The sequence below is a fragment of the Nicotiana tabacum genome, chromosome 19 (genome assembly GCF_000715075.1).
Source record: "Nicotiana tabacum cultivar K326 chromosome 19, ASM71507v2, whole genome shotgun sequence".
NCBI classification, from domain to species: Eukaryota; Viridiplantae; Streptophyta; class Magnoliopsida; order Solanales; family Solanaceae; genus Nicotiana; species Nicotiana tabacum.
Genome location: NC_134098.1, coordinates 85,053,602 through 85,197,780, shown reverse-complemented (window position 1 = coordinate 85,197,780; position 144,179 = coordinate 85,053,602). Strand labels below are relative to the sequence as shown.

General features: G+C 38.0%; 8 protein-coding genes and 1 pseudogene across 13 annotated transcripts; 5 read left to right on the top strand and 4 right to left on the bottom strand.

Moving 5' to 3' along the window:
• Positions 1–35,038: 35,038 nt before the first annotated feature.
• On the bottom strand, positions 35,039–40,707 carry LOC107812141 (putative protein phosphatase 2C 60). The gene is made up of 5 exons (XM_016637175.2): positions 40,459–40,707; positions 39,324–39,740; positions 38,447–38,814; positions 36,304–36,540; positions 35,039–35,498 (listed from the first exon to the last, which is right to left on the bottom strand). Exons 2-5 carry the CDS (start codon positions 39,640–39,642, stop codon positions 35,259–35,261), a joined length of 1,164 nt encoding a protein of 387 aa, XP_016492661.1. The 5' UTR covers positions 39,643–39,740; positions 40,459–40,707; the 3' UTR covers positions 35,039–35,258.
• Positions 40,708–53,083: 12,376 nt separating this feature from the next.
• LOC107812140 (anthranilate synthase beta subunit 1, chloroplastic-like) lies at positions 53,084–55,162 on the bottom strand. The gene is made up of 4 exons (XM_075238128.1): positions 54,828–55,162; positions 54,582–54,683; positions 53,701–53,836; positions 53,084–53,388 (listed from the first exon to the last, which is right to left on the bottom strand). Exons 1-4 carry the CDS (start codon positions 54,914–54,916, stop codon positions 53,281–53,283), a joined length of 435 nt encoding a protein of 144 aa, XP_075094229.1. The 5' UTR covers positions 54,917–55,162; the 3' UTR covers positions 53,084–53,280.
• Positions 55,163–56,957: 1,795 nt separating this feature from the next.
• Positions 56,958–79,093, bottom strand: LOC107812251 (anthranilate synthase beta subunit 1, chloroplastic-like; annotated as a pseudogene).
• Positions 79,094–79,724: 631 nt separating this feature from the next.
• Positions 79,725–89,525, top strand: LOC107812250 (uncharacterized). Of its 2 annotated transcripts, XM_016637308.2 has the most exons (9): positions 79,726–80,025; positions 80,110–80,200; positions 84,092–84,159; positions 85,498–85,593; positions 86,469–86,525; positions 87,071–87,139; positions 87,907–87,975; positions 88,081–89,093; positions 89,184–89,525. In XM_016637308.2, the coding sequence occupies exons 1-8, from the start codon at positions 79,813–79,815 to the stop codon at positions 89,074–89,076; spliced, it is 1,659 nt and encodes a 552-aa protein (XP_016492794.1). In that variant the 5' UTR covers positions 79,726–79,812; the 3' UTR covers positions 89,077–89,093; positions 89,184–89,525. The 2 variants fall into 2 exon arrangements, with proteins under 2 accessions (XP_016492793.1, XP_016492794.1); XM_016637307.2 differs by having other exon boundaries at positions 79,725–80,025; positions 88,081–89,525.
• A 14,828-nt stretch (positions 89,526–104,353) lies between these two features.
• Positions 104,354–108,796, top strand: LOC107767363 (probable 26S proteasome non-ATPase regulatory subunit 3). 2 transcript variants are annotated; one of them, XM_075237625.1, is made up of 8 exons: positions 104,354–104,612; positions 104,926–105,116; positions 105,818–105,955; positions 106,050–106,186; positions 106,377–106,431; positions 106,514–106,624; positions 107,199–107,438; positions 108,018–108,796. In XM_075237625.1, the coding sequence occupies exons 1-8, from the start codon at positions 104,531–104,533 to the stop codon at positions 108,528–108,530; spliced, it is 1,467 nt and encodes a 488-aa protein (XP_075093726.1). In that variant the 5' UTR covers positions 104,354–104,530; the 3' UTR covers positions 108,531–108,796.
• A 1,581-nt stretch (positions 108,797–110,377) lies between these two features.
• On the top strand, positions 110,378–113,033 carry LOC107812252 (putative 26S proteasome non-ATPase regulatory subunit 3). Of its 2 annotated transcripts, none has more exons than XM_016637309.2 (8): positions 110,378–110,667; positions 110,871–111,061; positions 111,287–111,421; positions 111,518–111,654; positions 111,728–111,782; positions 111,865–111,975; positions 112,183–112,422; positions 112,502–113,033. In XM_016637309.2, the coding sequence occupies exons 1-8, from the start codon at positions 110,520–110,522 to the stop codon at positions 112,940–112,942; spliced, it is 1,458 nt and encodes a 485-aa protein (XP_016492795.1). In that variant the 5' UTR covers positions 110,378–110,519; the 3' UTR covers positions 112,943–113,033. The 2 variants fall into 2 exon arrangements, with proteins under 2 accessions (XP_016492795.1, XP_075094223.1); XM_075238122.1 differs by having other exon boundaries at positions 111,284–111,421.
• A 175-nt stretch (positions 113,034–113,208) lies between these two features.
• On the bottom strand, positions 113,209–117,684 carry LOC107812246 (uncharacterized). Its single transcript, XM_075238123.1, has 5 exons — positions 117,385–117,684; positions 117,168–117,264; positions 116,252–116,330; positions 115,163–115,244; positions 113,209–113,679 (listed from the first exon to the last, which is right to left on the bottom strand). Exons 1-5 carry the CDS (start codon positions 117,415–117,417, stop codon positions 113,539–113,541), a joined length of 432 nt encoding a protein of 143 aa, XP_075094224.1. The 5' UTR covers positions 117,418–117,684; the 3' UTR covers positions 113,209–113,538.
• Positions 117,685–122,212: 4,528 nt separating this feature from the next.
• Positions 122,213–131,617, top strand: LOC107812248 (putative ubiquitin-conjugating enzyme E2 23). Of its 3 annotated transcripts, XM_075238125.1 has the most exons (10): positions 122,229–122,370; positions 123,231–123,310; positions 123,493–125,607; positions 126,098–126,235; positions 126,909–127,373; positions 128,114–128,183; positions 128,387–128,526; positions 128,646–128,957; positions 130,337–130,632; positions 131,182–131,617. In XM_075238125.1, the coding sequence occupies exons 3-9, from the start codon at positions 123,493–123,495 to the stop codon at positions 130,583–130,585; spliced, it is 3,489 nt and encodes a 1,162-aa protein (XP_075094226.1). In that variant the 5' UTR covers positions 122,229–122,370; positions 123,231–123,310; the 3' UTR covers positions 130,586–130,632; positions 131,182–131,617. The 3 variants fall into 3 exon arrangements, with proteins under 3 accessions (XP_075094227.1, XP_075094225.1, XP_075094226.1); XM_075238126.1 differs by lacking the exon at positions 123,231–123,310 and having other exon boundaries at positions 122,213–122,370; positions 131,304–131,617; XM_075238124.1 differs by lacking the exon at positions 123,231–123,310 and having other exon boundaries at positions 122,213–122,370.
• Positions 131,618–132,958: 1,341 nt separating this feature from the next.
• LOC107812253 (uncharacterized) lies at positions 132,959–133,815 on the top strand. The gene has a single exon (XM_016637310.2). The coding sequence runs from the start codon at positions 133,099–133,101 to the stop codon at positions 133,564–133,566; it is 468 nt and encodes a 155-aa protein (XP_016492796.1). The 5' UTR covers positions 132,959–133,098; the 3' UTR covers positions 133,567–133,815.
• Positions 133,816–144,179: the final 10,364 nt, after the last annotated feature.

The following is a 144,179-nucleotide window of genomic DNA, read 5'->3' as shown; positions in this document are numbered from 1 at the left end:
CGTCGGTATTATTTGACCCATGCTCTACGTATTCCTATGTGTCCTCTTATTTTGTCCCATATTTGGGCTTATCTCGGGATTCTTTGAGTTCCCCTATTTATGTGTCTACTCATGTGGGAGATTCTCTTATTGTGGACCGCGTGTATCGGTCGTGTTTGATTGCTCTTAGTGGTTTTGAGACCAAAGCCAATTTTTTATTGCTCAGCATGGTAGATTTTGATGTTATCTTGGGTATGGACTGGTTGTCGCCCCTTTATGCTAATCTTGATTGTCACGCTAAGACTGTGGCGCTGGCTATGTCAGGATTACTGCGATTAGAGTGGAGAGGTACCTTAGAGTATACTCCCAACCGAGTTATTTCATTTCTTAAAGCTCAATGAATGGTTGAGAATGGGCGTGACGCGTATCTAGTTTATGTGAGAGATGTCAGTATTGAAACCCCTACAGTTGAGTCAGTTCCAGTAATGAGGGACTATCCAGATGTGTTTCCAGCTGATCTTCCGGGCATGCCGCCCGACAGAGATATTGATTTTGGCATTGATTTGTTGCCGGGCACTCAGCCCATCTTTATTCCTCCATATCATATGGCTCCTCCTGAATTGAAGGAGTTGAAGGAGCAGTTACAAGATTTGCTTGATAAGGGGTTCATTTGGCCCAGTGTGTCACCTTGGGGTGCTCCGGTCTTGTTTGTGAAGAAAAAGGATGGTTCTATGCGTATGTGCATTGATTATCGCCAGTTGAACAAAGTTACGGTGAAGAACAAGTATCCATTGCCTTGTATTGATGATTTATTTGATCAGTTACAGGGTTCCAGAGTGTTCTCCAAGATTGACTTACGTTCAGGCTATCATCAGTTAAAGATTCGGGAGCCAGATATCCCGAAGATTGCCTTCAGAACTCGGTATGGTCACTATGAGTTTCTTGTTATGTCTTTTGGGCTGACCAATGCCCGAGCAACCTTTATGCACTTGATGCACTGTGTGTTCAGGCCTTATCTTGACTCCTTCATCATTGTGTTTATTGACGACATTCTGATGTACTCCCGGACTCGGGAGGATCATGAGTAGCACCTGAGGACTGTGCTTCAGACCTTGAGAGAAAAGAAGTTATATGCAAAATTTTCGAAGTGTGAGTTTTGGCTAGACTTAGTGGCATTCTTGGGTCATGTAGTATTGAGGGATGGGATCAAGGTAGATCCGAAGAAGATGGAGGCAGTGCAGAGCTGGCCTAGACCGTCATTAGCTACGGAGATCCGCAGTTTTCTTGGGTTGGCGGGGTATTACCATCGTTTTGTTGAGGGATTCTCATCTATTGCAGAACCTATGACTAGGCTGACCCAGAAGGGTACTCCATTCAGGTGGACAGAGGAGTGTGAGGAGAGCTTTCAGAAGCTCAAGACAGCTTTGACTACAGCCCCAGTTTTGGTATTGCCTACAGGTTCGGGGTCCTACACTGTATATTGTGATGCATCGCAGATTGGTCTTGGCGCGGTGTTGAGGCAGGATGGTAGGGTGATTGCCTACGCGTCCAGACAGCTGAAGGTTCATGAGAATAACTATCATGTCCATGACCTTGAGTTAGTAGCTATTATCATGCCTTGAAGATTTGGCGCCACTATTTGTACGGTGTTCCTTGTGAGATTTACACTGATCATTGAAGTTTGCAGCAGCTGTTCAAGCAAAAGGATCTTAATTTGCGTTATCGGAGGTGGTTGGAGCTACTTAAGGACTATGATATCACCATTTTGTACCACCTGGAGAAGGCCAATATGGTGGCCGATGCTTTGAGTCGTCGGGCGGAGAGTTTGGAAAGTTTAGCATATCTTCTAGCAGCATAGAGACCCTTAGCACTGGATGTTCAGGCCTTAGCCAGCCAGTTTGTAAGATTGGATATTTCTAAGCCGAGTCGAGTATTGGCTTGCGTGGTCTCTCGGTCTTTTCTTTATGATCGCATTAGGGAGCGTCAGTATGATGACCCCCACCTGCTTGTCCTTAAGGACACGGTTTAACACGGTGATGCTAAGGAGGTCACTATTGTGGATGATGACGTATTGAGGATGCAGGGCAAGCTATGTGTGCCTAATGTATATGGTTTGCGTGAGTTGATTCTTTAGGAGGCTTATAGCTTATGGTACTCTATTCATCTGGGTGCCGCGAAGATGTATCGGGACTTGAGGCAGCATTATTGGTGAAGAATGACATAGTGGAGTATGTGGCTCGGTGCCTAAATTGCCAGTAGGTGAAATATGAGCATCAGCGACCGGGTGGGTTGCTTCAGAAGCTAAAGATTCTGGAGTGGAAATGGGAGCGGATCACTATAGATTTCGTTGTTGGGCTCCCATGGACTCAGCGGAGGTTTGATGCGGTTTGGGTGATTGTGGATAGGCTGACCAAGTCAGCTCATTTCATTCCTGTGATGACTACATATTCTTCAGAGCAACTGGCTCAAATCTACATCCGTGAGATCGTTAGGCTTTATGGCGTACCAGTATCTATCATCTCTGACCGGGGTACACAGTTTATATCACAGTTCTGGAGGGCCGTACAACATGAGTTGGGTACTCGAGTGGAGCTGAGCACAACATTTCACCCTTAGACGGACGGACAGTCCGAGCACACTATTCAAATATTAGAGGATATGCTTCGTACTTGTGTAATGGAGTTTGGAGGGTCGTGGGATCAGTTCTTACCACTTGCGGAGTTTGCCTACAACAACAGTTATCAGTCGAGCATCCAGATGGCACCGTATGAGGCTCTGTATGGTAGGCGGTGTCGGTCCCCATTGGGTTGGTTCGAGCCGGGCGAGGCCAGATTATTGGGTACAGACTTGGTCCAGGATGCCATGGATAAGGTGAAGGTGATTCAGGATCGACCGGAGGGTTTGCGATGTAGCATTCATGGTTGGAGAGTGGGTCTTGCTTCGGGTATCGCCTATGAATGGCGTTATGAGGTTCGGGAAGAAGGGCAAGCCTGAGCCCAAGGTACATTGGTCCTTTTGAGGTGTTGAGGCGTGTTGGGGAGGTTGCTTATGAGATTTCCTTGCCTCCCAGCCTTGCAGGGGTTCATCCGGTATTCTACGTTTCTATGTTTCGAAAGTATCACGGTGATCTAGCTCATGTATTAGATTTCAGCTCAGTCCAGTTGGACAATGATCTATCTTATGTTGAGGAGCCAGTGGCTATTTTGGACAGGCACGTCAGAAAGCTGAGGTCAAAGAATATTGCTTCCGTGAAGGTCAGCCGGTCGAGGAGGCGACTTGGGAAACATAGCATGTTATGCGCAGTCGTTATCCTCATCTTTTTACCACTTCAGGTATGTCTTTATGCCCGTTCGAGGATAAATGATTGTTTTAAGAGGGGAAGGATGTAACGACCCGGCCGGTCATTTTGAGAGTTATAGCCCCGATCCCCTATTAACTGCTTCTCCCATATCTATTTCTGCTATTGTGACTTGCCGGGAGGTTTCGTTTTGGTTTTTGGAGTGTTTTGGGACACTAGTCCCTAAATGGAGATTTAAGCCTTAGGATTTAGACTGTAGTCGGAAATGTGTGAAGACGACTCCGGAATGGAGTTCCGTTAGTTCCGTTAGAGGATTTTGGACTTAGGGGCATGTCCGGATAGTGTTTTGGAGGTCTATAGCTCATTTAGGCTTGAAATGGCAAAAGTCAAAGTTTTGGAGATTTGGACCGTTAGTGAAATTTTGATACCGGGGTCGTATTCTGATTCCGAAAGTTGGAATAGGTCCATAGGGTTGAATATGACCTGTGTGCAAAATTTGGGGTCAATCAGACGTGGTTTGGTTGGTTTCGACATCAGTTGTCGGATTTGGAAGTTTCAAGTTCTTTAAGTTTGAATTGGAGGGCGATTCGTGATTTTAGCATTGTTTGATGTGGTTTGAGGGCTCGACTAAGTTCGTATGGTGTTTTAGGATTGGTTGGTATGTTTGGTTAAGGTCCCGGGGGCCTCAGATTGATTTCGGATGATTAACGGATCATTTTGGACTTGTGGAAGATAGCAGATTTTCTGGTGTTTTGTTGTAGACGTTTTCTTCATCGCGTTCGCGAGAGAGGTCTCGCTATCTCGTAAGGCATCTGAGAGGCCAGCTGAAGTTGTTATTCGCGTTCGCGAATATGGGGACGCGATCGCGTAGGTTGGTCAGGCTGTGCATCGCGAACGCGTGGGCTAGGCTGCGTTCGCGAAGAGGAAGTAAAGCAGCAGTGGAATTCAAGTGTTGTTCTTTGCAAATGTGTGGGGTTGTTCGCGATCGCTTAAGTATGAGAGCCAGTGAATCGCTTTCGCGTTGAGTTTTTCGCGTTCGCATAGGGTTAAATTCTGGGGCAGCAAAGTTGTGCTTCGCGATCGCGAGTCTATTTCCGCGATCGCGATTAAGGAATCACTGGGCAGTATTAAACATTTCAAAAACGAGGGTTTGGCCATTTTTATCAAAACTTGAGTTTGGGAGCTCGGATTTGGACGAGATTTTGGGGGATTTTCAGAGACATCTTTAATTTCGGATTTTGGGGTTGAAATTTGGGAAATATTGGGAGAAGTTCTTCAACTAAGATTTCGAGTTTTGAAAGGGGATTCGTGGTCGTATTTCAGTAATTTTATATGGTTGGACTCGTGAATGAATGCTTGTTCATATTTTGTGACTTTTACCCGATTCTGGGACGTGGACCCGAGGAGGCTTTGTTGGGCGATTTCCTAATTTCTCGCTTTAGCTTAGATCTTATTGACTAGATTAGTTTCTTATAGCTATATTTATGGTATGTAATTGATGTTGGCTAGATTTGGGCCATTCGGAGCCGGATATTCGTAGGAAGAGCATTGCTACCGACTGATTTAGCTTGGTTCGAGGTAAGTGGCTTGCCTAACCTTATGCGGGGGAAATCCCCTTAGGATTTGGTACTAATTTTACTATGTGAGCGCCGTGTACACGTGTTGACGAGTGCGTACATGGGCTATTTGTTGAAAAACCTGATTTTTACTGAGAAATTCCCTGTTACCACCTTAATTGAATATACTAGCATGCATAGTTACCCTGTTAGCTTAGAATAACATGTCTATGTGCCTTATTTTCTTAATTGAACTCTTTGCAGCATGCCTATTGAACTCCTGCTTCTTTCCCGACTTGTACTTAGTCTAGACTGTCGATTCTCTTGCTCTACTTGTCGTTTGTAATTGATTGCACTGTGTATTTACTTTTTGAATACGGGACGGTATCCTGGGAGATCCCCCTGCATAGTTACTTTTGGGACTACGGGACGGTATCCCAAGAGATCCCCTTGCACATTTACTTTGAGACTACGAGGCGGTACCTCAGGAGTTCTCCCTGCATATTTACTTTTGGGACTACGAGGAGGTATCTCGGGAGATCCCCTGTCGCTTAATTCTGTGCACTGTTATGTTATTTCACTGTGTTTTCCTTTGTTGAACTTTAGTCTCTTATTATACTACTTATTCTCCTATTTTTATTATTATATACCAATGGGCCTGACCTGACCTCGTCAATACTCGACCGAGGTTAGGCTCGACACTTATTGGGTACCGTTGTGGTGTACATCGCCCTTTCCTGCACATGTTTTTCGTGTGCAGATCCAGGTTCCTTTTACCAGCCTCGTCCTTAGTTGCAGTCGCTGCTGTTTTCGGAGAACTTCAAAGTACATCTGACCACGCCCGCAGATCCTCGGAGTCCCCCTCTATCCCCCTATATTGATTCTTCTCTTATTTCTATAGCCACTGATGTATAGAACAGTTAGAACTTCGTAGAAGCTTATGACTTACGGTGTTTCGGGTCTTGGGAGTGTTTTGTATATTTCGAGAGTAGATTATTATATATGCTGAGAGGCACCTCAATTGCTTATTAAAAATATCTGTTACTGTTAGTTGTTAATTTTCATGTTTTTCATTTCTTTTCCGCAAGTTTTAGGCTTACCTAGTCGTAGAGACTAGGTGTCACAACTCGTAATTTGGAGTTTTGATTTCGGCCAAGAACTGGTGAGAAAAGGTCCTTCTGATGGTATGACGTAGAACTGTCTACTCGGGCAACTTGGGCTTTTTAATTTTAAGCATATATAAGGGAGGTATAGGTGATGAAAGCTCTGATCTGCCTCCCCCATACGTGCTACCACCGAGGCGTATAGAACGAGCTACCTTGGGGGCAACCTCAAGGGCCTGCCTAGATGACTCAAAGGAGTGTCAAAGGTATCCACACGAGTTTGGGAACTCATGTGGACGGCGCAACGCTTTCGGGCCTGCGTTGGGCATCAAAGTGGTGCTGGAGGCTCAATGTGTGGAACGGCCAGCCCCGCGGGCTGCCGAATGTTGGAACGAGACCTCCGTGCCGATTGGATACTTGACGCACCTGTCATAGGGGAATCATGTGTCGACTTGTGAGCATGGCTTGGGTTCAACCATGCAAGCAAGGGTCCGTTGGCCTAAAGGTGCAGTTGTGGGGCGACACTGCACTATTCGGGATAGAAGCGTGTCGCGAGGGCAATGTATGGGCATGGCACGAAAGACGCGCATGACAATGGCCAAGGGCTAAAGGTTGCCTTACTCGGGCAGGGCACGAGCTAGTCACGGATGCACTAGGCGAGTGTCAAGCTTGAGGATTGGGTTGTGCACACAGGAGCGATGCTCAATCTTGGGCGAAGTACAAGACATGTCCTAATCCAATCCCCCAGGGCGCGCATGGATAGTGATCCTAAGATGGAGTGCCACGACATGTCTAGGGACAAGGGCCTAGACATCTTACGGGCTGCCACCAACAGGCACATGATCGTGCTTGGGAATCCTAGGAAAGGAGATAGGCTGGCTTGCGGCGAGGGGAGCCGCAGGCGCCGCACGGGCGAGCAAGTGTCGCTACCCAATGTAAGGATTTGGGCCCGTGACACTAGGTGCCGTCACGACAATTCACGGAGGGAGAGTTTGGGCCGTGACAATTGAAATTAAAGAATAGATTTTGAATTCGTTAAATTTATAGAACATTGTATCTTCTACATGTGTTTTACATTAAGGAGTACGGAATAGCCGAGACATATTCAAAATTTTAATGAGCAAATTTCACATAAAAACAACTGGGATCCCTACTTTTTAATTTTATATCCCATATTTCAATTTACAACCAACTAGCCCAAAAACTATGGGGTATTATCACTTTTAACCCGCGCAAACAACTATTTACATTTGATAGCCGAAAAAGTATATAAAATTTGTATAATTTTTGTATATAACATACATAATGTATATATGTACAAAAAATATATAAATTTTATACATATGTTGGGCTATTATTTTTACAAAGGCTATACTATGTCATAACTTAAATGCGGTCCATTCTACGTGTGCATAACTGAAATGCGGATCGCAGATCTGTCGCAGACTAGTCCAGGCCAGCCCAGTTTTGGACGACCATTTTGCGGGTCGCAAACCTGATCTGCGGTGAACTCTGCGATCGCAGAGTTGAGTTTGGAGGGTGCATTTTTCTATTTTTATAACCCGACCCTATTTCGATAAATAGACGTAAAGGACCCTTTGTGAAGAGAAAATTTAATATTTCTAGAGAGAGGAAGTGCCCTAGATTGAGAGGAGAAATTACTAAGCTAATTTTTCATCCATCCTTGCTCAATAATTGGAGAATTCACAAGGAATACTGACAAGGTCTTCATCTAAGAGGTAAGGCTCCATACCCTAGTTACCAATTTCAAATTTGGGGTAGAATATGGTTAATTGGGAGTGTGATTCTTAGGTGTGAGAGTGTTATTTAAGCATGCATGTACCACCAAGGGTTGTGGGAAGGTTGTTGAGCTCAAATGGGTAAAGATTGGGTTGTGGGATGAAGGAATCCACCATAGAAAATGTGATGACCTAATATGTCATCTTTAATTTTAAATATTCATTTATGTATTCTGAGACCTCAAAAAGTACTATTTAGCATTCCTCGACTTGCGTGCATAGTCCGTAAATTTTTTCGAAAAGTGTTTATATAAAAAATTGATTAAAATGTGAAATAGAGCTTTAAAACTCAACTGAGTTGACTTCGATCAACATTTTGAGTTAACGAACCCGAGGTCGGTATTTTGACAGTTCTTGTAGGTCCGTTTCGTGATTTGGGACTTGGGCGTATGCCCGGAATCGAATTCGAAGGTCCCTAGCTCAAATTATCGGCATTTAACGGAAACTAGAAATTTAAAGGTTTAAGAATTCCTAAATTTGGTCATAATTGGGGTTTTGTTGATACCGGGTGCCGATTTAGATTTCGAGAGTTTGATCAGCTTCGTAACAATATTTATGACTTATGTACAAAATATGAAGTTATTCCGAGGTACGTAGGCACATTTTCTGTTAGTTTTTGAAAAAAAAATAAAAGGTTTGATTTTATAAAGCTTGAATTTCTAAAGTTTGACCGAAGATTTGACTTTTGAGTAAACGACCCAGGAATAGAATTTTGATGATTCCAATAGTTTCTTATGGTGATTTCAGACTTCGGCGCATGCTCGGATTTAGATTTGAAAATCCGTAGGACAATTCGGCGCAGTTTGCCGAAAGAAGGAAAATAAAAGATTTTTGGAAAGTTTGACCGGGAGTTGACTTTATTGATATAGGGGTCGGAATTCGATTCTGAAAATTGAAACAGCTCCATTATATCATTTATGACTTGCATGCAAAATTTGAGTTCATTCCGAATTGATTTGGCATATTTCGGCGCGAGTTATAGAATTGAAATTTTCATAAACTCATAAGTCCGAATCGCTGTGCGATATGTAGTTTCGCCGTTGTTATGTGTGATTTGAGACCTCGAGTATATCCATAATATGTTTTGAGACTTGTTGGTTTGTTCGGACGGGGTCCCGAGGGGTTCGGATGAGTTTCTGAGTGGTTTCAGACCATTTTTAAGTCATTTTTAACTGCTGGTTTTGACAGCAATGTGCGAAATTTCTGATGCACAGAGCTAATTTTGGAAGTTTATATCTCGCAATTTATATGAAATCTAGAAATTATCAAAGCATGAAAGTTATAGCTCTTTGATTCTAGTTTTCAGAAAGATAAACCATTCATTATTTAGACATATGAACAGAAAGTTATGATTGATTGACTGAAGGCTAGTAATGCAGTTTTTGTTTGCCCAGCGTGCATCGCCAGATATTTCTGATGCATAGGGTTAAAGTTGGAAGCTTATAACTCGCAATTTATAAGGAATCTAGACATTATCAAAACATGAAAGTTGCATCTCTTTGATTCTAGTTTTCAGAAAGATAAATTATTGATCATTTAAATATTTGTACACAAAGCTATGATCGATTAACTGAAGGCTGGTACCGCAAGTTCTTGCTTGAAAATTTTGGACATAATACATATGTGAGAGTCCGACATTTTTGTTCATTTTTAGAGTTTTAGACCTCGGTTTTGGGCGATTTCAGAGGCATTTTTCACGAGTTTGAGTTGGGTAAGTATTCTTTATCTGAAATTAGTTATATTTTATGATTTCATACTCATTTAGATCATAAATCCGTGAATTTATGGAAGAAAAATCATATTTTTATAAAATCTTCCAAAAACGAAAATTTAAGATTTGAAAGCCAATCCGATGTCGGAATTCGATAATTATTTTTATGGTTGAACTTGTATCGGAACGGGTGTTCGGATTTCTTGAGTTTTTCTGGGATTCGAGATGTGGGTCCCACTGTCAATTTTTAAAACGAATTTCGGATTATAATCCGGAAAATTAGTAAATTCATATGGAATTAATTCCTATGATTTGTATTGAGTATTTTTGAATTATGTATGACTAGATTTGAGGTTTTCAGACACGAATTTGCGAGGAAAAGGTTTATTGAAATCTTGAATTCGGTTGCGAAGCGAGGTAAGTATCGTGGTTAACCTTGACTTGAAGGAATAGAACCCTTGAATTATTGTTACGTGAATTTTATGTGTAACGGCGTATAGGCGAGGTGACGAGTGCCTATATGTTGTCAAATTGATTGTTTGCACATTTATTTGGAAATCATAAATTATTTTAATTCATGAATTAATTATTATATTAATTATTTCTCTCATATTCCTTGATCAGTATTATGCCTTGAATCCATTCTATATTTGCTACATGCCTATTTGATTAATGTGACTTAACTGTTACTTGACATTTATTATACTAAATATTAAATTGCCTATTTCCTCCTTAATTTTTATAATTAATTGCTACTTGTCATCACTTGTTTCTAAATAAATCATAATTATTATATGCTTGTTGTCTTACAATTTCATATTAATTGATGCATTTATTGGAATAATATTTTTTATAAGAATTGGTAAATTTTATTATTGAGGAGCAGGTTGCACGCTACAACAGAAATGAAAGTGAATATATTGGAGGAGTGGGTTGCACGCCGCAACGGAAATTGAATATGAAATTAGTGTGGGATCGAGTTGTACGCCGCAACGAAAAATGATTTAAGTAATAATTGGATATGATTGTCGAGTTGGCTTGATTGTTGATATGATTTACCGGTTTAGTTTCTATTCATGTTCTCCTATATTGTTGCTATTATTATTGCGTACAGGTTAATGTATGTGACCTGCCTTAGCCTTGTCACTACTTCGTCGAGGTAAGGCTCGGTACTTACTGGGTACATGGGGTCGGTTGTATTCATACTATACTCTGCACTTTTTGTGCAAATACCGGAGTTGGTCCCAGCGGCGTATAGTAGATTTGCTCGGATTCAGCTATCCATAGGAGACTTGAGGTATAGCTGCACGACGTTCGCAGCTCTGAAGTTCCCATCTACTTTATTTTAGCTGTGTATTTCCGTCAGACAACTTTATTTTCATTCAGACCCTTATTTGTATTATTCTAGTAGCCCGTGCACTTGTGACACTAGTTCTGGAATGGTATTTAGACATCACTATTATTATGGTTTACTCACTTTATTTTAGATCTTATTCTAGTTATTAGTTTCTTTATTATTAATTAAATTAAATTGTAAAAAAAATGGTTAAAATTATTCTAATGTTGGCTTGCCTAACAAGTGAAATGTTAGGCGTCATCACAGTCCCAAAGGTGGGAATTTCGAGTCGTGACAAGTTGGTATCAGAGCACTAGGGTATAAAGTTCTCACGAGTCACGAGCAAACTTAGTAGAGTCTGAAGAATCGGTACGGAGACGTCTGTAGGCTATGGAGTTTAGGAATAATTTCACTTCTATTCTACTCTGTCGTGCGATTTTATTCTATCATTGATGATTGAACTCTTCTATTCTTGTCCTCTCGCAGATGGTGAGAGCATGCACTGTGTCTACAGCCGGACAGGAGCCAGAGCCCCCAGTGACAGCTACGACTAGGGGTAGAGGCCAAGGCCGAAGTCGCGCCAGAGGCAGAGGCAGAAGCAGAGGTAGAGCTCAATCTAGGGCTCGAACAACAGCACTTGTTGTTGAACCTCATATGGATTTAGAAGCAGAGGTTCCAGCTCAGAGGTACCCGTTGGACCAGTTCAGGTTCTAGTACTTCAGGATGCTCTAGTCCATTTGGTGAGTCTTATGGAGGGTGTGGCCCAAAATGGCATATTTCCAGTGGCAACAACCGTCTCACAAGCTGGGGGAGGAGAACAAACTCCCACTACTCCCGCTCCGGGGCAGACAACTCCCTAGTATCAGGCTCCAGTAGCCCATCCAGTTGGGGTAGTTAAACTAATTGTTGCAACACAGGGCGATGATAGGCCTGCTTTGTCTTTTGAGTCTTTGTTGAGGTTGGACAAGTTTACCAAGCTATTTCCAATCCATTTCAGTTGGTTCGCCTGCACTTACTTGGGAGCAGTTCTCGCAGCTATTTTTGGAGAAGTTCCTTCCTATCATACTGAGGGAGGATTACCGCAAATAATTAGAGCGTCTCCAGCAGGGCAGTATGTCAGTCACTCAGTATGAGACCCGTTTTATGGATCTAGACCGTCATGTTCTTCTTCTAGTTCCTACAGAGAGAGAGGGGGGGTGAGGAGGTTCATTGATGGACTTGTTCAACCTATCAAGCTACAAATGGCCATGGAGATCGGGAGTGAGATTTCTTTTCAGACGGCTGCTAATGTCGCCAAGAGGATCGAGATGGCTCTTTCACAGGAGAGAGGGCCAGTGTCAGATAAGAGGCCCCGTCATTCCGGTAATTTCAGAGGCGCCTCATATAGAGGAATGAGTACTTATGGTAGGGGTCATCCTCCCAGGCCATTTTATTCATCACTTCATACTTCTCACGGTGCTTCAGGGAGTCAAGGTCCTTATGTTCCTTACCCTGGACAGCCAACATTCAAGACACATTCAGCTCCTATTAGTGCACCACTACTCCAGAGTCACTATGGCGGCTATCCGACCCGTTCAGGTCAGCTTCAGCTTCAGCAACCACGACAACAAGATGGGTGTTATGAGTTTGGGAACATTGTTCACATCAGGAGGCATTGCCTTAGGTTGTTGAGCAACAGATCTCAACAGAATTCTCGTGCCATCATACCGGCACTGGTTGCTCCACCGCGTGCCCGACCAGCTAGGGGCAGGGGTCAGACTGTTTGAGGTGTAGGTCAGCCAGTTAGAGATGGAGGCCAGCGAGCTATGGCCTGTCCCAGAGATATAGTTCAGACTGATGGGGCCCACCCCCGATTCTATGCTTTCCCAGCTAGGCCTGAGGCCGAGTCATCTGACACCATGATCACAGGTATTGTTCTAGTTTTGTCATAGAGATCCCTCAGTTCTATTTGATCCAGTATCTACTTACTCATATGTGTCCTCCTACTTTGCTTCATATATGGTTGTGCCTAAGGGTGGCATGTGGGCCGGTTAGGACCAGGCCCGGCCCAGGACTGCAAGCCCATATGGGCGGTGGGCCTAAACGGTCCTAACCGGATAGGACCAGGACCGTGGGGACGTGGGCTGGTCCCATAGGTGAGGCCTACGAGACCGGGACCGGCTGGGAAGTGGGCCGGTTCAAGCGGTCCTAAATAGGCCTATCCGGGCCCAATGACTAATTATTTTTTTAAAACAAATCTGCCACATTATAGCCATTATGGCATTTAAAATCTAGCCGTTTCCTCTGCCAAAATAGCTGTTGGCTATTTACAAAATAGCCATTTAACCCCCCAACTTTGTTTTAACCCCAAACTTTTTATAATTATAACATCCTAAATTTTAATATGTATATATAGTAAATCGAATATAGCTTATATATCTTAAGATGTATATATAGTATAGTATAGTATATATATTATAACGCATTGCTTTGAATATCTCTTTATAATATTTTTGTCTTTAAATTTGAATTAAAAAATTTAGGTGACAATTCTATAATATAATTTACTAGGAATTGCCTTAGATATTTTTATTACCATTTTTTTTCTAACTTCTATAAAAAAAAATTTAAAAAAAAAGTATCTGTTGGGCCCACTTAACCCGGGACCGTTACTTCGTGGTCCTGGGTCGGTTCCAACAAGAAGCCCGCTAAGTCCGGTACCACTTAGGACTGGCCCACTTAGGACCGGGACCACGAAGCCCACTTAGGACCGGGGCCGACCCACATACCACCCTTAGTTGTGCCTCATTATTCTCTGAGTGCGTCTGTATATGTGTCCATGCCGGTGAGAGATTCTATTGTGGTAGATCATGTCTATCATTCGTGCGTGGTTACTATTGGGAGTCTTGAGACTAGTGTGGATATTCTACTTCTCGAAATGATAGATTTTGACGTCATTCTGTGTATGGATTGGTTGTCACCTTATCATGCTATATTGGATTGTCATGCCAAGACGGTGACCTTAACCATGCCGGGGTTACCTTTATTAGAGTGGAAAGGAACTCCTGGTCATTCTACCATCAGGGTTATTTCTTATATGAAGGCTCGGCGTATGGTCGAGAAGGGGTGTCTAGCCTATTTGGCTTATATTCGCGATCCCAGTGCGGATGTTCCTTTTACAGACTCAGTACCAGTTGTTCGTGAATTTCCAAAAGTATTTCCTTCAGATTTGCCAGGGATGCCACCCGACAGAGATATTGACTTCTGTATTGATTTGGCTCCGGGCACTCAGCTTATTTCTATACCACCATACCGTATGGCTCCTCCGGAGTTGAAAGAATTGAATGAGCAGTTACAATACTTGCTTGATTAGGGATTCATTAGACCTAGTATCTCGCCCTGGGGTGCACCAGTGTTGTTTGTGAAGAAGAAAGATGGTTCAATGCGGATGTGTATAGATTATCAGCAGTTGAACAAGGCTACTATCAAGAACAAGTATCTGTTGCCAAGAATTGATGACTTATTTGATCAGCTTTAGGGATCCAAGTTATTTTCGAAGATTGACTTGAGGTCTGACTATCATCAGTTGAAGATTAGGGCATCTGATGTCCCTAAGACATCTTTTCGGACTCAGTATGGACATTATGAATTTCTAGTGATGTCATTTGGGCTGACAAATGCCCCAGCATCATTTATGGATTTGATGAACCGGGTGTTGAAAGACTATCTGGATTCCTTTGTAGTTGTATTCATTGATGACATCTTGATTAACTCCAGCAGTCGAGAGGAGCTTAAGCAACATCTACGGATTATGCTCCAGACTTTGAGGGATAATCAATTATATGCCAAATTTTCAAAATGCGAGTTTTGGTTAGACTCAGTTGCCTTTTTGGGGCATGTTATATCGTCAGAAGGCATAAAAGTGGACCCTAAGAAGATTGAGGTAGTTCAGAACTGACCTAGACCTACTTCAGCTACCGAGATTCGGAGTTTTCTAGGTCTGGCAGGTTATTATCACCGGTTCGTGGAAGGGTTTTCATCTATAGCAAACCCATTGACCAGACTGAAGCAGAAGGGTGCTCCATTCAGATGGTTAGACGAGTGTGAGTTGAGCTTTCAGAAGCTCAAGACTACTTTGACTACGGCGCCAGTGTTGGTGTTGCCCACAGGTTCAGGATTGTACACGGTGTGTTGTGATGCATCTCGTATTGGACTCGATGTAGTATTGACGCAAGATGGCAGGGTGATTGCATATGTGTTGCGACAGTTGAAAGTTCACGAGAAGAATTATCCTGTTCATGACTTAGTATTGGTAGCCATTGTTCATGCGCTGAAGATTTGGAGGCACTACTTTTATGGCATGTCATGTGAAGTATTCACAGATCATCGTAGTCTACAATATCTATTCAAACAAAAAGATCTCAATTTGAGGCAGAGAAGATGGTTGGAGTTGTTGAAAGACTATGATATCACCATTTTGTATCATCCGGGAAAGGCCAATGTGGTGGCCGATGCTTTGAGTAGAAAGGTTGTGAGTATAGGCAGCCTTGCGTATATTCCAGTTGATGAGAGACCGCTAGCTGCAGATGTTAAGACTTTGGCCAATCGGTTTGTGAGGTTAGATGTTTCGGAGCCCAGTCGGGTTCTAGCTTGCACAACCACTCTGTCACGACCCAAAATCTATTAAAGGTCGTGATGGTGCCTAACACCACTATCAGGCAAGCCAACAATAATTGATTAACTTAATTACTCATTTTAGTATTTTTAAAATCGTAAATTTCCTTCAAGTAAATAATCAGAAATAAAATTTACATAGTAAATGATACTCCCTCCGTTCCAATTTATGTGAACCTGTTTGACTCGGCACAAAGTTTAAGAAAAAATGAAGACTTTTGAAATTTGTGGTCCTAAACAAGTCAAAAAGGGGCACAAACTATTTGTCTAGTTATAAAAGCTTCTCATCACGGGTAGAATTATAAGTTTAAGCAAAATTATTTCCAAATTTAGAAAGGGGTCATTCTTTTTGGAATTGACCAAAATGGAAAGAGGTTCACATAAACTGGAACTGAGGGAGTAATATTTTTTCCCAACTACAATACTGAATAATTCATAAGTACCCCTAAAACCCGGTGTCACAAGTACATGAGCATCAACTAGGAAGTAAAATAAAATACATCATCTGTCCGGAATACAAATTAGACAGGAAAAATACAAATAACCCTAGAGGAGACTCCGCTGGATGCTGATCGTAACCTGAAATGCAGCTCGCGGCAAGTCCCCGCATCATCCGTGCCTCCGTGCCCAAAGGACCACCAGACATAAAAGTACCTGCACAAAAATGTGCAGCATGTATAGTAAGAGCACGTAAATCAACGTGTACCCAGAGCTTAACCTCGAAGGAGTAGTGACGAGGGGTCGACATCGATACTCACTAGTGATCCAATAATATTAGGTACAGTAAAGAGGTGAACAAATATGAGGCAGAGTAAATAAATAAAATAAACAAGTATAAATACATGGTACAATTCTCCTCTTTACAATAGGCTCAAGCTCTCAATTAGCAAATTTCCTCCTCAACTGGAGCATATATATAAATATACAGTGGACCTCACAAAATGTATATATATATATATATATATAGTGGACGGCGTGCTACGGGTCATTATACTTCAAATCAGAAAGAACTCACAGATACACTTGCTTCTTGACAAATGTTACACACGATTTCATGAGGATATTTTATAGAAATGTCGAGGCGTACGACTCGATCCCATCATATTTTGTGCACTGCCGAGGGTCGAATGGCACGAACCATAGATGCATCTATTAACCTGCCGAGACGAACGACTCGCTCCCATGAGAGTATGGTACATAAATCCTGCCGAGGCAAACGACCCGATCCCATTAGAGTGTGGTACATAAATCCTGCCGAGGCGAACGGCCCGATCCCATTAGAGTAAGAAGCTTTAACGGGACCTTGACCCCGCTCACGAATAAACATGTGAGTTATAATTTCTTTAACGAAAAACCTTTCAATGAAACATACATACATACATACATATATATATATATATATATATATATATATATATATATATATATATCACGGACACAATTTCATAAGAGGAGTACAATTGTTTAGTACTAATCATAAAACTCGTGAAGTCTCTACAATAACGAGTCTATCATTCAATGCATGTCTAGTCTCAAGTCATAATGCGAAATAAAAGAATTAAACGAGCAAAGATAATCTATATAGTGCAAGTATAGCATGGTGCGAACCTAAGTCTACCCGGATAATAATATAAATCTAGCTACATACAGACTCTCGTCACCTCGTACGTACGTAGCCCCCGCATCAAGTTACACATATTAAATAATCACCTAGGGGTAGTTTCCCCCTCACAGAGTTAGACAAGAGACTTACATCGCTCTGAAGTTCCGTAACCGGCTCCAACGCTTCTCTAACACCTCAAACTGGTGCCCGTCGCTCCAAAACTAGTCAAACAACGTGCAAACCAATAAGAATATACTCTAATACTCATAACAAATCAATTTAGACAAATTCCCAACTCCGCTCGAAAAGTCGATAAAAATCATCCTCGGGCCCACGTGCCCGAATTCCGAAAATCTTTGAAGATAACCATTACCCATAACCTCGCGAACCCAAATATATAAGTATTTCCAATTCCATGCCCAAATTCGTGGTCAAAATTCAAAAATACCAATTCTAGGTTTTCTACCAAAAATCTCACAATTTTTACCAATTTCCATGCTTGAATCCATATAAAAACCATGTATTTAACTCAAAATAGGTGGGGATAACTTACCTTGCCATTGATGATAAAAACCTCCACTTGAACCTTTCCAAGAATCGCCCAAACCAAGAGAGAATGAAAGAAAATGGGCCAAGCAACCTCTCGCACCTATGGTGACTTGACCGCTTCTGCGGTCCCGCAGGTGCGGCCAAAATACCACTTCTGCTGTCCTCCTTCAGGCCCCTCAACTCCGCATCTGCGGCCCCATACGCGCTTCTGCGCCTTCACTTTTGCGGATCCACGTGCGCAGGTACGGTCCTGCTTCTGCGAAACTCGACCGCATCTGCGGTCCCATCCAGAACCGCTTCTGCGGCTCCGACCTGCGGCCAAAACCTCACAGGTGTGGTTACACTAGAAGACAGATTCTTCAGCTTTCCTTCCAAGTCCAAAGTCGATCTATTAACCATCTGAAATCCACCCGAGGCCTTCGGGACATCAATCAAATATATCAACACGTCCCAAAACACATTACGAACTTAGTCGAGTCCTCAAATCACGCCAAACAACATCAAAACTACGAATCACCCTCCATTTCAAACTTAGTGAACTTTAGAACTTCAAACTTCTACATTCTATGTCGAAACCTATCAAATCACGTCCGATTGACCCCAAATTTTGCATACAAATCACATTCGACATTACAGAACTACTCCAACTTCGGAATCGGAATCCGACCCCGATATCAAAAAGTCCACTCCCGGTCAAACTTCTCAAAAACCCTTCAAATTTTCAACTTTCCCCAAATGACTCCGAAATGACCTACGGACCTCCAAATCCACATCCGGACGTGCTCCCAATACTAGAATCACCATACGGAGCTATTCCCAGACTCAGAATCCCAAAGGGACATCAATAACATTGAAATGCACTTCAATCCAAATTTATGAAATTCTTCCAAAATGCTAACTTTCCACAATAGGCGACGAAACGCTCCCGGGTCATCCAAAACCAGATCTGGACATACGCCCAAGTCCAAAATCATCATAAGAACTTGTTGGAACCTTACTCTAAAAAATTAAACCTTAGCCAACTCTTCCAACTTAAAGCTTTTGGAGTTAGAATTTTCTCTCCAAATCAACTACGAACTTCCTGGATTTCAATTCCGACCACACGTACAAGTCATAATACCTTAAGTGAAACAACTCACGGCCTCAAACTGCCGAATGACGCACTAGAGCTTAAAATGATCTGTCTAGTCGTTACACGCTCAGTCTTCTTAATATGAGCGACCGATCGGGTCGTTACACGATGGTGCCAAGCAGATTGCTGTGGGAGATGATGGAGTTTTGCGGATGTAGGGTCGTATTTGTGTTCCTAATGTGGATGTGCTTCGTGAATTAATTCTTGAAAAGGCCTACGGTTCCCGTGAATTAAGTCTGCACATCCATACCACCCCCACTTAGCTTGAAGCTACAATTACATAACCCTGGAAACCACCAAGATTCCTTCTTCCCCATTGACATCAACTGAAAGTCCACCAATACACTCCAAACTCGAAGTCATGTTGCATCCAAATAAAATCCGTGGACCTAGTCACTGCCCACTATGATTCCCAAATTGTTCAAAGCTTTCCTCAAGGCATGTAGCTATCCTACCACAGAACCCATACGCTACTCTGCCACTCTCCCTCTTTGGTTAAACCCTCTCCTTTAAGCAACTTCTGAATTTTCACTTTTCATACTTGGCCTACTAGTAATTCGACCACCGCGAGACACCTTCCGCCCTGTCCTTCCTCATCCTTCACTGCCCAATTGTTGCCTTTAAATCAAAATCCATCTCTGTAGCACTTAGATTGCTAGATCGCTACCAACTTTAAACCTCCTCAAAGATCATCTTCCTCGAGCCATCAACACTAGGAACATCGATTCTATTCTGAACCACTGCACATCGTGATCTCTGACATCCTTTTCCCCGACACCATTTCACAATACCCTGTCCCAAAGGCGAATTGAAGAAAACTATAACACCGACGAACTTAACACATTCATCAAGGACGACGACACCACATCACGGATGAAGATTCCACCACGCTCAAAAATACCAAGTCTCGTTACTCCATCAACCCAAACCTGATCATTCTTAGTCCGATTGCCTTTCCTCCGCTGGAAATAAAACATTGAACCTCTGAATCATGCATCGAGAAAAACCTCCTTCAAATCATTCATTGCCCCTACACATAGACAAGTATCCTACCATTACTTTAATATTGTACGATAACAAATTATGAACATCATAGCAATTGGTGCATAGCCCCAAAACCATAAGAAATACAGCTACTGAGCTAAAATGACAGAACATCCTTCCGCAAGGTGACGGCATTAACCCAATCGAATACGCAGGAAGAAACATCCTGCACAACCTCTGCAGTACCATTAAAATTCTTCGATTCCCAATTGCTAACAAGTGCTTCACGTCGCATAAGATTGAATAGGAAAGAAATGAAGGCATAAGCCTTAAAGGAATCAAATCGCACGATTAGGAATCAAGAAGGGAAGTTCTCCTAACAGTCCTGTAGCCTCTCGAAGATAAATACAGACGTCTCTGAACCGATCCGCAAGAATCTACTAGACTTGCTCATGACTCGTGAGACCTATGTGAACCTAATGCTCTGATACCATATTTTCACAACCCAAAATAAATTAAAGGTCGTGATGGCGCCTAACACCACAGTCAGGCAAGCCAAAAATAATTGATTAACTTAATTACTCATTTTAGTATTTTGAAATCGTAAATTCCCTTCAATTAAATAATCAGAAATAAAATTTATAGAGTAAATAATAATAATTTTTCCCAACTATAATACTGAACAATTCATAAGTAACCCCAAAATCCGGTGTCACAAGTGCATGAGCATCAACTAGGAAGTAAAATAAAATACAACATCTGTCCGGAATACAAATTAGACAAGAAAAATACAAATAACCCTGATGGAGACTCTGCTGGTTGTGGATCGTAACCTGAAATGCAGCTCGCGGCAAGTCCTCGCATCATCCGTGCCTCCGTGCCCAAAGGACCACCGGACATAAAAGTACATGCACAAAAATGTGCAGCAAGTGTAGTATGAGTACGTAAATCAACGTGTACCTAGTGAGTATCCAGCCTAACCCCGGAGGAGTAGTGACGAGGGGTCGACATCGACACTCACTAGCAGTCCAATAATATCAGGTACAGTAAAGAGGTGAACAAATATGAGGCAGAGTAAATAAATAAAATAAACAAGTATAAATACGTGGTACAATTCTCCTCTTTACAATAGGCTCAAGCTCTCAATTAGCAAATTTCCTCCTCAACCGGAGCATGTATATATATATATATATATATATATATATATATATATATATATATATATATATAGAGAGAGAGAGAGAGAGAGAGAGAGTGAACCTCACCAAAATGGGTTGTTATACTTCAAATCAGGAAGAACTCACAGATACACTGGCTTCTTGCCAAACGTTATGCACGCTTTCATGAGGATATTTTTTAGAAATGCCGAGGCGTACGGCCCGATCCCATCATAATATGTGCACTGCCGAGGGTCAAATGACACGAACCATAGATGCATCTATTAACCTGCCGAGGCGAATGGCCCGCTTTCATGAGAGTATGGTACATAAATCCTGCCGAGACAAACGACCCGATCCCATTAGAGTATGGTACATAAATCCTGCTGAGGCGAACGACCCGATCCCATTAGAGTGTGGTACATAAATCCTGCCGAAGCGAACGGCCCGATCCCATTAGAGTAAGAAGCTTTAACGGGTCCTTGACCCCACTCACGAATAAATGTGTGAGTTATAATTTCTTTAACGAAAAACCTTTCAATGAAACATACATACATATATCACGGATACAATTTCATAAGTATATAACAGACACAATTTCATAAGAGGAGTACAATTGTTTCGTGACTAATCATAAAACTCGTGAAGTCTCTACAATAACGAGTCTATCACTCTATGCATGTCTAGTCTCAAGTCATAATGCGAAATAAAAGAATTAAACGAGCAAAGATAATCTCTATAGTGCAAGTATAGCATGGTGGGAACCTAAGTCTACCCGGACAATAACATGAATCTAGCTACGTACGGACTCTCATCACCTCGTACGTACGTAGCCCCCGCATCAAGTTACAACATCGAAACTACGAATCACCCTCCAATTCAAACTTAGTGAACTTTAGAATTTCAAACTTCTACATTCGATGCCGAAACCTATCAAATCACATCCGATTGACCTCAAATTTTGCACACAAGTCACATTCTACATTACAGACCTACTCCAACTTCCGAAATAGGAATCCGACCCCGATATCAAAAAGTTCACTCTCGGTCAAACTTCTCAAAAACCCTTCAAATATCTAACTTTCGCCAAATGACTCCGAAATGACCTACGGACCTCCAAATCCACATCCAGACACGGTCCCAATACCAGAATCACCATACGGAGCTATTCCCGGACTCGGAATCCTAAAGGGACATCAATTACATTGAAATGCACTTCAACCCAAATTTATGAAATTCTTCCAAAATGCCATCTTTTCACAATATGTGCTTAAACGCTCCCGGGTCATCCAAAACTCGATCCGGACATACGCCCAAGTACAAAATCATCATACGAACCTGTTGGAATCTTCCAATCCTGATTCCGAGGTCGTTTACTCAAAATATCAAACCTTAGCCAACTCTTCCAACTTAAAACTTCTGAGTTAGAATTTTCTCTCCAAATCAACTCCGAACTTCCCGGATTTCAATTCCGACCACACGTACAAGTCATAATACCGGAAGTGAAACTACTCAAGGCCTCAAACCACCGAATGGCATGCTAGAGCTCAAAATGACCGATCGGGTCGTTACACGCTCAGTCGTCTTTATATGAGCGACCGATCGGGTCGTTACACGATGGTGCCAAGCAGATTGCTGTGGGAGATGATGGAGTTTTGCGGATGTAGGGTCGTATTTGTGTTCCTAATGTGGATGTGCTTCGTGAATTAATTCTTGAAAAGGCCTACGGTTCCCGATATTCTATTCATCCGGGTGCCGCCAAAATGTATCAAGATTTGCGGCAACATTATTGGTGGAGAAGAATGAAAATGGATATAGTTGCATATGTAGCTCAGTGTTTGAATTGTCAGCAAGTTAAGTACAAGCATCAGAGACCTAGTGGTTTGCCTCAAAAGTTAGAAATTCCTGAGTGGAAGTGGGAGCGTATCACTATGGATTTTGTTGTTGGACACCCATGGACTCAGAAGAAGTTCGACGCAGTATGTGTCATTATGGACAGGTTGACCAAGTCAGCACATTTTATTCCAGTGGCAATTACCTATTCTTCAGACCGGTTAGCTAAAATTTACATTCGTGAGATTGACCTCCTTCACGGTGTGCTCGTATCTATTATTTCAGATCGAGGTACGCAGTTCACCTCGCACTTTTGGAGGCCTGTACAACGTGAGTTAGGCATGCGGGTTGAGTTGAGTACAATATTTTTGTAACGACCCGACCGGTCATTTTGAGCTCCAGCGCATCGTTCGAAGGTTTGAGGCTTTGAGTAGCTCCTTTTAAGGTAATATGACTTGTACGCGTGGTCGGAATTTGATTTCGGGAAGTTCGGAGTTGATTTGGAAAGAAAATTCTCACTTCGAAAGCCTTAAGTTGAAAGAATTGACTAAGATTGTATGTTAGAGTAAACGACCTCAGAATCGGGATTTGAAGGTTCGAGTAGGTTCGTATGATAATTTTGGACTTGGGCGTATGTTCAGATCGAGTTTTGGATGTCCCGGGAGCGTTTCGGCACCTATTGTGGAAGTTAGCATTTTGGAAGGATTCCATAAATCTGGGTTAAAGTGTATTTCGATATTATCGATATCCGTTTGGAATTCCGAGTCTGAGAATAGCTCCGTATGGTGATTCCGATATTGGAAGCGCGTCTGGAAGTGGATTTTGAGGTCCGTAGGTCATTTTGGAGTCGTTTGGCAAAAGTTAGAAATTGAAGGTTTTTGAGAAGTTTGATTGGAAGTGAACTTTTAGATATCAAGGTCGGATTTAGATTCCGAAAGTTGGAGTGGGTCCGTAAGGTCAATTATGACTTGTGTACAAAATTTGAGGTCAATCGGACGTGATTGATAGGTTTCAGCATCGAATGTAGAAGTTGAAATTCTAAATTTCATTAAGCTTGGAATGGGGTGTGATTCATGAATTCGATGTTGTTTGATGTGATTTGAAGGCTCGACTAAGTTCGTAACGTGTTTTGGGACGTGTTGGTATAATTAGTTGAGGTCCTGAGGGCCTCGGGTGGATTCTGGAAGGTTAACGGATCGAATTTGGAATTTGAAGAAGGGCTGAAGTAGCTGAGCATCTGGTGTAACCGCACCTGCGTGAAGAGGGCCGCAGGTGCAAGCCCGCAGGTGCGGGTAAATGGCTCGCAGAAGCGGAAGGGAACAGGCTGTTGAGAACCGCATGAGCGGAAAGATTTGAGAGCAGCGCAGGAGCGGACGCGTAGATGCGCCGCATGGAGCACATGTACAAAAAATGTTGGGCCGAGCTGGAGACGCACCTGCGATGGGAATTTCACATATGCGGCCAAGGCACCGCAGGTGCGAAGGTCGGGCTGGGCAGAATGCTTTTAAGCGGGGTTTTGGCCATTTTTCTCCCATTTTCATTTGGTTTGGGCGATTTTAAAGAGCTTCAAGGGGAGAGTTTCAACAAGAAACTCAAGGTAAGTGATCCCCCCTTATTATAAGTTAAATACATGGTTTGTATAAGGATTTAAACATGGAAATTAGTATAAATTGTGGGGGTTTTGGTAGAAAAACATAGAATTTGGTATTTTGGATTTTGACCCCGAATTTGGGCATGGAATTGAGAATAAACTATATATTTGACTTCGTGAGGTTATGGGTAAAGTTTATTTTCGAAAATATTTGGAATCCGGGCACGTGGGCCCGAGGGTGATTTTTATCGACTTTTTGATCGGGGTTAGAAATTGTTATAAATAGGATTATAATGAGTATTTGAGTATATATATTAATGGGTTTGCATAATTATTGGCTAGTTTTGGAGCATTGTGCATCGATTCAAGTTGTTTGAAGGGCTCGGAATCCGGTTATGGAACTTCGGAGCGAGGTAAGTCTCCTTTCTAATCTTGTAAGAGGGAATTAACCCCATATGTAAAATAAATCAATGTGTGCTCCTATTTGTGGGGGGCCACGTACGCACGAGGTGACGAGAGTCCGTACGTAGCTACTATTATGCTTAAGTTCGGGTAGTCTAGGACCCAAAAGCATGCTTTACTTGTAATATTTGCAATCTTGTTGTCAATTTAAAATGCTTAAATCATATCGAACTTTGTTAATAAATTTCTAAATTGCTAGACATCGTTTTCTTGACTTTTAAAAGAGAAATTGCCTTTTCCTTGGATAATTTCCCCTTGATGAATTCTTGATTGATTATTTGAATGTGTTATATTTTGTGGAAAGGGCCTAATGCCTCGATAGATTAAATAGATGCATCTACGGTTCACGCCATTCGACCCTCTGACAGTGCACAGTTTAAATAATTATTGGATCGGGTTGTACGACCTCGGCATGATTTGCGCATGCTTGTATTGCTTGCCTTGAAATTTATAAATAACGATATTGCCTCCCTGGTCTGAGATAAACTGATAATATTATATGGCCTCATTGGTCGGAGATATAGTCGTTAAATAATGGGAGATAAAATTTGGAGATTCCTTAATTATGAAAGAACTGTTTACTTACTTCAGAATAATGGGCTTGCAACCGTATTAATTAATCCATATCTAATTTAATGATATTATTCCATTTATTTATAGCCCATAGTAAGTGTCGAAGTCGACCCCTCGTCACTACTTTTTCGGGGTTAGGCGGGATACTTACTGGGTACGCGTTGATTTACGTACTCATACTACACTTGCTACATATTTTTGTGCAGGTACACATATGTTTAGCGGCCTTGTGGGCGCAGAGGCGCGATTATGGCGGGGACTTAGGTGAGCTGCATTCCATACGACGCTCTGCAGCCAGCATAGTCTCCTTTAGAGTATTGTACTTTCCTTCCTGTCCAAATTTATATTCCGGACAGTTACTGTATTTTATTTTAAATTCCTAGAAAAGGCTCATGCACTTGTGACACCGAGTTCTGGGATGTTCAGTATTGAAATTGGAAAACATTGTTATTTATTCTGTAAATACATCTTTTACTTGATAAATTGAAGTAAATTTGCGATTTTAAAAATATTAAAATAAGAATTTAATTAACTATTTAGTGTTGGCTTGCCTGAAAGTGGTGTCCGACGCCATCATGACCTTTAATGGATTTTGGGTCATGACAATTTCATCCACAGACAGACGGACAATCAGAGCGCACTATTCAGATATTGAAAGATATGCTTCGCGCTTGTATTATAGATTTTGGAGGTTCTTGGGATCAGTTCTTGTCACTTGCAGAGTTTGCCTATAATAATAGCTACCCGTCAAGAATTTAGATGGCTCTGTATGAAGTATTACACGGGAGGCGATGTCGTTCGCCAGTTGGCTGGTTTGAACCGGGAGAGGCTCGGTTGTTGGGTACTGATTTGGTACAGGATGCCTTGGATAAGGTCAAGGTTATCCAGGATCGACTTCCCACAGCTCAGTCTAGGACAAAGACTTATGCCGACTGTAAGGTTCATGATGTTGCATTCATGACTGGAGAAAGGGTATTGCTCCAGGTTTCACCTATGAAAGGTGTAATGAGATTCAGAAAGAAGGGCAAGTTATGCCCTAGGTATATCGGACCCTTTGAAATTCTTGAAAGGGTGGGTGAAGTAGCCTACAAGCTTGCACTACCACCTAGTTTATCAGCAGTTCATCCGGTGTTCCATGTATCTATGCTCCGAAAATATCATGGTGATCCGTCCCATGTGTTAGATTTCAGCTCAGTCCAATTGGACAAAGATTTGACTTATGAGGAGGATCTGGTAGCTATTCTAGCCCGGCAGGTCCGACAGTTGAGGTCTAAAAGTTATCCCTCAGTTCGGGCGCAATGGAGAGGTCAGCCAATTGAGGCAGCTACCTAGGAGTCCGAGCCGCACATGCAGAGTAGATATCCCCACCTTTTCACCAGCTCAGGTATTTTTCTAACTCCGTTCGAGGTTTGTTTTAGAGGTGGAAAATGTGATGACCCAATACGTCATCTTTAATTTTAAATTCTAATTTATGTGTTATGAGACCTCAAAAAGCACTATTCAGCATTCCTCGACTTACGTGCACAGTCCGTAAATTTTTTCGGAAAGTTTTTATATGAAAATTGATTAAAATGTGAAATAGAGCTTTAAAACTCAACTGAGTTGACTTCGGTCAACGTTTTGAGCCAACGGACCCGAGTCAGTGTTTTAACAATTATTGTAGGTCCGTATCGTGATTTGGGACTTGGGCGTATGCCCGGAATCGAATTCGAAGGTCGCTAGCTCAAATTATCGGCATTTAACGGAAATTAGAAATTTAAAGGTTTAAGAATTCCAAATTTTGGTCATAATTGGGTTTTTATTGATACCGGGTCCCGATTTAGATTCTGAAAGTCCGATCAGCTTCGTAACAATATTTATGACTTATGTACAAAATTTGAAGTTATTCCGAGATACGCAGTCACATTTTCCGTTAGTTTTTGAAAAACATAAATAAAAGGTTTGATTTTATAAAGCTTGAATTTCTAAAGTTTAACCGGAGATTTGACTTTTGAGCAAACGATCCAGGAATAGAATTTTGATGATTCCAATAGTTTCTTATGGTGATTTCGTACTTCGGCGCATGCTCGAATTTGGATTTGAAAATCCGTAGGACAATTCGGCGCATTTTGGCGAAAAAAGGAAAATAGAAGATTTTTGAAACGTTTGACCGAGAGTTGACTTTATTTATATAGGGGTCGGAATTCGATTCTGAAAATTGGAACAGCTCCATTATGTCATTTATGACTTGCATGCAAAATTTGAGTTCATTCTGAATTGATTTGGCATATTTCGGCGTGAATTATAGAATTGAAAATTTAATAAACTCATAAGTCCGAATCGACGCGCGATATGTAGTTTCGCCGTTGTTATGTGTGATTTGAGACCTCGAGTAGGTCCATAATATATTTTGAGACTTGTCGGTGTGTTCGGACGGGGTCCCGAGGGCTCAGGTGAGTTTCTGAGTGGTTTCAGACCATTTTTAAATTATTTCTAACTACTGGGTTTTGACAACAGTCTGCGAAATTTCTGATGCGCAGAGCTTATTTTGGAAGTTTATATCTCGCAATCTATATGGAATCTAGAAATTATCAAAACATGAAAGTTATAGCTATTTGATTCTAGTTTTCAGAAAGATAAACCATTTATTATTTGGATATTTGTACAAAAAGCTATGATCAATTGACTGAAGGCTGGTAATGTAGTTTTTGTTTGCCCAGTTGCATCGCCAGATATTTCTGATGCACATGGCTAATGTTGGAAGCTTATATCTCGCAATCTATAAGTAATATGGATATTATCAAAACAAGAAAGTTGTAACCCTTTGATTCTAGTTTCCAGAAAGATAAACTAATGATCATTTGAACATTTGTATATAAAGTTATGATCGATTGAATAGAGGCTGGTACCGCAAGTTTTGGCTTGAAAATTTTGGACAGAATACATATATGGGAGTCCGACATTTTTGTTCATTTTTAGAGTTTTAGACATCGGTTTTGGGCGATTTCAGAGATATTTTTTACGAGTTTGAGTTGGCTAAGTATTCTTTATCCGAAATTAGTTATATTTCATGATTCCATACTCATTTACATCATGAATCCGTGAATTTATGGAAGAAAAATCAGATTTTTATAAAATCTTCCAAAAACGAAAATTTAAGATTTGAAAGCCAATCCGATATCGGAATTCAATAACTTTTGTATGGTTGAACTCGTATCGGAACGGGTATTTGGATTTCGTAAGTTTTTCCGTGATTCGAGACGTGGGTCCCACATTCGATTTTTGAAATGAATTTCGGATTTTAATCCGGAAAATTAGTAAATTTATATGGAATTAATTCCTACGATTTGCATTGAGTATATTGAATTATTTATGACTAGATTTGAGGCTTTCGGACACGAATTCGTGAGGCAAAGGTTTATTGGAATCTTGAATTCGGTTGCGAAGCGAGGTAAGTGTCGTGGTTAACCTTTACTTGATGGAATAGAACCCTTGAATTATTGTTACGAGAATTTCATGTGTAACGACGTATAGGCGAGGTGACGAGTGTCTATACGTTGTCAAATTATTTGTTTGCATATTTATCTGGAAATCATAAATTATTTTAAATCATGAATTAATTATTATATTAATTATTTTTCTCATATTCCTTGCTCAATATTATGCCTTGAATCCATGCTATATTTGCTACATGCCTATTTGATTTATGTGACATAACTGTTACTTGACATTTAGCATGCTAAATATTAAATTACCTATTTTCTCCTTAATTTCCACAATTAATTGCTACTTGTCACCACTTGTTTCTAAATAAATCATAATTATTATATGCTTGTTATCTTACAATTTTAAATTAATTGATGCATTTATTGGAATAATTTCTTTTATAAGAATTGGTAAATTATATTATTGAGGAGCGGGTTGCACGCCGCAACAGAAATGAAAGTGAATATATTGGAGGAGCGGGTTACACGCCGTAACAAAATTGATTGAAAGTGAATATATTGGAGAAGCGGGTTGCACGCCGCAACGAAAATTGAATATGAAATTATTGTGGGATCGGATTGCACGCCGCAACGAAAAGTGATTTAAGTAATAATTGGATATGACTGCCGAGTTGGCTTGATTGTTGATATGATTTACCGGTTTAATTTCTATTCATGTTCTCCTATATTGTTGTTGTTATTATTATTGTGTACAGGTTAATGTAAGTGACTTGCCTTAGCCTCGTCACTACTTTGTCGAGGTTAGGCTCGGCACCTACTGGGTACATGGGGTCGGTTGTACTCATACTACACTCTGCACTTCTTGTGCAGATATCGGAGTTAGTCCCAGCGACGTACAATAGATTTGCTCGAATTCAGCTATCCACAGGAGACTTGAGGCATAGCTGCATGGCGTCCACAGCTCTGAAGTCCCCATCTACTTTATTTTAGCTGTGTATTTCTGTCAGACATCTTTATTTTCATTCAGACCCTTATTTATATTATTCTAGTAGCTCGTGCACTTATGACACCAGTTCAGGGATGGTATTTAGATATCGCTATTATTATGGTTTACTCACTTTATTTCAGTTATTAGTTTCTTTATTATTATTTAAATTAAATTGTAAAACAAAATGGTTAAAATTATTTTAATGTTGGCTTACCTAGCAAGTGAAATGTTAGGCGCCATTACGGTCCCGAAGGTGGAAATTTCAGGTCGTGACAGAAAAACCTTGAAATCATGATGCACACTTAGTGTTTGATAAAATGCTCAAATGAGCTGAAACCACAAATATCTTCCTGATTTTTGTTTAATTTTTTTATGTCTCAAAATAGATTGGGATCGCTATAATTTCTGGAACATTGTAGTAATTTAAGGAAAGTTCAAAGCGAGGTATGTTGGCTAAACTTCTCTCTTAGAATCGAATTTCATGATGTTTCCGTAAGTTTCAAGTATGGTTGGCCCAGGTTCCTAATTCCCATGTTCCGAGTTATTCCTAATAAATTCGATTAGGTTGAGTAAGCAAAATGTCGAAAGATATATGTCCTCAAAACGTGTTCCACTTACTCCTATCTCATCATAATCTCCTTCGGGAATGTATTCAAGTATGGACTATATGTTAAAGCGTTATAACTTCAATTCATGTTTCAAATGAAAGTCCATTATGCATAACTTGGAAAGAATACTCAATGCATCTAAAACTCCTATATATATATATATATATATATATATATATATATATATATATATATATATATATATATATATATATACACACACACACACACACACACACACACACACACACATACACACACACACTTAATTATATATATACTTAAGGCCTTGATTTCAAATGCTCTTATTGTTGATAATCTATAAAGATGCTTGAAAGTGAAAGAAGTGAGTTGGGATATAAAGTGTGGCCACCGTGCCAAGAATGAAAGTTATACTTGTGGTCAATGGTGCCAATGAAATGAAATGAGGCGTGAAAGATTATGAAATAAGCCTCGATTCAACTGTTCCAAATTGACTCTGTGATATAGAATTTTCCTAAAAGCTTATGTACTCAAGCCGTGTTCAAATGTGATTGTTTTAACTAATGCCTATAATTTGAATCCCTATTTTAATCGTTAATCACTATGCTATGCTTTGCAAGTATTTCCAATGTGTTTTGAGTTCTCACATACTCATGGGTTGAAATTATGTATTGCTCTTTTTGGGGAAAGGTATTTCAAGAATAAATGGTGTGTCACTCGTTTATGATTTTTATCTTGTGCTTCGATTGCTAATCATCTTTCTCTATTTCATTGTAAAGGGATTTATTGTATGTAAAGCCTTCATTACTAATGAACCTAAAGTTGTGATTTACGGAATATTCTATATGTTGATGTTAATGATGATGATCCTTGAAAGTAAAGAAATGAAACTGTAGAATATGAGATATGGCCAACGTGCCAAGAATAAAGAATCATATGTATGGCCAAGAGAACCAATGAAATAATGATGTTGTAAGTGGTTCAAAGTACCAATAAAGCTATATACGATGTGAAAGATTATGAGGTAAATGTATTTGTATTTCTGTTTTCTTTGTATGCTAATCAAAATATTTTTGGGAGTATCGTTAGTCACCGAGGATGGGTAGGTAACAACCTAACCCTGAAACTACACATGCTGGTGTAGGAGTGATTGAGGGATAAATCCCCGTATTGATATGATGAAATTATTTTCCTCAATTGGGATGAGATTGATGTGATGAGATTATTTCTCTTATTTGGGATGAGATGATTGCTAGCGGAATGTGATGCCGACCCACACGGTATTGTGGTGAGATGGCTTAGCCGATCGGACTGAGATCGGACACCATGCCACGCACATAGTGGTGTTGTGATTGTGATTGGATGTCTCTGGTGAGATGTCTTAGCCGATCGGGTTGAGATCGGACTCCGTGCTAAAAATACAGTGGTATTGTGATTGAATGTCTCTAATGAGACAGCTTTGCCGATCAGGCCGAGATTGGACTCCATACTAAAAGTATGGTGGTATTGCGATTGGATGTCTGTGATGAGAGGGCTTAGCCGATCACGCCGAGATCAGACTCCGTGATAAAAATACGATGGTGTATCGGTACTAAAGATCTCCCAACTTAAAAATAATGTTATTTTCTTGGAAAAAGTTTATCTTCTTCTTATCTTGATGTTTTTATATTGTTTGAGGCCCTCATTGATCTTATGTTGTTTCTTCTTGTACTGTTACTCAATTCTTTAAGAGGGTGTTTAGTCTTACATACTAGTACTATTCCATATGTACTAACATCCCATTTTCGGTGGCACTGCATCTTTAATGGATGCAGGTGGTTCGTCATCACGCAGTTTTGGTCCTCGTTAGCAGTTACTTTCTATTCAACAGGTTTTGGTGAGCCCTACTCTGTTCCGGGCCTGATGTCACTTGATGTTGTACTTTGTCTTTTGAGGTATAGTCGAGGCCTTGTCGCCGGTACTTCCATACTACTCTTCTATTGTACTTAGAGGCTCCGTAGACATAGTGTGGGTTGTACATTCGTATTGGAAAAGTCAAAATTTGAAATGTTGTATTTGTACCACATGTTCCACTTCAAACTATGAATGGGTAATATATTTTGGGAATTATAAATGAAGCTACTAATGGTAACGAAATTTGTGTTGATTATGAAATTCTTTCAATGTTTAAATAATGGAATACATTTCCACTCTATTCATGGGCAAGGTCGGATAGAAAGTATCTAGCATGCTTACTTGACCGAGTTATCTCGGTCGAGTGCGGGTCACGCTCCACGAGGTCGGGGCATGACAAATATGTTCTCGAAATTACTATTCAATTTTTAAAAAAAGATTGCTCAAACTTTTTTAGGTTAATTTTCGAATCAGTAACTGTGACTCAAATATTAGTTTAACAAACCAAATCCATTTGGGTGGTGAAAATTAAATTTTTAACAAGCTTAAATATGTGGGTTTAAATTTTAAATTTGATTTTGTGAGAAATTTGGAGTGGGTATTATTTAGACTTGTTAAAAATAGTTTAAGGAGATTGTATATAAAATTTGAAGTCATTTAATAGACATTTGGACTGGTTTTGAACAAGAATTGCAACTGAAAATCGTGGAAGAAGTTCATATACAAACGCTTGTATAAAGGTGTATAAAAGTATATAACAATGTATAAGATGTGTTTATACACTCATATACGCTATTATACAAGATTATACATAATTATACAAAAAACTGACTTCGTCTTCTTCCTTGCGTCTTTTCTGAAATTTAACTCAAATCTACTCCAAATCACTTCAAATTTAAATTTTAAACTCCTTTTCATAGTTTCAATCAATTGGAACAACACCCAATCGAAACAACTAATAAACTCAAAAATCCCAAGCGATGCTTTGAATGGCCTTCGATGGTGGACTTCTACTCTTCAATTTTCGTACATTGCAACCAGATGACACATGGGGAGAAGCAGTAATGGCGGGCGGCCCCTTGAAGCATATGTAGAAGATGTGAGACGAAGAGAGAGTGAAAGCCAAAAAAAAAAAAAGAATTACCGTTACTAATTTATTATGGGCTAATGGGTGCAAAGAAAATTTCAAAATATGTACAATCTGGGCCAAACCAGGTTAGGGCTTCAAATATGGGTCATTTTTCGGATGAGTTGTAGGCCCAAGTGATATCTGATGTAATTTTGTCTGAATGTTTTGGGTTTAATCCGTAGGTTCTTATTCTGAACTCATTAGACTTTTGAAATATGAATTCAGAATCTATTACTATTTATTACTATACTTAGGCAAGAAGTTGAGCGACGTGAAATTACCCCTAGCATATCTTTTATTTGGATGACCTCTTTCTCTTTGTACTTTAGAACAAAACTTGAATCACTTTTTTCTATCGTCAAGTATTCATAAAAACACTTAACACGCCATGTGATTCAACAATTTTGTGTATTTCGCATACTTTTCAATCGTGAATTTTCTCTTTTAGAGATAGTCTTTTTTGGGGGTCCAACCGTCAACGATGTAGGAGTTGATCCTCGTGGTCCTTCAATTTTATCTATCTTTATCTATGATTTATAGATTTATCATGATTAAAAAAATATTTATTAGTGCACTTTTTTCTCGAGGCGATTTTTTTTTTATAAAATTTTTGGGATAAATATTTTTTAACAGTAAGGTCGCCAGCTACCTGCTCCAAAATATTTTAGATGAGAAAGAAGTTGAGTTTTCCTTTAATTAAAAGCTTTCTAGACGAGGAAAGAAGAAAAAAAGTAAAATGGATGGTCACATGTCTGACAAACTTCCATGCATGGTCCGCAAAGCATGAGCCAGGGAAATTATTTATAATTGAATGAGGAAATCACTAGCATTAAAATGGTAAATAAATAAAGTGTAATTTGGCAGAATATGTTAAGATAATGCGTGGTGAATTGCAGTGCACATGGATTACGAAGTGTGACTAAATATTTGAGGTGATACAGTGTTAAGACTTAAGAGTATCATAATCTTCGAGTCTCAGCCATAATCTTGATCTTTGGTATGATCTTTATATGATTTTATGTAATTCTTAACTCATGCTGTAATCTTGATCTTTATATGATTCGTAATATTTTATGTAATTCTTAACTCATATGATTCGTAATATTTTATGTAATTCTTAACTCATCCCGTAATCTTGATCTTTATATGATTTTAGATAATTATGAACGATTGAGGTTGAATTATACTCAACCAGACCTACTTACGTTTAAATCTGTAAGTAGATTTACTTCTTTTCCCTACGTTTCTGTCACCCAAGCTTAAGGATCATTGTGATCCTGAGGACTTAATAATTCGATTATTAACAATTTTGCGTTCCTTTCGTATTGAATAATTCAAAGCATATTTACCAACATGGAATTTTTCAGTCCAAGTACAAACACCTGACTTTTGATTATGAAAGCTAACACCTGAAATGAAATGTTCATACAACTAATTTCATATTTATATCTCATCAAATAACAAAGAACACACTAAAAAATATTAAGTGATCATATATAATATTAGCTGCAAGACTTATTTGGTCTGGATTATTTTTGTTTAATTTAACTTGATTTTTGAATTAACTGCAATTGTACAATCTGAAAAGTCCAATTTCTTAACAGCAGCCAGAAACATACCACTATAAAGAATAAATAAGGCTCTTAAGGCATTTACAACCTCCAAGTTAACTATTTAATAGAAGCAATAAGGAATTATTTTAAGGAAATAATTCAACTGATATATGTGAAGATACTCTTTTTCTTCCAGTCCCTTTCTTGGGCACTGGAACTAAATCCAAGTACTAGTCTCAGTTAGATTACAGTTTAAAAAATTGTTGGACTGCTTTTGAACTTTTAGAAGTGCTACCTGGTATTCACAAGATACATAGTACAACAACATCTGCAACAGCTTCATAAAGTTCCACCAACCAACTTATGTTGGGGTAGTCTTTGTAGGCAAACTAATGCCACCTCCTTTTACAGATATATTAGGACTTTTGACTGAGCTAGCCTGGCTCACGAGATTCGAGTCCAGGAAAACAACCGCCACTGAGATGTCGTCGTGGAAATGTCGACGAACTCCACGATCAATTTTCTTCAAGTCTGAATACCTCATCTCCCTTTTCTTTGCTGCTTCTTGTAGTGCAGTTTTCACTAACCTTCTAGCAATCCCCTGTCAAGTGGCAAACAAGCCTCTTTAAGTTTTGATCCAACTGTTTTTTCCTACTTAAAGGGAGTTGAGACAGATATTTTACTACATCTATCTACACCAAAAAGAGGTCAGAAACTTGGGGAAACACTTGAAAATAACATAAGCGCAGCTTGTAGCACTAAGCTCCCGCTATGTGTAGGGTCCACAAAGGGCCGGACCACATTAGGTCTATTGTACACAGAATGACTTTGCATTGCATTTCTAGAAGAGGCTGTTTCTACGGCTTGAATCCGTGACCTCCTGGTCACACATGAGCAACTCTTACAGTTGCACCAGACTCCCCCTTTTAAACACTTGAAAGGTAATACTGAGGCAAAATTATTAAACATGCATTTGACACAGTGGAAGCACAATATAATTAAGTGGCTTCCACTGCTCGGCATATGGGTAGAGAGGAGGCCCAATGCACCTCCGGAAAACGTTTTAACAGAAAATTCCCCACTGTTACTCACTTTTTCTTTTTCTTTTTCCATAACAAACAGGAGATCCCTTGCATATAAGAAACTTAGAGTTAGATGTAATCAATTTTGATGCAAAGTGCATCACCAGATTATTTCACTACCAGCTATATTATATTTCACTCTCTTATTCTGACCTATCATGTATAGGAAAGAAGTAGGATGTCAACCAGTATAATGAACAGATTAAAAGCCATCAACAGTCAAACAATGATCATTCACCTGTATGAGAGATTAATATTCATCCCATTGTTTATTTAGCTTTCATTGCTTAAAGGAAATAAACTTTTTCATGAAAAACAGCTTACATTGCGTGGGTGATTTTGTACAATGTCTACTGCTCCTTGGTTAGTTAGATGCTCCCAGAGACCATCTGATGCAAATATGATAAACTGGTCATCAGGTTGCAAATGGTGCACTGAAATTGTTGGATCTGAGCTCAAAATGGGCTTGCCAAATGGTTCTCGAAGACGAAACTTTGCATATAATGGTTCCCTGTTGAATTCAGCTTTTTTTAAATACACATCACCAATGGATCTTGAAATCTGCAAAATAAAGTATTCAGTCCATTTTAGAATGCAGATCAAAGTTTTCCGAGTCAGGCAAGAAACAACCATGCTAAACAAGCTTCCTAAAGAAAGTACTATCCCATTAATTGACATCAATAGCCTTTTATTAGCACACAACTGATTTTGTATTGCTCCTCCCATAAAATAGAAAAGGTAATACAGCAAATTAGCAACACTTTGAAATTAATCTAGCTCTTTAAGGAGTAGTTGCAGGCTCCTTCAAAGTGAGAAACTCGGTGCCATGACGGCAAGTCGGCAAGTTTAATACCTAGATGTTGGTTAATCTGAGAAGAGTGGACACTCAAATCTTAAAGACTAAAGCAACACACGCCTGCATAACTAGGTTTTTCAAATGAAATTTGGAACATTCTTATTGTTTCAGATACTCTCTGCATGAGAAACCCGAGATATGGAAGTTTTGATCCCTTTACCCTATTTATGTCGCTGTTTATCCAGGGTGCAGCAGAGCTACAGCTACTGAGCACTGAAACTTACGTAAAAATCTCAGCATATAGCAACACAGATCAGGAAGCAATACCGTAGCATTGTCCCCAAGCGTGTGTTAATAATTAAACCATTACATGAATAGTGAAAGGAGAACCATGATAAAACTGGCAATATGTTTTTTTATTCCATAATCCTGAATAATCAACAGTGCAGTGCTAGTGTTGAAACCAGAGCTTCAACCGTGAAGAGCTGGCAGAATAATGAAATGATCACAAAAATAAGAGGAAAAGATCGCCAATTTCTAAATACTAATATCCCGTTGATGTACTAAGGCCAATACAGTCAGAAACTTTTATATTAAAACAAGTTCAGCATAAGCAAAGAAAGATCACCATTGCAATCACACACACAACAACAACAACAACAACAACAACCACCAACAACAAACCCAGTGTAATCCCACATGTGGGTTTGCAATCACACAGCAATATAAAAAAATAAAAAATTATATAGGGGAAGTTAAAAATCACTGGGGCCTCACTTTCTACTAATTGATTACTAATAAGTTAAGACTAAAAGCATCACCAGCTTACAATATCTCATGCTTGCTACTCTCATATTCATATTGCTTATGCCTTATGGCACACATTGAAGATAATATATCTGCTCGTGAATATCACAAATATATCAACTGAAAAGAATAATGAAGCGTCTCCAGCAAAATGTACGAAGTTCTTTTATATATGTAAATATATAAAAGCAATCAGTAAAATATATCACGTCTACTACCTTTATCACATAAAAGGAATCATTCTACCACATAAACCATAAATAAGGAGTGGTAAAAAGGACGCATCTGTTTATGAAATACTCCTTTTAACAATTCTCATTTATTCATTCACTTCTCAAGTTGGATTAAACTCTAACAATCATGGATTTCAGTTTCTAAACTCTAACAATCACGGATTTCAGTTTCTTCAGATAATCTCGTATATGAAAGAGTTCCTTCCAGAAAGAATCACTTGCCTTTACGAAGAGTGGAAGACATTTGAGATTTAAGCTTCTCAACTTCTTGCCAACTCTTTGACAAAAATGCCGTTGCTATTTGTGAAAGCAAATAAATGTGTATCACTCAAGTGCCATGCACAACAGCCCTATACTATAGGCTCCTTGAATAGCAATTTCATATGACTTCCGAGGAAAGGAAAATACAAGGACACAAAACCCCTCATCTTAAAGTTCTAAAAGACATAAGTGATTAGGGAACAAACATAGTATGAAGAAATTTAGAATTCGATGAGTAACCCAATTAATAATAGACGTAACATGTATATTGGAATTGAAACAACACTCTATAATAATAGCACCAAATAGGTACTTTGACCTGAGCCAATTCTAAAACGGAGACTGCTTAGGAAGATAGAATATAGGTTACCTGTATAAGCCCCTTCACGCGCCAGACATTGTGCTTTAAAACTACAATTTGTGAGTCATTTGGATGCAAAGTTTGCAACTCTTGTCTTACAGATTCAATGCTCACATTGTGTTCTGCAGAGAGCTGAATCGAGAGAACCTCTCCAGTAGACTTGACAAGTCTCCCTAAGACTGCCCTTGAGTCGCCAAGGTTGGCGATATATAAGGTTCCACTGCAGATAACTCCAACAAGACAGCATGATCCAACTGCAGCAATCTGCGGTTTCGTGGGCCATTGCCTAGTCACAACAGAGAGGAAACCGTCTTCTGTTGCTTGAAATGCTTTCTTAATCACCTCAACAGACATAGATTGGTGCTCAGATGTGAACCCTACACAATTCGGAGCAAGCAATTGAGTGAAGACCAAAATGGCCAAAAAATATACACAGCAGTCCATGTATGAATCCATAAACCTAGACAGTTGCGGTCACTAGAACTAATTCTGTTAAAGCAAATTCCAAAATTGCATAACCAAATAATTGGTTTGCCAATGCATGATTTCTGGCGACAGAATTAAGAAACTAAAAACATTTCCAACATCATTTCCATTACAGGCAGCAGCTCTCGCTGAAGCAATTGTAGCAGCTCCTGCGCCGATTAATATTGAACCTTCTAATCTTACATAATAAATAGTTAAGACTTTTGATTAGTAACCACACTCCATAACAGGTAAACTGTAATACAATTCTAGTACTTGGACACTGACACTCTCGGAAGATATCAAAGGTAACAACAACAACAACAACAACAAGACAAGTATGAAATAGATAAAATTCAACCACTTTAGCCATGAAAACATATCGAGAGGGAAACAGTTCAAATTGGCTAGAAGGGCTTACTCTTGAGATTTTGAAATAGGTGTTCATTGATGAACCTTGAAGTTTCAGGGCCCCCATGCCCATCATAAATTCCAACAAAGGTACCATATGGACCAGAATCCTGCAAACTCAAGCACCCTGATTCAATTTGGCTCTGATCTTCAAGTAGATTATTAGCTTGAACTACAGCCATTGAAAACTCTCCATTTACATGTTGCCCTGTATCCTTATACCATAAGAGCCCATCTTGGCGACCGGCGGCATCTGAACTTGTATGAACATGTCCATCTGCCCTTGGCTGAAAACAAGCCCTTAAGATATTCATCAAACCAGATATCATACCTCATCTCATCCAAAACACCCTCCAATTTCTCCACATCTAACAGGACTCAATTCCACTTTTGCTCTTAAAAACTCAACTTTGCATTTGTTATAAATCTACAAGTGCATAACAATACCAATGACAAAAGGTAAGATTTAGAAAAACAATGAAATTAGCAAAATCTTGAAAATTGCACCCAACAATCAAATAATACACCAAGAAGCCACCTTTAGTTTAATACTTCTAACCAAACTGATGCAAATGCCTTCAAAAATGAAAAAAATCAATTAAAATACAAAGAAAAGGACTTTCAAAGTGGTTTTTGCTCTTAAAAATCTTAACTTTGCATTTTTTGTAATACCACAAGTCAATAACAATACCACTGAAATTAAGATGAAGAAAAACAATGAAATTGACAACTATGGCAATCTTGAAAAATTGCAGCTGACTAATAATAACACACCAAGAAGACACCTCTAGTTTAATACTTCTAACTAAGCTGATGCAAATGCCAAAAATTGGTTTGTGGTGCACTTATAACAGAAAAATTCAACAAAAATATAAAAAAGGACTTTCAAAGTAATAAAATTCAGTTTTTCAACAAAGAACAATATGGTCAGCTAGTTTGAATCCAGAAGGTCTGACTTCGGCAAAGAAAAAAAATTAAAACTGAAAAAAGGATAAAAGGACACTTTTTCTTAGCTAGCCAAATTTCAAGAATCACAAATAAGTGTACTATATTTGAAACCAATTAGTAGTGTGACATAGCTGAACAAAAAGGGTCAGCAGGAACACAGAGAAGTTCAAAAGGGAAATAATAAAAAAAAAACTCACCTTTGAAGATCTGAGAGTGAAAGGTGGTTGTTTAGATCTGTAAAACCATCAAATCAAAGGGAAAGTAAAGTGGGATTTTGTACAGGTTTTTTGTTTTTTCTCTAAATTTTCTTTGAGGATGAAGATGCTGAAGTGATTCAAGAAAACACATAGAGAGGAGTGAAAAAATAGTGATCAAACTGAGAGGGAGAAAAAAGAGAGGAGAGTGCTATTTGTTCAAAATTAGGCCAAACTAAAACAAAGGTCTCTCACAGCAGACAAATCACATTAAAAACCAACAATGGAGAGCTTGTAGCCAGCAAAGCAGTGGGACCATTTTGGCTCCACATATCCTATCTGGTAAAAATTTATTTGCAAAAATAAATATAAAATATATTTATCAGTTAACTAAATTTATGTGAACTTGTTTGAATGTTAAAAAAAAATAAAGAATTTTTAAAGTTTGTGGTCCTAAACAAATAAAAAGGGGTTCAGAGTATTTGTGTATTTGTATGATTATAAAAGTTTCTCAAAATAAAATTGGAAGAAAATATATTCTTACTTTAATTTTTACAAACTAGGAGTATCAAGATCAAATTACTTAATTTTTTGTTGCAAATATCCGACGCGAATAAATATTTACTACCTGATCTCATCCCAGCTTTAACGTTAGAGTAGCAAAATCTAAAGAGAGAACAAGAAAAGTAGTAAAGCATATTTAATGGGAAAGCATGAAATTTCCATGAAATGCCTCCTTATCAGGCCACGTTGCATGGTGTTATTATAATAGCAGTATTATCTCTAAGATATTACTCAGTCATGTGTTTCCCTTTTCCTTTTCTTTTATTTATTATCCTCTATTGTTGTTAGCTACGATTTTGTGCATGAGTTGTTGACCTTAAGGAAATGCTTTACTTGAAATTTTTGATCCTATCCTATTTTGTTTATACTTATGTTTTCCAATTACAGTATGTTGGATTTGGGGGAAAATTTTACAACTGAAAGACTTCTATACTGTAATTCTTGTTTCTTTGTTTTTTTGGTTCCATTTAAATGTTTTTTTATTGTATTTTGTGTATATCGGTAGTAAAAATGATTACACGATGAATTATTTTATCTTTTAACGATGGTGTGGTGTGCAACATGTTATAATCAAACGTCGAAATTGTGACCTTCTAGTCATTTGTATTTTCGAAACTCTACAACAACAATAACATATATAGTGCGGTCTCACAAGTGGAGTTTTGGGAGGAAAGTGTATACGCAAATCTTACCCTTACCTTGTGAAAGCAGCGAAGTTTGTTGTTTTCGATAGGCCATCGGCTCAAGAAAAGCATGCAAAGAGAAGAATCCATGTATAAAGAAACAGTAACCATAACCAGAAAAAAAGATAAGCGGACCAAAAGAAAAGACATGTAGTCTTAGAAATCTAAGAATTAATAGAAAATACGAGAGTACACTAGTACAATAGTACTATACATATAGAAAAGCTATATAGGGACGAAAAATGAATAACGCTTAACTATTCACTAACTTACTATTCTAATCCTTCGACTTTCATTAGATCTCGCCTATCAAGTATCATATCCTCGGCAAACTCAAGATGTGTCATGTCCGGCATTCATATTAATTTGGATAAAAAAAATTAATATGACAAAAAAATACATAAATATATATTAAGAAAAGTTTGTTGATCGTTCGTGAAACTAACCGAAAGGATAAAAAGGAAAAGCAGCAAAAATTAGAACTTCACCTCAAATTTATTATCATTTGTTGTCGAACTATAAATGCATTTTCTCTACTTAGCATACACATGTCGAAGTGTCAACACATCAACTTTGGTCCAAGCATTTTAAGGTTAACGCATCACTTGGGTCGTTGTTCTGAATAAAAGAAAAGAGAAAGAAGCTAAGGCAGGACCTTTAATGAGCTTTTGGGAGGTTGGGCTGCCTTTCCTATTTATTGGCTTCTGATATTATGTTACAGCTAATTAATATAATCCAGTTGTGCACCTGAATTACTTTGTTCAATAATCACTTTGCATTTACAAATAAGTTCTGAAATTCCGTAAAAAATATACTCGCACTGAATACTCAAACTAACATACGTGGATGTTATCAAAGTTGAAGCTAGACGACAGAGGCGATAAAATTAACTTATTTCTTTAATAATTCGTCCAAGTCTAAATGAGTTGAGTTATGTCTCATTTGTTGGTTTAATTCAATGGATTAGGCTTGGAATAACCAATCAAAATATTGGAAAACATGAGCTAATAATCTAAGAAAAGTACATTAGTTTTCACTTCTTTTTTTCAAAAAAAAAAAAAGAAAAAGGAAATTAGGTTATGTGAACGGTTTGAGATATGACTCGTTATTTGACTCATTTTAACATGATTTTTGACCCAAGTATATAAAGTACTTTAAACGACTTGGATCATGACATGTTTACTCATTTGACTCGTTCAAATTTAAGCCTGATCTGGGCTAATGCAGAAGAACACATAATGAGTTGAAGTATATATACTATCAACCAAAAGAATTTTTTATACTATTTGGTCACTTAAAGAATATTTACATGTAAGTTCTCCTAATAATATAAAATTTATAATCCTGAAAATAAGATAAGTTTATTTGCTATAACATATAGATATGACTTAATCAATTGACGATTTATATTAGTTAAAATCTAGTATTAGAATTATATGCTGATATGAGCCGTCATTGTCCTTATGATAATAACCTATGATAGCAGGGTTTTACCCACTGCGCCCTCCACATTTAGTGGGCGTTTGGACATAAGAATTGTAAAATTTAAAAGAAAAAAGTAAAATTATTTTTTAAGTGAAAATAATATTTGAAAATTAGAGTTGTGTTTGGACATGAATATAATTTTATGTTGTTTTTGAATTTTTGAGAGTGATCTGAGTGAACATTTTAAAAAATAGTTTTTTGGAGTTTTTAAAATTTTTGAAAAATTCCAAAATTCATCTTCAAGTAAAAATTAAAAAAATTTATGGTCAAACATCAACAATAAAACTTCAAGATTTATTATTTTGGTCAACATGGCTGCAACATGCCCCAACAATGAAACTACGAGTCTTTTTGAATTGACATATTTTAAGTGTTTTTAAGTCATAATAACTTTTAAGTATCTTGTAGTGTTTGAATAAAGTAAAAAAATATTTTTAAACGTTTATTTTTAAACTAAAATGAGAAAAATAAGTCAAAAGTTATAATTCTTAACTTATGATTTTTAACTTAAAAGTCACTTGCAACAAACCCATCCAAACGGGCTCTATATATCTACTCAGCAACTTGAATGAAGCCTGAGTTGACAAAGTACTAGAAAGCTTTTCAGTCATTCGATGGTAAAGTTGTTTCCAAAAGTGTAAATACTTCATTCGTTTTAATTTATGTGTCATAGTTTAATCAAATACAGGGTTTAACCAAAAAAAATAAAGATTTTTGAAGTTTATCGTTTTAAATATATCATAATGCGCGATGATAAATTTATACAAGTGATGTACGATAAGGCGTACATATAGGACCGAATAGAGAAAAAGTTAGATTTTGACAAAAAAAGATTTATGGAAGTAAGTCAAATGTGTGAACAATTACTCCTAGTACTTTATAATTTGCTTTATCTTATGTCCTTTATTGACGTTGAACATTTTCGCATTAATTGTGCACACGTTGTACATTGACTGAGAAGTTCACTTAAAAGGAACTCTACCAGAGTACAAACCATGCATTGACAGATGCACGGAATCACAGGGTGTATGCATGAATCCACTGTTTTCAATTTATATATGTAGCCTTATTTGTTCCAAATATTTTTGGATGTTATAATCAGAGGCGAATTCAAAATTTAAACTCTATGGGTTCAACTTTTAAGATTTTTAACATTGAACCCATTATATTTTTAAAGTTATGGGTTCAAATCTATTATTTTTACAATTTTAATGAATTTTTACACGTAAATTTCTACTCAACGTCGAAAGTTATGGGTTCAATTGAACCCATAACTATCACACTGCATCCGCCTCTGGTTATAGCGAAGTGTTGTTATAGAAAACATATATTATAACATAACATAAAAATTGGTTCAGAAAAAGTTTGACTTTTATAAAAAAGTATTGTTATATAAGTCAAACAATATATAATTAAAAATATATATTCAATATGAGTATATTTTTATTTTAAGTCTGCATCACTGCATTAGTTGTCACGGATGAACAAAGGCATGTAACATATTTCCTATCCACTCACTTAAATTTCTAGTAATTAATATATTGAGGATAAGATGCGGGAAGTACGGCTTTTTACCTTAATTGGCCAAACTTCTAAGAAATTAAAAGTGTTTTTTTTATAAAAAAAAGAGAGTGTTTATTAAGCTGAAAGTTAAAGTATTTGACCAAACTTTCAAGAAAAAATAAATAAAATAATATATTTTTTAAGTAGAAACAGAAGTTATTTTTCAGAAGTGGAAGAGGATAGTTTTTTCCCGTAAGTACTTTTAAAGTACAAATTACTGGTTTAAAATTAGCAAAAGTACTTTTGAAATTGATTAGACAAATATAATATCTTTCAAAAGACTTTTCCGAAAACACTTTTTGACAAATATTACTTTGCAAAATAAGTAAATTTTAGAAGTTTGTGCCATAAATCTCTCTTTGCTACCACACATAGGCCTACATAAAAACGAATTTTAGCATGCACTACTTTTTAGTTATAGCCAGGTAAGGATTTTGGTGCTAGTGGTCCAGTTGAATTGCCTTTCACTAATAATCCTAATCCGCAGGCAAAATTTATTATTATATAATTAAACAAACAACACTATACCATCTAGGCAACTTATTTTTATGCAATTGATTGGGCGAGTACACGATTCCAAGTCCTTATTCCAATTAGAATAAAAGGGATATTCGCCTTATGCCACCATTAGTTTGTTGGCCTTTTGAACTGTTAGCATTAATAGTGTGATAAGTGGCGTAAGCTATTCAGTTAAAGAACAACGTTAGGATTATTTATTAGCATAGTCCAACATGCCACAGCAAGAATAATGACCATAATAAAAAAGATTTTAAAAAAACCATAATCATCCCTTTTCGATGAAATATAAACTGTCGTGTTTGCCTCATCCTCATTTCGTTTTTGTGATGTTGATTTCCACTGCCTTGACTAAACTTATCCAACTTTGTTTGCATACTGTTATTATAGTATAATAGTTTTGATGGGCTGGTGATACTAGCTAGTGCACTTAGGTCTACAAAATTGTTGTAAAAGGAATATCAATCTTCTAGTACAGCGGTGGATGGAAAGCGTATCTATCGGGTTCATCTGAACCTAGCGTTTTCGTCATGAATATATATCTTGACGAGACTTTTTAAAGTTTATCGTCGGAAACTTGTTTCTTGTTTGACAAAGGACTTTCCTCTTCGTACATAATGCTAACTGTTTGGTCAAAATGGGAAAATTTGACGGTCATGAATCAAATACATTGAATTCTTCACCATTTTCGTCTAGAAATTAAAGTGCTATAGTTTTACCACGGATCTCGTGAAATTTGTGTCATCTACGTGTTTATTTGCTTTTCATGAAGTCTTTTCTATCCATGTGTTTGCCTTGACAAATGTAGTCCTAACATCATACTATCTTGTTTGGTTCAATTGGAGAGGTATGTCATTTAGTTCATGTAAGTGAGTATAGAATCGCTGCACAAAAACAAAAAGTGTAAACCGGTTATTCAATTAACATTAAGAGCTTTTTATATCGGAGGAGTATTTATGGGGTTACTTATGTTCTGTAGATTTGTATGTATTTTATCACATAGGATGCATCAGAAGTACAGTTATGAGTTACCTTGCATATTCCTTATTATTACTGCACTATTGATCTGTTACTATTCATTCACCTAGAAACTTTTACCCCTTCCACTTGCATGAATGATTTTATTTATTTATTTACTTTACTCTTTTCCACGAGAATCATCGGTGTTCTCTTTACTGGAACTTTAGTCTTAGCTGATCGTGATCGCCAAGAAACCACGGGTTTCGCTTGGTGGCGGGAAATACTCGACTTATCAATTTATTCGGTAAACTACTAGGGGCTCATATAGCTTATGCTGAATTAATCATATTTTGGGCCGTAGGTGACGTGTTTCTATATATCATTCAAATATTGACCTATCAGCTAGAGATGAAGCAAGTCTACGAACTAAGCAAGTTGCTTCATTTGTTTTTTATGCCAAGAGTGGCGGATCATGTTGGACGAATTGAATTATAACTCATTATTTTGATTTAATTTGTATTAATCAAATTTTTTTTTAAAATGGATTCGATTATAACTTGTCGATTAATTTGACCTATTTTGATCCGTCCGAATTTAATCACCAAATCAGCTCATTTGGCATCTGTAGGTGTCCGGTGTCCCCGTACGTGCAACCCCCAACCATTACGCCCATCCCTCAAACAAAATAAACAGCTCCTATAAGATATGGTTTTAATTTCCGAGGGACACATTTGACGGATGAAAATGGATAGAGTAAAGTAGATATATATATGTCCCTTTACCCAACTAAATATAGTACGTAGTAGTATTTCACTATACATGTCACATGACCAAGGACAACCCTATCTCTGATCTGAGTTTCTGATTGGATTGGTTCCAGTTTTCTGCATTCATGTACTATAAGATTAGCCAGTCCTTTTATCTAGTAAGAACACGATAGAAGGCTTGTGGCTATTACAAGACTTTAGGCTAATTATATACTAGTATGTATTTACACTTACCTGTTATATATAATATCTGCCTCATTCTCAAGATTGCAAATTTCACTTTTTATGAATATTTGGAGTGTAAGTTTTAATCTCTACAGACAAAATACAGAATATAATGGAATGATTTCCTTAAGATTGTTATAAATCTGTATTGCTGTAATAAACAATTAAACCATTAAACTTTCTGAAATATATAAACAAAACAGAAAGTTAGTAATACTTGTTTAACGAAATAAATTCTGAAAAAACAGTATAGGAATAAATCGAGCCCACTGAATACACAGTGTGTCCTTAAGGAAATTATTCCCCTCAAGTACCTGAGGTGCAATCCGAAGCCGAAGCCGAAGCCGAAGCCGAGCCGAACGAGCGACGACGACGACTACGACGGCGCGAGGCTTGCCTTCTTCTTAACTCTTTAAGAGCTAGAAGAAGAGCAATTATATAGATACCCATCAAAAGCCTTTTCTTCCTCCAATATGGGACAATGTCCCTTTGCCAAGGAGAGAAACTCAAATATTTCATTTTTCCTCCATTTCTCATTCACCCTCTTTAAGCTACACAAGCTTAAAATCCCAACAATCCCTAGGAGAGAGAGTTTTAAGTACCCTGGGTCTATTATTCAGGGGATGGGGAGATTGATGAAGATGCCGCACATCGTATTGGGGCGGGATAGATGAAATGGAGACTCGCTTCCAGTGTTTTGTGTGACAAGAAGGTGCCACCAAAACTTAAGGGTAAGTTCTACAAAGTGGTGGTCAGACCAACGATGTTGTATGGGGTTGAGTGTTGGCCAGTCAAGATTGCTCATGTCCAAAAGATGAAGGTAGCAGAGATGAGGATGTTGAGATGAGGATGTTAAGATGGATGTGCGGGCACACCAGGTTAGATAGGATCAGGAATGAGGTTATTCGCGATAAGGTGGGTGTGGCCTCTATTAAGGACAAGATGTGGGAAGCGCGGCTTATGTGGTTTGGTTATGTGAGGAGGATGAGCACAAACGCCCCGATGAGAATGTGTGAAAGGTTAACATTGGAGGACCTACGGAGAGGTAGAGATAAGCCAAAGAAGAGGTGGGGAGAGGTGATTAGGTAAGACATGGCGCAACTTCAGTTGACCGAGGACATGACCCTTGATAGGAAGATATAGAAGTCGAGGATTAGGGTAATAAAGTAGGTAGTGTAGAGTATTCATTACAGTAGTATTGGCACGCAGTCTCGCTTTTTGTTGGTAGTAGGTTTTTATGACTAACCGTTATTTTCTTTCATTGTTGATCACCTTACTGTCTTATTGTTTTATTCTGCTTTTATATGGCTTTTTGGTACTATCCCTTCTTGTCTATATTTTCTTTATTGTGGTACTTATACTATCCTGAGTTGAGGGACTATTGGAAACAACCTCTCTATCCTCACAAGGTAGGGATAAGGATTTGCGTACACACTACCTTCGCCATACCTTACGGTGTGAGATAATACTGGGTATGTTGTTGTTGTTGTTGTTGTTGTTGTTAGCCGTAGATATCTATTGAATGACTTGAAAGTTAAAAAAATAAATTAACACTATTAATGTATATAAAATAAACTCTTCTTTTTTTATTTACTATCATGCTTGAAGTGCGTATATATATATTGTTAGCAGCAAATACATTTGAACTTGAACTTTTACAATTACCTTTACCTAAATCAATTATGGATCGTCGACCGCTGCAGGTGCAATTATTTTAAATTCTTTATACGCAGTGAGTCTCCCTGACATAAGTGCACACGAAAGGAAAAACTTAGAACTCAAATAAGAGATTTCCTCCCATCATCCACTAGAAGAACTTAAAATATTACTATATGCAATAGATAAGAACTGTCTCAGATGCATCAATATTATTAAAAAGAAAAACAAAGAACATATTTTAAGTTTTGAGATAAAACAAAACAGTTTAAAACAAAGAAAGAAAGTATGTTAGTTACCTATAGCTTTCCAATTAATGCACTTCAATGTGTCTTATCAATGAATGCAAGGGGTCACTATACAATAAGAAGCAATGGGTGCAAAATTAAACTATTTGGCTTTCTTCACTGGCAGCTAGCATTGAAAATGATTATCATAAAAATAGAAAAAGGGGAAAAAGCGCATGAATATCCCTCATATTTGCTTGCTTTTTTTATGTTCAGTATACGCATTGGGAAACCGACTAACTCGAATCTGCACCACGTAAAACTATTTAAACTGAAAAATGCTCCCTATAATTTTGTTCATTCCTAAAGTTCAACCCGAGATCTCTCAGGTTAATGGTGTAGAGATCTTATCTATCCCTCCACAACTCTCGAGTCTGACTTTTTTCTCTTCAATCTGATCTCAACCACCGGAAGCAACACCAGTAGGAGATCCATCAAGTCAATGGCCATGGAGTATACATAAAGTTAAATAAAATAAATATAAGAGACAAATAATTAATTAATTAATGTTCTTCTTGTTCTACTGGAATAATATGGAGTACTACGTGAATCTAGCTACGAGAAGTCATGTCTACAATAAAACCAATATTTTATGTCCTAAGTATTATTGCTGCATTTAATTTGTGTTAACTTTTTGTGGCCCCTGAAGCTTTGATTGAGTTAGGATAGAACCACTGTTTTAGTAAACGACCTTCTAACGACTCCTTCATGTACAAATTAAACAACATTGATTATCTTGTTTAGACTATTAAAATGAATTATTGTTTGTACATTGAACTGGAATGGAAGTTCAGTACTCGAGATTTTAATCAGATATGACCAAGAAACCTTTCCTGTTCGCAATTTGCTAAGTTCGTTATTTAGGCTTGAAACTCTTGTGGAGAAAAGAAGGTTTTCCTTTACCTTAGCTATATGTTCTCGAAAAATTTGTTTGTACTGAGTGTTTACATCGAGCAAATAAATGCAAGACATATATTATTTATTATTGATCATACTCAAGTAATTGTAATTGTTAAAGTTAATTATTTGATTTGACATAAACACTAAGTACAAGTAATTATTTCTCATTTGAATAGCTTCACAGCTTCCTAATTCAATTGTGCTAATGTATAGAATAATACATAGAAAATTTAATACTACAGCATATAGTTCTTGAAATATATGGGATGTATTCATTGTGTTACATCAGATTTGACTAACGACTTGGAACAAGTAATGGACCCCTTTTAGGCAAAGTTTAAATCTTGATGTTTACAGAATTTTGATAGATATATTATTGATGTTTTTCAATAATATGATGGTTGATAGATGCACGGTGTGGTGTAGACTTGCGATATGTGGAATTGCCTCAACGATGAAATCTTTTTCACCGAATAATTCAATGGTTGGACAGTCAAAACTATAAATGGATAAAATAAAATGTGCAATAATTGGTCATCCTATGTTTTAATTATGAGAAAAGGCATTGGTTTTTGATTGAAAGACTTGTAATTTTTTTCGTGTAAAACGTCAATTTGATCTTTTTGAGTTGCAAAGCTCAAAAGATTACTCCCTCCAGTCCATTTTAAGTGATTTTTTGGCCTTTTTTGTGGTCCACATTATTTGTCTTTTTCAGATATCAAGAAAGAATTAACTTCTTCTTTTCAAAGTTGTCCTCGGAGTAAAGAGCCTAGAAGTAGTTTGTTATATTTCCAATGAGCAAATTAAGGTTAATATGGTCAATTTCATTGGTAATTAATACTAAAAGAAGAATTTCTCAATATGTATGAAAATAGCTAAAAAATCACTTAAAGTGGACTGGAGGGAGTATCTATTTAATGAGGTAAAAGTTTTTTGCCGTATAGATTTTATGAAATTAAATTAAATAAAAAGGGCCAAAAAGGAAAAGAAGAATTGAGGGAATTAGTTTTGGAGACTAGGGAATTGCACCTTTGATATTCAGTTAGTGATAAATTAATTATTTTGATATTTGTGATAGAGTATCTTTAACCCTGAATTAATTAAAATTTCTGTTTTTGCTCCCTTTATGCCCCCTTTACTTAGAAAATATGTTATATTTATATTATTATTAGAACTATATTACTCTTAAATATAAAATAACAATATAATTTTAACATAACACTTGAGTAATTAATTAATTAATAATTAATAATACAATAAGTTTATTAAGATTCATAAATAAAAGGATCAAAAGTACACATTTCAATTAGTTGAAAGTCGGATGCGCTTAACCACATATCATAAGATCCAATATAAAACATTTCAATATGTGAAGGACTAAAGGCGCAAATTTTCCTTTTGGATACGGAATAATATTGAGAAAAGATAGATAGATACATTTAATGATGAATCTAAAATGGGGCCAACATGAGATGCTAATTGATTAGTACGTAATTACCTATCTAAGTATCACAATCATCAGTCAGCATCTATTGCAAGGGTCAATAACACGAATTTTGTTTTCATAATAGAAAACAAATCTTTGAAAAATGATTAGATTTCGTAATAAAGGTTAACGTAACTTGTTTAGTTTGGCCAAGTTTCTGTTTTTAGCAGCAATCGTGGACCAAACACATTTTAAGAAGAGCTTAAGTTATGTGCACCGATAATATATAAATTTTCACATTATCGAGTAAAATTGACCTATAATAATAAGTAATTCTTCACATCAAATCTGATATGATAACCTTGCAAGTAAAGTGATTACTTGCTATAATACGATTAACTTGTATTGATAGTGTAAACGGATTTTTGTCGGTATACAAAAGTTAAATCCCGACCTGTTCGATCCCTTATTTTTTTTAAAACAGAAAATAAAACTGTTTGATTACAGATTTTCTACTATTGTTTTTGTTTCTACAATACTACTTTGTCGAGTACATCCTTACCCCGTCCCTAAACGAAAATGCAAGTCCAAATCTAATATGCATCGCAACTTGACTCACATGTATTTGACCGTTGAATTTTTGTTACGCAAAGACGTCACATTTTTACATTGCATATTTACAATAATAGATTGATAGATTGACGAAATCATGACTATACTAACTAATAAAACGCTCTGAAAACTCCACATATGACAAAAGTTACAGTTGAAAAAAGAATACATCCTGCTCCTATTAATATAGGGACTGAAAGCGGAATTAAAAGTATGATCTACGCATATTAATATATCGTCCATAAAAAAGTTTTGAATTCTTTGTGACATGAACAAAGGAGAAAATAGACTTTTTCAACTCTTTAAGTTGACTCTATAAAATAAACGCTACAATAATAATTTTGAGCAAACAAGTCACTTACAATAAATTACAGACATGTGGTTACACTTACAATAAATTACTACATATGGTTACACTTACGAGGAACAAAAAGATACTTTTTGTAATATATTCCACCGTCAGGTAAAGACTATAGATTAAAAATGACAAGTAAAGAAGAAAATAACACCAAGTACGACCTTCCCCACTTTCCCTTCAATTCTAATGTTTAGAATTTGTACGAGCCCCTAATTGCTGCCACAGCTCTAAACAGTAAGGTGGAGTCTCTATATGTACTACTAAGGGCCCGTTTTGCCATTAAAAAAACTTCACCTTTTTTGAAATTTTTTTACTTTTTTACCGAAATCATTATTTTACCATGAAAATTTTAAAATTCACTTGAAATTAAATTTCAAAATTGTTTTCAAAATTTTCACTTCAAATCACTCACAAAAATTCAAAAACAACTCCAAATTATATTCATATCCAAACAAACTCTAATTTTCAAATATCATTTTTCACTTGAGAAAAAAAAAACCCTTCTTTCCGGAATTTCACAATTATTATGTCCAAACGCCCACTAAGCAATTTCTGATTTTTAGGTAAACTTAACATCATGAAGAGTCCTTTCCCACTGCTTTGGAAAGACTTTGAATATTATTATAGTATTGCATCAGGATGTGGATTTTGATTGGAAATACTTTATCCAAATCCACATCCTAAATAATTTAGATTACAAGGAGAAGAATACAAGTATGGACAACTTTTGAATTACCTTGCTAGTTACAACAAAGAAAAAGAACATACTTTTGTGTTGGTTATTTTAGGCAAAATCACAATATTGTACATGAGTAAAGAGGGTCTAGTCTTGAGTTTCTGCTTTTTCCTTCTGCTCTATCAATTTGACAAAATTGCGAACTATTGTCTTGCCTTCAGCTGTGATGATGCTTTCAGGATGGAATTGCACCCCCTGCGTTAACCAAGCAAAACGCAAACCACCGATCAAGTCTTAAAAAACACATTTCTTCCTTTATTAATTCACATCACCATACAACATTTTCTAAATTTTAAGACTCTTCACCAAATCAAATAGACAGCTCAAGGCAATCAGGGTCAAAGCTAGAGTTCTAGTTACGGTTGGGTAGAACCCAGCAGCTTTGGCCAAAACTCTGTGTGTTAAGAAATCTACTTAATGTATAACCTGTTTTTTCTAGAATCCAAAATCCATAATCAAAATTCTAAATCTGTTCTAATTCTGTTTATAAAGGATGAAATTTTTTACCTGTAGATGTCGATAAACTTTGTGACGAGCAGCCATTATAAGACCGTCTTCTGTCCACGCAGTTATCTCAAGATCGTCTTTGGGGAAAGTGTCCTTATCTATTACAAGGCTGTGGTATCTACCAGCTGTGAAGGGGCTAAAATGAGATAGGTAATATCGAGATGTCAGCATAAATCAGACAAAGTTCCACCTATTTTAAGATGATAGAAAAGGCACTAATTTTCCAAGGATGTGTTCGACTGGCATATTCAAGGTAGAGTTTAAATTAATTTGAACCAATTAAGTGAGTGGATGATAAAGTTGACGAGTAGAGAAATATTGTAATAATGCTGATATGTAAGAGCAGATCCCAGAACGATAACCAGGTGCTACACTTGCATAGATCTAAACGTGCATACTCATGTCCTCCGACAACCTAAGGTCTTTGTACTATGTCAATATCAACTATTCAACTAAATGCACATGATTCTTTTGGCCCATATGATAAAGATTGATATTGTTAAGACAAATAATAAATAGTAGCAAATAAAAGAATTCACTTGTGAGACCATAGCAATAAGAGAGAGAGTCAGCAATTTGCTGCTTGATTAAACGAGTGGCTCCACATTGTAAGTTAAAGAGGTTACATCTCTGACTTAAAAAGCGTGTCAGCATCATTTGATTATGATCAGCCATTTTTGAAATGTTCAACCTATAATTAAGAAGGAAATGAGATGTAGCTCGTATCTAGTGCAAAGGCAATTAATTGTAACTCGTAGCAAATGATGATCTAAACTTTCAATGGAGAAATTCACTTATCTTGATTAAATAAAATCATAAACACCGCTATGCAATTTGTTCAGACAAATTTCTAATCAATTATCAGATTAAGGAGAACTTACTTTGATAGCCCCGCAAATAAGCCATTTTCCCCACCTTCATTATAATATACAGGGGAACTTTTTCCGTGCATCACCCCATACGGAGAGAACGCACAATTTTTCCTGCAAAGGAACAGATTCACATGAAGGAGGATTAGGGAAGTCAAAACACACAATTGACTAGCAAGACGAAAGTAGAGCTTTTTGATACATCAATGTAAACAATAATCCCTGAAGATTGTCAGTCATACTCGACATTTTGAATACCTTTCAACTATTTTTTGGCACAACTCTCCAGTTCTCCTCAAAGCATTTTGATTTTCTGCTAGTATGCTATGTTTCTCTTCTCTAGCCATTTGGCAGAGCAGATAGTTTAAGCTCTGAACAGCCCTGACACTAGAGGACTAATTTCAGTCTTATAAGTGAGCTTTCAGTAACCAGCAGTCATTAGTCCAGTCACAGTGATGGTCTATATTGTGTTGGGCTCCTTTTCCATTTTTCGGTAGAAGCAGAAACATGTTGCCAAGAGACATTCTAATTGGAGTACAAAGCAAATTAACACCCTTAGATATTCATCGTTTCCTCTTGTCTCTAACCATTAAGGATACTCATGTAATACATGGATAATCTGAAAAAGAAAGAAATCACCCACTTCTATTTGTTCCCTGTGAAATTATAGAATCTTGAAAAAAGGCTTTGTAACTGTAGCATCTTACACTAGGTGATACATATACATCCTATAACACGTATCCATATAGACCTTCAATGGTAAGTATCTTATAACCATGTCATTAGACAGTTGTTTGGTTCAAAGACAAGTTATGCATGGATTATGAATTTATGATATAGTGACTGCATTATGGAGATTAATCACTGGATTATTTAGAGCAAATACATTTCTTGTTGGATGTAATTTTTTATTAGAATTTTTGTTGGATTATGGTATATTGTTTAAAAATTCGATATACTGCTATAATCTAAAACATGTAATTAGTTTTAACAACTACTAGTCTCAATATCAAGCTAGTTGAGAACAGTGTTGCCAAAGGCGAGCTTAAAGCGTGCTTAAGCCCTAAAGCGAGGCTCAGAAAATGTCAAGCGCTTCGCCTCGCTTTGCGGGCGCTTCAATGTCGCATCAAGGCTCTAAGGCATACTTTTCCTTGCCAATGAGTGTGATCCTGAAAAAGCGACACTAAACAATTGATATTTCACTTTATCGTAATTTTTTTGTCCATATATTTGTTATTCATGCTTACAACTATTGGTCTTGGACTACATATACATATTTTTACTTTTTCTCCAATTGCGCCTTTTGTCATTAAAGCCCTCGCTTTATTTGCGCTTTGCGCTTAAAGCCTCGATAGGCCTTAGAGCTTTTTTGCGCTTTTCGCCTTTGATGACACTGGTTGAGAACGGTTATATAACTCTTTGATTTCCATTTCGCTCTATGAAATGTATTATTATTGTAAGACTTCAGCATAAATTGGCTAGTTTTATGTTGGTCATTAAACCACCAAAACCCTCCTTTATCCAGACTTAGACTGGCAAATGCGAGCAAACTCAACCAGGCGGAGTTGTGTTTGGTTTTGAAATGGATAAGATTTTCTTTACAGTTATACCCTTGGCCCTTTCTAATGGAGTAGGGTTCTACAGCAATTTCCTAGCTGATTGAAAAGAAACAAATATGCTCTTGTTTCTTTATTTATATAACTATTATTTTGGGGGTAAAACAAGAAAAGAATGAAAAAGGTTCAATTAGAATACCCTCCCTTTTAAATAGCACTATTTTACACGTCCAAGAAAAAGGACGCAACACCTTTTTAGATAGTGTGCGCTATATTATAGTGCCTTTAAGCTATTTAAATCTAGATTAGATTATATAGATTTACCAAGAAATGGTTTAAACGAGTAAACACCTATAACCAAGCAGACACAACCAATTACATAACACAGTGTAATAGTCTTGTTGTTGTTAATATAACCATATATAGCTAATACAGGTAGAAGTTAGATTACCATAAAAGTTATACAAGAAATAAATATAGCAACCAAACATAAGACAAATCATGCCAAATTATATATGTAATTACTTTACCTAATACCTCAAGACAAACGACACGTAAGTGCGTGATATGGTACATGTTTAACAATTTATCCAAGTATCCACCATTCTGTACAATATCTACTATTCATGTTAGAATAAACTTTCTGTGATCAGCTGTTGGTGACGACTGTGAATTTGATATTGGAGAGGGAGAATGAACTTAATTAAAGAATTCTAAAAACCTAATAGTTTTTCTTTTTCTTTCAAACGGAATTGAAACAAACTATCCATCAAAAAGACCCAACTTATTCAAATAGCAACGGAGCTCCAAATATAGCTGATTCAATAACATACCTCCAAAAGCCTCTCCAATGCATTGCAAACCCATACAAACACCAAATAATGGTACAGTTGGTCCAAGTTCCAGTACAGTTTGTAATGATATCCCTGAATCTTGAGGTGTACCTATTCCCAAATAAAATTAGATCGAAAGTAACGATCTTTCCATAAGTTCTAGAAAAGTAAAATGATAACTTGATATATTTGGGTAACTTTTCTTACCTGGTCCAGGTGATATTAGTATTCCCCTTGGATTTTTCCTACAAAATTTTTTTTTTTTTTTAAATCACATGGTATCAACTTAATGAGGTTTAAGGAGTAAGAAAAGAACACTCCTCCAACAGCATGTGCATGCTAGCTTACACTTGTTGGTGTATAGGTCAAAATCTGCCTTAATGGGATTTAGCATGGAGTGGTATTATGGAAAGTGATGTGGCCGAGGTCGACTAATAGACAACGGGGCTCGTAGCCGAGCGGTCAATAACGGCCAAGGTCAAATATCAAGGACGGTACTAACGGCTAGTTTTTGTAATAGGATATTTAAGGGAATATTCTATTGAATATTCTCGGTACTGGAACTTTTTGGGTTGACTGGGGATATGTCCCATATAAATAGAAAAAAAGATAAGGGGAAAGGAGGGTAATATTTTCTGATAAGAGCACTTTTTGGGAAGAAGACTCTCTGTAGAAAAGATACAAACACTACCTTTCTAATAAGATTCTACCATCCATTATTCCATACTTTTCCATCAGATCCGAGAATAGTTTCAATATTCGAGGATTTGTCTCTCACTCATCACTGTCAGAAAGAAGAATCATCCACCTCATTCAATATTGGGTGAATCATTCCCCTTATTTACGTTAATACCATTTATTGTTATTTATTGCTTGATATTCTTCCACCATTACTCCTTTTGAAATATTAAATGCACACTGCATTTAATCCCTCACCAACACTATCCTACGTTATTTGTGTTAGCTAGTTGTAAATCCAGGGATATTATTATCAACTAGGCTTAATCCCTCATTATATAAAATTAATTAGTTTAACCGAAGATTTACACTTTTTGGTCAAACAATTTGGCGTCGTCTGTGGGGATTTCCTAGTTAAATTTTTAGTTTCTTTTAGATCTATAACTAGCACAGTTTACAAAAAAAAAAAGCAAAACTCCTTTTCCCTTGTACACACGGATCTGACATGGCAGGTAATGGAGAAGAAAGAATGAAGGCAGTGGCCGATCTTACCACCAGCCTCTTGAACACCATCAATGAGGTTTCTGAAACAGAAGGCGAGGATATAACGTCCAACGCCTCCCCCAGGTGAGGTGGGTCGCCCCTCCCTCACGGCAGTATCACAACATCCCGCGGTAAATGAGATTCCACGTCCACGACGGAAGAGGCGCCACCGGCAGTGAAAAAACTACTTAAGGCTTGGCTAACAAACACGCTAACCAGCATCCTCGACAAGCCCGCCCAGAAGGCAGCTAGAGAAAACGCAAGGACTAGCATTACACCGACAACGGCCGAACAGCACGGCCCTTTCCCTCCAGTAACAGGTATCACTCACAATGTTAATAATGTAGGTGACGACACCCTCATAGCCATTCTGAGAAAGATGGAAAAAATGAAAAATGAGAACAAAATGCTTCGGGACCAAATGAGAGAGCACCAAGAAAGAGTCGACAAAATACCGGGTGCCCCAAAACTCTTGCCAAAAAGATATGATGGTCAGTTCGTTGAGCAACCCTACAGTGATGAAGCTGCCCCGCATACCATACCCAAAACCTTCAAGATACCGCCTTATCTGAAAATATATGATGGTACGACCGACTCCGAAGATCATGTGACTCACTATGTCACTGCGGTAAAAGGCAATGATCTCTCCAAAGAACAAGTATCCTCCATCTTGTTGAAAATGTTCGGCGAGACCCTCACTGGAGGAGCATTAACTTGGTATTCACAACTGCCCGCGCGTTCCATCGAAACGTTCGAAGAGATGGCCGACAAGTTCGTAACGGCCCATGCTGGGGCCAAAAAGGCGGAGGCAAGAGTGAACGATATATTTTCCATCAAACAATCGCCCGGAGAGGGATTGAGGAACTTCCTCGCTCGATTCAACCGAGTAAGAATGACCTTACCGAATGTATCGGAAGGAATGGCTGTAGCAGCTTTGTAAAACGGGCTGAACAGGAATGGCTCAAGGGCGACCAGAAAATTATTAAGTCGGCTTATGAAATATCCTCCAACAACTTGGGATGAAATACACAACGCCTACTGTGCCGAGGTCCGTGCAGACGAAGATGACCTGAATGGGCCAACTTAACGCCAAACGCCCACTAAGTAATTTCTGATTTTTAGGTAAACTTAACATCATGAAGATTCCTTTCCCACTGCTTTTGAAAGACTTTGAATATTATTATAGTATTGCATCAGGATGTGGATTTTGATTGGAAATACTTTATCCAAATCCACATCCTAAATAATTTAGATTACAAGGAGAAGAATACAAGTATGGACAACTTTTGAATTACCTTGCTAGTTACAACAAAGAAAAAGAACATACTTTTGTGTTGGTTATTTTAGGCAAAATCACAATATCGTACATGAGTAAAGAGGGTCTAGTCTTGAGTTTCTGCTTTTTCCTTCTGCTCTATCAATTTGACAAAATTGCGAACTATTGTCTTGCCTTCGGTTGTGATGATGCTTTCAGGATGGAATTGCACCCCCTGCGTTAACAAAGCAAGACGCAAACAACCGATCAAGTCTTAAAAAACACATTTCTTCCTTTATTAATTCACATCACCATACAACATTTTCTAAATTTTAAGACTCTTCACCAAATCAAATAGACAGCTCAAGGCAATCAGGGTCAAAGCTAGAGTTCTAGTTACGGTTGGGTAGAACCCAGCAGCTTTGGCCAAAACTCTGTGTGTTAAGAAATCTACTTAATGTATAACCTGTTTTTTCTAGAATCCAAAATCCATAATCAAAATTCTAAATCTGTTCTAATTCTGTTTATAAAGGATGAAATTTTTTACCTGTAGATGTCGATAAACTTTGTGACGAGCAGCCATTATAAGACCGTCTTTTGTCCACGCAGTTATCTCAAGATCGTCTTTGGGGAAAGTGTCCTTATCTATTACAAGGCTGTGGTATCTACCAGCTGTGAAGGGGCTAAAATGAGATAGGTAATATCGAGATGTCAGCATAAATCAGACAAAGTTCCACCTATTTTAAGATGATAGAAAAGGCACTAATTTTCCAAGGATGTGTTCGACTGGCATATTCAAGGTAGAGTTTAAATTAATTTGAACCAATTAAGTGAGTGGATGATAAAGTTGACGAGTAGAGAAATATTGTAATAATGCTGATATGTAAGAGCAGATCCCAGAACCAATACACCTTGTTTCCCTCTCTGTCTCATATGGTCTGTTACGCGGCGCCTTCCCGAAGTTCCTTGGAAGGGCGACGTAAGGCTAGGCAACCGATGTCAGTACGGTTGCTGTCCGCCAACTGAGGTCCCCTTCGTACGCTAGACTAGATTGTCAGTGCCGTACGGGAAAACCAATGTCATGAGCAATTGAAAGAGAGCAGAAAAGAGAATTGAGAATGAAAGAAAGCTTGATTGCATTGAATGAAAGCTATTACAGAAAACAAGACGGTGTCGGGGGGAGAGACACCAGTACAGAGAATTGTTTGCTTGCTTGAAAGTTTTGATTGCTTGGTTCCCCTTAATAATGCTTAAAAAAAATAAACCAAAGTTACATGACTAGACCTATGAAAGCTGGAAAATCACACTTAAAGAAAATGCAGCAAAACTACTCTATATTTACAATGAAAAGGACTTAGTCTTCTACAAAGCAGCAACAAGTCCGTTGGCAGCAACTTTGTCTTTAGCATCAGGGTCTGCGCGCGCGGCATTGTCTGCGCGCGCGGCGCTGTTGGCTTTTGCCTGTGGCTGGGCGCTGGCGATGGCTATCGGTGGAGCGACAGAGGCACATACGCGCTTGTCACTTGGAGGTGCCGAGACCACGGGGCCGACCGTGGCGACGGGCGTTGGAAGGCTGGCCAGGACGCCACGGGGCGCGTCCAAGGGGTCATGGGGCATGGTTGGAAAGCCGCCCATGACATTCTCCCCCACCTGAGTTGGCGACGTCCTCGGCGCCTTCCTTGCAAGGTAATCATCAATCAGGCTCTCGTAGGCTTTGAGGTTTGTTCCCCTCTCCCAAGTATTCTCCTCTGCATCACATCCCTGCCATTTCACCAAGAACTCCTGGTGATCTTTTCTTGAGGCGTGAATCACTCGATCATCAAGAATAGCTTCAGCACGCCTTTTCCTGGTTGAATTGGGGCCTCGAATACTTGGTATTGTGAGTTGGCTTCGTGAAGGATCCTCCATATCTTCCCGAAAAGGTTTCAGGAGACTGACATGGAAAACAGGATGGATTTTCCACCAAGTTGGGGTATCCACCCGGTATGCAACTTTCCCAATGCGTCTTTCAATGGACAAGGGTCCAATATATTTTTGCAATAGGCGAGGGTCATGGACCCCTGCAAACATGTACCGCTTTGGGATTTTGACCATCACTTTGTCTCCCACCTGGTATTCCACAAAGCGGCAATTCTGATCAGCATGCCTCTTCATCCGCTTTTGGGCTTTGACAAGATAGCTCCGCACTATCTCCAAATTTTGCTTCCATTCTTTTGAGAAGCTAGCAGCCCGAGGAGATTTTGACATGTTTGGTGCGTTCACTGTGTGGGAGTAGCGGTTGCTGTCCGGTAACAATTTCAAAAGCGCTTTTGTTGGTACTTGAGCTCTTTTGTGAATTGAAACACAGTTGAGCAGCATCCAGAAGCTTCACCCAATTCTTCTGCGATCCGGTCACAAAGTGCCAGAGATATTCCTCTAGCATGCCATTGAATCGCTCCGTCTGGCCATCAGATTGCGGATGAAAACTTGAGCTATGACTCAATTTTGACCCGAGGCACTTAAAGAGTTGGGTCCAAAAATTGCTAGTGAAGCGTGAGTCGCGATCACTAACAATGTCTTTAGGTAAGCCCCAATATTTGACGACATGAGAGAAGAATAGTCGAGCTGTATCTTCTGCTGATATATATTGTGGGGCTGCTATAAAGGTAGCATACTTGGAAAACCGATCCACCACAACCAAGATAGTTGTGAGATCTCCGACCTTGGGCAATCCGGTGATGAAGTCCAGGGAAACGCTTTCCCAAGGTCTTTTTGGTACAGCTAGTGGTTCCAAGAGCCCTGCCTGCGTCAAGCGGTCTGACTTATCTTTCTGGCATACTAGACAAGTCTTCACATACTGAGCGACGTCATCGACCATTTGAGGCCAATAATATGCACGGCGAAGCAATGCCATGGTGCGTTCCTCGCCGGGATGACCGGCCCACAAAGTATCGTGGCATTCTGCAAGAAGGGTCCGTCGCAGATCTCCTCCTTTAGGAACATAAAGTCGGTTCCCTTTCACCTTCAGGAACCCATCTTCGGTGTAGAACTGGCGAGTCTTGCCATGTCCTACCAAATCAACCAAATACTGTGCAGCAGGATCCTTGATGAGTAGATCCTGTATCTGGTCTTTTATGGTGGTGGTTACTTCGCTTCCTTTTAGGGCGGCGAGTACACACATCGATGCTAGATCAGCTCTCCGACTGAGTGCATCAGCAACATGATTGGTCTTTCCACTTCGGTACTCCAGGTTGAAGTGAAATTCCGCTAGGAGTTCCTGCCACCTAGCCTGTCGTCCATTCAGCTTTGGCTGGGTCATGAAATGGCTAACGGCTGTGTTGTCTGTCTTGACCACGAATGGGGCTTCCAGTAGATAATGCCTCCAAAGGCGTAAGCAATGAACGACAGCCAATAATTCTTTCTCATGGGCGGCATAGCGCCGCTCAGCATCCTTCAGTTTCCGGCTCTCGTACGCTACGGGATGCCCTTCTTGTAGCAATACTCCACCAAGTGCATAGTCGGAGGCATTCGTTTGCACTTCGAATGGCTTGGCCAAGTCAGGGAGGGCCAAGACTGGGCTACTAGACATAGCCATCTTCAATGCGTCGAAGGCCTCTGCCCGCTTGGGGCCCCAATCCCACGGGGTGGCCTTCTTGAGAAGTTCTGTCAACGGCACTGCAATGAGGGAGTAACTTTTCACAAACCGCCGATAGAAGTTGCATAGGCCAAGGAACGACCTCAAGGCATGTATATCCTTAGGAGGCGGCCATTCTGTAATGGCCTGAATCTTCTGCTGGTCCATCTTGATCCTCCCTTCCTCGATGACATGTCCGAGGAAGTCAATTTGTTTCTGAGCAAAGGAGCACTTGGATAGCTTCGCATATAATTCGTGCTCCCGCAATCGGGCTAGGACCTTCCGCAAATGCTCCAGGTGTTCTTCTAGTGTCTGGCTATATACCACAATGTCATCCAAATAAACCACGACGAATTCATCAATGTATTCTCGGAAGACTTGGTTCATCAAGGTGCAAAATGTGGCTGGCGCGTTAGTCAAGCCAAAGGGCATAACCAGGAAGTCGTACGACCCATATCTTGTCACACAGGTCGTCTTGTGCTCATCACCATCTGCAATCCGAACTTGCCAATAACCTGTCCTCAGGTCTATTTTGGTGAATACCGTCGCACCACCCAGTCTATCAAACAAGTCTGCCATTAGCGGAATAGGGTACTTGTTTTTCACGGTGATTTTGTTTAGAGCCCGGTAATCCACGCAGAGTCGTAAACTACCATCATGTTTCTTTTGGAATAGCACAGGGGACCCGTATGGGGACTTGGAGGGCACAACGATCCCTGTGTCTAGCATTTCCGTCAATTGTCTCCGAAGCTCGGTGAGTTCGGGTTGTGACATTCTGTATGGCGCCCGGGCAGGTGGCTTCGCACCCGGCACCAACTCAATCTCATGGTCTACAGTTCGCCTAGGCGGAAGACGCTTTGGCATGTCTTGTGGCATGATGTCTTCAAATTCCAGAAGTAACTCCTTCACGGGTGCAGGAATGGGACCCGAGGAGCGTTCTATATCTTCCATGCAGAGGGTAGCCAGGAACGTGGGTTCATGTCTTTTTACCCCCTTCTTTAACTGCAAGGCCGAGATGTTCTCGGCTGCCATCTTCATGGGAATGCACGGAATAATGCAAGGCTTGGCCCCATTTGCCCCCATCATCAGTAGCATGTCTGCATACGGTGCGGGCATGGTATTGGTCTGTCTCAGGAATTCCAACCCCACTATTAACTCAAAGTCATCTATGATCACTACGCGTAGGTTGAACTTTCCTTCATAAGGGCCAAGCTTCACTGGTACTTCTTTGGCTATTCCACCCATTGGTTGAGGTGGTGAGTTGATAGCCTTCACACGACCTTTGCCCTTTCCTACAACTAGTCCAAGACGCTCCACCTGAGTCGAGGCTAAGTAGTTGTGGGTGGCACCCGTGTCTATCATTGCCCGAATGGGCTTGCCATTTACCTTCATGTCAACGAACATTAGGGTCCTCTCTTGATGAGGAGGAGTCCTCAAATTCGCCTTCTTATTTCCTTTCCTGGCAATTGGACAGGGGTCCTTCTTCTTGCGGATACCGGCACTGGTTCCCGCTAAGGGCTCAGAAATGGAGCCAACAATTGCATTGAATGCACCTACTGGCTCGGTCTGGTCCGCATCATCGGCGTCGTCATCCGTCCCATCCTCAAAAGCTTGATGGGCGTTCATCTGTGCATGTGGACATTCATTATTCCAATGTGGTCCGCCGCAATGACGACATCCTGAGGGGGCTTCCTCCCCGATCATTGTTGTTAGATGCAGCACTAGTACTGCTGGAAGAGGGAGCCTTGGATTTGGGTGCACTCCGGTCTCCTCCACTTCTGCTAGGGCCACCAGTGTTTGGTTGGCCCCCTTTGTATCCTCCTCGGACAGGCTGTTGAGGCCTATCCTTCCGGGCTTCCACTTGGTAATCCCCAAGGCACTCTGCTGCTTGGATTGCCTTAGGCAACGTGTCTACCCTTTGTCTCTGCAACTCCATCCGGGCATAAGGTTTCAACCCTTCCAGGAAGGTGAAGAGTTTGTCTTTGTCCCCCATGTCACGGATGTTCAGCATGAGCGCGGAGAATTCCCGCACGTAATCTCGCACTGATTTGGTCCGGCGGAGCTCCCGCAACTTTCTCCTGGCATTGTACTCAACATTTTCGGGGAAGAACTGTAGGCGTATGGCTGCCTTCAGTTCCGCCCATGTCTCGAGGGCATCTTCACCAGCCTTGATGGCTTCGTACTTCACCCGCCACCAGAGTTTGGCATCACCCTGAAGATACATGGCAGCAGTTGCTACCTTCTTAGCTTCTTCTAGGCCTCCCACGGCATCGAAGTATTGCTCGATGTCGAAAATGAAATTTTCCACTTCTTTGGCATTCCAAGCTCCACTGTATGGCTTTGGCTCAGGAATTTTCAGCTTTTGTGCCATGGGGGCGAGGTTCACACCACCCCCAAATTGGTTTCCGCCTCCTCGAAGTAGGCCTTGTAAAGCAGCATTGACAACATTGAGCTGGCCTGTCAAGTTGTCTATGGTTTGTTGCATGGCAGTCACCCTGTCTGCCTCTTGTTCCCTGTTGGCCAAATCCTCGGCACGCTCCTGCTGGAGGACCTCAAATTTACCAAAAATTTCAGCTGCCTCTGTGGCTGCTGTTTGCCGGTCTCCTTCAGAGTCGCGACTGATGTTTTCTATGTCAACTTCGGCCTGGATGAGTCTGCGGTCCAGGTCGTCCAACCTTTGCACTAGGCTGGTCTTTAGATCGGGCACCATTTTCACGATGGGCCGTAATGCATCAACTGTTCCCTCAAGGGTCGCGATGCGATCCCCATAATTCACCATGGTCAGAAATGGTGGTAATTGCAATGTAATCCCTCGTCGATGTCGAGCCTAGGCTATGATACCAATTGTTACGCGGCGCCTTCCTGAAGTTCCTTGGAAGGGCGACGTAAGGCTAGGCAACCGATGTCAGTACGGTTGCTGTCCGCCAATTGAGGTCCCCTCCATACGCTAGACTAGATTGTCAGTGCCGTACGGGAAAACCAATGTCATGAGCAATTGAAAGAGAGCAGAAAAGAGAATTGAGAATGAAAGAAAGCTTGATTGCATTGAATGAAAGCTATTACAGAAAACAAGACGGTGTCGGGGGGAGAGACACCAGTACAGAGAATTGTTTGCTTGCTTGAAAGTTTTGATTGCTTGGTCCCCCTTAATAATGCTTAAAAAAAATAAACCAAAGTTACATGACTAGACCTATGAAAGCTGGAAAATCACACTTAAAGAAAATGCAGCAAAACTACTCTATATTTACAATGAAAAGGACTTAGTCTTCTACAAAGCAGCAACAAGTCCGTTGGCAGCAACTTTGTCTTTAGCATCAGGGTCTGCGCGCGCGGCATTGTCAGCGCGCGCGGCGCTGTTGGCTTTTGCCTGTGGCTGGGCGCTGGCGATGGCTATCGGTGGGGCGACAGAGGCACATACGCGCTTGTCACTTGGAGCTGCCGAGACCACGGGGCCGACCGTGGCAACGGGCGTTGGGAGGCTGGCCAGGACGCCACGGGGCGCGTCCAAGGGGTCATGGGGCATGGTTGGAAAGCCGCCCATGACAATACTCATGTCCTCCGACAACCTAAGGTCTTTGTACTATGTCAATATCAACTATTCAACTAAATGCACATGATTCTTTTGGCCCATATGATAAAGATTGATATTGTTAAGACAAATAATAAATAGTCGCAAATAAAAGAATTCACTTGTGAGACCATAACAATAAGAGAGAGAGTCAGCAATTTGCTGCTTGATTAAACGAGTGGCTCCACATTGTAAGTTAAAGAGGTTACATCTCTGACTTAAAAAGCGTGTCAGCATCATTTGATTATGATCAGCCATTTTTGAAATGTTCAACCTATAATTAAGAAGGAAATGAGATGTAGCTCGTATCTAGTGCAAAGGCAATTAATTGTAACTCGTAGCAAATGATGATCTAAACTTTCAATGGAGAAATTCACTTATCTTGATTAAATAAAATCATAAACACCGCTATGCAATTTGTTCAGACAAATTTCTAATCAATTATCAGATTAAGGAGAACTTACTTTGATAGCCCCGCAAATAAGCCATTTTCCCCACCTTCATTATAATATACAGGGGAACTTTTTCCGTGCATCACCCCATACGGAGAGAACGCACAATTTTTCCTGCAAAGGAACAGATTCACATGAAGGAGGATTAGGGAAGTCAAAACACACAATTGACTAGCAAGACGAAAGTAGAGCTTTTTGATACATCAATGTAAACAATAATCCCTGAAGATTGTCAGTCATACTCGACATTTTGAATACCTTTCAACTATTTTTTGGCACAACTCTCCAGTTCTCCTCAAAGCATTTTGATTTTCTGCTAGTATGCTATGTTTCTCTTCTCTAGCCATTTGGCAGAGCAGATAGTTTAAGCTCTGAACAGCCCTGACACTAGAGGACTAATTTCAGTCTTATAAGTGAGCTTTCAGTAACCAGCAGTCATTAGTCCAGTCACAGTGATGGTCTATATTGTGTTGGGCTCCTTTTCCATTTTTCGGTAGAAGCAGAAACATGTTGCCAAGAGACATTCTAATTGGAGTACAAAGCAAATTAACACCCTTAGATATTCATCGTTTCCTCTTGTCTCTAACCATTAAGGATACTCATGTAATACATGGATAATCTGAAAAAGAAAGAAATCACCCACTTCTATTTGTTCCCTGTGAAATCATAGAATCTTGAAAAAAGGCTTTGTAACTGTAGCATCTTACACTAGGTGATACATATACATCCTATAACACGTATCCATATAGACCTTCAATGGTAAGTATCTTATAACCATGTCATTAGACAGTTGTTTGGTTCAAAGACAAGTTATGCATGGATTATGAATTTATGATATAGTGACTGCATTATGGAGATTAATCACTGGATTATTTAGAGCAAATACATTTCTTGTTGGATGTAATTTTTTATTAGAATTTTTGTTGGATTATGGAATATTGTTTAAAAATTCGATATACTGCTATAATCTAAAACATGTAATTAGTTTTAACAACTACTAGTCTCAATATCAAGCTAGTTGAGAACAGTGTTGCCAAAGGCGAGCTTAAAGTGTGCTTAAGCCCTAAAGCGAGGCTCAGAAAATGTCAAGCGCTTCGCCTCGCTTTGCGGGCGCTTCAATGTCGCATCAAGGCTCTAAGGCATACTTTTCCTTGCCAATGAGTGTGATCCTGAAAAAGCGACACTAAACAATTGATATTTCACTTTATCGTAATTTTTTTGTCCATATATTTGTTATTCATGCTTACAATTATTGGTCTTGGACTACATATACATATTTTTACTTTTTCTCCAATTGCGCCTTTTGTCATTAAAGCCCTCGCTTTATTTGCGCTTTGCGCTTAAAGTCTCGATAGGCCTTAGAGCTTTTTTGCGCTTTTCGCCTTTGATGACACTGGTTGAGAACGGTTATATAACTCTTTGATTTCCATTTCGCTCTATGAAATGTATTATTATTGTAAGACTTCAGCATAAATTGGCTAGTTTTATGTTGGTCATTAAACCACCAAAACCCTCCTTTATCCAGACTTAGACTGGCAAATGCGAGCAAACTCAACCAGGCGGAGTTGTGTTTGGTTTTGAAATGGATAAGATTTTCTTTACAGTTATACCCTTGGCCCTTTCTAATGGAGTAGGGTTCTACAGCAATTTCCTAGCTGATTGAAAAGAAACAAATATGCTCTTGTTTCTTTATTTATATAACTATTGTTTTGGGGGTAAAACAAGAAAAGAATGAAAAAGGTTCAATTAGAATACCCTCCTTTCTAAATAGCACTATTTTACACGTCCAAGAAAAAGGACGCAACACCTTTTTAGATAGTGTGCGCTATATTATAGTGCCTTTAAGCTATTTAAATCTAGATTAGATTATATAGATTTACCAAGAAATGGTTTAAACGAGTAAACACCTATAACCAAGCAGACACAACCAATTACATAACACAGTGTAATAGTCTTGTTGTTGTTAATATAACCATATATAGCTAATACAGGTAGAAGTTAGATTACCATAAAAGTTATACAAGAAATAAATATAGCAACCAAACATAAGACAAATCATGCCAAATTATATATGTAATTACTTTACCTAATACCTCAAGACAAACGACACGTAAGTGCGTGATATGGTACATGTTTAACAATTTATCCAAGTATCCACCATTCTGTACAATATCTACTATTCATGTTAGAATAAACTTTCTGTGATCAGCTGTTGGTGACGACTGTGAATTTGATATTGGAGAGGGAGAATGAACTTAATTAAAGAATTCTAAAAACCTAATAGTTTTTCTTTTTCTTTCAAACGGAATTGAAACAAACTATCCATCAAAAAGACCCAACTTATTCAAATAGCAACGGAGCTCCAAATATAGCTGATTCAATAACATACCTCCAAAAGCCTCTCCAATGCATTGCAAACCCATACAAACACCAAATAATGGTACAGTTGGTCCAAGTTCCAGTACAGTTTGTAATGATATCCCTGAATCTTGAGGTGTACCTATTCCCAAATAAAATTAGATCGAAAGTAACGATCTTTCCATAAGTTCTAGAAAAGTAAAATGATAACTTGATATATTTGGGTAACTTTTCTTACCTGGTCCAGGTGATATTAGTATTCCCCTTGGATTTTTCCTACAAAATATTTTTTTTTTTTAAATCACATGGTATCAACTTAATCAGGTTTAAGGAGTAAGAAAAGAACACTCCTCCAACAGCATGTGCATGCTAGCTTACACTTGTTGGTGTATAGGTCAAAATCTGCCTTAATGGGATTTAGCATGGAGTGGTATTATGGAAAGTGATGTGGCCGAGGTCGACTAATAGACAACGGGGCTCGTAGCCGAGCGGTCAATAACGGCCAAGGTCAAGTATCAAGGACGGTACTAACGGCTAGTTTTTGTAATAGGATATTTAAGTGAATATTCTCAGTACTGGAACTTTTTGGGTTGACTAGGGATATGTCCCATATAAATAGAAAAAAAGATAAGGGGAAAGGAGGGTAATATTTTCTGATAAGAACACTTTTTGGGAAGAAGACTCTCTGTAGAAAAGATACAAACACTACCTTTCTAATAAGATTCTACCATCCATTATTCCATACTTTTCCATCAGATCCGAGAATAGTTCCAATATTCGAGGATTTGTCTCTCACTCATCACTGTCAGAAAGAAGAATCCTCCACCTCATTCAATATTGGGTGAATCATTCCCCTTATTTACGTTAATACCATTTATTGTTATTTATTGCTTGATATTCTTCCATCATTACTCCTCTTGAAATATTAAATGCACACTGCATTTAATTCCTCACCAACACTATCTTACGTTATTTGTGTTAGCTAATTGTAAATCCAGGGATATTATTATCAACTAGGCTTAATCCCTCATTATATAAAATTAATTAGTTTAACCGAAGATTTACACTTTTTGGTCAAACAATTTGGCGCTGTCTGTGAGGATTTCCTAGTTAAATTTTTAGTTTCTTTTAGATCTATAACTAGCACAGTTTACAAAAAAAAAAAGCAAAACTCCTTTTTCCTTGTACACGCGGATCTGACATGGCAGGTAATGGAGAAGAAAGAATGAAGGCAGTGGCCGATCTTACCACCAGACTCTTGAACACCATCAATGAGGTTTCTGAAACAGAAGGCGAAGATATAACGCCCAACGCCTCCCCCAGGTGAGGTGGGTCGCCCCTCCCTCACGGCAGTATCACAACATCTCGCGGTAAATGAGCTTCCACGTCCACGACGGAAGAGGCGCCACCAGCAGTGAAAAAACTACTTAAGGCTTGGCTAACAAACACGCTAACCAGCATCCTCGACAAGCCCGCCCAGAAGGCAACTAGAGAAAACACAAGGACTAGCATTACACCGACAACGGCCGAGCAGCACGGCCCTTTCCCTCCAGTAACAACTATCACTCACAATGTTAATAATGTAGGTGACGACACCCTCACAGCCATTCTGAGAAAGATGGAAAAAATGAAAAATGAGAACAAAATGCTTCGGGACCAAATGAGAGAGCACCAAGAAAGAGTCGACAAAATACCGGGTGCCACAAAACTCTTGCCAAAAAGATATGATGGTCGGTTCGTTGAGCAACCCTACAGTGATGAAGCTGCCCCGCATACCATACCCAAGACCTTTAAGATACCGCCTTATCTGAAAATATATGATGGTACGACCGACCCCGAAGATCATGTGACTCACTATATCACTGCGGTAAAAGGCAATGATCTCTCCAAAGAACAAGTATCCTCCATATTGTTGAAAATGTTCGGCGAGACCCTCACTGGAGGAGCATTAACTTGGTATTCACAACTGCCCGCGCGTTCCATCGAAACGTTCGAAGAGATGGCCGACAAGTTCGTAACGGCCCATGCTGGGGCCAAAAAGGCGGAGGCAAGAGTGAACGATATATTTTCCATCAAACAATCGCCCGGAGAGGGATTGAGGAACTTCCTCGCTCGATTCAACCGAGTAAGAATGACCTTACCGAATGTATCGGAAGGAATGGCTGTAGCAGCTTTGTAAAACGGGCTGAACAGGAATGGCTCAAGGGTGACCAGAAAATTATTAAGTCGGCTTATGAAATATCCTCCAACAACTTGGGATGAAATACACAACGCCTACTGTGCCGAGGTCCGTGCAGACGAAGATGACCTGAATGGGCCAACTCATCGGTTGACCTCGGTGCAGGCCGAATCCAGAAAGGATCGAAGAAATGATGCCAGGAGGGATCTTGCAGCTCCACGGTCCAACCGAGAAAGGCATCAGCCATATATCGGAAGCGCCATCATGACCCCCTCCCGCCACGAAGAGGGCCCATCTAGACCAAGGACAGAGACTCACCGGAACGAGAGAGGTATGCCCCCTTTATTATCCGCTCACAATTTTTGTGTGTCACCCTCAGAAATAATCTACGCATTGGAGAAGCTCGGACCAAAAGTAAAGTGGCCACAAAAGATGAGGTCAGACCCAAGCACCAGAAAGTCAAACGCCCTCTGCGAGTTCCACCAAGAGCGAGGTCACAAAACTGAGGATTGCATCGCCATAAGGCAGGAGGTCGAAAACATGCTTCACCAAGGACACCTCAAAGAATTGCTGAGCGACCGAGGAAGGACAAACTTTGCCTGAGGACGTGAACAGCACCAGGGACCGCCGAAACCACCCTCACCGACTCGCACCATTCAAATGATCATCGGGGGCGGCGACGACGCTTCGATCAACAGCGTAAAGTTCACCACAACCCACAAGCTCAAACGGTCGATCACTCACAAACGGTATGACGAACTCGAAGAAAGTATCATCTTCGACAAGTCAGATACCCACGGTTTGGGTTTTCCTCACTATGATGCCCTTTTTGAGAAGTGGCATATCAAAAGAATACTCTCAACACCGTACCACCCCGCGGGAAACGAGCAAGCGGAATCCTTCAATAAATCAATGCTGAACATCATGAAGAAAAAGCTTGAAGACGCCAAGGGACTATGGCCGGAGTTATTACCAGAAGTGCTTTGGGCCTACCGTACAACGCCGAAGACGAGCACAGGAGAGACGCCCTACTCATTAGTCTATAGGACTGATGCGGTAATACCAGTCTAAGTCGGAGAGCCCCGTTTGAGATATTCCTATGAGAGCGGGCCGAGGAACAATGAAAGCAGAAGGCAAGAGCTCGATGAAATCGAAGAACGGAAAGATATGGCCTACAGAAGGATGATCGCCCAAAAACAACAGGCAGAACGCTATTATAACAAAAGGCCAAGATATGACCACTCAAAGTCGGGGACTACGTGCTCAAAGCCAAAACACAAGCAAGCAAAGACCCGCGGGAAGGCAAACTGGGAACAAATTGGGACGGTCCGTACAAAATCACGGCAACAGCAAACAAAGGTTCTTTCCAACTAGATCAATGGAAGGGAAACTACTACCAAACAACTGGAACATCACACACCTCAAGTACTTTAACTTTTACGAAAAAGCGTTCTCCAAGTCGTACTCTTTTTCCCCTCACTTGAGTTTTGTCCCAGTTGAGTTTTCTCAAGAAGGTTTTTAGCGAGGCGACAAGGGGGACACTTCAAGTTGAAATATGAACGGAAGAAGGCACCGGACGGTCAGTTCATTGCCTAACCTCTCAACACGCCTCCAGGTCGCCCAATGAAGGGACTAGATAGACTGGGATTGGAATGCCAGCCCGGAAAACATGTAAATTTCTCAAAGTATATGAGCAAAACACAAATGTATGAAGTCCGCCCATACTTTCGCCAGAGCAACATTGCCTCAATATCTACTCGGCCCCCGACCACAAAAGTACGAGTTACATTCGACCTCGTTCGAATCAACACCCGCTCGGCCCCCGGCCACAATTAAGTAAGTTATATTCGATCTCGCTTGAATTAATTCACATTCGACCTTGCTCGAATTAACTAAGTACGGGTTACATTCGACCTCATTCGAATCAACACCCGCTCGGCCCCCAGCCACAATTAAGTAAGTTATATTCGACCTCGCTCGAATTAACTCACATTCGACCTTGCTCGAATTAACTAAGTACGGGTTACATTCGACCTCATTCGAATCAACACCCGCTCGGCCCCCGACCACAATTAAATAAAAGTTACATTCGATCTCACTCGAATTAACTCACACTCGACCTTGTTCGAATTAACTAAGTATAGGTTACATTCGACCTCGTTCAACACACATAAACCAAGTTTTTACGACTAAAGCGACCAAAGTGAAAAACAAAAGAAAAAGGCATACAAGCCCGAACAGAAGGAAAAAAGTCAGGTACGAGCAGCGAAAATGGCATTTCATAAAATATATTCTTTACAAAGGCTAGAACAGATGCCCAAAAAAATATGTACAAAACTTACAAGCAAAAAGAAAGAAAAACAACTACTCGCCACCTAACCCAGCAACGTCATCTATCTGACCGCCTAGGTCATCTCCACCCGCCTCTCCGCCAGTATCGTCGCCACCGCCTTCAGAATACTCATCCTCATATCAGGCATCTTGTTCGATCCCGTCCGCGTCTATGTCCTCCTCGCCATCACCAGCCTCCGGCGTAGCATGATCATAGCCACAAGCAGTCGAGCTGAGCGTGCCTTAGCGCGAGCATCCTTGAAGTCGGCCTCAGAAACCTTCCCCACCGCTATCAAGTCCCTAAATATATCCCGTTGGGCCTCGGCGTAGATCCAGATCTCATACAAATCCCGCGGAATGTCAGGAAAAGCAGAAGAGCGAGAAGATGACGGCTGAGCCAATAACTGGGACTTCTCGACTTCAAGGGCGACAACTCGTTCATTAAGGCCCGAAGCTTCTTTCTCTAACTCCCCTATACGCTCGTCAAGTCGCTCCTCTCTGAGCCTCACCGTCTCCAAATCACTCGCCCGTTCTGAACGAAGAACGCTGATTACGACCTCTGATGCCTCTACTTGCCTCAGAGCCGCCAACCGATCCGATTTCGACTTCTCCAAGTCCGCTATCCTCTCGGCGAGCTCACCACCCAGAGCATCCGCCCTGATTAGACTTTCTTCGAGCTCGGCCCACAGCGAGATCACTTGGGCTTGAAGGTCGGCGCATTGGGCCTCGACTCCCCTGCTCACCTCGAGCTCCCCTTCTTTGTCCTTCAACGCCCCCTCAAGCTCACTACATTTTCCGATGACCTTCACCAATTCGTCATCCTTCTCCTTTAGCTCGTCTCGGAGAGCCCAGAAGTTCCTACTCCCACCGAGCCGCATGCAAAGCTCGCGGTGCTTATCATGATACTCGCGATATTTCCGCTCGACGAGAGCTTTCGATCTCCAAGATCAAGGTCTGAAAAGAAAACCAGAGCGAGTAAGAATAAAATCGGATTCAACATGAACATACAAATAAAATACCCCTTACCCTAAGAGCAAGACCGGCTATGCTCCTCGACAATGTGGAGTCCTTCAGTTTCTCGAGGGTCTTACCCTCCACGTCGGAACAGAAGGGACCAAGAGAAGGGACCACGTCCTCCGTATCAACTAGTAGATCCCGGTCCAGAGGGATCGCAAATGTCCGCGTGGTTCCCTCCAATCTCACCTCGAGCCGGGTGAGTCCTTCTCCCATCATCCCAACCTCCTCAAGGTCCATATCGGAGCCCGTCTCGTAACCATCCTCAGCACCCCCCTTACCTCTCTCATCGGTAAACAAGGTGGGAACATCAAATGGCCGCGAGGACGATGGCACATCTCGCCGCACAGTACCCAGAACCTCCACGGACGCTCCACCAGCTCTGACGTTGGCATCAGGAAGGGGCACACTCTCTGCGGCTTCCGCTGATGGCAGGACTTCAGACGGAAGATTTGCACCGTCTTCGGGCACAACGGAGGCCGGCTCGCGATCATCACTTGTAGAATCTACGGTTCGGATTGTCCCATCGCTGACGTCCACCGACCTCCTTTTACGGGGGACCAAATCCTCCTCGCTCGGTGAAGACTCCTCATCTATTAAATGAAGAAAGGGAGAGGCCGGAGTCGCTGGTACTGAGGCCGCCCATGGTCGAGCCAATCTAGCCGAAACCGGAGGCCGAATAGAAGTGGATGGCCGCGCAAACTTGGTCGCAGTCACAGCAGGGGCGGACCTCGTCGTAGTGTTCATCTGGCGAAACGCAGGAGTAGGGGGCTTCGACCTCCTCGAGGATCCCCGGGCTAAAAACAAAAGAGAAGAAAAAGAAGATTAAGAGGTCGATCCCCACAAAACAGTAAGAAGCAAGCGACCAGAAGGCCACGACAATAAAGATTCAAAACTCACCGGTCGCTAAAAGCTTGGGTCCGAACTTCTTGATAAAGGCCGACCATTTGCAAATTTCCACTGTGTGAGGCAAGACCTGGCTAACCCAGTAATGAATATCCGCAACCAAATGAGGGGGCAAAGTCTAATCTGAACGAGGAAAAGGCAGAGTGTTAGGCTACAATCAAAATGAGCAAAATAAGCGCTTGGTAAAAAATACTTACGGGCATAATTCCATGCCTCAGGAAATCCATTCGCATTTGACACCACGTACTCGGTTTTGACGTAGAAGTAGCTAAGCCAGAATCGACGATTTGCTTTATCGTCCATCTTCACTACCAAACTATTACTTCTTCGGTGACGAAGATGCAACATCACCCCCCCTATAGAAACTGGGCGCGAAGAGGTGCATCAGGTGGCGAAGAGAGATCCCGCGGCCAGCCAATTCCGCGTACTTCGTCAACATGCGGATGAGTTTATAGATGTAAGGTGAAAGTTAGGCCAGGCAGACGCCGTAGTAGCGGCAAAATTCCTCTGCCAATGGGAGAAAGGGAAAAGAGTAGCCCACATAAAACGGATACACATAGAATGCGCAGTATCCGGGGCGATGAATCTGCACCATATCGCGACCAGCCGGGACCAGATCGATGTGAGCCGGAATTTTGAACTTCGCCCTGAAATTAGTAAGGGAAACCGCATCCATCACTGATTCCGTGACCTCAGGATCGTCCTCGAGCGGTTTTGAAAAGTCAGATCGAGCCTTCTCGTTACGGAGAATTATTTCCTCCACCATAGGAAAGCTTTCATCCTCCGCAACAATAGCAACTCTATCGTCATGGGGAGGCATGCGCACTGCCAAGGGAATAGGGTTAGGTACCCCCAGAACTGGAAGACACGTTAACCATCTTTTTTTATGAATAAAGAAGGTGTAAACAAAGAAGAATCAAGAGTAGCGGGAGCCACCAGAATCAGTGAAAGCAAGAATATGGAAGTAAGATCAAAAGAGAAAGGATTCTGAATGAGGAAGGAAGAAGAAGGTATGAGGGTCCAATATTTAGATTGCAAAGAGTAAGGCAAAGGATTTTGTATCCCAATTTATAAGAGTTCAGGGTACCCAGTAAGTGCCGAGCCGTCGTTACCCAGCTCAGGAATCGAAGCGGCAGAGGCATGGGAAACGATGCAAGGTATCGGGAAAACGCGTAATAACTCTGAAACGACGTGACCCTGGGTTGCGGCTCACGGAAGGCCACGTTTCCACCCCGTCTGAAACGCTACTACTCGACCTGCTCATCTAAACTTCTCAACCATAACTAACAGAGTCTGCTCAACGAGGTCGCCCATGGTCGACATCAATAAGCGGAGGGACTAACTGTATAGGTCAAAATCTGCCTCAATAGGATTTAGCATGGAGTGGTATTATGGAAAGTGATGTGACCGGGGTCGATTAGTAGACAGTGGGGCTCGTAGCCAGACGGTCAATAACGGCCAAGGTCAAGTATCAAGGACGATACTAACGGCTAGTTTTTGTAATAGGATATTTAAGGGAATATTCTATTGAATATTCTCGGTACTGGAACTTTTTGGGTTGACTAGGGATATGTCCCATATAAATAGAAAAAAAGATAAGGGGAAAGGAGGGTAATATTTTCTGATAAGAGCATTTTTTGGGAAGAAGACTCTCTGTAGAAAAGATACAAACACTACCTTTCTAATAAGATTCTACCATCCATTATTCCATACTTTTCCATCAGATCCGAGAATAGTTCCAATATTCGAGGATTTGTCTCTCACTCATCACTGTCAGAAAGAAGAATCCTCCACCTCATTCAATATTGGGCGAATCATTCCCCTTATTTACGTTAATACCATTTATTGTTATTTATTGCTTGATATTCTTCCATCATTACTCCTCTTGAAATATTAAATGCACACTGCATTTAATCCCTCACCAACACTATCCTGCGTTATTTGTGTTAGCTAGTTGTAAATCCAGGGATATTATTATCAACTAGGCTTAATCCCTCATTATATAAAATTAATTAGTTTAACCGAAAATTTACACTTTTTGGTCAAACAGTTGGAGCATAAATATTGTAACTATACTATAACAGCTTGACAAAAAAGAATTTAAAATTAGAAGTAACTTTTTGTATTACTTTTTCAGTTCATGCACGCTCAGCTCGTCGTTACGATAAACCTCGAAATTGCATCCAAGCTCTCCCATATACTTCAAAAAAAATTATTAACAAAAACCAAAATAATAATTTCTACATTTCTTAATATTTCAAAATCAATATTAAGCTGCAACTTCAATACGCAGACCTTATCCTTGTTCGAGAGAGTAGAGAAGTTGTTTCCGATAAACCCTCAGCTAGGCCGCAACTTCAATATATTTCAAAATTATCAACAAAAAAAGAAAAGAAAAAGAGCAAAATCAAGACAAACTAAGATAATAATTATTTTCTTAACTTTTTAAAATAAGAAATAATTTTATACATTTTTCAATGCTCTAAAATCAGTAGCCTTTAAGATACTTCAATATTACCAAGCAAAATTAAGAAAAACTAAAATAACATTTCACATATTTATCAATGTTCAAATATAAATAAGAAAATAAACATTTCTCAATATCCTAAAATCATATTATTATTTGGCATACCTGACAGAGATTATAAGTGAAGCTATCATAATTATCAATTACGATAATCGGACTCTTTGTCTGTTCATCATTATCCGATAATTCAACACAAGTAACGGAACTATTCTGCGATACAACAGTGAAACGTGTCGTTTCGAGCCGGTTTTTGCTTCTGATTCGGGGAAGGGAGCTGCCAGACCCGGAGAAAATTGCAAAAGCTAGGGTATTTTGTGAGGATGAGGCGAGATAGATGTGTTTTTGATTTTAGTGTGAATGTCGGGAGATTGTAAAAAGAAGGGAGGGGCGATAATGCCGGCCATAAGAGATTGCTGAGATGAGTGAAACGCCGGCGGTTGAGATTGTGATCGGATGCCGGAGATCTAAAGCGGAGGCAATGGTGAAAGGGTGGAAGTTTTTTTTTTCCTTTCGAAGAGAACCGGAGGCGTTTATAAAAGCGGGCTTCATATACATACTAACTTCTGGAAAGCCGTATCCAGCTAGGAATTGAATTAGAGTCGCTACTACCGGCTACAGCTTACATTAGTATTTCAAAAATTTCCCCAAATATAATTCTGTAATATGTACAAAAGTAGCGGAGACCTTATTTACAGAGTTGTATTGTTTTGAATTGTCTGGCTAATTTTTAAATAATATACCTGTGAATGATTATCTCTGCACTTGTCCCTAATTTATTTCTGTTACTTTGCACGTGATAGCCAATACATGTAAGGTCATGCATTGGCAAAACTTCGCTCTTTCCTAATGTTTCTGAGGTCTATAAATTGAGTTTACGGGCATGGCAGTCGAAAGCGTCTGTGCCCAAATGTTTGCTGATTGTGGACTCCTTTATTTTATTTCTTTTTTAATTTCTAAAATAAATGGAGGGTGTTGGAGCCCTAGAGAATTTTTTTTATATATTTGGTATTTAATTCACTTATGAAATTGATTTCTTATGTGTATACATGAAAATTTTGTTCTCTTACCTCGATTAAATTTACAAAAAAATATGTATTTCATAAATTTATTATTTTCTTTCATGACTGTCAAATTGACTAGTATCAAATAAAGAAAACGTGGCGACCAGCCGGAATTTTACTTCAGATTCTGACGAGGCAAAAATTTAAAAGAATTTGTGTAAATCTCCCTATTCATAGTAGGGAAAGAGAAAGGCCCAACTAGAAGCCCAATTTGAGTCCAGATGAATTGATTTGGGAAAGCCCAAATATCTCTGTCTACAACAACAGTTCGGAATCTTCGGACCCTCCTGCATAGCCCGATTCACTTTTCGGAGCAATATTTTTCCACCTTCCGGTGGAAACTTTCAGAGTGTACGTGAAAGCGCAACAATGGCGTTTTGGTGTAGAGTGAACAACTCCAAAATCAAAACCCTATCAATTCACCTGAAAAGGTCTTATTTTCAATGCCAAGGTTCCAATTCGTTCATTGCCAATGCTTCTTCACACACTTCAGTTCGGATTCTCAGTAACCCTAGCTTAACTATCCAGAAAAGTCCATTCGAATTTGCACAAAGTGTCAGGTTTTTCGCAGCACCTGTACAGGTAAGCTAAGCAATTAAGATCACGTAATTATTTTATGTCCATTGATAATCATGCGTGTAGTGATGAGTGTAACTGATTTTGCAGGTGAAAACGAGGAAGGAAGAGAAGGATTCGAGTGGGCCCAGATTGAATCACGAAATCAAAGCAGATTTTGTTAGGCTTGTCGGTGATGAAGGTGATTTTATAACTCTTCTTTGTACTTTCTCGGTGTTTTTTTTTATTTGTTTCATGAAGAAGGAAGGTCGAACTTTTTTCAAAAAACACTAGGTGATAGCTTAAGCCTTAGTCGACATAGTACAGGATTTCTTTGCTAGTGGGAGGTAGTAGATACCTTGTGGAATAGTCAAGGGGAAAAAAGTGAAGGTTGAATTTGTATGAAGTTTTATGAAGCAAGATGCTAAGATCGTCATAGTATGGTAGTACAGTATATTGTGATTAATGTTGAAAGAAAGTCACATTTATGGACTCTGACTTCCAAATCTTGATAGGGTGGGCATATGAGATGTAACCTCGAGGAACAGCTTTTGTTGGAAAACTCAAAATGCAAGTTAAATGGTCAAAGTTCCTTGGGGTGTGATTATGTTACCCGGGTACCCATAATTAGGATTCTCAATTTCACTCTTCATCCAAAAAAAAAAAGGGATTCTCAATTTCACATGTTATGACTAGAGTAGCTTATTGGAGCTTTAAGTATAGAAAGTACATTGCTAAATGGAACTGATAACAAAAAAAAAAAACAATTTAGTTGCTTTATTTTTCTTAATAGTCATGGTTGAAAGCATCGCAAAGTATTTTGGCAGAGAACCAAGAATTAGCAAGAGGTTGGTGCTGGGGTAACATGTAAGAAGGATGAAAGCTTAATGAACATTGGAATAATTCCTGATGCATCATACAAAAGCAGGGGCGGCTCAACCATACTAGGGGCCTAAAGCCAAAATTTAATGGAGGCCTTAAACTTAAAAAGAAAATCTTAATTTATGCGAAGTCTATTTCTTTTAGCATTGTGAGATGCAAAGTTACTTTTTGTTACAATCGATTTCTTCTAATTATTTTTCAATTGATAATATAGCTAATTCGTTTAATATTTCTTGAGATGTTTTTTTTGGTAATTAATTAGGCTTTTTATTAATTACCAAAGCAATTACAAATCATTAGCATAGCACACTCAGCCAGCTAATCTAAAAAAAGAAAAAGAAAACATAATCAAAGATCCCAGCTTTCCTATACAGCAGTGCTATGTGTAGATTAAGGAAGAAACTTAGAAAACTAGCTTTTGCACTAGGCATTTCAGCTCCCCAGCAACCCTGCAGCTACAAACACATGCTATCTCTTTTGCCACTCCTTCACAATCTCTGGCCACCCCTTCAAAAACTCTTGCACTCCTCTCCTTCCATATGGCATATATAACTTCAGCATATATCATCTTAATGAGTTTGGCCTTTGTTGTCTTTCCTTGTATACTTTTAACAATCTCTTGGAATTGTAGTTCCCATTTACTGCCACCATAGAGTTGTTGTTGCGCCCACTTGCTGACTCTGTTCCAAATTGCCTGAGCATATCTGCATTCAGCAAATAAATAGTTTCTTGTTTCATTGTGAGCTTGACACATTGCACATACAACTTGTACATTAAGGCCCTATCTCAGCAATCTATCCACTGTTAGAAGCTTGTCCTGACATTGCAGCCACATTGTGAATAAGGCTTTTGGTCTTGCAAAGTTCTGGAACATTAGTTTTCTCCACCTTACCTTTGGGTATTCTGGTATCAGTTGTAAGTATATTTGTTTAATGACACTCTTATGTTCAGCAATGGGTCTGCTCAGCTGCCCAATGGTATCTCTTGCCCCCAAAATTTCTCTAACCATCCAACTAGAGGTTTGTGTAATGGTCATAGTTCCCAAACTCTGATCCTTAGGCATGGATCCATTTTATCCAAAGTTTATCCTGCTTATGAGTCAAATCCCAGTGTGTCTTTGCAATCGCAGCATTGTTCCATACCTGGAGATTATGCAAGTTAAGCCCCCATGTAGACTTAGGCAGGCAGATCTTCTCCCAAGCAATAAGGGCCTTCTTTGTAATTGTATCACCCCCAGACCACAGGTAGCTTCTGCAATGGGCTTCAACTATTTGTATCACCTTAGCTGGTAAAGGGAAGAGTTGAGCCCAATAAGATTGGATCCCAAATAACACTGTTTGAATCAATTGAATTCTCCCAGCATATGATAGCTTCTTTGTAGTCCATGAAGAGATTTTAGCCACAATTTTTGCTATGAGGGGTTGCCACTGTATCATGGTGAGCTTCTTGAGATGTTGTTGCTCTTGGTGAGTCTAAACACTTTTAATTCAGAAAATAAGTCTAAATCGTCAATATTAGAGTGACTATTACGTTTTAAGAAATATTGAAGAACATACGCTTTAAATTATTTAAATCTATTATGAAGTGAACTTGGCTTGGTCTACTGCATAAAAGAAGTAACCAACCTTAAAAAAGAAATTCTTCAAGAGACTTTGTGATTATCAACATTCTCATCAATCTTTTTCTTTCTATAAATTACACCATTATTATCAAATCCGATTTCTTTATTTTAGTGGTGTAAAATAATTTATTTTTTTTGTTGAGCAACATAATACTCCCTCTGTTCCAGTTTATGTGAACCTATTTCCTTTTTGGTCCGTTCCAAAAAGAATGACCCATTTCTAAATTTGGAAACAATTTTGCTTAAACTTACAATTCTACCCTTAATGAGAAACTTTTATAACCACACAAATACTCTGGGCCCCTTTTTGAATTGCTTAGGACCACAAATTCCAAAAGTCTTCATTTGTTCTTAAACTCCGTGCCCACTCAAACAGGTTCACATAAATTGGAACGGAGGGAGTAAGTAATAAGAACCTTCAAATCAATTAATGTTGTTCAACAACAATAGTTGAGGCATTGGCATAAGAAATAACGGCATGAAAAATGAGAAAAGAACTTTTTTTACTTACGATGGTGTCTGCACTCCCCATCTTACACTGTTAATGATAAAATTCAGGTCTAAAGATTCTATACATGTAGAACTCTTTATGTTTATGTCTTTCTTAAAAAGTGGTGTTATTTGTACATCAGGCCCCTTTACAATTTTGAATTTAAGAAAATGACCTTTTTAGATCTCTTATGTTTAAAAGATAGATCTCTTACGTGTAAAAGTAAATTTTCCATGTGCAAAAAAAAAAAAAAGGTAGGGTCATAAAACTAAAAACAAATTTGTAAAGAGCCAAAAAACCAATTGACTTAAATTCATGTTCTCACTATTTAGGGAAAACAAAACTATAAGCCTATAACATATTTTTGCTAAAAATGGGGCCCCTCAAATTTGGGGGCCTAAAGCAGTGGCCTTACTGGCCGGCTTCACCTTAGAGCCGGCCTTGTACAAAAGGTTAAAATGTGTTGAAGAATTGCCGGATGCTCTAATATATATCAAGGGTTAGAAATAGCATTTAAAGCAATGTTGTTTTGAAATTCTGGACCAAGCAAAGGACTCCATTTATCAAGTTTGAGATTCTTTATGCCTGAAGTCTCGAAATTATAAAACCAGTAATCTTATGAATCTGTAATTGAATTATAAAGCCAAAACTTAAAGAGATTGAAATGGGATTAAATCAGAGTAGACTATTAAAGAAAAAATGAATTCTAACCTATTTACAAAACAATTGATTCTGAGCTGCACATAAAACTCACCATATTTTTGCTTTGCATCTGTTTGGACAGCACCATGGCCTAGTTACCCCGAGACATATGTTCATGGCTTTTGGTTGTACACTTTTCTTGTATTACTCTGCCTTACTTCTGTTTAAGAAAATAATATAAGCGAAAGCTTTAGTTTTTTGTTTTGAGTTTTCTCCCTTAGTATGTAAAATGAGAAGAAAAGAGGTAGCTTTAGTGCTCTGGGTTTAAGTCAAGCAGTTGACATTGTTCTAACTGTTATACGCATGTCTCAGAATCTAGTGTTGATTAATTGCTATTATATGATATAGTTCTTGTTTATTTCCTATTATTTCAGGTCTTATTCTTTGCATTTTTGCAGGTCATCGCGTAGTGTCAATACGTGAAGCGTGGGAACTTGCAAGAAGTCTCAATCTTGATTTGGTGGAGGTAAGAAGTGTCAATCATGAGCTTACTTACAGTTACAAGAGTGATACTACTGACAGAAACATACTAGGATAAACTAACACAAATGTCAAGTTAATGCTTATTATAACATGAAAACACAATGAGGGAAATAAACTTTCTCGCTGAAGATCTTTTCTGGTTCATAACCGGCAATAACAACAACAACAACAACCCAGTATATTCCCACAAGTGGGGTCTGGAAGGGTAGTGCGTACGCAGGCCTTGATAGGACAGTTGCCCTTTGTATCATTCTTCCCTTTCCTGACTGATTCTGTACTCTTCGTCTCACATCTTGTATTACTCAATTCTGCTCTCTTCATTTCACGTCATAGCAGCTCAATATGCAATTAAGCGGGGCTAACAGGAAAAGTCACAAAGAACTGACTTTTGTCAATCTGATGGATTTTATTTTGGTTTAGTTGTCAACTCATCTGCAACAGACACTAAAAACTCTAAGATGTGAAAATTCTTATTAATTCAATTCTGTTGCAATGTAGAGTGCCTGTGTACATAGGCCATGGTTGAAATGTTCTCAAATCTGGTCATGGACTGGATAAGATGATTGCTAAGAGAAAATTGAGTGAAAAGACGTCTAGTTTATAGAAAAACAAAGGTCTTTTGTTCGTTGAAAGAAGTGTATATAAACATTTTCTTGGCTTTCTTGCTACTAGGAGAAGATTATATTGAGAAGGATGTCTTATTTTTGCCACAAGCCCTTAAAAGTAGTTTTTCAACCAATTTTAAGTAATATAGATATGTGAAGATGAGGTGTGTGCATATCAAGTATGACATTTTTTGGTTAGTGAACTTAAGAAGTCAGGATAGGGAGGACTTACACCTACTTCCCTTACTGAAGTTTGTAAGCTTCTCCGTATATTCTGGCAAGACAAGAAAGCAAATGGGAAGAAGTGATAGGGAATTAATCATATTTTCATAATCTTCTTACTATACCAAATGGGAGGATAGTATCCAAAAAAAAAAAAAAAGCTATACCAAATGGGAGGACAAATGGGAAAAAAGAAAGCTTGTAAAGATACTTCGGATGTGAAATGTCTCTCTAATTAACAACTTCTCTTGCCAAATGATGTGGCTGGACCCTAATCTTTGGAAAGAGTTGAAGTTGCTAATCCGTTGTTCTGCAATTCTCTGTGCCCTTCTTCACTTCCACTTTTAGCTTCAATCCGACATCAATAGGGAAGGAATAAGGGAAGGGGTCTAACAGGTGTTAGTATATGGTTTCCCCAATAAAGCAGGACCATTTAATAATATGTGGCTCCATCTGATATACTGTATGCTAAATTGGTTTTTGTGATTTTGCAGGTGTCACGAAATGCCAAACCACCAGTCTGCAAAATTATGGACTACCACAAAGAGAAGTATCAACAACAATTAAAGGACAATGCTAAAAAAAGCAAGGTACGTTCTCCCTTGATAATGCCTGTGTATTAGAGGTGTTGCTAGCATCAGTCAATTGGTGTTTATTTTGTATCTGAAGCCATTCTTTAGCTTCAATATCATATAAATGTGGTATTGATTGTGACTTAAAACTGTTTAAGCTTTAGAGCTTGCCAAGTCTAGTTAAAGCTTGACTAAGTTTGATGAAGTCGAGCTCAACTAAGCTACCTCCATTCTTTTTGGCGCAAGTTAATTCTTTTAGGTCAAGTGACCTCAAGCATTGAAGCTTGGATCCGCTTGTTCAGCTACTGCATCTTTAATGATGATATTCCATACTTGATTTATGTTTATATATGTAGGAAGAAAGTGATTTGTAAATTTAATGGTAAAATCTCTCCCTATCACATAGAATCTGACCTTGAAAGTCCTTGGTGTTCTTACTCATGAAAATTTATGGGTTGTTCGCACCCAAGGGTGCGGCTTAGTGGTCAATGAAGTGAATTTAGAACCATGAGGTCTCAGGTTCAATTCTCAACAGAGACAATAAACACTAGGTGATTTCTTTCTATCTGTCCAAGCCTTGGTGGATAGAGCTACTTGGTACCTGTTTCTGGTGGAGGTGCAACAGTGACCTTTTATAGAGTAACCTCGTCGCATGCGTAAATGATTGTGGACCCCTATTTTTCCTTTTCAATATTGTGGTAGTGTTTTGTTTGCCTTTGAGAGAATAAGCAAGAATCAGATAAAATTGGCATGCCCTTCTTAGAAAAGATATAATTAGCATGCAAAAAATTCAGATGTAAAGGGGCAGTGTACAATTATTAGTCAAATTTTTTTTTGGCTCTGCTTTAGTTAATTGTCTTCAGTACTTGATTTTTTCTTGTAATATTTTGCAGTCTGAGTTAACTTTGAAGAAGGGAGATTGTAAAGAAGTCCGATTTGTTGGGAAAATCGTAAGTCTATTCCTTGTTTTTCTCCGTTATAGCATTCCCATGACGTATCAGATCCGGTGCCTTGCGTATGATCACAATACAATAGAACTTAGCCTTTCGTGAAGCTCTGCACAAAATTTGGTATTTTGATATCAGTGGAGTTCTTATGACTACTATGGATGGTGCTTTTTCTTATAAATGAGATACCAGATCCTTAAAGGAGCATATGATAATCATCTGTTAGATAGGTTTGAGAGTCGGTTTCTTATCAGGTTTCAGATTGAATCAGATGCCTTCATTTTTTGCTGTTGCACGGACTATTTGCCAATGACTAAGTGATTCGTTCTGATAGCTGTTTATTATACTTGAAAAGAAGAAACTTTAAAATGATATCCACCTTTAACCATGGAAGCGCACCATATAATTGACAATTGTTTGAAATTTTGCAGTCCTTACTTTTATGATGCCTTGAAATCAATTGTGGGGTTGAATCTCTCTCTCTCTCTCTCTCTCTCTCTCTCTCTCTCTCTCTCTCTCTCTCTCTCTCTCTCTCTCTCCTCTTGCAGGAAAAAAAAGACTTGAAAATTAAAGCAGATACAGTTAAACGAATGATGGAGCGTGGCTATCGGGTGAAGGTACTTAATGTATCTACACTCAATTTGTTTTTCATTGCATCGTGCCATCTTCTGTTTTAAGAAAAGCATGCAAATAAAATGCTCTTTCTATTGGCCCGTAGGGCTTCGGTCTAGTGGGTTAGGCGCACATCACGAGTTCGAAAACTGCCATAGACAAAAGCATGATATTTAAGTGGAGAAGGGTAAAAGGACGAGCCTATTATTCACCGAGCTTCTATGCACTACTGGCCTCGGGGATTTTCCGGTTATCAAAAAACTTAAAATGGTCTCTATTTGAATGATCAATTTTAACGCAAAACAAAAAAAAGAGCAAGCGTGGAAAATTTTAGGTAGATGCTGGTTTTCACTACTTTTTGAGTTTTTTCTATTTGATATCTTCTGTGACACTTGATTATTATGGAGTTGAGCCAGTCCACTGTCACATGCATGTTTGGAAAACTAGGGTGCATAATAAGCAACTTGAATGGGTCTTCTGTTGTTTACCTGAAGCTTGGCTTCAAGAAAGTTCGATAAAATTCTTTGTTACTTTGTGAGAAGTCTAAACCAGCTTTGGACAGGTTTTTTTTTTTTTTTTTTTTTGGAGCTTTGGACAGGGTATTTTGGTAGCAACTTCATGTTTTTTTTATAAAAATGTGACGTTGATTTCTTGAGGATTTTTTGTCTGCAATGTTTTTGGTAAAGCAGATAATGTTGGTTGCATGAGAATGTATGTTTGGTTATCTTTTTGTCAAATATAATCAGTTATGATCTTTTGTGTTCCTGAACAGTGTACAGCCATGTCCATGGGCAATGAAGGAGAGGATTTGGGAGCAGTGTTATCACGTTTCTCTCCTCTGGTAAGATATGCTGCTATTCTGTTGGTAGCATCCTGTTTGAAGCTATTGTTAATTGTTATTTTATTATTTAAGCTCTGTGCCTTGGATGGGTGTTGTTTTCTTTAGATTGAAGATGTTGCCTATATTGAAAGTGGACCAAGAGTGGAGAAAAAGCAGGCGTATATTGTTGTCAGGCATGTTAAGTTCGGTCCATCAAAGAAGGGTTCAGGAAAGAAAGTGTCAAAAGAATGCAAAACTGCCAGTTTTGAAGAGGATGCAGCATCTCAAAGTTCTTTACAATTGGATGAAAACTGTGATGGTACTGAATCTAGTGTTGAAAGTGATGATGATAGCTGTCAAGAAGAAATGACTGATGAAGATGTGGATGACAAGAGATCAGACTGGAGAGTATCTGGTGCAAAAGGCGATTCCAGGAAGGTTTTTGATTTTGTGGAGGGCGAAAATGTAGGTGCTAGAACTCCAAGTTTTACAAATGTTTCTTCAGATTTTGCACGTGATTCTTCTCGAACTGGAGCAGCTGGGCCTTCATTTGGAGGGCAAAGTAGTTTCAGAAGAGAATCAGGGAACACAGTGCAGGCTCCATCAGGGGAAGAAAATAGGTATCGAAGAGACCCTAGAAACTCATCCATACCTACCAAATCAGCTCCTAGTAGCACCCCAAGTTCAAGGAGCACAATGACAGCGGACAGCCTATCTGATATAGGAAGGCAACTGCCACTGGATAGGAGTAGCTTGTCACATACTAGAGACAGTGAATCTCAGTTGCTGAGGAAGTCTCCTCTTAATGGGTCTCCGGAGCAACATCCTTCTCATTCTGGTGTTCGAAGTTCTCCATCCTCTGGTTTTGGTATTTTTAGCTCTGCACCAGCAGACAGGACTCCTAGCAAGGAGAGCAATGTTGCTACAGAAAATAGGTACAAGAAAAGTGAGCAGTCTAATTCTGGAAGGAACTCTAGTGCTTCAGATCCTAGAGGTTTACATATGGCTAATCCCCAAGCTAGAAGACCTGATCTTGGTAAGAGGGATGGTCCAGGGAAATACCCGATCTTTAGTGAGAGTTCGAAGATGATCCCAAACCAGAACTCGGAAACTCAACACTAAGTTGCAGAAATTATATGGTGTGCTTCCAAATTTAGTTTCTACATTTTAAGCAGAGCAAATAATCCGATTTGCACCTTTTTTATTGACGAGATGCATCTAACGTGCAGTACGTCTTAGGCTGATTTGAGCTTTTACCATGTCAGCCGCACCTCAGAATACCAGAAATGTCTGGTAAGCCTTTCATTCTTTTGAATATTTGGGATTTCTTCGAGATATACTGGGGGAGGGGGAGGGGTAGGAGAGGGGAGGGTATAGGAGATCTTTTTTGTTCTGTTATTGCAAAATAATGCATTTTGGAGTTGGTTTGCGTACAGTGGACTTGGGGCCTTCAGATCCGGTGGTGCATACTGGAGTCTCCTCATCAATTTGTTTGTAATTCGATACATTAACATTTAGTCTAATATCGATTGATATCTTTATTAGATGAAATATTATTCTTAGTTCCTCAAGAGCAATGATATTATATGTCCTCTGTTTCAAATTAGCAGTCTTACTTTTCTTTGTAGTACTATCCACCTTCACAACAGAGTTAAAAGTGTTTTTCTCCCATTATATTATTTAAGGTCAATCTCTATTGATAGTGTAGATATTTTTATTCTCATTCATGTATGTTATTTGATGGTTTTATGGATCATTTTTTCAGCAAATAGTGTAGATATTTTTAAGCTGTCATTCAGCAGCAATCTTTGAGCAGTGAGACGTGCTTAGTCATTACGATAACGGCAAAAATATACCCTTTTACTTTCGAAAATGGTCTAAAAATACCCCTTGTTATACTATTGGGTTATCTATACCCCTTCAGTTATACTTTGGGTTTAAATATACCCCTTATTTAAATGGAGGGACACGTGTCATCGTCTTGTTGATCAATTCTAAATATCTCCTAATTAATTAAAAAGACTCATTACCCAAACCTGAAAAATAAATTTTTTTTGTAAAAACTGGAAAAAACTAAAAATAAATTTTTACTAAAAACTGAAAAAATACGAAAATATATTTTTTTTCAGTTTTTACAAAAAAACTACTTTAAAAAAACTAAAAAATATTTTCTAAAACAATATTTTTGTAAAAACTGAAAAAAAAAAAAAAAAACTGTAAAGCAATTAAAAACTGAAAAAAACTGAAATATTTTTAACTAAAAACTGAAAAAAGTAAATATTTACTTTTTCAGTTTTTACAAAAACATTGCTTTAGAAAATTGCTTTTTAGTTTTTTTTCAGTTTTTACAAAAACATTGTTTTAGAAAATATTTTTCAGTTTTTTCTAAAGCAGTTTTTTTTAAAAACTGAAAAAAAAAAAGAATAATTTCGTTTTTTTCAGTTTTTAGTTAAAATAATTTCAGTTTTTTCAGTTTTTACAAAAAAAAATTGCTTAAAAAATTTATTTTTCGGGTATGGGTAAATGGTCTTTTTAATTAATTAGGAGATATTTGGAACTGACCAACAGGACGATGACACGTGTCCCTCCATTTAAATGAGGGATATATTTGAACCCAAAGTATGACTTCAGGGGTATAGATAACTCAATAGTATAACGATGGGTATTTTTAAACCATTTTCGAAAGTAGAGGGGTATATTTGGCCCTTTGCCGTTACGAGAAATTATGTTCGCTTGATTTTATTTCTCAAATTAATTAATTAAAAAACTAAATTACTTCTTACAAATTTTTTCATATTACTCTTGTTCGTATACTTTAAAATCATAGTAAACACATACACCGAATGTAGAAAAGAAAGGAAAGAAAGAATATACCATGATATCGTTTTCTAACAGTACTACTGCCTCATTTCATCAGATAAATTTGGTTGAACTCTATATGATGAAGTATATAAATTGGTATCATCCCAACATTTATTTCCTAATTTTCTTATGTACTTATTGGCAAGAAGGGTAATATCTTTCTATTTCCCATATAATCAAGAGTTATGACAAAAATGCAAAAAGAAAAGATGTCATAAACTAAAACGCCAAAAATGTGTACGAGACATATGAGCATGCTGTGGTTCGAACTTTGGGAATGAAATTATTTTTGGTAGTATTTTATTTTCAAAGTGAAACTTTTCGGCAAATCTGAATAGGTCGAGTCCCTGAGATGCTCATAAGAGTGAAAATGGCTGAATACGAAAATATTTCAACATTATTCTTTAGAAAGATATCAGTACCTTTAATTATGAAGAAATTTGTGTAGTAAAACAAAATAAGAATATTTGTTTAATTTACTCTTTATCCATCTCTTAAATATCTTAATTAAAAAAATTTCCACCAACATCATATTTAATTAACACTAATTAGATCACTAAAGAGTGAAGTTGGAAAAAAGGTAATTTGTTATGAATAGAATTGTACTTGAAGTGAATGCCGGCTTTTGTCACGACCCAAACTAACCCCTGTCGTGATGGCGCCTATTGTGGAACTAGACAAGCCGACTCATTTCCAAAACAAACCGATTTTTTCATTTCAAAGGTCTCAAGGCTATTTAACATAAAAACCTTCGTAAAAGAGTTCAAATCAAAATAAAAATGTGGAAAAGAAAAGTCCGACATCGGGGTGTCACTAGTCATGAGCATCTACTACCATTTGTCTGACAATATCAAGACTAACATAGTCTGAAAAATAGCTAAATACAACTAAAGGAAGATAATAGGGAGAAGAGCAGGGGCTGCAATCGCCAAGCAGCTACCTTACTATCCCCGAGAAAATCTGCAACTAGAATAATCAACAACCGCTACCATGTCCAACTACACCTGAATCTGCACACAAGGTGCAGGGAGTAACATGAGTACGCCAACTTAGTAAGTAACAACAATAAATAAAGACTGAGCAGTAGTGACGAGCAATAAGCATAAAAAGTTCATATCATGAAATCTCGGTAAAATACAACATGCTTTAAAAATTAGTGTTTGAATCAAATCATCTCGTTTAAGACCCAGTTCCAGCAAAAATTATTTAAAGATATTTTTCAACAGTTTCAAACAGAGGTTAAATGCAAAGGTGAGCAAAAATAATGAAATTATGACAACAGCCCCTCGGACACACCTCACAATCACTCATATACAGCCCCTCGGGCAAACCTCGCGGTCACTCGTGCCACTCGAGCATACCTCACAATCACTCTTGCCACTCGGGCATACCTCACAATCACTCTTGCCTCTCAGTCACTCAGCACTCGGCACTCGCACTCAGTAGGTACATGCGCTCACTGGGGGTGTGTACACACTCCGGAGGGGCTTCTTCAGCCCAAGCGCTATATCAAGCCAATCATGACATAAATCACTCAGGCCCTCGGCCTATATCAAACATGTTGCGGCGTGCAGCCCGATCCCATAAATATCCTCACAAAATCATGCCCTCGGCCTCACTTAGTCATAAACCTCTCAAGCCACTCGGGCATTTCAGTAAAAACAGGGTACTGAGCCCAAAATAAATATTATATGCATCAAAATAGAGTAAGAAAACTGAGTTATGCAGTAAACAGGTATAACCGTGACTGAGTATAAATTTTGAAATCGAAAACAACGATAGGATAGTAAGAAAAGGCCCCTAAGGGTCCAAGCAGCATTGGCACAAGGCCCAAACATGACATCCAACCCAAATTATAGAAACTCATTTCTAAAACTCATAAGTATCATATAGTTTCAACAAAATATGCAACTTTACATTTGCTACGGGACAGACCAAGTCACAATCTAAAATGGTAAATGCCTACATGCCCGTCATCTAGCATGTGTGTCACCTCAAAATAATAAATGATACAAAATCCGGGGTTTCATACTCTCAGGACTAGATTTACAATCGTTACTTATCTCAAACCGGTCAAATCTCTACCCCGCAATGCTCTTGCCTCTAGACTCGGCCTCCAAATAGTCCAAATCTATTCACAATCAGTACAATACCATCAATATATGCTAATGGAATGAATTCCACAAGAAAAACTACCAATTTAGACCAAAAATCTAAAATTGGCTCAAACCCGGCCCTCGAACCCACGTCTCGAAATCTGACAGAATTTACAAAACTAGAAAGCTCATTCACTCACGAGTCTAACCATACCAAATTCATCAAAATCCGACATCGTTTGGTCCTTCAAATCCTTAAATTACTCTCTAATAATTCCAAGCCCTAACCCCTCATTTTCACTAATTACATGATTAAACAATAGGAAATCACCATATATACGAGTATTAGGACTCAAGAAACTTACCTCACTGATAGCCCTTAAATCATCTTTCAAAAATTACTCCAAAACCTGACTTGAAAATGGTGAAAATGAACCAAATTCGCGAAGGGTTCTATTTATGAGTTCTGCCCACGCTTTTTCGCCCTGCGGACCATTTCTCGCTTTTGCGCAACCGCACCTGCGAAAAAATCCGTCGCAAGTACGGAACTCACTTATGAGCCCAAGTTCCGCATCTGCGGCCAACTTGTCGCACATGCGCTCGCGCACCTGCGCGTGACACGCCGCATCTACGAAGCAAGCCTTCTTCCTTTCTTCCGCATCTGCGCCCCAGGTCTCGCACCTGCGGGCTCGCAGATGCGATAGCCTTCTAGCACATGCGCATCCTGCCTAGTCCAGCACTTCCCGCACTTACGAACCCCCATGCGTAACTCTCGAAATAGGGGAAACAGGGATATAATTCTCGAAACGACCGGCCGGGTCGTTGCAGCTTTACCCCGCTATAAATCATCTCAAAGTAATAAGAATTCTCTCTTTTCTCTGCAATATTTTTCTTATTCTTTTATTATTTCATTACATGTTATCAGCACGAAACTCTACCGTCTCAAGAAGCTCATTGAGAACACTAAGATATAATTTTTCTCTTCTTTTAACTATGTGTGATATTGTGAAATAAAAGTTCATTGCCCTTGAAATTTCTGGCAAGAACTATATGACATGAGTGTTGGATGCTGAAATCCGGAAAATCACGTATCACCGGAACAGAATAAATGACAGGAGTCTCTGCATTAACATCCCTCACAAAATCCAAATAAGATAGGCAACCCTTCTCAACCATGCGATGAGCCTTCAAATATGAAATTACCCTACTTGGTACATAATCTACAGAACCGCTCCACTCAACCCTCGGAATTTTCGGCATAGACAGCGTCACCGTCTTAGCGTGACAATCTAGAACAGCATGATATAGAGATAACCAATCCATACCCAATATCACATTAAAGTCGACCATACTGAGCAGCAAAAGGTCCACTTGGGTCTCCAGACCCCCAATAGTCACCACACATGACTGATATACACGGTCCATAACAATAGTATCGCCCACATAAGTAGATACATGAACAGATGAAACTAAAGACTCACGAGGCAAATCCAGAAAATGGGCGAAATACGAGGAAACATATGAATACGTGGAACCAGGGTCAAATAATACTGAGGCATCTCTGTGACAAGCTGAAACAATACCTGTAATCACAGCATCTGAAGCAATAGTGTCTGGTCTGGCAGGGAGGGCATAGAAACGGGCCTGGCCACCCCCTGAACTGCCTCCCCATCTAGGGTGACCCCTAGCTGACTGATCTCCACCACGAGCTGACTGGGCGGGTGGTGAGGTAACTGGTGCTGAAGTTGGAGGCTAACTCCTCAGCTGAGATAGACCTCCATAACGACGAGGACAATGCCTCCACATATGCCCAAACTCCCCACACTCAAAACAACTCCCTGGTGCTGGTGGCGGGAACTGAAGGGAAACCCTAGCACCGGGATAACTGGTAGAAGAACCTAGCATGGAAGAGCCCTGAACAGGTGGAGCACGGGATGAACTCTGAGCTGGAAGGGCACTAAGTGATGAGTGGCCCTGATGAGAACTGTGAGAACCATGGCCAGATGATGCACCACGGTGAAATGACCGAGCTAACTGAGCATGCCTGAAATGACGACCTCTACCGTGCTCAAACTGACCCCCAAAAGGAGCACTGCTGAATCCACCATGCCCACGAGGCCTCTTGTCCTCCCTCTCAATCCTCTCCTGACCGCGAACCATCTCAATTTGCTGAGCAATGTCGACAACCTCATCAAAAGTGGCACCCGAAACCCTCTCTCTGGTCATGAGCAACTGTAGCTGATAAGCGAGACCATTAATAAACCTCATGATCCTCTCCATGTCCATGGGAACCAACCAGATAGCATGACGGACCAACTCAGAGAACCACATCTCATAATGCGTCACAAACATATCACCCTGGCGAAGCCGCTCAAACTGCCTACGCAGCTCCTCTCTGCGGGATCGAGGCACTAACTTCTCCAAAAAGACCACGGAGAAATGCTGCCAAGTAAGGGGTGCTTCGCCAACAGGCCTACGCCTCTCGTAAGTCTCCCACCATCTGAGTGCAGCCCCGGAGAACGAAAAAGTAATGAATGAGACCCCACAAGTCTCCAAAATACCAACAGTACGGAGTATCCTCTGACAACTGTCCAAGAAGTTATGAGCATCCTCTCTCTCTGCGACACTGAAAGGTGGTGGATGGAGTCTCCCAAACCTCTCCAACCTACACTGATCATCCTCAGGCATAGCAGGAACCATATAATCCTATGCAATTGTAACCGGCTGGGATGGTGGTGCCTCTGGTGTCTGAAGTCCTTGAACAACCTGCTCGGGTGTGCGAGCGATGGGAGTCTGAGTGCCTCCCCTGGCCTGAGAAATGGTTGCGGCCGTTAAAATAGAGACCGCCTGAGCAAGGCCGGTACACGCTGTCAGAATCTGAGCTAGGGCCTCCTGAAGGCGTGGAATCATAGTAGGCACAGGTGGTGCCTGAGCTGGTGCATCAACAACTGGAACCTGGTCCTGATCCGGGACAACTGGTGGATCTGCAGGTACTGCCCCAGCTGTTGTACGGGTTGCGCCTATGCCTCTACCACGGCCTCTATTGTGGCCTCGGCCTCTCGCGGCCCTGACTGGTAGTACTGGTGGCTGGCCCTCCTAACCGGTAGCACGAGTCCTTACCATCTGTGAGAGAATGAAACAACATGTGTTTAGTTACTAGAATCAACAGATTCACACGACAAGAATTCAAGAATGTGGAGTTTCCTAAAGGTTCTGCAGCCTCTCGAAGATAAGTACAGACGTCTCCATACCGATCCGCAAGACTCTACTAAACCCTCTCATGACTCGTGAGACCTATGTAACCTAGGCTCTGATACCAATCTGTCACGACCCAAACTAACCTCTGTCGTGATGGCGCCTATCGTGGAACTAGGCAAGCCGATTCATTTCCAAAATAAACCGATATTTTCATTTCAAAGATCTCAAGGCTATTTAACATAAAAACCTTCGTAAAAGAGTTCAAATCAAAACAAAAATGCGGAAAAAAAGCCCGACATCAGGGTGTCACTAGTCATGAGTATCTACTATCATTTGTCTGACAATATCAAGACTAACATAGTGTGAAAAATAGCTAAATACAACTAAAGGAAGATAAGAGGGAGAAGATCAGGGGTTGCGATCGCCAAGCAGCTACCTTGTTATCCCCGAGAAAATTTGCAACCAGAATAATCAACAACCGCTACCGTGTCCAGCCACACCTGGATCTACACATAAAGTGTAGGGAATAACGTGAGTACGCCACTCAGTAAGTAACAATAATAAATAAAGATTGAGCAGTAGTGACAAGCAATAAGCATATAAAATTCATATCATGAAATCTCGGTAAAATGCAACATGCTTTAAAAATCAGTGTTTAAATCAAATCATCTCATTTAAAACCCAGTTCCAGCAAAAATCATTTAAAGATATTTTTCAACAATTTCAAACAGAGGCCCAATACAAAGGTGAGCAAAAATAATGAAACTATGAACAACAGCCCCTCGGGCATACCTCACAATCACTCGTATACAGCCCCTCGGGCAAACCTCACAGTCACTCGTGCCACTCGGGCATACCTCACAATCACTTATGCCTCCCAGTCACTCAGCATTCGGCACTCGCACTTAGTAGGTACCTCCACTCACTGGGGGTATGTACAGATTCCGGAGGGGCTCCTTCAACCCAAGCGTTATATCAAGCCAAATCATGGAATATATCACTCACGCCCTCGGCCTATATCAAACATGATGTGGCGTGCAACCCGATCCCATAAATATCCTCACAAAATCAGACCCTCTGCGTCACTCAGTCATAAACCTCTCAAGCCACTCGGGCATTTCAGTAAAAACAGGGTACTCAGCCCAAAACAATAATTATATGCATCAAAATAGAGTAAGAAAACTGAGTTATGCAGTAAACAGGTATAACCATGACTGAGTATAGATTTTTAAATCGAAAACAGCAATAGAATAGTAAGAAAAGGCCCCTAAGGATCCAAATAGCATTTGGCACAAGGCCCAAGCATGGCATTCAGCCCAAATTACAGAAACTCATTTCTAAAACTCATAAGTATCATATAGTTTCAACAAAATATGCAACTTTACAGTTGTTACGGGACGGACCAAGTCACAATCCCCAACGGTGCACGCCCATCACCTAGCATGTGCGTCACCTCAAAATAGTAAATGATACGAAATCTGGGGTTTCATACCCTCAAGACTAGATTTATAATCGTTACTTACCTCAAACCGGTCAAATCTCTACCCCGCAATGCTCTTGCCTCTGGACTCGGCCTCCAAATGCTCCAAATCTATTCATAATCAGTACAATACCATCAATATATGCTAATGGAATAAATTCCATAAGAAAAACTACCAATTTAGACCAAAAACTCAAAACTGGCTCAAACCCAGCCCCCGGGCCCACGTATCGAAATCCGACAAAATTTACAAAACTAGAAAGCTCATTCACTCACGAGTCTAACCATACCAAATTCATCAAAATCCGACATCGTTTGGTCCTTCAAATCCTTAAATTACTCTCTAAAAATTCTAAGCCCTAACCCCTCATTTTCACTAATTATATGATTAAACAACGGAAAATCACCATATATATGGGTATTAGGACTCAAGAAACTTACCTCACTGATAGCCCTTGAATCACCTTTCAAAAATCACTCCAATAGCTCCAAAACCAACTTGAAAATGGTGGAAATGAACCAAATTCGCGAAGATTTCTATTTATGGTTTCTGCCCAGGCTTTTTCGCACCTGCGGACCATTTCTCGCTTCTGCGCAACCGCACCTGCGAAAAACTCCGTCGCAGGTGCGGAACTTACTTTTGAGCCCAGGTTCCGCATCTGCGGCCAACCTGTCACACCTGCGCTCGCGCACCTGCATGACACGCCGTATCTGCGAAGATAACCTTCTTCCTTCCTTCCGCATCTGCGCCCCAGGTCTCGCACCTGCGGGCTCGCAGATGCGATAGCCTTCTCGCACATGCGCATCCTGCCTAGCCAGCACTGCCCGCACCTGCGTACCCCCATGCACAACTCTCAAAATAGGAAAAACGGGACTATAACTCTCGAAACGACCGGCCGGGTCGTTACAGCTTTACCCCAATATAAATTATCTCAAAGCAATAAGAATTCTCTCTTTTCTCTGCAATATTTTTCTTATTCTTTTATTATTTCATTACACGTTATCAGCACGAGACTCTACCGTCTCAAGAAGCTCATTGAGAATACTAAGATATAATTTTTCTCGTCTTTTAACTATGTGTGATATTGTAAAACAAAAGTTCATTGCCCTTGAAATTTCGGGCAAGAACTATATGACATGAGTGTTGAATGCTGAAATCCATTTAAATGCAATGAGTCTCGGAGACGCCATTAAAGATAAAAATAAAGCATCTACCCAAGACTGTGCTAAGGCTTTGATTTTCTTGCGCCATCACCTTGATAAATAGTTGAAAATAGAATATCTCACAGTCAAAGATCCACTTGTTTTATGGAATGGTTTAAAGGAAAGATATGACAACTTAAAGTTGGTCACACTTTCACAAGCACGATATGATTGGGCTCATCTGAGGCTTCAAGACTTTAAGTCTGTTTCTGAATATAATTATGTGATGTTCAGAATTACTTCTAAATTAAAACTCTGTGGAGATAACATCACTGACTATGATATGCTTGAAAAAATGTTCACAACATTTCATGCCTCCAATACGGTCTTGCAACAGTAGTACCGAGAGAAATATTTTAAGAAGTACTCTGAGTTGACTTCTCTTCTCCTTGTGGCTGAACGAAACAACGACTTGCTCATGAGAAATCATAAAAATCGACCCACTGGGTCTACACCATTTTCTGAAGTGAATGAGGTGTATTCACATTATGCTAAGCGTGGAAAAGGTCGTGGTCCTGTTCGTGGCCAAGGAAGAAATTTTTCTGGTATTAATCACCCCCAAAGAAAATAACCACCAAAAGTGGAAAGGAAAAGATGAGAAGCCAAAGGTAAAGGGTTCCGAAACTGAATGTTATCGTTGCGATGGAAAAAAGGCATTGGACAAATATTTAACGTACACCAAGATAAGCTTTATCAAGCATCTCTAAAGAAAAAAAAACTGAAGCTAATTTTGTCTCTGACAATGAATTTGACATCACCCACTTGGATGTGACAGACTTCTTTGAGCACTCTAATGGAAAAATAGACTACTTGATCGGTGATGGATCTGTGGTTAAAGACAATTGAATAGTTTGATTTTTATTTTTGTCTATTCATAGTAGCTAGTGAATAAACATTATGTAACCATAGTTCTTTACATGAGTAGTAGTCATTAGTATCAATTATTATTATTTGTTTTATGGAACAGTGTTAGTTCGTTTTGATTAAATATAGTTCTAGTTTTCGTTTTAAACAGTGTTTCAGGAAGAGTATATTATTTATGTATATTAAATGCAAGATTGAGACCAATGTATATCGAACATGTAAGCAGAACTGTACGTAGCTCCACCTCTAAGATCGTGGAGATTATAAAGGATTTATGTGGTTAGTGACAATCATGTTGATGTGTAAAATTAAGTTAGTAGCTTTCTGTTAAGCAATAAAAGGAAATATCTACTTGTCCTTATTTGTACTTACGAGTAGCGTCAGAAACTATGCGCATTGATTTTTCACTTTTACTATTATTATAATTTCGAAATTCGTAGGGTACAAAAACATGCATTGTTACAATTGTTTCCTCAAAGCACTGTTCATAAATCCAATTCCCTCTGTTTTTTTTACTGTCTATTAAGGAATATGTAAAGTATAATTACATTATTTTTAGCTACATAATTGTTCGTATTATAATGAGAGTTTACTCGAAATTGCATTATAAGTTATTATTGAGTTATTGATTTAACTATTTATTTTCTCTTTTCTCTGAAAATACTGATGTTTATTCGTATATTTCTTTTGTATGTCAAACCATGAGAAGCAAATATGGATACCTCACAAAGCAAACTTGGATCAAAGTTTAATTGTAAAAATATTTGTTTAATTGATTCATGTAAGACACATACTCTCATTTAAGTATGTGTAAGGCGGATGTTACTGCAATTTCTGGTAATAGTGATTTAATTGAAGGCTCTGGAAGAGCTACTATAACTCTGCCTAAGGGAACAATGCTTATCATAGATAATGCAATGTTCTCTTCCAAGTCCAATAGGAACTTGTTGAGCTTTAAAGATATCCGTCAAAATGGATATCATATTGAGACAATAGATAAAAAAAACCTTGAATATCTCATCGTTACCAAGAATGTCTCTGGCATAAAAGGGTTATTGAGAAATTCCCATCTTTGTCTTGTGACATGTATTGGACAAGAATTTAAAGATTCTTTTAAATAATGAATTTTCTTGCACTTCTTGTTACCCAAGCAAGTTAATTATTAGACAATCACCAACAAAGGCTGGTATTGAGTCCCCTACATTTAAAGATTCTTTTAAATAATGAGTTTTCCTGCACTTCTTCTTATCAAGGCAAGTTAGTTATTAGACCATCACCAACAAAGGTTGGGATTGAGTCCCCTGTATTTTTGGAACGTATACAAGAGGACATTTGTGGACTTATTCACCCACCTAGTGGGCCGTTTATATATTTATGATCTTAATAGATGCATCTTCTAGATGGTCTCATGTGTGCCTATTATCATCTCGCAACCCGGCGTTTGCAAAATTAATTACACAAATAATTCGATTACGGGCACAGTTTCCCGATAATCAATTAAGTCTATTCAACTTGATAATGTTGTTGAGTTTTCATCCCAAACATTTAATGATTATTGCTTATAAATTGGAATAAAAGTGGAACATCTTGTAGCTCGTGTTCGCACTCAAAATGGCCTTGCACAGTCTTTGATTAAACTACTGCAATTGATAGCAAGGCCATAACTCATGAAAACGAGATTACCTACTTCTGTTTGGGTTCATGCCATTTTGCATGCAGCAATGCTAGTTCGTCTCGCTAACAAATTATCATAAATATTCTCCGTTGCAATTAGTTTTGGGTCATGAACCTAATTTATCCCATTTAAGAATTTTTGAATGCGCAGTATATGTGCCTGTAGCACCGCCATATCGCACTAAAATAGGTCCCCAAAGAAGGTTAGGAATATATGTTGGGTTTGAATAGCCCTCCATTATTTGCTATCTTGAAACATTAACGAGGGATTTATTCACTGCTCGATTTGCAGATTGTCGATTCAATGAGACATTTTTTCCAAAATTAGGGGGAGAAATTGGTGAAACCAAACGAAAAATTTTATGAAAAAATCCATCATTGTCTCATCTTGATCCACGTGCCTCTATTTGTAAAAAAGAGGTATAAAAGATTATCCATATGCAGAAAATAGCAAATCAAATGCTAGATGCATTTACGGACCTAAAAAGGATAACAAAATCACATATCCTTGCAGAGAATGTTCCAATCCGTATTGATGTCCATGTTGGACAATCTTCTTGTGTCATAGCTAATGAGTCAAAAGCACGCCTAAAACGAGGCAGGCCATTGGGTTCTAAGGATCGAAATCCTAGAAAAAGAAAAATAAATGATCAAGATGGCACTATGAAATAGTCTCATGAAAAAATTCACGATTTAACCAATCCTGAGATTCATGAGGAAATCACTGAGCTTGAGACTCAAGAAAATAAGGAACTATTAATAAATCCAATCGATATTGAGACAGATTTGAATCGATTTGATATAGTGGTGATGTCTTTGAATATAATATTGCATCTAGTATTATGTAAGATAGTGAGGATCTTGAACCTCAATATGTTGGAGAATGTTGATAAAGACGTGATTGGCCAAAATGGCAAGAAGCAATCCAATCTGAGTTGGATTCACTTGCGAAACGTGAAGTTTTTGGGCATGTAATCCAAACACCTAATGGTGTTAAGCCTGTTGGCTAGAAATGGGTCTTTGTACGCAAGAGAAATGAGAAAAATGAGGTATAAAGATATAAGGCACGCCTTGTTGCACAAGGATTTTCACAAAGGCCCGATGTCGATTATGAAAAGACATATTCACCCGTTATGGATGCTATAACGTTCTGTTATCTCATTAGTTTTGTTGTCCATGAAAAGCTTGACATACATTTAATAGATGTGGTTACCATATACCTTTACATCTCACTTGATAATGAGATATACATGAAAAATCCAAGGGATTTAAAATGCCTGACGCGCATAATTCAAAGTCCCGAGAAATATTTTCAATCAAATTGCAAAGATCTTTGTATGGTCTAAAGCAATCAGGTCGAATGTAGTATAACCATCTTAGTGATTATTTATTAAAGGAAGGATATATAAATGAAGCCATTTGTCCATATGTTTTTATAAAGAAAACAACATCGGAATATGTTGTACTTGCCGTATATGTTGATGACATAAACCTTATTGGAACTCCTACAGAACTCCAAAAGGCAATTGATTATTTAAAGAAGGAATTCGAGATGAAAGATCTCGGAAAGATAAAATTATGTCTCGGTTTGCAAATTGAACACTTGATAAACGAGATTTTTGTTCATCAATCTGCCTACATTGAAAAGATATTGAAACGGTTTTACATGGATGGAGCGCATCCATTAAGTACTACGATGGTTGTTCGATCACTTGATGTGAATAAGGATCCGTTCCGACCTCAAGAAAATAATGAATAGCTACTTGGTCCTGAAGTACCATGTCTTAGTGCGATTTGTGCACTAATGTATCTTGCTAATATAACAAGGCCTGACATAACTTTTTCAGTTAATGTTTTAGCAAGATATAGCTCTGCTCCTACAAGGATACATTGGAATGAAATCAAACACATATTGCGGTCTCTAAAAGAGACTACCGATATGGGCTTATTTTATGGCAATAATTACAGTCCCGATCTTGTTGATTATGCCGATACTGGGTATTTATCCGACCCACACAAGGCTCGATCTCAAACAGGCTATGTGTTTACGTGTGGAGGCACTGTCATATCTTAGCGATCGACTAAGCAATCAATCGTAGCTACTTCATCTAATCATGCTGAGATAATTGCTATTCATGAAGCAAGTCGAGAATGTGTGTGCTTGAGGTCTATAATACATCTTATTCGAGACAAATGTGATTTGAAATGTCACAAACTACCCACAATTTTGCATGAAGACAATACAACATGCATAACCTAATTGAAGGGAGGATTCATAAAATGAGATAGGACAAAGCACATTTCACCGAAGTTATTTTTCACACATGAGCTTCAAAAGAATGGTGATATCAATGTGCAACAAATTCGTTCAAGTGATAATATGACTGATTTGTTCATAAAATCTTTACCAACGTCAACTTTTAAGAAACTAGTGTAAAAATTGGGATGTAAAGGCTCAAGGATGTGAATTGATGATCTCATCATGGGGAGTTAATACGCGTTGCACTCTTTTTGCCTTACAAGGTTTTGTCCCACTGGGTTTTCTTTGCAAGATTTTTAATGAGGCAACCAAAATGAGTATTATTAAACATGTGTACTCCTTTTCCTTTATTAGAATTTTTTTCCCACTGAGTTTTATTTTAGTTAAGGTTTTAACGAGGCACATTACCTATTGAGCAACACATTCAAGGGAGAGTGTTATGAATAGAATTATACTTAGAGTGAATGTCTATCTTTTAGAGAGTTTGTTACTTTGTAGCTAAATTATTTTTTTCCCTATAAATAAAGAGGCTTTATCCACCGTAAATCATCTCAAAACAATAAAAATTTTCTCTTTTCTCTGCAATATTGTTCTTTCTTCTTTTATTGTTTCATTACATAATCAATATTTCTTATTTTCTTAAAATGCTAAAATTTTGAAAACTACTTGTCTAAACGACAAATAATGTGGAACTGAATTCGTATTTTCTTTATTTTACATTTTCACTAGATAAAAGAAAATCAAACGTAAGCAGCAAGAAAAACACACACTTAAAACGAAAAAAGAAAAGAAAAGAAAAGGAGCAAGGACGAAATGGTCAAAAAGAGCGTTTGCAGTGTGTGAGGTTTATCACAGAGCATCGACTCTTGAGAAGCTCGGAATCAAAACATTGTTAGACTCGTTTATTCTTTCTTTCTGTAATTGATCTTTTCAGACAAGATGACTCAAGACGTGGAGATGAAGGAGCAAGCAGCTCCTCCTTCCAATTCTCTTTCATCCACTGCCCCTTCCATCTTCCACCGTAAGTACAATCTTTGTGCCATTTTTGTTCATGGGTTTATTACTTTATTGTCCTAAAGATCTAAAGTTCTTATTTTTATTTTATGGGTATTGTTATTTTTACTGGAAATTTCTGTGTTTTCAAATTTGATAGATCAATGTTAGGGTTTTTATGAAATGGTCACTTTTAGGGCTTTTTCTATCTTGGGTGTGGGTTTTTTTGAGTGGAAATTGATCTGGGTTTCAATTGATAGATCAGAGTTTATGATTTTGGAGTAACGGTTATATTTTGACTGAATAATTTATTTAGCTTTATAATTTTGGTGTTTTCTTAGATTTGAAAGAGATAGCATCGTTGATTGAGACTGGGGCATATGCTCGTGAGGTTCGGAGGATTTCGAGAGCCGTGAGGCTGACTATGGCACTGAGGAAGAAGCTAAAGGCTTCTTCACTATCTGCTTTCCTCAATTATGTTCTAGTGCCTGGATCTGAGGTGTATTCCCGGCTATCTTCCTTCCTACCCAAGGTAAGGCTTTTATTTGGATAAGCAAGCAAATGTTTTACTGTATGATCAGGCACCAAGAAAGTGCATTCATGCATAAAAGTATCATTGGACTTATCTCTTTCATAACCAGCATATCCCACATATTGCAATTATGTAGGTACACGCGGATTTTGTTCTTCGGGCCATGTTTTGTTATCTCAGATATTTTGACTATTCAGGAAAAAAAATCTACGAGTTATATGTTCTATACTGAAATGTTCTTACGCAAGATATCTAGATGAAAATGCAGAGAACCTCTAGAGTTACCAAGTTATTGAACGTATCACAAAATAAAGAAGAAAAAAAGAACCCCAAATTATTAGGTACTGGAGTGAAACTGGTCCATTGTGAGCAAAATGGATATTGGGGTTTCATATAGCCGAACCTAGCTAGTTTGAGATTGAGGCCTACTAGTCATAGTAGTTGTTGTTTACTTATGCAGCACAGAATCACTGTAGGATTTGTGGAAATTAACTTGAAAATTGTCTGGAGGTTGATAGAATAATTGTATGCGCTTAACTTTCGTTTGGGTTCATGGAGTTTAGAGTACTCTTGATTTTTTCCCTTAGTAGCAGGTGCAATAGTACAGGAGCTTTTAATGATAAAACCTTCCGGATAGGAATTGGTGGTGTATGTGTCGTTGGTTATCGGTTTTTTGCTTTACAAATGTTTCTTTCTTGCAGGAAGACGAGCAGGATATGGAAGTTGATACTGCAACATCTGGAGCTCAGGCACCGATTAAGAATCCTTTGCCAGAGCTTGAGATCTATTGCTACTTGCTTGTATTGATATTTCTAATCGACCAGAAGAAATACAATGAGGTAGGATAAAGTAATGTGTTCCATGCTATATTGCCTTTTTCATGTTAGGTTTGTGTTTTCATGGAACTACAAATTATTCCTGGTTTACTTTCAGGCTAAGGCTTGCTCCTCAGCAAGTATTGCTCGTCTGAAAACTGTCAACAGGAGGACTGTTGATGTACTAGCTTCTAGGCTTTACTTCTACTACTCTCTGTGTTATGAACTTACTGGTGATCTTGCCGAAATTCGAGGGTGAGTCTGAGTTCTAAATTGTACAAGCTCGCATGTAACATCAATGCCATGCTTTGACAGAACAGGCTTTCCAAATGAGATTAGGGAAGAGAGAGTATTGAGTTTACTCCATCTCCTTTATGCCTATCTTTTGGCTCCATTTTTGGCTTTTCTATTTCCGTCTCTGATTGAACTTATAATTTACCGACAGTAATCTCCTTGCATTGCATCGGATTGCAACATTACGCCATGATGAGTTGGGTCAGGTTTGTCAGTATTTTTGGGCTTTGGGTGCTCTTTGTATTCTGGATATGATGTTTTGTACTTATTCGATGGTTATGGGTGCAGGAAACACTCCTTAATCTGCTGCTGCGGAATTATCTTCACTACAACTTGTACGATCAAGCAGAGAAATTGAGGTCAAAGGCCCCCCGTTTTGAAGCTCATTCAAATCAGCAGGCAATTCTCTACTCAATTCCCGTCCTCTCTGTGCTCATCTGTTTTTAAGTTCCATGATAGGTTTTTTTTATAAATATTCCTCTCACTATTGTTGATGCTTGATCCACCGTGATGTGCTAGGTTTAGAATTTGACAATAACTTCAGTGTTCTTAGGTTTTGTGAGGTTTTCTATTTTTTTGGTATACTTCTTGTATACAGGCACAATTTTTGCCCTTTCAATTAATGAAATTTATTACTTCATCAAATAAAAACTTTAGTGTTCTTAGGAATGCTTGGTACTTGTTAGTTTAGTTAAAGCTTTACATGTAGTTTAGATAGTGCTAATTGTATTTCAGATTGATATTAGTATCTCTCATCTTTGGATCAGTGCAAGGATCTATATTAACTTCTGAACTTTTGGGGCGGCTTGATTTTGGTGGTAGCTCGACTTGATTTTAGCAGTATCGATTAGTTCACTTGCTCTTTTAAATTTGTATTGCTGTAATTTGCTCAAAGAAGTTTTCTAGGATGTTTGTTCTTGCAATTTGATCCTCCTTTATTAACGTCCCCCCCTTTATTTTTTGTATCCTTCAGTTCAGCCGATACCTCTTTTACCTTGGAAAGATCAGGACAATCCAGTTGGAATACACTGATGCTAAAGAATCTCTTCTTCAAGCTGCTCGTAAAGCTCCTCAGGCTGCTCTTGGTTTCCGAGTTCAATGCAATAAATGGGCTATTATTGTCCGGTTATTGCTTGGAGAGATTCCAGAAAGGACTGTTTTTATGCAGAAAGGCATGGAGAAAGCATTAAGGCCATACTTTGAGCTGACAAATGTACGTATTACACTATTAAACTTAGAAAATCCGTTTTTTGGAGGTTATATTTTGAGATCTTAAGTATCAAGGTTGACTTTCTTGGAGGAGTTCATTTTTGAGAAGGAATAGCTCAAGATTTTTTGCGTTCTTTTTGATTTATTTCATCAAACATATGGAGAGAGATCCATTTTACCTCTCTATATAGAAGCACACCAGGTGTACATGTGACTAGATATTTATCTCTAACATTATGTAGCATGTTACTGTGTAGTATCATTTGATGCATTGTTTGTAACATGAGTCAAGTCCAAATAAAAGTTTTCTTATGAGAGATTTCATTTACTTGCCCAATATTCTAGAGACGTGTTTGTAAACCGTTGTGACACCTGTCTGGTGTGGGGAAGATTGACTGACCTTCTTTGTTTGTTTTTCTTTGAAGAATCTATGTTTCATGTGTCAGGGGGTTTTGGGGGGGGGTTAACAACGGGTGATTCATAGTGCTCCTGCTAAGGAAAACAGTCCCCCTTCCTGTGGCTCTTTTTTCATGGATCTCCAATCAAATCCTGAATTATATGGGTTATAATTTTTGGTTTTCAGGCTGTTCGCATAGGAGATCTGGAGTTATTTAGGAAAGTTGCTGAGAAGTTCTCCAGCACTTTTAGTTCAGATGGAACTAACAATTTGATTGTGAGACTCCGGCATAATGTCATTAGGACTGGGCTACGAAACATCAGTATCTCATACTCTCGGATCTCGCTGGTTGATGTTGCAAAAAAGCTGAGGTTGGATTCTCCAAACCCTGTTGCTGATGCTGAGAGTATCGTGTCCAAAGCAATTCGAGATGGTGCAATTGATGCGACGTTGGATCATGCGAATGGATGGATGGTATCGAAGGAGACTGGGGACATCTACTCTACAAATGAGCCTCAAATTGCTTTTAACTCAAGAATTGCCTTCTGTCTGAATATGCATAATGAGGCTGTGCGTGCTCTTCGATTTCCTCCAAATTCCCACAAGGAGAAAGAAAGTGCTGAGAAGAGGAGAGAGAGACAACAGCAAGAACAAGAGCTTGCTAAGCACATAGCTGAAGAGGATGATGATGATTTCTGATTGGGTCTATTATCATGAGATGAACAAGGAAGATGCTGTGTTTAAGATTTCCCTGCCATTTGAGATTTGGATATTTAGCTTATTCCTTGGATTAAACAAATATGCCTCATCTGCAATTTCTTTTGGCCTTCTATTTCTCCTATTATGAAGTACCAGATTTCATAATTAATGTTTTTACTGTTAGCAAAAAATTTGCTGTGGAATTCTCTCATATGTTTTTCTCCAACTATTTCTTTTTGTAGCCAAACACTTCCTTTTGCCAAAAATTGCTGTGCTTTTATATTTAGGTCTTTCATTTCTTCTGCTGTTACATCTACTAACCAGATATCTAGGAAAAGAAGTAAAGGGCAGCCCGGTGCACTAAGCTCCCGCTATGCGCAGAGTTCACGGAAGGGGCGGATTGTTGAAGTACTAATAGGAAATTATTGCTAATACGAGCTTAGCTTGCATCTTATCCTTCTATTCTAGCTGAGGAGGAAAATTTATAGCCCCTACAAACTAGTCAAATGACAGCGTGCCTTATTCTTCTCCCCTTATTTTCTCGGAGATAGCGTGGTCTAAGCTAGAACCATAGATTTGTGAGCTATTAGAATGAAGTTTCCGTAGTGTTGGGTATGGACTTGGGGCGTCACAGTTAGTTCATGTACTATTGAGAATAGGTATTAATGAGTTGAACCTAGATTGGTTCTTCTGGAGTAAATTAAATAAAAGAGTATAATACAACATGTTGACTCTCAAGTCTCAACCCCAATATTGAGCTTAAAAAATAGTTAATTGACTGGCTAAAACATATAAAAAATTCAATAAAAGGGATAAAGAGAAATATTTTTAACCTATAGTATGTTTAAGAAGTTATATAGTTGGATGATTTCAATTATGAACTGTTAATCAACTCATTGATAAATGTAAGGCAACTTGTTGTTTTTGAGCATCATTCTAGAATTGAGACGAAGTGTTTAAAATGCAATCAAAACAAGAAGGGAGATAAATTTAATTTGTTTGACCAGAGGTAGTACAAGCTAATTGCTTCGTTAAAAAAAGAATAGTGAATGCCGAGAATAAAAGTCGACTAATCATTCTATTCCCGAAAGAATAGTGATCTTACAATATGGGATTACCATATCTGATTTTTTATGAACTCTAAGAAAAAATCACGAATCACATTTTTTTGTAGTTAAAAACTAAAAAGTAATTCAGAAAATGAAACCAAATAAAAAATTATTGTACTTCATAAATGATAGGAGTAAGGATGAGGGACTCTAAATTTCTCTTCTTTTTTCATACAGTTTGCACATACGTCTATGCGATCTCTCGTTGCTTGACCAAAAGAAAAGCGATTTCTTCATTCTCAATCAACGAATTTCAAAACTCAGCTCATCTCCCGCTTTCTCTATTGTTTATGGATAGATGTTCTCTTAAACTTGTAGCTAAAGCAAGTCATCGAATCATTCCATAAATCTAGTCCTAAATTGTTAAGATCGAAATAATCAAACAGAAATTAACAAAGTAAGCTCATAAATTAGAATATCAGGCGATATAAAAAGAAGTATCAAAGAGAGCGAAAAAATTTAATTGTAAAAAATATAAGAAAGTATAAAAGTATTTAAGATAATACCAGTCACGAAATTCTTGGAAGTTTATCAGAGTGAGCAAAAACTTGTATTTACATTGTGATGCTGACAAATTAAAAGAAAAGTACTTCAATTTATATAATAATTCATTGCATTTTCTTCCAATGCTGAGTAAGATTTATACTTTCCTTTTAGATAAAGGCCAAAAACAATTATGGTAAATGTATTGTTATTCCATAGAAAATTAAAGTAGAAGAAAACCCCAAACGTGGTAAGCATCTAGCATAATCACCCTTTCTCTTCTTTTTTTTTTTTCTTTTTTTTTTCTTTTGCTCTTAATAATTACACGTCAAGTTCAATTGCTTCTTTCTACAACTAGTTCACTTTTCAGTATCTGACAACATCCTGTACTTCAACCATGGAATTTTTAGCTTTTATCTCCGTTTTCTATATCGCAATGGTTGTTGTCTTGATTTCTCAAGTATTCTTCAAGACAAATCGAACGGTTAAAGATCAATCAACTCCTTCTGTATATGACTGCTCAGTTGATCCTTCTGTATTACAAGGTATGTTCCTCTATCTTCATACATGTATAAATATTCATGTTACATGGCTCGTTTACCGGTGCCTAACTCACATATCACGTGTTGCACTATTACCACTAGGCCAAGCCCGGCAGCATATCTTTCTGTTGTAAATTTCTGTCATATATACTCTCTTTTTCCTAGTTGTTGTTTTGCATTTTTAACTAATACTATTTTGAAACTAGATTTGAAGGAGATAGCATCAATGATTGAGAGTGGAGCAAATACAAGTGAAGTAAGGAAGATATACAAGGCTATGAGATTGACCATGAAACTCAGGAGGAAATTAAAGGTTTCAATGCTATCTGCTTTCTTGAATTATGCTCTTGGCCATGTTTCTGAGGTCCATGCACAGCTATCTTCATACGTGCCACAGGTAAATTAGTAGTCAAATAGCTATTTGCATGTTAAACTTGGAAATAAACATAAAAATCCACCATTTTCTACCTGTCTTTTATGTACAAAGGCCCTACTTAGTTTCTCATATAACCATTCTTCTATTTGTTGATCTTGCTTAATTGTTTGACATGCGTGCGCGTGTGTGTGTGTGTGTCGATATGTAATATCTCTGCTCTATGAATTCTTATATGGCTTTTAGCAGGATAAATATGACACTCAAGTTGATGTGGAAATGTCTGAAACTGAAGCCCATTCAACACATCTGGTGCCTGAGCTTGAGACTTATTGCTACTTGCTTGTTCTAATATTTCTGATTGATCAGAAAAAATACAAGGAGGTGAGATAAAATGGCTGTCTTTTACTCAACTTCTCCCTTTTATAAAGATATGTCTACTCAACTTCATGAATCACCGAGAATTTGCTTTACATTCAGGCTAAGGCTTGTTCCTCAGAAAGTATTGTTCGTCTAAAGAATATGAATAGCAGAACTGATGATGTTCTTGCATCGAAGCTCTATTCCTACTACTCTTTAAGTTATGAACTTGCTGGTGATCTCGCCGAAATTCGAGGGTAAGTTTGTTTAAATTTTTTCTGGCTATTACTACTGGTGTTCTTTCTAACTGAAACTATTGTTTACTAACAGTGACCTGCTTGCTTTGTACCGAACTGCAACAGTACGCCATAATAAGTTGAGTCAAGTATGTGAAATATTTGGTTCATGTCTTTGGTGTTTGTTATATACTGAAAACTGTTATAGTTTATTGGCTGGTTAAATCGCAGGAAACACTTCTCAATCTGTTACTGAGAAATTACCTTCACTATAACTTGTATGATCAAGCAGAAAAATTTCGCTCAAAGGCCCACTGTGTTGAAGCTCTTTCAAACCAACAGGTTTGTCGTCTATTTGCTTATGGATTAATTTTGTTGCACTAACGGTGCAAATAATTTACTATTTTAACATGTTGTAGCATGTAACATGCCTTATTTTTGAGGTTACTAATCTCACTTCTTGTGAATAGATCGTGTTTAAATTTCTGTGAACTACTTGTCCTCACAATGGCTTCCTCTCCTTTGGATTGCCTTTTCTGTTTCTTTCAGTTCTGTCGATACCTCCTCTACCAGGGAAAGATCAAGACAATTCAGTTGGAGTACACAGATGCCAAAGATTCTCTTGTACAAGCTGTGCAGAAAAGTCCAGTAACTGCAGTTGGTTTCCAAATACAATGCAATAAGTGGGCTATTATTGTCCAGTTATTGCTTGGAGAGATCCCTGAGAGGACTGTATTTACACAGAAAAGAATGGAGAAAGCATTGAGGCCATACTTTGAGCTGACAAATGTAAGTATAGGAGGATCAAATAAATAACTTTGACTTACTCTGAGCTTTATGTTAAATTTTGTAATTACTGTCTTTGCAGGCTATTCGCATAGGAGATCTAGAGCTATTTAGAACAGCAGATGAGAAATTTTCCAGCATTTTCAACCAAGACAGAACAAGTAACTTGATTGTCAGACTCAGGCATAATGTCATAAGGGCAGGGCTTAGAAACATCAGCGCTTCGTACTCTCGTATTTCACTGGCTGACATTGCCAAGAAGCTAAACTTGGATTCTGAAAATCCAGTTGATGATGCTGAGAACATTGTAGCCAAAGCAATTCGAGATGGCGCAATTGATGCCACATTAGACCATGCCAATGGATGGTTGGTATCAAAAGCAACTGGGGATGTTTACTCCACAAATGAGCCTCAAATTGCTTTTAACTCAAGAATTGCCTTCTGTCTTAATATGCACAATGAGGCTGTCCGTGCTCTTCGATTTCCACAAAATTTGAGAAATAAGCAAAGTGCGGCGACGTAGAGAGATGCTTTTTAATAGAATCAACATCTTGTAGGATTACCATTTTGAATTAAGGTACATATACTGACAATGTAAAGAATTTTTACAGTATCAATGCAATTTCACTTGATATAGCAAGTTGTTATTCTATTTTTACGTTATCATATCAGACTTGCTATGAAAAGTTACTCACTGTTGTGGATCAACTTGATCTGATGGTTTTTGAACAATTATACAATATCATTGCACAAAACTTATTCTTTTATCATTAAAATTTCCTGTAATTATGGGCAACATGTTTTGCATTTTATTTCTTGAAAGAATTCCAAACGAAAAATATCTTTTACTTAAAGCAAACACATATGTCTAGCAAGTACATATGACCCAACAAAATCAGTAACTACCTACTTCACATGATATCTATTTTGGTTATTGTCACGAGGGAGCGAATTTGACAAATATCCTTCAGTACCTCAAGATGTTCAAATAAACTTCGAAGTCTATATGCAATGAAGTAGATGAGTTTGCACAAACATGCTCTTCACCCTTACTTTCTCCATCGGCTTGGGGAAGAGGTACACTGGAGTGCCTTGCAAAATGACTCTGAGAGCAGTCATTCAACCTGCTGAACTCAAACCAAAAGACTTGACGATAGTGCTAACCCTTTCAGCAAAAGTTCTGGATGTTATCTTCTTGCCAGGAACATGAAATGGATTTGACACAGCATCAACATATGCGGCATGAAATTTCCTGAAAAACTGTAAATAATTTCCACCAAAAAGATTAAGCAAGCTGCTATGCTAAAGGCTGAATATCACATACATCACACCAAAGAACATCTGAAACTTAATGTGCTTCAACAGTGTTTCTTCAACATAAAGCCATTGGTATCGTTCAAACAAAGTATTCCCAATTTCCCTCATCCCAGTTTTCATGTAGACGTACTATTTAACCAAATTGCAGGATTAAATTATCTTGTTTGCAGTAACAGTGCTTTTGTGTTTTACATTGGGAGACTGGATAGCCATTCTTTTCGTAGCATAAAATACATTAATGTAGTTTTACTAACGAGGGACCACCTTACTGTTTTTTTACTGTGGAAGACTGACCCTTGGGCAAAATACAAACTGGTATAGCTGTTTCTGCAACATATCACGCTAGCAACCTGGGACACTAGAATCTCTTAGCAGTTCAGACATGAGTAAACTTTGGTTCTACGTTTTTCTACGTAACTTTTTCCTAAGTGCACTTATTTGTACGGATGTGATAACAGTAATATTCTATCATTGCTTCACCCAGTGGCGGGGCCGGAAATTTCATTAAGTGGAGTCAAAATATAAAGAAACAAACTCACCAAGAAGTCAAGGGGCGTCATTATATAGTATATATACATATTTTTAAAAAAATTACAGTATAATTTTCCGACGAAGGGTTGTCGGTTGACACTCCTTTGGTGCATGTGGCTCCGCCACCGGCTTCACCGTGTTAAACATAGGAGCTATGTCTTCACCCTTTACATGAAAGTTTTCCAATTTGAGGAAATAGCTAATGTTTATATTTCTCTTAAAAAATTGAAATAGCTAATGTCTAGATGAAGATATGTTAACAGCATACCATCATAAAAGAAACCTATCCTAATGAAGTACAATGGAGACTCCGCAAAATTGTAGTTCCCCTTCTGTTTCAAGATACCAGGTAAAACTGGCTCTGACTTCTTTTGCCACACACACACAGACACACATTAATATACGGATCCACTTGATTTTAGAGAACAAGAATGAACAGCCTCAGACGGACACCGCGAAGAATGATAATATCTGAGAGCTCATCAAAGAGTTACCAGGAACAGGAATGTGAAGGAGACAAGACATCAAATGTAACAAAATGCAATATTAAAGGATCTGAGACACAAGAGGGTTATATTTGTCCGCGTTATTTAGCTGTAAGTTTTGCAGAATATACCTAAATGGACCAAGACAAGATTTTCGGATACTTATTTTCTGTCATAAGCAACAAAGAAGAAAAAAACCTTCCAACAACTTGGTATTTCCGAAATACAAATCAACTCAGAAAAGACGAGAGTAATTCCACTTCTTTCAGATTTTTATCAACCTCGGATCACTAAATCTATTATTTTAACACAAGAATGCATTATGCCTCAATAAGAGCAGATATGTTGGTTTGGAACAGAAAAAGAGGAAGTAGTCAACCAATGTAAGAACAAAACAAGGCAGCACTTACATTTCTCACATCTGCATCTCGAACATCAAGATCTGTTGTGACCAATATGAGTTTCACCTTTGTATTAGTCAAATAACCATACCTGAAAGATATATAATAGCACACGGAGGAAGACAGGCTTAATGTCAATGATCTTATATATTCCCAAAAGGCTATGTTAAGTGGACTCTGGTACTCAGGGGCGGCCCAAGAAGATTGGTGGCCTAAAACCAATTTTTAATTTGGGGCCTTTCGGAAGGAAAAAAAAAATTATCATAACATCGATAATTCATTCCAATGTTCCTACATATAGAACAACACAATTTAGCGCAATTGTCGCACAATAACTCACTTAAACCAACAAAATATAGGGCGAGTAATGTGCTAAAAGTATAGAATTTTGGCCTAACATCAGTTGTTAATAGTTTCTTTTATAAATAATTTAGTCTCTCCTAAGATATTGTTGATCTTAGATAATAGAACCAAATTCATATAGATACCTCACTAATGATGTCACTCGTAAAATTTAAATAATGAAAAGTTTTATATTCGCGACAAGGGTTTAGGAGGAGTGATTCTCTTTCTGCATTTTTTGCTCAAACAGTTACATTACTACTAAATTAAAAGTTATCTTGACTTTTTATAAAATATTTTATTTTTTATTTTAACATACCCAATATATTTAGACCCTACCCTAAAGATTGTTGTGAGATGTATTTGATCCAACTTACCTTAATTAAATATATTGGGTTCGAGTCCTGCGGTTAAAAAAATCATGTTAAAACGTGTCTTTAACTAGGCCTTACGCGGTACGAATCTAAATTAGTCGGGGTCTCAATACAAATACGAGTAGAAAAACAAAATCAAAATTTGGGGCCCTTAAAATTTGGGGGCCTAAAGCCTTTGCTTTAGTGGCTTGACACTTGGGCCGCCCCTGCTGGTACTATGGTTCATATTCAGTGCATCTGCAGTTACTCATATGGTATGGGCTACATCCATTTCTAAGCAAGTTTTTGGTGTATCATAAAAAATAATATGAAGCAGCCACACCACACCATACCCATTTTACGCAGATACATTAAGGCAAATCAAGAGTTAAGTATTACTCACACTTTGTAGTTTTCAGTTGGATATAGCAGGCCAAGAAATGTCTCGTTTAGGGTGGAGCTGGATTTTTTTGGATTGTTCACTGTAATAAGCAACAGATGAGTTGTCAAAAAGAAACCAGATGCTAACCGAGCGTCAAGATATGTTAATTAACTAAGTTTCCACTAAAAGGAATATTTGGCTACAAATATACAAGTTCATAAAGTACAATCAAGCATAAGAACTCAATAGGTCCAGTAGTAGGTAGTTAAACAGTCCGTTGTTTAGTTGTCCGACTGTCCAATATTCCCTAATAACCCCTAAGACTTTAGTCATGAAGCTGCAATAGGTCATGATCATGATTTTGTTTAGGATAAACAGCTCCATTTGCAGCAGCTACTTTTAGTTTCCACACAATACAATACAAGAATTAAATCTAACAAGTGTATGCCTTGCCAAGAGACTTAAGATACTAAAGTTACTGCTGCCATTCAGTAATGTAAAACCTAATAGTGGTCCACTATGATTAACTTAGATTAATTTAATTGCATTGGTTAGAATAAGTAAAAATTCAAATTAAAAGTAATGAAAGACAGCTTCTTTAGTCTCAGAAAAGCAGATACCAGTATCAATCTACCCATTTTTGACCCAGATCTTACTGAAAATACTTCTCTTTACAATCTAAGGAAGAATCTCCCGAATGAACTAAAACTAATCAGCCATGACTAGTTCTAACTATGCGCATTTTGCCTCAAAAAGCCCTAAGAACTTTCCAAATCCATACAAATCATAGCTAAATAATTTTTTTTTTTTTTTATAAAGCTAAATCGAGTTTTTTCTCTTACAGCGAAATCGAGTGATGCGAAATTTCAACGCGTCAAGTCAAATGATATACTAAAAAAATAAGCTAGATCAGCAAAAACAGATGATGAATAAGAACCTCTTTCATCGACAACATCAAGGGAGCAATGAACAATGTGATGAAGCTTTAGGGCATCATCCGCTTCAGTGAAGCTCTGTATATAAAGCGGATTGTTCTGTCCATCGGACGAAAATCAATAAAATTGCACCATATTTGGCTAATTAAGTTCTAAAAAGAAGAAAGAGATAGAAAATTGAAAGAAAAGAAACAAGTTGCTGGGGGGAAATGGGAGTACCTGGTGACCGACGACGGCGACGCAAACGATCATCTTCTCCGACGGGAATATCACCGAAAAGAAGAGTTTTACAGTGTTCCCAGCTGTGAATCTGGTAATTCAAGGGACAAAAAATTATGAGTCCTTTTTTTGTTTAACTTAAGATTTTTCAAAAATATTTAACACTATGTCATTTTGAAAAATCAATTAGTTTTTCTTAAACTACGAATTATTTAATTACTTATAAGCTTGTTATAATTACTACTCTTATGCAGTTTTAAGTAAGTCCTTAAAGTAAAGGATTATGAAATAAATGGCTGAATTCAAATGTTTGACGGTATATTCGGACCTATTAATTTTTTAGAGTTTAAATTTTATGCATGGTTAATGTACAAATCTTTCAAGTAATTCCAAAAGTTGTAATTTCAAAGGTAACTGCATTGATTTTAGTTTCTCATATAATTATAATAACAAAAATATATTAAAGATAAGTTGACTCATGGATATACCTAGGGGTGTCAGTGGATATTTAAAAATCGACTAAACCGATCGAATCATACCGTATCGAACCGATTTTTAGGTTTCTTTTAATAAAACCGTAGTTTTTTTTTATATATTTCTATAATTGTACCGATAACTAGGATATATTTTCTAATTTATGAAAATAAACCGAAAAAATACAGAACCGTACCAAATAAATTTACATGTAAAAAATATATTTATATATTAAGTTTAAAAATAATAAAGCATTAAATTTTTCCATGGGACTTTGAATTATGAACATGGTTACAAGTCATGAAGTAATTAAACTCAAAATCCTAATTCCCAACCTATTATGCTACTCATGTTAAAACTAAACTATTTCCAGCATATTCACTAGCAAGAAATAAGGTATTCTAACTATTATAAGTAGCAAAGTACAATGTATTGAATACGTTTTTTTCCGTATGATTTAGATTTATCTTTTTGAATATTTAATCTTTTCTAGACTTCATTCTTGAGTCCCAACTTGGTTAATATCTTTTACACTCGTGTGGTTTATATTTTCTTTGTCTTTGCTTAATATCTTTTATGCTATTGTAGAATAGTTAATGGATCTATACTCTCACCATCTTTCATGTTCTTAATCCATCACCCTTTAAATAGTAAAAATGTATAGAGAGTTTTGCTAAATTCTATAAAAGTATGTATGTTATTGCATTCTACTTCTACTACTTTTACATGACATTTAGAAAATACCGAAACATAACCGAACCGTACCGATACCGAAGAAAATCCGGCATGATTGAGACGGTTTTGAAAAGTCTAATTTTAGTTATATATAATAGAATAGTCGAAAAATTGGTATGGTACTAATTTTATAAAATAACCGACCGAACCGAACTATTGATACCCCTAGATATACCTATAGCCGTCAAAACGGGCTTGGTCCGTGAGGCCAACTCAAACTAGCCCGCTACTTGGGTAGGTTTGGGCTAGAATTTTTTGAGTCCATTTAAAACGGAGGCTTATAAGTCCCCCAAGACAGCCCGCTGGCCCTTGAGACTTGACCGAGGTTGGGCCTAGGCCGGCCCGTGGCCAAAAATTAATTAAATTCAAATTAACTAACTATTAAATATTTAATATTTTAAAAAACTAAAAACTAAAAAAATCATTAACTATAATCCTCATTCCCCGACCCTAGATTGCTCATTTATCCTTCCATATCAACTAGAATTTAGATTTTTGACATGCATGTAATATGAAAAAATTAGTTTTTCTTTTGCTTAACTAATAACGAACTCGAAAAGTTTTAGGTGGCCAATAATAATCTTTTTTCAAAAGAAAATATTACTTCAAGTGGTCAATGATTAGTTTGGATTACTTTAATATATTATTAATATTTAAATCGCTTTTCAGTATAGAAAAAGATCAATTTTAAATACAAAAAGAAAAATTGACCACTAGCAAATTTCAGGAATTTTAAAAATTTTATGGACTATAATGATAAAATCAGCAAATGATGTTAATCCTAAATTAAGAAACCTCAGCATATAAATTTATTGAAGCAATCCCTGAATCGGAGGAAAATGAAAGAAAAGTATTAAGAAAATATTCATATAACTTTAAAACAGAAGAGCTAGAGATATACAGAATTTACATTTCAATTACGAGATTTCTCGTCAAATATTAAGTTTTTTATACGCTCTAATCAATCAGAAGTTATTTACATGATTAATCGACTATGTCACGAAAAAATATTTAAGAATTTAAAGAAATTTTTTTTTCTAAAAAAAATTGAAGGGCCGGCCCGCCTTAACCCGCGACCCTCTTAGGGCTGGGTTGTTATGGCCATTTTAAGGCCCATTCAATGGCGAGCCGGCCCATCCTAGTCCAACAAATTTAAAAGCCCACGAGACTTGGGTCGAGTTGGGCTGAACTGACCCGTTTTGACAGCTCTAGATGTACCGGTACGCTAAAATTATTTATTTTTCCAGCTTATTCATTAAATTCTAATGTCTTTTACGATTTTCTCTTAATGTTAACGTCAAAATCAGAGAAGTTCCACATTCAAACATTGTGAACCTTCTAAAAATTAATTCTTCGCCTCAAATATCCGGGATCTTGTGACCTTTTTCTGCTTAAACAGTATAAAAAAATATTTTATATTCTTAATACTCTCGTTTATAAGTATCTAATAACCCTATAAGTTTTTGTTATTTTAAACAACAAAGAAAGATAGTAGTGTAGACAATAAATTGCGTCGAGAAAATAAAATCAGGGCGAAAAATATTATAACAATCGTAGTATTTTATTTTAAATATTTGAGTGTACAATATCTATGAATCATTCGATTCTTCTTTTCAATAGTAAATAAATTCAAGGGCCTTTGAACTTGATCTTGAATATGTAGTTGTCGCCACGAACGATGATCTTGTTCTTGAGCTTTAGTTTGGTTGCTTGAACTTGACCTTGATTTGTTCTTCCTTCTTGAGCTTGAACTTGATTTTTTCTTCGTTCTTGAACTTGAACTTGATTTCTTGAACTTGAACTTGATTGTTTGGAGCTTGAAACTGGTGGAGGAATTTGCAGTGTTTGATCCACGAGCTCTCTCTTGCTTCTTATTATAACTTTTGGTGTCTTTTCTGGGTTATGAAGACCCCTATTTATAGTTGTGGAAGGGAGTAGTTATGATAAGAACAAACTCTTTCCGACCAATCAAATTGAAGTGTGACATGACCGCATTTGATTGGTCAGAACATGTCACATGCACACGTGGCGCGATTTCATTGGCCTTTTAATGTGACTTAGCATGCCTTGTCATTTTGACACGTGGCATGATCCTGTTGGCTCTTCCGCTTGACTTGGCGTGCCACGTCATTTGACACGTGGCACCAAATCGGGCTTCTAGGAAGATGACATATTGGACTTAGTGAAATGGGTTCATTCCTTGTAGCCCAATTAAATGGGCTAGCCTAATAGGTTTGAACATATTTATTTAACCCATATGTATTGGGCTTATATAATTAATTTAATTATATTAGCCCATTATATTTATTTAACCTAAAATATATTTAATTGAGATTAAATCCAAATTTCTTATGAATTTAAATTCAATAAAATTTTAATTGCCTACGAGTATGTACACGAAATGTTTTGAAAATTAAAGGACAAAAAAGTTGAAGTTAAGCGTTTCATAAGCTATTTTGCCTTTTTTTTTTTAAATTTTAAAAAGTACTAAATTCACAAGTCATATCATAATGATAAGACTGCTATTAGCCTAGTACTATATTCTTCTTTCTTGCAATTTTTATGCACATATCAACTCCCCCTTCAAAAGTGTTTTTACAGTTTCCTATTTTGGCCTTTTGAAGTCAACGTGAACAAATTTTTGCTCAAATGAGTGGTCTCCCAATAAGTCAGTAAATGAAAATTATTTTGGAGCAAAGTAAATGAAAATTATTTTTGGCAAATTAGGCAACGAAGCCACCTCTCACGCTTTTTAGTTATTGTTGTTTAATTCCTGTTAAATTAATTGTATTTTTTACGTTTTATATATTAATTTCGTAATAGGTATTATTTTTACTAGATTCCTCCTTTACGTGTATGTAATCAATTAATCACCCTTATGATAATAATTTTGCTATTCTTGGAACTATCTTTCCTTTTATTATGTCATTTTATTAGTTATTGAAAAATGTGATTTTCGTCCTTTCGTTATAATTTTTTTCATAAAAGACTCTAATTTTGTTTTATGCAAAGTTAGTAAATCTTTTTTCTTGTCTTAATTAAAAACTCAAATACACAATATCTAATGTTCATAAAAAGTGCTTATTTTTTGTATGAATCTTATGCATTATACCAATACATAATTTTGATATCGCAAAAATATATAAAAATTACTTATTACATCGATAACAAACTTAGATGTGAATCAATAAGAAATCAACAAACATATGCGAACCTTGAACCAATAAAAAAAAAAGAGAAATTTTTTTTGATTACCCCTTCCCTCAAATAATATACTTAACTTGATGAGGGATATTCATTTCGTAACAAAATTGTTTTGCTTCTTCCAATCTATTAAGAAAAGTATTATCCCTTTTTCAGCAGGAACGATATTCTAAGCGGACATTAAAAAAAAATTTGAAAGCATAAATAATTAGAATATTTCAACAGATAAAATTAATAAACATAAATAATAAATCACGTACAAGCGTCATTGTCAAAAGAAGAAAAGGCGAGGGTAATTGAGTAATTTAAAGACGACCTATACCATCAAAAAGACTTATACGGCACGTAATGACAATTTTGCCCCTCACCTCACGGCTTGGTTCTTGGCTCTTTTCACCGCTTTAGCTCATTCCTCAGACGTTGAAGAATATACATTTTAATTTAAATACACATATAAACACACACATTCACGATCAATAGACCGTGGAAGAGATAGCCGTTCATTTCCGAATGCAATCGCAATAGCTTCCAGCTTCGTGTCCTTTCTCATATGCTAACTCTCCGATTCCGAAGGTATGTTCGTTTATATTCAAATTCCTAAGGCATTGACGTTGTTGAAATTGAATGGATAAATAGATGAAATTCTTATTGCTTGCTCTAAACATTTTTAGCGATTTATTCAGTTGGATTTTGTTGTTTTTGATGTATGCGGAAATCTATTGGTTAAATGTGTGTTTGAGGAAGGAACATTTCCAGCTCGTTTTTGGCTGTCTGATTGGAAATTTTCTGTAATGATCGGGTCATTCTGGTAATTTGAAGCTAGGGTTACATGACTGGATTTGTTTTCTTGCTTGGGTTTGGATGGAGGCTGTGTTTGGCTGATGTAGAAATCTGAGAAAAGATGAAATTTTTGATAAGAATCTTTTTTTAATCAGGAAATTAGGGTGAGGTGAACTCAAACTGAGTTCAACTGTTTAGTTGTTATTGGGGCATTTGATAGAGGCATTTCTAAACGTTTTTTTTGAGTCAATACTAGTATAGGTTGTCTCTTCTGTAAATTAAAATCCATCTTCACAGCTCTAAGCTAGCCTTAGGGGCACCCAAGGGTGTGGCTTGATGGTCAACGAAGTGGGAGGAGAATCATGAGGTCTGAGGTTCAAAATCCCTATTTGACCAAGCCTTGGTGGGCAAAGTTACCCAATACCTGTGTTGGTGGGAGATAGCAGGTACCCATGGAATATATTAGTCGAGGTGGGCACAAGCTGACCCGGACACTACCATCATTAAAAAAAGAAGAAGCTTGTCCTAGGTGGTTCATTTGGTTAGCATCATTTGTTTTCAATAGGTACATTAGATAACTTGTCGAGTCATTGATTTTATGATAGAAACAATGTTTCATTTCATACTGTGATTGTGCTTCTTTTGAGCTTCAGAATGCAGTGATGCTGTTGTCGGAGGAACATTGAAAGTTTGCAATGTAGTGTACTTTGGAGAAGTTGCTTTTACGAATGGGGTTCGTTTTTTCCTGTTAATAAAATGAAAATTCTTTTTTAAAATTTCAAATGAACGAACAGAATATGTGTATAGTCCAGTCCTTTTCGTCTCATACACAAACTTGACATTTGTCTAAATTATGGGACGGGCACTAGGGTTTTTGAATGAATTTCTTATTGTATCCTTATCTGTGCTTGTTAGATGGAAGCTGGCCAACATCATGATACTTCCCGTAATGCTGAGCCCATCACAAATGCAAATGAACGTAGCAATTTGATACAAGGTGAATCTTTAGCAAATGTGGCAAGTTCTGATACAGAAGTTAGATCCGAATGCAGGCCAGAAGAGATACTCCGGAACTTACAGAATGTCTCCTATATATACAGACAAGATGTTGTGAAAAGCAAAACTGATGGTAAGATTGGGATTGTGACCGAAGTTGCTGGTGACTCAGATTCAGATAGCAGCTTAACTGATGATGACGACGAGGATGAGGATGAGGATGAGGATGAGGATGAGGATGATGGAGACGAAGAAGAAGAAGAAAATGATGGTGGTGGTGGTGACAATGGTGATTCCAACTCGGAAGGCGATAGGGATAACAATGAAAATGCTGAGGAAACTGCTGATGGGAACAAAGACTGTAGTAACAATAAGAGTGGTCCTCTTACTGCAGACCATGTTCGAGTCCTGTGGATGGATGAGTCTGAGTCAACAGAGAGTATTGATAATGTCGTTGTTATTGACAGAGGATTTCTGCATGGTGATTATGTCGCTGCAGCTTCTGATCCAACAGGTCAAGTAGGACTGGTGGTTGATATCGATATATCTGTTGATTTGTTATCGCATGATGGATCTATTTTTAAAAATGTCTCATCTAAGGAGTTGAAACGGGTTAGAGATTTTACAGTTGGCGATTATGTTGTCCTTGGCCCTTGGTTGGGTAGGATTGATGATGTTTTTGATAATGTCACTGTGATGTTTGATGATGGTTCTGTTTGTAAAGTTATGAAGGCTGACCCCTTACGCCTTAAACCAGTTGGTAGGAGTGGCCTTGAAGATGGACATTTTCCTTATTATCCTGGTCAGCGTGTAAAAGCAAGCTCATCATCAGTTTTCAAGAACTCCAGGTGGTTATCGGGCTCGTGGAAAGCAAATAGGGTAGAAGGTACAGTAACTAAAGTTACTGTTGGTTCTGTTTTCATCTATTGGATTGCATCAGCTGGACATGGGCCCGATTCGTCCACTGCTCCAGCTGAAGAACAGAACCCAAAAAACTTAAAACTGTTGTCTTGCTTTTCTCATGCAATCTGGCAACTAGGAGACTGGTGTCTTCTTCCTTCACTTCCAATATCATCATCTCTTGCCTTGGACAAGCAATTGTCGAAATTACAACTTTGTGACTCCACCAAAACTGTTTCAGAATCTTCTCAATCTCTAACAGATTGTGATTCCAAAGTTGTCAATTTGGAGGAGTCAACCGGGAATAGTGAATCTTTGGATATTCATCTGGAATCTTCCGAGAATGAGAATGTCACTTCTGAAACTTTAGAGCATGATTCCCTTGCAGAGTCAAGTACATGTGCTAATTCATCGTCAGTTTCCAAGGAATCAGGCACAGAGTCATGGCCACTTCATCGTAAAAAGATCCGCAAAGTTGTGATTAGGAGGGATAAAAAGGCTCGTAAGAAAGAGGAAAATTTTGAAAGAGCTCTTCTAATTGTGAATGCTAGAACTTCTGTTGACGTTGCATGGCAGGATGGAATAATAGAAAAAGGTTTGGAATCTACATCCTTGATCCCTATTGAAAGCCCAGGAGATCATGAATTTGTTGCTGAACAGTATGTGGTAGAGAAAGCTGCTGATGATGCTGATGATCCTAATGATGTTAGACGTGTTGGGGTTGTGAAAAGTGTTAATGCAAAGGAACGGACAGCTTATGTGAGGTGGTTAAAGCTAGTTACAAGGGCAGAGGACCCCAAGGAGTTTGACAAAGAGGAGGTAGTCAGTGTATATGAACTGGAGGGGCATCCTGACTATGACTATTGTTACGGTGACGTTGTTATTCGCTTGTTACCTGTTTCTCTACCAGCAAAAGTAGGTTCTGTGGTGAAATCTGCAGAAGAATCAGAACATTTGTTGGTTCCAACTGAAGCCAAAGAAGACAAGCAACAACATTCAAGATGCAATGAAGCAGAAGCCGCTCCAAGTGATGATCCTTGTTCCGAATTTTCGGATCTCTCTTGGGTTGGGAATATCACTGGCCTCAGAAATGGGGACATCGAAGTCACGTGGGCTGATGGGATGATATCCATGGTACTTTCCAAGATTGGTTATTCTTTCTCCACTTTTTAATTGCATGTTCAGGGTAATCCCTTGATCACTCCATGGCTAATAAGAAGACTTTCACCTTTTATGTTTTTTCTTCTATCATCATTTATAACTTGTATGTCTGTGATTGGTTCTTCTGTGGTTGACTTTTTGGCCGGGTATTTTCTGTTGGAACTGGAAAACCAATATGTCAGTTCATACTTCTCTGCACAGTTAGATCGAGGAAAAGCGAAAAAAGGACTTGGACTAACCACGTTGGCGTATATCCTTGACCATGGTTCCTGACAGACTTGTTTTTCTGATTTTTATGGATGCACACATTTCATTGATAACTAACATTAAACCATCAAGAGAGAATACAGTGTACTTTATTTTATTTCTTCATATTTGCTTTTCTTAAGGTGGTAGTACATTCTTATAACAGTTTCCATGAGTTTCAATTCATATTGTGATGCTGCCTTTCTGGTTTCTTCAGGTTGGGCCTCAAGCAATTTATGTTGTTGATCGTGATGATGATGAGTCTATCGCAGGCGGAAGTGAAGTTGGTGATGATGCAGCTAGCTGGGAAACAATTGAAGATAATGAAAGGGAGACCCTTGAGACTGCAGAAGAGGTTGGTGATTGCAAAAAAGCTTTTATTAGTTATCTGATCTGTTCTGTTTGATTTAAACATCGGATCTGACGGTATCACTTGTTTCCTGTTCATTTCTATTACATCATCTTAATGTATACACCCTTGATGATGCGAGAAATTGTCCTTTTTAAAATAAGTACAGGCTTCACAGTATGGCTGCTTTAGGATTGTGGTACTAATAATCTATTTCCATATTTAACTATTTATCAAAAGAGAATTGCAAGTAACCCTCCAAAGGGTATGCACATCACCAGCACTCTGTTGGTGCTGGCACAGTTAATAATAGAATGTTGTGTTACTTATCCCATGAAAAAGTGTAACCCTTCAAGTGGTGGAGCTCTATTGTAGATGCAGATGTCTTCTTTCTCTATCCTCTTTTATTTTTTTATTTTATTTTATCTTTTCATTGATAAAACAGAAATAACTTCAGTAGATGTATATGTCTGCAACTTAACTTACAACTTGTCAGATAGTAATCATCAGTCTTACTAATATAAATTAAGTATTAGATGTGAAGAAATTTTTTCTTATTTTATCTTGAAGGTCGATTAGGAGATTAATTAAAATAGTACTTATTGCCAATAGCTGTGTGAGAACAGGTGTATTAATGTTTGTATTAGCATGATGTAATGAATAACGGGATCTCTTTCAGGAACTTGGAACAACAAATACTACGGACATCAGTATTGAAGATGAAGACAGTGCCATGGCCACTGAAACTTCAGGAAGGAATGGGGCTCTGGCTATTCCCCTGGCTGCACTAGGATTTGTGACCAGGCTGGCCTCTGGAATATTTTCTAGGAGCCGCAAACAGACTGATTCTTCAAGCTTAGATTCCAGAAGTGAAGATGAAGAAAGGGAGGGAGCATTGGCAAGAATATATACCGGTGATGAATCATGGTCTGGAGACCTTGATAATTCTCCAAGGCTACCTGCTGCAGGAAATGGAGAAGAACATGACACTATGGAAGTCACCGAGTTGGACATCGTTGAAGCTAACTTGAAGCCAGGAATAGGAAATTCCTCAGATCAACATGATAACCAAATGTATAGTTTTAAACGCTTTGATATCACCACAGATCCTTATGATCATCATTTTCTTGGTGCAAGTGGCCAGGTTAGTCTTGCCTCTGAGTTCTTCCTTATAATTTGTTCCACTTCTTGACTAATGTTTTTAGAAAATTTATTCTATAGTTTGGTACTTGTAAGTACTTCATTCCCTTAAAGCTTTAAAGGAATCCTTAGTGGGCGTTTGGGCATAAGAATTATAAAATTCCAAAAAAAAGTGAAAAATTTTTTCAAGTGAAAATGGTATTTGAAAATTAGAGTTGTGTTTGGACATGAATATAATTTTGGGTTGTTTTTGAAGTTTTGTGAGTGATCTGAGTGAAAATTTTGAAAAACAGCTTTTTGGAGTTTTTCAAATTTTCGAAAAATTCCAAAATTCATCTTCAAGTGAAAATTGAAAATTTTATGGCCAAACATTGATTTCGAAAAAAAGTGAAATTTTTTCCAAAAGAAGTGAAAAAAATCTTATGTCCAAACGGGCTCTTAATCCATCACTCTTTTCCATTTTCAAGATGGTTCATAGCTTGTGTTACACTACTTTTTCTCCATTTCTCTACTAGTTTTAGAAAGAAACAACACACCTTTTCTATTTGGGTCAGGGGTGGGGTTGGAGAGGGCAGTGTGGTGTTGCATGATGTCATGGTTAATTCATATCATGAATACTAAAGGTGAGCTAGTTATGAGTGACTTGGTGAATATCCTTTACTCCGAGTCCCTCTCAAGGAGTAGTTCTACCATCTCAAATTTGAAAGAGGTCTTCTACCGAGCCTTGTTGATCTTTATGTGCAGAATAATGCTGGGAGGAAGTGGCTTAAGAAAGTTCAACAAGATTGGAACATACTTCAAAATAACCTGCCAGGTATTTTATCAGATTTTTTTTGATAAGTAGGTATATTATCATATGATTTATCTCTCCATATTCTATAATTGTTCTTTGAAATTGTTATTTTCACATTCAAGCTACACCACCAGCTTTCACATACATTAACTACGCCTCAATCTCAAACTAGTTGGGATCGATTATCAAATAATCAGCTTTAACGTTCAGACTTATTTCATCAGATGGAATATATGTACGTGTTTATGAAGATCACATGGATCTTCTAAGGGCAGTGATTGTTGGAGCATATGGGACCCCTTACCAAGATGGTTTATTCTTCTTTGATTTCCACCTTCCACCCGAGTACCCTGATGTTCCACCAGTAAGCATGCTTAACGTTGCTTTCCTTAAATAGAGGGTCATAGTTTGCATCTTAATCTCCTTTTGCCTCATGACTTTATTCCTGTAGTTTGTTTTTCAAATGTTTATGTTGTATTGCAGTCAGCATATTATCATTCTGGTGGCTGGCGGATAAATCCAAACTTGTACGAGGAAGGGAAAGTTTGTCTCAGCCTTTTAAATACTTGGACAGGCAGAGGGAATGAGGTCTGGGATCCTTCATCGTCGAGTATACTTCAAGTCCTAGTTTCACTTCAAGGGCTAGTTTTGAATTCCAGGCCATATTTCAATGAAGCTGGTTATGACAAGCAGATTGGGACAGCTGAAGGAGAAAAGAATTCGCTATCCTACAACGAAAATACCTTCTTATTAAACTGTAAGACGATGATGTATCTGATGAGGAGGCCCCCTAAGGTAATTGGTATCTTCTTATTTTTGGTATGCTATTTTATATGTGCTAGTCTGACATACCATTTTGCCTTGTTTTATGTGCCAAGATGATTCACTAGCTGATAATCTCCATTCTCCATTCCTTACGGCATCTATTGTTGACGTCCTAGTTCATTTTTCATTTTGGATTTCATCTTTGTTTTTGAGGTGTTTGAAATCAGATATAAAGTCATTGTTTGAAATTTTGAAACCAACTAGTGTACTTGCCCGCGCTTCGCATAGTCATGAAAAAATCGAAAATGAAAAAAATTAAATATGAATTTTTTTAATGTTATTAAAAATAATGTTTACTGCTATCCTTTTTCCGTTTCTTGTAATATCCAACAAAAACTCCTTCAGAAAAGGTATGTGAAAGACATCTCGGATTAAATGAAACAACTATTTAAATCAGTGTATGAAGTTGATTAAAGAAAACAAAGAGAAAGCTAATGTATCCTCTATTTCATTTCTTTTTTCCCGACTTCTCTTCACCCTGCTTCATCACAGTCTATTGATCTCAACACATCACCAAATACTGCATTAAACATGTATCTGGCTTCTCTGCTAAACCAGCCCAATGCAGGTCATTTCTTTGGTGCTCAGCCCATTTCAGTGGATTCTCTTTTGGCAACTTAATTCGTTGATTGAAAGTAGAAACAATGATTTGAATAAGATCTTAGTAGGAAATGGAGTATAAGATTTTAGTAGGAAATGAAGATCTTAGTAGTATGAGATCAGATCGCAGTAGTAGGAATTGGGTTTTTCTCCGTTGCTTGTCCTTTTTTATGAAAACTCCAAATTGTTCACTACTCTATGTCAATTTATTTCAGCTATTTCTTCTTGCGTTCGTCAAATTGCTGGAAGCTTTTTTTCCTTTTTTTCCATAACACTGTTCATAAGACTGTAACTTAAGTTTAACTAAAAAAATTTGATGAACCCAATTTCCGAAGATGGATGTTTTTTGGTTTTCTGATTTTGGGTTGAATGTGGGATAGGGTGTTTTGATGAAGAAGAAAGAGAAGGTTGAAAAGAAAATGAATAATAAAAAAATAAAGAGATTTGGAGGGTAATGGGTCGAGTAATGGGTTAAAAACAAGGGTGAGTTTTAATCTGAACCGGGTATTTAAAATTGGGGGTGGGTCATTCATTCCTGAGCTGCCACGTATCGCTCCGTCTAAATTAAGGGTAAATATGTTTCATAGTATAACGGTAGGGTGTTAAGGGAATTGATAGTGAAACGGAGGATATATTTAAACAATTTTTGATAATACGGGGATATATTTGACCCTTTTCCGTAAAACAATTCATTCTTGTTAACTGATCAATTTGATGATAATTTGTTTTAAAATATTTGATTGAAATAGGATTTTGAAGAGCTTATCAGAGAGCACTTTAGGATGCGTGGTTATTACATCCTCAAGGCATGTGACACGTACATGAAAGGATTCCTTATTGGCTCTCTTAGAAAGGATGCGTCCAATAGCAGTAACAGTGCTAATTCAAATTCAGTTGGTTTCAAGCTAATGATGGCTAAGATTGTACCAAAACTTTTCTTGGCTCTGAATGAAATTGGAGTGGAGTGCGAGGAGTTCAAGCATCTCCAGCAATTGTAGCAGAGATCTTGAAGCATTAGGTGTATATCATTGTTCAATCCAGCAAGGTCAGCCTTTTAAACGTTTTCGAATGTCAAAGGCATTTGATGGTTTGTTTTTTGTTTCGGATATGACTTGATAGTTACCATGGCTGAAAGCTGGGAAGCGTCATTTTTGCATAGGACAAAAGGCAGGGATTACTGCTATACTGTAACATTTCCTTAACTAACACAGGTGATTAGGAATGAGTAGGTTGTGTTTAGACTTTAGCTACTTGTCTGTTGTTGCCTATTAGCTTCATCGTTGTTGTAGTCCCCTCCAAATTTGAGGAGGCAGTTTACTAGTAAATCTTTTGCATCTGTTTCCCTAAATGATTGGTGACTTTGTTGGTTTTAACTCAAGTTCTCTGTTTGGAGAATTCTGTAAAACCCTTTGATTCTTAAAAAATGATTCTTTTACAGGCAAATTGTACTTGTCATTTGTTTAGTAAACCTTCACTTCCAATTTCAGTGAATACTGCTTTGCTGGTTTTGCAAGGCATGAAGAATTGGATGGCTAACAAGGATATTTTTCTCTTTATCTTTATCTAATGCTTGTGTATTTCTTTCATGGCCCAGTTAATCCATTCATCTTAGAAGAATATAGTACCAGCCCCTGAACAATTGACAGGGAGATAAGAACAGTGAATTTTTGTACATCAGATTCAAGCTTATGGCGATTTATTGTGGTTCTAGTGCAGAGAGATGATTGCTTAAGGTTAGGAATGGAAATAAAACGAGTCTGTTCGTGGTTTGTGTTATTCTTTGCTTGTTACGAGAGGCATTTGTATCTCACTTGAACGAGCTCAGGTTTGTGTTATTCTTTGCGTGTTACTAGAGGCATTTGTATCTTGTTTATTCTAGCAATCACTTGAACGAGCTCAGTTTGGGATGTCGTAAGTTCCCTTGTAACACTTGAAACTATTATTTTACGTGATAACTGATAATGAAATAGAATCAGTCCAGAGAACTCGTCTTGTGGCATGTCTTTCCTTATCTAGGATTGTTTGAAGGATTCCACATCTTCCACTTCACAAATGCTTTATCTTTTAATTTGCATTTCAATGATTTCTGTTGTAGAAAAATAGCTACTTTATCACTGAGCCAATGTATACTGCGCAAAGGAAGAACTTCAAATGATAGTGAAGGACTGAAGGTGAACAATATAGAGATTTACCAATTATCAGCTTTCTGTAAATTATACAGATCCATCGTCCTTGAATGTGTAATCTTGGGATTGTTCAGTTTTACCACAGGCAAACAATCCTTTTTCTAAAAACAATAGGTAGTATTCGAATCCATTTTTGCTGACCTCGGCTAATCCATTGAGTACTCTGCTATCTTTTATCAACACAGTATTATATAACTTTGTGGAGTAGTTGATCAACGTTTTGATTAATTTGAGAATTCTAACGGGTAACTTTTTCTAATAGTTGATCAATGTATTGGTTAATTTGGAATTCTAGGAAAGTGAAAGTGATTCAAAGTCATGAATATTACTCCATCCAAAGTTTAAAATATTAATAGCAATTATAATTGTATCCAACATGAAATATAATTCAATTTTGCTTATCGAAGTGTATAAAAGTCAATAACATTTTGCTTCAAGATTTCATGCTTTTATAATATTTATCATTTATAAATAGATAAATATTAGCTCCATACATTATAATTTGCCATTTCTTTTTTCCCCTAATGGTTATAAGTATGGGTGTCAATGGCTCGGTTCGGCCGGTTATTTTACACTAAATATCGGTTCAGTACAGTACAGTTTAGTCAGTTTCTGAATGTCCATTGACACCCCTAGTTATAAGGACTATAATCCCTTTCCCATCGTGACTTTTTTCATGATATAGGAAGAAGAAACAAGCTAATGGCTGAACTCTTGACAATTAAATTACTCATACCAATGTACGATGATTAAGTTATAAATTAGCGTAAATATGTATTAATTGACTATGTAAAATTTAGTAAAAAGAGTGTATATGAAAATATGTGTTATATTTATTGAGTTGGTATAAACACCGCAAGAACAACAATAACAGACTTAGTGAAAGAGGTTTGAGGAAGGTTAAGTCGACGCAGATCTTACCCCTACCTGGAATGTTACTTCCGAGAGACCCTTGGCTCAAGATAAGTGAAAATCAAGCAATAAACAGACAATACCAACAACAAGAAAATTAGACATGGACGCAAGTGGAGCTACGTGCAATAACATAGATGTGATAAATTTTAAATTTATGTTTGCTCCTACTATAGGATTGTTTTATGTCTAGTTTAGCAGGTTTTTAACATAAGCGGATTTAAAATTTAAAATAAACTAATTATTACAAGGACTAAAAGGACCAACGTGTCTCCCAAATCTCCTTTTTACGACTTCGTTTAGCTGAACTCCCCAAAGCCCTAAATCAGAAAAACCTCTAGCCGATAGCAGTCCTAATATTACTTGGCAACTTCATCTTTTAGCTCAAATCTAAGATTATAGCGAGAGTTACAATGGCAGGAGGCCGATTCAGAGAGCTATTGAAGAAATATGGAAAGGTAGCATTGGGCGTACACTTCTCAGTTTCAGCTGCTTCAATTACTGGCCTTTATGTTGCAGTCAAAAACAATGTCGACGTTGAATCTATGCTCGAAAAAGTCGGCATGCCTGGTCTATCCAAAAAAGACGCAGGAGGTGATGAAATTCCTAAAATATCCTCGCAAAACCCTCAAGTGATCTCAGCTGACGGTTTCGTTACTGAAGAACCCTTTCATCAGGACGGCGTGTCGCCGCCGCCGCCGCCGCCTCCAAAGCAGAGGAATCGTACTGCCGAGCTGGCGGCGTCAAGTGGCGGCGCGCTTGCTGTGGCGTTGCTTCTCAATAAGGCTCTGTTCCCTGTTAGGGTTCCGATAACTCTAGGTCTTACGCCGCCGATCGCTAGGTTTCTTGCAAGGCGGAGAATTATCAACAATAGCGTATGATGAATATATTTTTCTTATTATGTAACGAATTTTTGTTTTTTTGAATAATGTTTAATCTCTCTGTTTTACTGTATTTTGATTTCCCTTACACTGTTACATGTTAGTAAAAGGGGTGATCAATTATCTGTTAGAGGGTACTTGGGAGATTTTTAGCTGTCCTAAAAATTTGGTATTGGATTGTTGGAGATGTATTCCCTTAACTATCTAAGGAGAAATACTCATAGATATATGCAATTGACTTTGCTCGAATCTCAATTGAATTAATCATGTTTTCGCTATATTTGCAGTACTGCATAGAAACAGATCTTGCCCTAGCATACAATGATTTTGTGGCAGTCGTATCATGAACATTACTACAGAAATCTGAGTGTGATGTTTTCTATTTGATTTTAAAGAAGATGCCTCTTACGGAGTTAAGTTCTTGTTGCATCCTATTCCAAATTAGTTACTCATAGTGTCTAGAAATGTCCTTGTTCGAGCTCCTTTTTTCAGTTCAGGTTCTTCCATCTCTGATGTATACAATGATTTAGTGGCAGTCGTATCATGAACATTACTACAGAAATCTGAGTGTGATGTTTTCTATTTGGTTTTAAAGAAAATGCCTCTTACGGAGTTAAGTTCTTGTTGCATCCTATTCCAAATTAGTTACTCATAGTGTCTAGAAATGTCCTTGTTCGAGCTCCTTTTTTCAGTTCAGGTTCTTCCATCTCTAATGTATTATGTATAGAAGGGGACAGTCCTGAGTTATTCTGCAAGATCTGGTTCAATAGATAAGACCTCAAGCTTTGAGATTCTCTAAAGTATACCTTTGTGGAACTAAATCCCTTTATTCGACTTCCAGAATTGCTTCGTTTAGCAACCCCACAAGATTGCATATTTGTCCATCCTCTCAGGTAAGTGTGCTTATTAGGCTAGTCACTGTCTTGTGTTTCATTAATCCTCCGCAGAAGTTAAACGCGTGATTCCTAGCTGTAGTGGGCATCTCCCTACGCTTTGCGACAGAACTTAATCTTGTCCTTCCTTGATGAATCACTTTCAAGCTGTTAGTTCTTGCTCTCCATGTTTTAGAGTAACCTCCAATGACAATGAAACATTTATTTCCCGTGATGGATTGATTCCCTCCTACCCAATCTGCATCGGAGTTTCCTGTCATGTTAGCTGGAAGATAGGAAAAGAAGACCTTTTCAGGTTAACCCTTAAGGTACCTGAGAATTTTGTATGTGCTAAGAAATTAATAACGAGTGATGCTTATTGCCAGTGTAGTGCAGTGATCTGAACTCTGAGCAAGAATGGAGGTCGGGGAACACTGTACAGCTAGGGTGTTTGCAACATTTCACGAAGGTTGTGGAATTACTAGGTCAACAATTGATTAGTGTAACAGAAATCGACCTCTTTATTGCCTCAAATGCTCACAAGCTGTATATGTGTGTATATATGTTTCAGCCTCTTCTTCTGAAGCAGCCAATCAGACTAAAATGAACTGGAAAGAACTGATTGATTCCTGTGGGCATAGTTGGTAAAGCAACAGGGTTGTTGATAAATGGCTGCTTATACTTTTGACTTCTCTAGACCTGTGGCTGTGGTTAGAATTAAGTTCAAGTTTGCTGGATTTATCTATTGATAAATATAATCTTGAAGGCACTGGACTGTTTCATTTGGTTCTTTAGGGTTTCTTTATGGCCTTAGTTCACATGTAAAGTTAGCTTGACATCAAATAATTGCATATCGTTCTAAGAATTTTTTTTCAGAAGCACTAAACTAAGTCGGGGTTATTTTTTTTGATCGATTAAACTAAGTCGTTTTTATGAAGCTCATTTTCTTTGGTTTTAATTACTAATTACTGCTACGATGGCAGTTCCTATAAACCATTTTCTTCACCATGGACAAGAATTGCTGAGTACATTGTTTTTGAACTTTGAAATTATGAATTTGTCGCGTTCACTCTCCTAGATTATATATTTGACATTTTTAATAGAAGTAATTTCAAGTAAAAGGCATTTCAGAGCCAATCTACAGATTCTTGTCTATACAGCTGACTATAATAACTGTGAAATACTCAAACGAGACGTCTTTTGATTCGTTTGTCCTATTTGATATAATGTAGAACAGTTCGTTTAACCTGTAATCATAAAAAGTTATGTTTTAAATAAAATTAGATAAAGTTTTCAATTATTGTGTAAAACTATATGTACGTGTTTAAAAATTAAATTGAAAACTAGTTTCTGAACACATGAATCTCATGCTAATTAGTAAAGAATGAAAAAATAGTAAGTATAATAATATTAAAATATGTATGCAATGAGTTATACCAAAATTGAAGGAAAAATGTAAGCTCAAACTAATAAATACCTATCCTATGTGATCGGTGTCTATTATAATTGCAAAGCACAAATCTAGAAATTATTTTCATGTAAATGTGAAAGAATATCTTTCATTCTCATGTTTGTGAAAGTTAAATTCTATGGAGAAATCTTTTTTTATTAGTATATATTTTCTAATTCGATTAGATGGAGCACTATTTATATTTATATAACTTATATTTTAAAATACACATACAGTAATATAAGCAAGATCTCTTTTTCTTCACAAAAAAAATAAGTTGAACAACTTATGAATTTAGTGTTAGATATTTTTTAGAAATTGCAGTTATTTTATGTTATGACCTAGGGACGTGGTTAAGTCTTGAAAAGCAATCTTCAAACATTAAAAAGTTTCAATAAACTTGTCCCAACAAAGCAACAGAAATTCCCTCTACCTCCCGCCTAAAAGAGTAAACTAAAATGGGGATACATAAAAAGAAAAAATGTCTTATGATGGGAAGTTTAATTTACTTATGCAGTGTATTAATCCTATCAACCTCTCATCCTAACCGGTTAGTAAGTGATGACAAGTATTGAGCGCAGACATATACTGATATCATAACATAACAATCTTACTCCATATTTTGAGCATCGAGGAGTTGTGCGACTTATGTCCAAACTAATAGTTCATGATCCATCAGTTAAAAGCTTTCTAACTCATTCGCTTTCATTTATATAATGCTTGCTTTTCTTAAGTATCTATGAAAAGATTATATTTCACAAGAAATCTCAGGCAGAGCACTTATTAATCTCCATTGTGTCAACTTCTTAGCTCATTACAGAAATTCCGTTCACACTGAAAGAGATGCATAAATTAATTAGGAATTTTCTGGTTGAATAACCAGATTATGAGATTGAAAGAAAACAATCCAAAGAAGAACTAAGCGCAGTCATACCTCAATGTATAGTAAAAAATCAAGAAAAATGTGCTTTTTAGGGATGCACTTGATTAATAAATTGCAAAGAGGTTGAAGAGATTTGATGAATCACATATTCTTTTGTAAGTATAAGGAATATAATATATGATTTCTAGATGTCTTCAAATCTACCAAAGAAAATGCAAAAACAAGAAAATTGAAAAAGAAGAGAATGTTTCACTTCCAAATAGACGGAGTAACCATTATGCAAAAAATATTAATTAAGAATTATTTTTTTGATACTTGCCCAAATCTTTTCAGAGAAATATCTCGTCAACTTCATAACAATAAAAGCAGCATTTAAAGTCGAGTAGCAACAACAACAATGTCCTACATTTTGCATATATGTCAAGCACAATGATAATTCCTTTTTGTGCTAAATTTTTAAACGATCAGATTAGTAAAATTGATGATGCAATGATCTTACAACCTGTCTCTAATAAAAACCAAACTGATGATTGTCCTTATCATCTTCTAGAGCAGTTATATTGGATGTGAGCTACCACAAAGAATTTACAGTGCCTTTTATGTCATTTATACGATTATTTATTCAAAAAGAATGATAAAGGTATTGATAATATAAAATTATTCTATCATGAAAATGGACTTGGTGTGTTGGATTCTTATTCATTTTCTAAAAATCTTTACGTTTTGAGAGAAATGAAGAGTTATTAATTTGGTTAATGCTAGGAGGTCAAAAGTCTTAGATTGTGATAAAATATTTTTTTCAATTAACAGTTCACCATAATCATTATTTATCATTTAATAGGATTCACAATTTAATAACCGATTTTATTTTCTGTGCATTTATATGAAATAATTAATGACTATATTGGTGGAAACGATCAAGAGGCCGAGAATAATTAATTAGCAGGTGAAAAGCTCTTCCCATTAAGTACATACGTAAGATCAGTTGGAAAATGATTGACAGTTAATAAATTAATGAGAAGTAATTTTATTTGGGTAAATTAAATGACATTGCACGGAGAACATTTACAATTTTCTATAAAATTATCTTCAATCCAAGATGAAAGCATATGAAATACAATAAATTAATTAAAATACAATGAATTAATTTAAATATGGACACCTGAGATTATTTCTTTCATGAATGTTATGAATTATTTATTACCACAACATGTATAAAACATCATTTAATGTGAGGTCATTTTAATTTTAAATAGAGAGTAATTTGATGTTCAGTTTTTAAGGATATTTTAGTAATCTAACTTTATCGAAAAGTTTTCATGCTTATAATATAATGTGATGATCAAGCTTTTTCTTCAAGTTAGACGGTAGACATTTATCTCAAGTCGGTTGGTATAGTATGATTCTTTCTTGTTTTTTAACTTATTCTAGCTAATAAAAATAATTACATTAAAATTATTATACCCTTCCTGGAAAAATATTATCCTCTTCATGGTTTACCATCTGGCATGGAAAAGATATAAACCTCAAAATGGCGAGGGAAGAAGTGATGAATTAGGATTTATTCTAAAGTGAATTAGATCCCGATAGCATGGTGTGTTGTAATGCACTAAGTACGGCCGCCGGGTTCATCTAAACCTCATAATTTTGATTCGGATCTTATAAATATGTAAAAAAAATTATTAAATAAGTACAAATAAGAGGTTGTCAACCTAATAAATCGAATGAGTCTTAATAAAAGTTTGAATTCAAACTCATACTCTTGGAATACTAAATCCATCTTTCCCGAAGGACATGTGTTGAGTTTAAGCTTGGTTTAGCTTAAAATAGAGTGAATGAGAAATAGAGGGAAAAATGAAATATTTAAATTTCTCTTTTTGACAAAAGGACATTGTCCCATATTGGAGGAGGAAAAGAGTTTTGATGAGTATATATACAATTTCTCTTCTTCTAGCGATTAAAGAGTTGAGAAGAAGGCAAGCCTCGCGTCGCCATCGTTTGCTCGGTTCGGCTTCGGCTTTAGCTTCAGATTTGGTCAAATAATCTGATTGATTGATTAATTTTTTGGACCAAATTTATTTGTTAAGATTAACGTAATATTATTTTAATCCAAATTAACCATTTTGTAACTGTAATTTAATTTTTCTTTGCGTTTGATTTTTCCGTTTTATTTTGTGTAAATAACCATTTACGTAATGGCCTTTTTACGTGAACAATCATTATGAAGAGTTGCACCTCTTCGTTTGAACCGAACTTGTTAATAATCTGTATATGCAAAGTAATTCTGGAAATAAAATAATGTAAAAACAGAAATGTAGAAGAAACAAAATTAAATCTGAGCCCACTGAGTTCACAGTGTTTCCTTAAGTAACTTAATCCCCTCCTAGTACCCGAGGTTGTGGATTATTTTCTCCCAGGATAGAATGTATTTCACACTGGTATAGCGGTACTTTAAACCCCAGTTTTTCAACGAACAGAAACGGCGGCAGCAAATCACACTTATTATTGCTTTGTTGTAGTTAAATAATGCAGAAAAAGGAAGGAAATTTCAGAATTTTTGTACGAAAAATCTGAGGGGATGGCCTGGTAATTATAGCCAATAGGTTATGTTCAAACGAAAATGTGCTACTCTTCATGATGACTGTTCGCTCCTGTGTGGTTTTCTACTCGTAATTTTGGAGATTAAAACCTTTGTGGTTTTCTAATCCATTTATATATCTTAACATATATTCTATTTTATTTTATTATCTGTTATTTGGAGACTAAAATCCTAACGGTTTTCTATTCCATTAGAGATTAAAATCTACGTGATTTTCTACTCCAGTTTTATTTGATTTGAAGATATAAAAACTTCACCGTATATTAAATATTAGTTTGTGTCATTTTTTTAATAGAAATGACGAGTGAGAACAAAAACTAGATGTTCCTATGGTGACTTCCAATGCATTCGGCATTGGCAAAAAGCCCAATTTTTTTTTCGGGATTAATTTCAAGCGGTGGCAGCAGAAGATGTTCTTCTACTTGACGACTTTAAGTCTACAAAAGTTCATTAAGGAAGATATTCCTGTTTTGCCTGACGAAACTCCAGAAAATGAACGCTTCCTCGTGACTGAGGCGTGGAAGCATTCTGATTTTTTGTGCAAGAATTATATTCTTAGCGGACCGGAAGACGATCTGTATAGCGTCTATAGTAATATGGAGACGTCAAAAGAACTGTGGATTGCACTTGAAAAGAAATACAAAACTGAGGATGCCGGGTTGAAGAAATTTATTGCCGCAATGTTTTTGGACTATAAAATGGTAGATAGCAAGTCTATTATTATCCAAGTTCAGGAATTGCAAGTGATTATTCATGATCTCCTTGCTGAAGGTATAAGTCAAATTAATACTTTTGTTGAAATCATTAATTATGTTATTATTACAAATATAATTTTCATTGTAAGTCTTGTCATCAATGAAGTATTCCAAGTTGCAACGATGATTGAGAAGTTGCCTCCTTTGTGGAAGGACTTCAAAAATTATTTGAAACACAAACGCAAGGAGATGTCGCTCGATGATCTCATTGTTCGGTTGAGGATCGAAGAGGACACCAAAGCTGCTGAAAAGAATGGTCGCGGAAACTCAACAATAATGAGAGCAAACATTGTTGAGGATGCTCCACAAAATAATAAAAAGAGAAAGAAGCCTTCTGGACAAAAAAGTAACCCAAGCAAAAAGCGGTTCAAAGAAAATTGCTACAACTACGGGTAAGGTGGACACAAATATACAGATTGTCGTGCTCCAAAAAAAGACAAAAAGAAGGGTCAAGCAAACATGGTTGAAAAACACGAGGATATTGATGACATGTGTGCTATGCTTTCTGAATGCAGCCTGGTGAGAAATTCCAAGGAATGGTAGATTGATTCTGGAGCCATTCGCCATGTTTGTACTTTTAGAGAAGCGTTTGCAACATATGCTCCCGTCGTACCCGAAGAGATGTGGCAAGATATTTCTGAAAATGACTTCTAGCAAGGTGGTGACTCTGAACAACGTCCTTCATGTTCCTGAAATTAGGAAGAACTTAGTCTCTACTGTATTTCTTATCAAGAACGGTTTAAATGCATTTTTATATCTGATAAGATTGTAATAAGTAAGAACGAAATATTTGTAGGAAAAGGTTATCTCACTGAGGGCCTTTTCAAACTGAATGAAATGGTCGTTGATAATAATAAAATTTCAGCTTCTCCTTACTTACTTGAGTCAAATGATTTATGGCATATACGTTTGGGACATGTCAATTATAAAATCTTGCGAAAAATAATTAATTTGGAAGTATTACCTAAGTTTGAATGTGACCAATCAAATGTCAAATATGTATGGAATCTAAGTATGTTAAACATCCTTATAAGTCTGTCGAATTCTTTCGACTTAATTCACATAGATATTTGCGACATGAAGTCAATACCATCTCGTGGTGGAAAGAAGTATTTCATAACTTTTATTGACAATTATACACGTTATTGCTATGTTTACTTACTTAATAGTAAAGATAGAGCAATAAATGCATTCAAGCACTACAAAAATGAAGTTGAAACGCAACTTAATAAGAAAATTAAAATGATATGAAGTGATAGGGGCAGTGAATACGAATCTCCTTTTGAAGAAATATATTTAGAATATGAAATTATTCATCAAACAACTGCCCCTTACACGCCCCAATCCAATGGAATTGCGGAAAGAAAGAATTGATCATTAAAGGAGATGATGAACGCTTCATTGATAAGTTCTGGTTTGCCACAGAACTTGTGGGGGGAATCCATTCTTATAGCTAACCGGATACTAAACCGAGTACCCATAGAAAAAGGCAATCCATTCCATATGAAAAATGAAAAGGAAGGAAATCCAACTTGAATTATTTTAAAGTGTGGGGGTGTTTGGCAAAAGTACAAGTTCCTAAACCCAAAAGGGTAAAGATATGACCAAAATCCGTTGATTGTATTTTCATAGGATATGCAACCAATAGTAAAGCATATCGATTTCTGGTTCATAAATAAGAAAATCCCGACATTCATAATAATACTCCTCGGGAATAAACAAAAGAAAGTGTATCTAATCAGGAGGATCCAAGACGTAGTAAATGCCAAAGAACGTCTACTTCTTTTAGATGAGATTTTGTGACTTTCTTATTAGGAAATGAACCTCGTACATTGAAAAAAGCTATGTTATTTTCGGAATCATTATTTTGGAAAGAGGCAGTCAATAGTGAAATAGAATCTATATTGAACAACCATACATGGGAATTGGTTGATCTTTCTCCTGGAAATATACTGTTGGGTTCTAAATAGATTTTTAAGAGGAAAATGTAAGATGATGGCACTATTGATAAATATAAGGCAAAACTTATGGTCAAAGGGTACATACAACGAGAAGGTCTTGACTATTTTGATACATACTCTCCAGTTACAAGAATTACATCCATACAAATATTAGTAGCATTAGCTACGATATATGGTCTTGAAATTCATTAAATGGACGTTAAAACGACCTTCTTAAATGGAGATTTGGAGAAAGAAATTTACATGGAACAACTTGAAGGGTTTGTGGTTTCAGGTAAAGAAAATAAGGTATGTAGACTTGTTAAGTCGCTTTACGGACTAAAACAAGCACCCAAATAATGGCATGCAAAATTTGACCAAATAATATTGTCAAATGATTTTAAGATAAATGAATGTGATAAATGTGTATGCATTAAAAATGTTACAAATTACAGTCATTGTTTACTTATATATGGATGATATGTTGATAATGAGTAATGAAATTGCCAACATAAATGCAACTAAGCGTATGCTAACTAGCAAGTTTGATATGAAAGACTTGGGAGTTGTCGATTTAATTCCTGGTATTAAGATCCATAAAACTCCTCAAGATCTTGCATTATCGCAATCTCATTACATTAAAATAGTACTTGAAAAATTCAAGCACTTAGATTTTAAAGTTGACGTTAATCTTGCACTTGCAAAGAACAAAGGCCAAAGTATATCACAATTGGACTATGCTCGTGTGTTGGGATGTTTAATGTATATCATGAATTGTACTCGATCAGATATAGCTTGTGCTATAAGTAAATTGGGTCGATACACTGTGGGCATCTAATTTTTGATCATGCTTGAAGTTTTCACCACATTTTAGTATGTAAATATATTAAAAGTTTAATCTACATATTTTAGCTCTTATTTAACCTTTTATAGTTATTACTTAAGAAAATTATATCTCACTCACTCACTTTACCCCTTTTCCCTCAACTCCCTCACTCACTTAGCACACACGTTACCACCAGCACAATTATTCCCTCACAACTCCCACTCCCACTCCCACTCCCACTCTTCCCCTTTAACAACTCACACTTCCACTCTTCCTCTCTTATTTTTATTATTTAAACAGCCTCAAAACTAGTCTTTAAACCCCATGAAAAGCGGGTCACTTTCAGCACAAAACAGTCCCAAAAACGTCACCCATCAACAACCAAAAACCAACAATAAATCTCTGCCAAACTCGCCCCAGAAACTGCCCGAATCAGCCCCCAAAACAGCCACCAAACAGCTTAAAAAACAGTCCATAAATCACCTGGAAACACCTCCATAGGACCACCAAAACTCAGCTGTAAAACAGCCCAAACTCCACCGTCGAAAACAGTCACCAAACCACCCAAAAACGAGCAAAAAAGCCCCCAAAATAGCAACTCAAATCACTGCTAATTCCACCGTGAAATAGTACCAAAATACTATCTAAATTCCAGCCAAACAACCCTTGAAATACAAGCTTTAAGTCGAGTTTGAGGCCGTCGACGAGGTCGTAGTCCGTTTAGCTCCGGTCGAGTCCATCTAAGTTCGTGTATATGGGAGAATTTGTGTTTATCTATAAACGATTGGGCTCGAAGGCTTGTTGTTCTATTGTTGCAAAGATTCGAATTCATTAGAGGTTCATTCTTCCTTTTCTTTACTATTTTCACTCCTAATATGTAACGATCCGGCCGGTCGTTTCGAGAGTTATAGCCTTGTTTTCCCCATTTTTACTTATTTTTATGTTATTCAGCTATATTATGTTATATCGGATTAGTTGGTTCGGGACCTGAGTGGTTTCAGAGTGAATTGAGATACTTAGTCTCTTAAGTAGAAATTTAAGTTGGAAAAGTCAACCGAATGTTGATCTATGTGTAAACAATCTTGGATTTAAATTCTGATGGTTCCGTTAGCTCAGTTAGGTGATTTTGGACTTAGAAGTGCGCCCGAAATGTGATTTGGAGGTCCGTGGTAGAATTAGGCTTGAATTGGCGAAATTTGGAAATTTGGTGATTTCGGTCGGCAATGGAAAATTTAATATCGGGGTCGGAATGGAATTCAGGAAGTTGGAGTAGGTTCGTAGTATTATT

Coding starts and splice junctions, on each gene's coding strand:
- LOC107812141 (XM_016637175.2), bottom strand. CDS start 39,642: ATGATATCTGGTTTGATGAATATCTTAAGGGCTTGTTTTCAGCCAAGG. Junction 38,815..39,323: donor CCTATTTCAAAATCTCAAGA/GTAAGCCCTTCT, acceptor CGAATTGTGTAG/GGTTCACATCTGAGCACCAA. Junction 36,541..38,446: donor GCGTGAAGGGGCTTATACAG/GTAACCTATATT, acceptor TTTATTTTGCAG/ATTTCAAGATCCATTGGTGA.
- LOC107812140 (XM_075238128.1), bottom strand. CDS start 54,916: ATGGCTAGAGAAGAGAAACATAGCATACTAGCAGAAAATCAAAATGCT. Junction 53,837..54,581: donor TTATTTGCGGGGCTATCAAA/GTAAGTTCTCCT, acceptor ATCTCATTTTAG/CCCCTTCACAGCTGGTAGAT. Junction 53,389..53,700: donor AAGTTTATCGACATCTACAG/GTAAAAAATTTC, acceptor TGGTTAACGCAG/GGGGTGCAATTCCATCCTGA.
- LOC107812250 (XM_016637307.2), top strand. CDS start 79,813: ATGGCGTTTTGGTGTAGAGTGAACAACTCCAAAATCAAAACCCTATCA. Junction 80,026..80,109: donor TTTTCGCAGCACCTGTACAG/GTAAGCTAAGCA, acceptor CTGATTTTGCAG/GTGAAAACGAGGAAGGAAGA. Junction 87,976..88,080: donor TATCACGTTTCTCTCCTCTG/GTAAGATATGCT, acceptor TGTTTTCTTTAG/ATTGAAGATGTTGCCTATAT.
- LOC107767363 (XM_075237625.1), top strand. CDS start 104,531: ATGACTCAAGACGTGGAGATGAAGGAGCAAGCAGCTCCTCCTTCCAAT. Junction 104,613..104,925: donor TGCCCCTTCCATCTTCCACC/GTAAGTACAATC, acceptor GTGTTTTCTTAG/ATTTGAAAGAGATAGCATCG. Junction 106,187..106,376: donor GATCTTGCCGAAATTCGAGG/GTGAGTCTGAGT, acceptor ATTTACCGACAG/TAATCTCCTTGCATTGCATC.
- LOC107812252 (XM_075238122.1), top strand. CDS start 110,520: ATGGAATTTTTAGCTTTTATCTCCGTTTTCTATATCGCAATGGTTGTT. Junction 111,062..111,283: donor TATCTTCATACGTGCCACAG/GTAAATTAGTAG, acceptor TATGGCTTTTAG/CAGGATAAATATGACACTCA. Junction 111,976..112,182: donor AAGCTCTTTCAAACCAACAG/GTTTGTCGTCTA, acceptor TGTTTCTTTCAG/TTCTGTCGATACCTCCTCTA.
- LOC107812246 (XM_075238123.1), bottom strand. CDS start 117,417: ATGATCGTTTGCGTCGCCGTCGTCGGTCACCAG. Junction 117,265..117,384: donor TCGCCGTCGTCGGTCACCAG/GTACTCCCATTT, acceptor TCCGATGGACAG/AACAATCCGCTTTATATACA. Junction 113,680..115,162: donor GAGATGCAGATGTGAGAAAT/GTAAGTGCTGCC, acceptor AATTATTTACAG/TTTTTCAGGAAATTTCATGC.
- LOC107812248 (XM_075238126.1), top strand. CDS start 123,493: ATGGAAGCTGGCCAACATCATGATACTTCCCGTAATGCTGAGCCCATC. Junction 125,608..126,097: donor CTGATGGGATGATATCCATG/GTACTTTCCAAG, acceptor TGGTTTCTTCAG/GTTGGGCCTCAAGCAATTTA. Junction 128,184..128,386: donor ACTTCAAAATAACCTGCCAG/GTATTTTATCAG, acceptor TTATTTCATCAG/ATGGAATATATGTACGTGTT.
- LOC107812253 (XM_016637310.2), top strand. CDS start 133,099: ATGGCAGGAGGCCGATTCAGAGAGCTATTGAAGAAATATGGAAAGGTA.